Raw genomic sequence first — 144179 nt, forward strand, 5'->3', positions numbered from 1 at the left:
AGTAGGGAGTGGGGGCGGAGTCTCTGTGGTTTCGCCTCTCTTCAGTTAGCACTGGTATTAGCCGGAGGCTAGAGCGGGGATGAGGTTTAGAAATAGTCCCGCCTCCCGTTGCTTGGCAGTTGGGAGAGGGAGCTAAAAGAAATGAGAGGTTTCACAGGGAATGAAAAGATGTGGGTGGGGAGAGGATGGTGACGCATTGGGACAGATCTTTCCTACACTTTCCTCTTCTTCTTTCTCTTCTTCAGCACAAAAAACTAAATTTGGCTCTGATTTACTCTTTCTCGGTTTTAGGATATGTTTTAGATTTTTTTATTTTAAGATGGCTTATTTGCCTAAACTGGGCATCCTATCCTGCTAGTGGGATTAAGGACCTGTGCCACCATGCTGGGCTTCTGCCTTAGGGTTGCCTTCCCAAAAATTTGTTTCCTTCGATTGAATGTATGGCTAACTGGTAAAGCGCTTTGTAGAACTTCAAGTTGTCATATATGCTGTAGAGAAAAGGCAGGTAAGGATGTGCAATACTATTTCTTGAAAGAACTGAAGAGGAAAAGTAAAAGACCTATATTAACATTAGGAACAAGCTGAGGAAACACCAAGGGTTTGGATAGTCAAAGGCAGCAATATCTAACTTAATTGTGGTGTAGGAAGGAGATGGGTGTGTCCATAGTAAATATCCGTGCAGTAGTGGTGGAGTTACTTACAAATGAAACTATGAGGATTAAGGCTTCAACCCAAGACTAAGGTGTGGACCAGGCAGGACTTTGAAGACTATTTTAGGAATTTATTGCAATATTGGAGATTAAGCCTTGAGCCTCCTCCTGCCGGACAAGCACTCTACTATTTGTTTATTATTTCTTCCTCTTCCTCTTTCTCCTCCTCCTCCTCCTCCTCCTCTTCTTCCTCTTCTTCTTCCTCCTCGTCCTCCTCTTCCTCTTCCTCCACCGCTGCTGCACCTGCTGCTGCTTCTTCTTCTCCTTCTTCTTCTTCTTCCTCCTCCTCCTCCTCTTCCTCTTCTTCTTCCTGCTCCTCCTCCTCCTCCTCTTCGTGCTCCTCCTCCTCCTCTTCCTCCTCCTCTTCTTCCTCCTCCCCCTCCCCCTCCCCCTCCCCCTCCTCCTCCTCCTCCTCCTCCTCCTCCTCCTCCTCCTCCTCCTCCTCCTCCTCCTCCTCCTCCTCTTCTTCTTCTTCTTCTTCTTCTTCTTCTTCTTCTTCTTCTTCTTCTTCTTCTTCTTCTTCTTCTTCTTCTCATTATCATTATTATTTGGTTGTGCAGGTCCAGGGCTCGATCTCTGGGCCTGAGCACTGTCCCTTAGCTCTTGAACTCAAGGTGAGTGCTCTACCACTTCAACCACAGCACCATGTCCAGTTTTCTGGTGGTTTATTGGAAATGAAAGTCTCACTGACTTTCCTGCCCCGGCTGGCTTTGAACTTCAGTCCTCAGAAGTCAGCCTCCTGAGTTGCTAGGATTACAAGTGTGAGCCACTTTTACCCAGGTGTTCTTCTTTAATTTTCTTTTTGGGGGGTCCAGTTGTGGGGCCTGAACTCTGGGCCTGGGCGCTGTCCCTCAGCTCTTCAGCTCAAGGTTAGCGCTCTACCACTTGAGCCGCAGCACCACTTCTGGCTTTTTTCTTTTTGCTTATGTGGGGCTGAGGAATCGAACCCAGGGCCTCATGCATGCAAGGCAAGCGCTCTACCACTGAGCCACCTTCCCAGCCCCTACCCAGGTGTTCTTTACTTATTTAAGAGACAGGGTCTTTGCCTATCTTTCCTAGGCTACCTTGAAGCTTGTGATCATCAAAGAATTTTCATTTTACTAAATAGGGATTTTCAGTGAAGAGTGGCATGAGAATAGATGCAGAGTTGCTGAGAATACATGCAGGAAGCAGAAAGACTTATTAACAATTGGCTTCCTAATTTGTACATTTGTACAGCATAGTTGAATGAACTACCACTGAGAAGCCTGTTTGGGTAAAGGATAAGCTGCAGTAACAAAAAAAACCTCTAAATAGGCCAGGTGCCCATGTCTCATACTTGTAATCCTAGCTATTCAGGAGGCTGAGATCTGAGGATCACAGTTCAAAGCCAGCCAGGGCAGGAAAATCCATGAAACTCTTATCTACAATAAATGACCAGAAAGCCAGAAGTGGCATTGTGGCTCAAGTACTAGAGTGCTAGCCTTGAGCTGAAGAGCTCAGGGACAGTGCCCAGGCCCAGAGATCAAGCCCCATGATAGACAAAAAAAAAAAGACTCTAAGATGTAGCAGCTTAGCTGAGGCAAATTATTTTTTTTTTTTTTGTCAGTCGTGGGGCTTGAACTCTGGGCCTGGGCGCTGTCCCTCAGCTCTTCAGCTCAAAGCGAGCGCTCTACCACTTGAGCTACAGCGCCACTTCCGGTTTTCTGGTGGTTTATTGGAGATAAGAGTCTCAGGGTCTCTCCCGCCCGGGCTGGCTTTGAACCGCGATCCTCAGATCTCAGCCTCCTGAGTAGCTAGGATTACAGGCGTGAGCCACCAGCGCCCGGCTGGCAAATTATTTTTCTTTGCACAACAGGGTAACTAGTCTAGCCTAGCTCCTTGGAAGGTGTTTGTTTTTTGTTTTCTTTTGTTTTGGCCAGTCCTGGGCCTTGAACTCTGGGCCTGAGCACTGTCCCTGAGATCCATTTTGCTCAAGGCTAGTACTCTACCATTGAACTATAGCATCACTTCTGGATTTTTCTGTGATTAATTTGAGATAAGAGTTTCATAGACTTTCCTTCCCCCAGCTAGCTTCAAACTGAGAGCCTCAGATCTTGTCCTACTGAGCAGGTAGTGTTATAAACGTAAGCCACTGTCACCTATCTCGAGTACTTTTGTCATAATGAAAAAAAGCTGAGTCAAAATAGCTAGCAAGATCAGTAGAAAGCCCATGGATTGGGAGACGATCTTCACTAGCCATATGATAGACAAGGGTCTCATATCTAAATATACTTAGAACTCAAAAAATTAAATCCCCCAACAACAAATCCTCAAAGAAACAACTGCCCCATTAATAAGTGGGCTAAAGTCTTCTCTGAAGAGGAAATCAGAATGGCCAATAGACACATAAAGAAATGCTCAACTTCTCTAGCTATAAAAGAAATGCAACTCAAAATAACATTGAGATTCCACCTCACCCCAGTTAGAATGGCTAATTTGTTAGGAAATGGAAAGACTTGGAAAAAATTATATTAAGTGAAGTAAGCCAGACCCAAATATACATAGGTCCCATGGTTTCCCTTATTTGCAATAACTAGTATACATCTAGCATAATCTTACCAGACAATCAGAAAAGGTCAAAAACTATGTAGATATGATATAAGAGATAAGATATAAGATGATGTTAAGGGCTAGGAAGGTGGCTCAGTGGTAGAGTGCTTGCCTTGCATACATGAGACCCTGGGTTCAATTCCTCAGCACCACATAAACAGAAAAAGCCAGAAGTGGTGCTGTGGCTCAAGTGGTAGAGTGCTAGCCTTGAGCTGAAATGCTGAGGGACAGCGCCCAGGCCCAGAGTTCAGGCCCATGACTGACCAAAAAAAAAAAAAAAAAAGATGATGTTAAGCGAAATGAACCCCAAGATAAGACACAAGAGCTTTTATTTTGTGGTTGTTTTTGATGTCCTATGTGATTTTTTTTGTTTCTTTTGTATGTTCTTCCCCCCATGGTTTAGCCCCTGTTTTCACTGTATTTGATTCTGGTACCCTGAATCTTGTATATACATTTTTCTAATTTGAGAGAGGAAGGGAAATAACAAAATGCTGAAATAAGGATACAGGTTGACTCATTGTAACAATGAGATGTACAAGACACTATGTTGAAAACAAACATTACAACTTGGAGGGGGGCAGGGGAAAAGTTGGGGAAGTGGGGAGGGAAGGGATTATGGGTAAAACAGAGGAGGAGGTAACAATGCTCGATAGGAAATGTACTCATTACCTTGCTCATGTAACTGTAACCCTTCTGTACAATATTTTTACAATAAAATATATATTTAAAAAAGCTGAGACATGGGCTGGGAAAGTGGCTCAGTGGTAGAGCGCTTGCCTTGCATGCCTGAGGCCCTGGGTTCGATTCCTCAGCACCACATAAGCAAAAAGAAAAAAGCCAAAAGTGGCGCTGTGGCTCAAGTGGTAGAACGCTAGCCTTGAGCTGAAGAGCTGAGGGACAGCACCCAGGCCCCACACCCCCCCCAAAAAAAACGCTGAGTCACTCAGTACCCTTTGAGAATTTTAGGACCATTTTCAATTGCCTGTCCAAACACTGATCTTTTGAATCCAAAACTGGACCCAATAGATTAAATCTAAATATCCCATTAGTACCCTAAATTAAATAATCTCATCACTTTATGCCAAATGTAAATGCGTGTGGGAACAAAACTGTTTGTTATATTTGTACCTTATTTCTCCCTATAAAGGTAAGTAAAATCAGGATTTGTGGTTATAATTTACTTTGGGTGGTAAGTGGGCTTAGTTCATGTAGATGCTTCTCATCTTGAAAATAGCATTGCTCAAAATTGCATTTAAGACAGGCACCATTGGCATATTCTTATAAGCCTAGCTACTCAGTAGGCTGAGATATGAGGATCACAGTTCAAAGCCAGCTCAAGCAGGGAAGTTCATGAGATTCTTATCTCCAATTAACTGCCAAAAAGCTGGAGTGGATCTGTAGCTAAAGTAGTAGAGTGTTAGCCTTGAATAAAAAGCTCAGGGACAGTGCCCAGGTCCTGAGTTCAAGCTCCTGGACTGGTACAAAAATGCACTTAATAGCCCTAGCCTATAAAACTCATAGCTGAGCAAGAGTAGAGAGCTGGTTGCATTGTGTGGTTGACTAGAAGATGTGGGGCTTGCTAGCCTAGGAAAAGATTTGAATTTGAAATTAATAATGAAGCCCTGGGTTCAGTCTCTAACATTGCAGTATTAACTTTGATTTTTTTTTTTTTTTGCTTTTTTTCCCTGCCAGTCCTGGGGCTTGAACTCTGGGCTTGTACGCTATCCCCGAGCTCTTCAGCTTAAGGTGAGCATTCTACCACTTGAGCCACAGTGCCACTTCCGGTTTTCTGGTGGTTAATTGGAGATAAGAGTTTCATGGACTTTCCTGCTTGGGCTGGCTTTGAACAGAGATCCTCAGATCTCAACCTCCAGAGCCACTGGCCCCAGGCTATGTCCTTAAGCTTTTGTGCTCTCGACTAGCACGCTCGCTACCACTAGAGCAACAGCTCCACTTCTAGCTTTTTGTGTTTGATTGGAAATCAAAGCCTTACTGACTTTTCTGGCTAGACTGACTGGCTTAGAATTGTGATCCTCAGATCTCAGACTCGTGAGTAGCTAAGATTTCGGGTATAAGCCACTGGTATCCAGCTGCAACACCAGCTTTGAAACACAAAGTATTATTTCTACAGATTGCATGTTGCTTTTGAAGCATTGTAAAGTTGAAAAAAAGTAAGTTGAACCATTATAAGTTGGGGGCTATCTGTATAGTCCTGAGTGGAAAATTGAAAGGAGACATAAATTCATAACAATATAATGTCCTTAGATCTTTAAGGATGGATGATTGTCAGCAAATTATTCCATCAGATTGGGGACAAGGTATGTGAGTGTAGGCATTAGGACCACAAGAGGTATAGTTTTGAAAAGTGTGAAATGTAAATTATGGTGGCTTCCATAATATAGTTCAGAAGAAATGTGTTGAGTTCCTATGTATCAGGGCCTATGGATTAGGATGATCCTACATAGAATGAACAATGCAGACACAAAATATAGAAATGTGGTTAATTTGAGGACATGAGAAATGCTCAAATTAGGAGGATCTAGGAAGGACCTTGCAGCAAATGGACCCCCTAAGACCAACAATTCACCAGGTGCTGGTGGCTTACACCGGTAATTCTAGCTACTCACGAGGCTGAAACCTGAGAATTGTGTGAAACTCTTATCTCTAACAAATTACCCCAAGAGCTGGAAATGAAGCTGTTGCTAGTGGAATGCTAGCCTGGAGCAAAAGAAACTGAGGCAGTGTGCAGGCCTTGAGTTCCAGCCCCAGAACTGGTACACACACACACACACACACACACACACACACACACACACACACACACACAAAATAGAAGAGCTTTAACACACACACACAAACACACACACACACACACACACACACACAAAATAGAAGAGCTTTAACAAATGCCAGGACAGGGAAATGCATGTACAGGATGAGTTGGAATCAAGGGGGGTATATTGAGCACTCAGACAAGGAGGTTTAGTAGAAGGTTGTGATGCTTGGATTTTATGTATCAGGTTAGCCTATCTGTTGTTCTAGTTATTGAATCAAACATTTAGATGGCAGTACACATCGGTACTCTTAGCATTTGGGAGGCTGAGGAGGAAGCTCGAGAGTTCTAGCCCAGCCGAGCCTATAGAGTGATCTCCATGTGAAGTGAAACAAAACAAAGACATAGAACAGATGGAGGTGGTACTGTGGAGGTATTTTGTGATGTGGTTAGCATCTATGACGAATTGACTTTTAAAGAGATTTTCCTAGTTCATCTTGGTGAGCCAGATCCTATCCATCAAAAGGCCTTAAGGGCAGAAATGAGGTTTCCTGAGGAAACAAAATTCCACCATTGGACTCCAGCTTAATTGATGGGATTGCTGCCCTTCTTAGCCTTCCTCTCAGATTTCAGACTTGTTTAGCCAGTTCCTAGGTGGCATGAGCTATTTCCTGACAATAAATACTTTGATATACACTTTATTGGTTCTCTTTATGGTCAACCTTGATATAAAACCAGATTCTGGAAAACTTTGGATGGCAGTCTGAAGATTTGAGAGTAATATCTGGAGTCCTAATAAGGACACATCTGATTCTGACCTGAAGGGAAAAGAGAAGGGAATCACTAATGGTTTTATTCTAAAACATTCTGCCAGGTGCTGGTGGTTCATTTCTGTAATTGTAGTTACTAAGGAGGCTGAGATCTGAGGATTACGGTTCAAAGCCAGCTGGGGCAGGAAAGTCCGGGACACTCTTTTTTTTTTTTTTTTTAATTGTGAAAATACTGTACAGAGGGGTTACAATTACATGGGCAAGATAATGAGTACATTTCTTTCTTTTTTTTTTTTTTTTTTGGGTCCGGTCATGGGGCCTGAACTCTGGGCCTGGGCGCTGTCCCTCAGCTCTTCAGCTCAAGGCTAGCACTCTACCACTTGAGCCACAGCGCCACTTCCGGCTTTTTTCTTATGTGGTGCTGAGGAATCGAACCCAGGGCCTTGAGCATGCAAGGCAAGCGCTCTACCACTGAGCCACCTTCCCAGCCCTCCTGGACACTCTTATCTCCAATAAACTATTCAGAAAAAGCCAGAAGTGGCGCTGAGATTCAAGTGAGAGTGCAACCTTTAACAAAATAAGTTTAGGGACTGTGCCCAAGTCATGAGTTCAGCCCCAGGACCGGCACACATACACACACAAAAAAAGGAAAGCAGGGCTCCAGTGGCTCATACCTTTAATCCTAGCTACTCAGGAGTCTGAGATCTGAGGATTGATGTTCAAAGCCAGCCCGGGCAGGAAAGTCCATGAAACTCTTATCGCCAATAAACCACCAGAAAACTGGAAGTGGCACTGTGGCTCAAGTGGTAGAGCACTAGCCTTGAGCTGAAGAGCTGAGGGACAGTGCCCAAGCCCAGAGTTCAAGCCCACGACCGACAGAAAAAAAAAAAGGAATGAAAGAAAGAAAAATAAAAGAGAAAAAAAAGACAAAAGGGAAAAAAAAGAAGGAAAAGAAGATTCTGAGGTATACCTTGACCATGTTTCACTTTTCCAAATATTTCATTGGGAAAAGTCTCTTCTACTCACCCTATAGGATGTTTCTTCCTCACTGGTTTTGCCTTCCTCTGAGATTCCAGACATTACAGGAGAATCTAAACCCATCCTTTTATTTAATTAGCTATTTCTTCTTCAATATCTCAAGGGTAGCTAAGGACAAAATACAGTGGTCAGCATCTGGATTACAGGCATGAATAAAACTTGGCCTTTGGCAGGGTGCTGGTGGATCATACCTGTAATCCTGGCTAATCAGGAAGCTGAGATCTGAGGATCACAGTTTGAAGCCAGCCTGGGCAGAAAAGTTCATAAGCATTTTATCTACAATTACACACCAAAAACAAAACAAAACAAAACTGGAAGTAGAGCTGTAACCCAAGTGCTGGGATGTTAGCATGGAGAAAAAAAAATTCAGGGACAGTGCCCAGGCTCTGATTTTGAGCCCCAATACTGGCAAAAATTAAAAAAAAATATTTTGATTAGTGGCCTTTTCTGACCAGGCTGGCTTGAAGTATGATCTTCCTGATCTCAGCCTCCACAGCAGCTAGTATTTACAGGCATGAACCATGTATGAATTGCTATTTTCCCACTCTTTTAATTAGTTTTTAGTGGATTTCATTGTGCTATTTTTATACTTGTGGTGTCCTTGGGTCATATTTATACCCATCACTGTTTTCCCTCTCCCTCCTTTCACTGATTCCTCTTAAAATAGTCCTCCATTTAAATCAGGTTATAATTCCACATATGAGTACATATGAGTAAAAAAATTATTATTATTATTTTTTGGTCGGCTGTGGGGCTTGAACTCTGGGCCTGGGCGCTGTCCCTCAGCTCTTCAGCTCAAGGCGAGCGCTCTACCACTTGAGCTACAGCGCCACTTCCGGTTTTCTGGTGGTTTATTGGAGATCGGAGTCTCACGGTCTCTCCTGCCCGGGCTGGCTTTGAACCGCGATCCTCAGATCTCAGCCTCCCGAGTAGCTAGGATTACAGGCGTGAGCCACCAGTGCCCGGCTTATGAGTAAAAAAATTATAGTCTTACTGAGCTTGGCTTATGTCACTCAACATGATGATTTCAAGTTCTCTCCATTTTTCTGCAAAGGACATTATTTCATTTTGTTTATGTCAGTAATGGGTTTGAACTCAGGGCTCAGGGCCCCAAAGTAGCTCAGAGATAGCTCTCTACCACTTTGAGCCACAGCACCACTTCTGGTTTTCTGGTGATTAATTGAGATAAGAGTGTCATAGATTTTCCTGCCTGGTTGGCTTTGACCCACGACCCTCAGATCTCAGCCTCCTGAGTAGCAAGGATTACAGACATGAGTGTCTGGCTATTTCCTTTTTTTTTTTTTTTTTTTTTTTTTTTATTTTTTTTTTTTTCCTTTTTTTTTTTTTTTTTTAATTTTATCCAACTCATTTCAATGCCAAAATATTTAGCTGCTGGGTTTCTCCCTTTTCTAAGCACACCAGAGTGATTACAAAGGCTCAGGCTGGAGGCAAGCAATCATGCACTTCTTTAGCATGCCAGAAACCCTGGGTTCTTCCCTAGTGAAAAGGAGAGAAAGAGAAAAAAAGAATCCAAAGGCCTTGGTGAAATGAAACCTGAGCACACCTTTGAAAGCATCTTCCCTGGGGCAGCCCACAATGATTTTACTGGCTCTCAGATGGTGGACCTCCCATTATCCCCTTTGTTCCCCCCACCCCTTCAGATTTCTGTTGTGAGCCAAAAGTTAAGTCTCTCAACATAATAGGCTTAATTATCTCACTGGAACACCTTGAGGATGAGTTTACAGAATCCTACCTTTTCACCACGCCCTAAGTAAACACCCTGCAGCTACTAAGGACCACCTTTTCACTATGCCCTAAGTCCAAGCATATAAATACCCCTGCGTGAAAAATAAAATTTGGCAGCTTGATCAGAATCCTTGTCTTGCTGTCCTTCTTCGTGTCTCTTGTCCCTTCATTCCTTCTCGCTTAGGTTCACTGCCCTCGTTGAAGTCCTGCGGGTCGGGACAACTGGCGCCCAACGTGGGGCACGAGCCTCTGACTAAGGAAGGAACGCCGTCCTCCAGGAAAACTTGGCCAAGTACAGTCCGAGATCGCCTCGACAGACCCCGCCGAGAGACAGATCCAGGAGGAGAGTGGGGACAGCGCATAGTGAGTGACCCACTATGGGACAAGTAACATCGTCACATGGTATATTTCTGCCAGACCTCAAGGAGGCCTTCAAGACACGGGGAACGAGGGTTAAGAAAAAGGATTTAGAATTATTTTTCTCATTCATAGAGGACTTGTAGGAATTATAGATGCAAAAAGATGGCAAAGAGTAGGAGATTGTTTAACAGATTATTATGAAACCTTTGGTTCAGAAAAGGTTCCTGCTACAGCCTTTTCCTATTGGAATTTTGACATTTTAAAATGTTCTCTATTTGATAGTGGAATTTTAAAACTTGTAAAAACGGGAGAGGTGGTTCTCCAACATGCCTCTCGGCCCCCCCCCCCCGCCCCCACCCCGCGGCTTGCCCATCCGTTGTATTAGATATGACTGCTGGTCAATTTACTGAAAATCCCTTCCTTTTATTGCCCGGCCCTTCAAGGGCCCACTGCCCCTCCAGATCCAGATGTTTTTTTTTCTCCCCCCTTTACCTAACCTGGCCCCTTTACGCGAGGCCCTTCAACATAGGCGAGAACACCTTCAACTTTTAAAAGAACTGCGGTCCCTTGATTATGAACTCCCGCACACTGGCCTTGGCTGATATGCCAAAACCACCTAATAAAATTAAGGTTAGATCACGCCATCAATCAGTTCTCGCCTTTCCAGTAACTCGGAGCCAGACAGATAGGACCTCAGAGGGTGAGGAGGACGAATCAGAAGAGGAGGAAAAGGAAGATGAGGAACAGGATACTGGGGATGAAGAGGAACAACTGCCCAGGGAAAAGGCCAACAAGAGTATAAGAGGCTTAGCCTCTGGTTTGTTGAAAAGCTTAAAAATGCATGTGCCCAATATGGCCTGACTGCCCCTTATACGTTAGCCTTGTTAGAAAACCAAAGTGCGCGCTGGCTCACCCCTAATGATTGGAAGTTTCTGGCCCGCGCCACCCTTAGTGGGGGTGATTTTGTTTTATCGAATGCGGACTTTAAGGAACAATGTAGAGAGAACCGCGCAAAAAAATTTGGCTAAAACATCTTCAAAAACCTGGACCTATACTAAACTTTTGGGTAATGCGCCCTTTGATACCAATGTTTAAATAGGTGCGCTTTCCTACCGGACTTTTGGCACAAATTCAAATTGCTGGCCTTTATGCTTGGAAGTGTCTCCCTCAAAAGGGATCCGCTACTACTTCCCTGGCAAAAGTTAGACAGGGGCCAGATGAACCCTACAGTGACTTTGTCTTCGCGGCTTAACTTGGCTGTGGAAAGGCTTCTTGGGCCGAGTGAAAGTGAAAGTGCCTTTGTTAAACATCTTGCCTTTGAAAATGCTAACCCGGCATGTCAAGATGTCCTCCGGCCACATAAAAACCTCTCTGTGAGTTCGTCAGGCTTTGTGCTGGAGTAGGAACCGCCCACACCATGGGACTCGCCATAGGCGCTGCCTTTACCAAGGCATTTCAAGGTTCAGTCCCTGGCTCCCATACTTGTTTTAATTGTAAACAACCTGGCCATTTTGCACAGGAATGTCCTGGTACTTGTTTTAATTGTAAACAACCTGGCCATTTTGCACAGGAATGTCCAGTCCGCAAACAAAGCCAAGGGGCGATGCCCTCAAGGTACTGGTAGACCACTCCCTGCCACTCTTTGTCTTTTAGATCAAGAACAAGCAGCCCCAAAGTGGCTGCCAGAACACTTGATAAAACAGGTGAATGGCTTACCACAACTCAGGGGAAACCTTCCCCCGCCCCCCCCCCAGGATGATGCCTTTTCTCCTACAGACGCAGATGCAGCTAGAACTCCAGACGTGGGCCTTCCTGTTTGAATTTATTAAATAACAGATTAATCTCTTGGCTTCTAAGCCCATACAGGTTCATCACCATCGCCTTGATATGGCAGACCTCGGCACTGAGATCTAGGATTTACCCCAGGCTTTTAATTAGTGTTTTGCCATGAGCTTGTTCCAGTGGGAAACAGTCCCGCCTTCTTTTTTCTTATTTAGAAAACCCTTCTTATTCATAACTCCTGACCATTCAACAGGCAAGACCTATTGACATAAGGGATAGGTTCGCCCCTCCTATAGGCCCCTCCGCTTGGGGGAGGATGCACCTATGGGAGGAAGAAAAAATGCTCAAATCAAGGGTGCAGGTAAGACTGCAGGGGGATGGATCCGCGAGATCCCCAAACCCAAGACCCCTGAGTGGCAAGCTCTGGTGCATGACGGTTGGCATGCATATCCACAAGCTGTCTCCTCAAAAAACATGCCAAGGCCTGTAAAATTCCCCTCCCCGAGTGAGGAAGCTCGCTCGGGAGCGGAGAAAAACCCTGGGCCCTTAGAGGAACAGAGCCTCTGCCACCCCCTTAAAAAGAGCAGCCAACAATTGATGGTCAATTTTCTAAATAAGAAAGGGGAGATGTTGGGAGCCAAAAGTTAAGTCTCTCAACATAATAGGCTTAACTATCTCACTGGAACTCCTTGAGGATGAGTTTACAGAATCCCACCTTTTCACCACGCCCTAAGTCCAAGCATATAAATACACTTGTGTGAAAAATAAAAATTGGCAGCTTGATCAGAATCCTTGTCTTGCTGTCCTTCGTGTCTCTTGTCCCTTCATTCCTTCTTGCTTAGGTTCATTGCCCTGGTTGAAGTCCTGCGGGTCGGGACAATTTCCAATCTTCTTTTCTGTTATCCCTAACATAGGGACCTCAGAAGGGATGAATTTTAAGCACTTAAAAATCTGACTTGAGGGCTGGGAAGGTGGCTCAGTGGTAGAGCACTTGCCTTGCATGCATGAGACCTTGGGTTCGATTCCTCAGCACCACACAAAGCAAAAAGAAAAAAAAAACAGGGGTTGGGGGTTTAGCCCAGCGGAAGGGCGCCTGCCTGGCGCGTGCAAGGCCCTGGGTTCGGTTCTCAGCCCTGGGGAAAAAAAAATTTGACTTGAAGTTTAAAATTGACACTCAAAATAATTTAGCAGGTAACCTTATTTATTTATTTATTTTTATTTTGTTGTTTGAGATTATCTCACTATGTAGCCCAGGCTGGTTTCCAAATCACAATCTTCCTCCCTTAGCCTCTTTTTTTTTTTTTGGTTGGCCATGGGGCTTGAACTCTGGGCCTGGGCACTGTTCCTCAGCTCTTCAGCTCAAGGTGAGCGCTCTAACACTTGAGCTACAGCGCCACTTCCTGTTTTCTGGTGGTTTATTGGAAATAGGAGTCTCAGGGTCTCTCCTGCCCTGGCTGGCTTTGAACCGCGATCCTCAGATCTCAGCCTCTTGAGTAGCTAGGATTACAGGCGTGAGTCACCAGCGCCCGGCCCTCCCTTAGCCTCTTGAGTGCTGGGATTACAGGTATACTACCACAGTGAACAAGGTGGTGACTTCATAATGAGTTTTCAAAAGGATTTGGAAAAAGAACAGGGGGCAGGGAATGTGGCTCAGCAGTTCAGAATTTGACTAGCAAGCCCTAGCTCCATCCCTAGCACTGAAAAAGAAGCCGAGAGAGAAGACTTAGCCTATTAACAATAACCACAACACACAACTCACATATTGTGTGTGTGTGTGCCAGTCTTAGCTAGTATTTCACAAAAGGGGGTGGGGGAAGACTTTGCCTATTAACAACAACAAAAATCTACAATACATATATGTTTATGTGTGTGTGTTGGTCCTGGGACTTGAACTCAACTTAGGGCCTGGGTGGTGTCCCTGAGATTTTTGTTTGAAGCTAGCACTCTACCCTGCAAGCCATAGCTCCACTTGTGGCTTTTTGGTGGTTAGTTGGAGATAAGAGTCTCATGGGAAAAAAAAAGTCTCATGGACTTTTCCTGCCCAGGCTGGCTTTGAATCCTGATCCTCAGATTTCAGCTTCCTAAGTAGCTAGGATTACAGGCATGAGCCACTGGCTTGAAACATCTTGTGTGTGTGTGTGTGTGTGTGTGTGTGTGTGTGTGTGTGTGTGTATTGGGGTTGAACTCAGGGCCTCATGTTGTCTTTCAGCTTGCTTGCTCAAGGCTAGCCCTCTAAAATTTGAGCCATGTCTCCAATCTGGCATTTTGCCTACTGTGTTAGCCATATCTTATATCTTTTTTAACATATTGTTTTATTGTAAAGATACTGTACAGAGGGGTTACAGTTACATGAGCAAGGTAATGAGTACATTTCCTATCAAGCATTGTTACCCCCTCCTTTGTTTTTCCCCTACAGTCCCTTCCCTCTCTACCTCCCCAACTCTTCCCTCCCACATCAAGTTGTAACTTTTGTTTTTAACATAGTGTCTTATACATCTCATTGTTACAATTCTTTTATCTTAAAATGATGCTTGTTCTGAAAGATTTATTTCATATAGCGAAGTTTATTTTACCTTAGTTAGATTTGCCTAAATGAGTTTTATTCTTCAGGGGTTCTTATGAGTTCATTTTTCCTTGTGCCTGTATGTGTTCTTGTGTAAAGTTAGTGTCTCAGGGAGCTACAATCAGGATTTTTAAAAGGAGGGTTCAGCACCACTCCCCCTGCAACAGATGGCAATTAGATGAAAGCAGCAGGGCCAAAGTAGGCTTTGAGGTTTGTTCTGGTGTTGAACTTCTATAAACTGGAGAGTTCTCCCAGTTTAATTACTGACTTGGGGAATATTTGGGTGAGGCTAGAAGTGCTTATTTTCATTTTAAAATGCTTAAATGAAAGCTTGGCATGATGACACATGCTTGTAATCCTGTACCAGGGAGGCTGAGATCAGAAGATCACAAGTTTGAGGCCACAGCAAGACCCTGACATAAAAACAAAGTAAAAATGTTTCTGTGAAGGAATGCTGAGAAAAAGAGTCCCTGCAAAGCTAATAGACCCTCTAGTTTGATTCTTATTTTATTTTAATAATTGTATTCTGTGTATAGCAGGGCAAGCGAAGGGTTCTGGGGCTTCAATTCAGGACCTGGGCACTTTTTTTTTTCCTTTGTCGGTCATGGGGCTTCAACTCTGGGCCTGGGCATTATCCCTCAGCAATTCAGCTCAAAGAAAATGCTCTACCACTTGAGCCACAGCTCCACTTCTGGTTTTCTGAGTGGTTTATTGGAGATAAGAGTCTCGTGGACTATCTGGCCCAGGCTGGCTTTGAACCACGATTGTCAGATCTCAGCGTCCTGAGTAGCTAGGATTACAGGCGTCAGCCACCATCACCTGGCCTGGGCACTTTGTCTGAGCTTTTTGTCCAAGCCTAGCACTCTATAATTTGGATCAGAGGTCCACTTCTGGCTTTTTGCTGGTTAGTTAGAGATAAGAATCTCATACTTGCCTGCCATGGTTGGCTTTGAACCTTGATCTTCAGATTTCAGCCCCTGAGTAGTTAAGTTTACACGTATGTTCCACCATCACCTTGAATCGTGTGTGTGTGTGTGTGTGTGTGTGTGTGTGTGTGTGTGTGTGTGTGTGTGTGTTTTAGACTTTGCTAGAAAACCATGCAAGTACAAAGAACAAAGAAAAGGTTTATTGCCAGTAAAGGGACCGGCAAGGCCCCCTTCTCACAAGAGAGAGGAAGTGTCAGCTATTGTCTGAGGTGACCTATATGACTAGGTTATATAGGAGGTTTAGGAGGGGCTAGGATGGATTAGGAGGCAGAAACCTTGGTGAGGACTTGAGGGCCAAGGACTTCATCATGGTGGGCTAGGATTTATGGCTGCTGCCCAAGTAGTAGATAAGGGGCCTTGCAGCTGCCCAGACCTGAAGGTCACTCTAAGGGGATTTTGCTACATTATAGGTGGTAGTTGCCCCAGAGATGTGCCATCTGAAAGTAAAGGGGGGTTGGAGGCTGATTATTCACTGCCTTTACTAAATGGGCCTAGTGTTCCCTAGTAAAGGAGCTAAGCTATGGAAAGGGGAAGGACTATGCTAAGGCATGGGAAGGGAGCTTACTGGATTAACTGTGTGTGTGTGTGTGTGTGTGTGTGTGTGTGTGTGTGTGTGTGTGTGTGTGTGTGTGTGTGTGTACTAGGGTTGAACTCAGGGCCTCATGCTCTCTCAGCTTGATTGTTCATGGCTGGCACTCTACCCTTCGAACCATGGCATGAACTGGTATTTTGCCAGTTATTTTGGAGATATTTTGGAGACTTTCAGACTTTTCTGGCCTGGCTGGCTTCAAACTTCTATCCTCAGGTCCTAGTTTCCTGAGTAGCTAGGATTATAGTCATGAGCCACCAGTGTCTGGCTTGATTCATTTAATGTAGCAAGAAGTTGGTAGCCAGAGAAGGGGGTGAATATTCAAATTCTCCCAGCTAGTTCTTGGAAGAGCTGCAAGAACTAACCTGTCTCCTGGTTCTTTGTGTCAGGCTTTTGCTTGCAACTCTGTTGTTGAGCCAAGCTAGCATGAACTCAAAGTTGAAGGAAATACAACTCGAAGACTCTTGCATTTTTCAGCACAACAATCTATTTCATTTCAACTAAATTCTTTTGAGTGTTTTCAGGTCTCTGGAGGGAAGATATACTCTTATTGTGCTCCTTTAAGTAATGAAAACCAGCACTTGTCCTTGATCTATTGCTTTCCTTACCAATTTCTCTGTCCATGGTGACCAAAGTCATCTAGCAGTTTTGGGTCTATACATCACAGGAATTGGGATGCATAGGCTGAAGAAGCAGGAATTGTGTTTACTTCCAAGAAACTGCAAACAGCTTGCTCAGGCTGTAAACTTAGCCTAAAGTTTATAGGAGGTAGGGAGAGGCAGATGTGAGCCCTAGCTTACATGGGGCAAGCAGTGGGCCTGAGTGTTTAGGGTTCTAGAGAAGGCAAAATGAACAGATGTTTCCTCAATGGCTTGGCTACTCCCTACTGTCATAATCCTGTAATTGAGAGAGGGGTTTCTGACAGCCACATTACCAAGATCACACAGCACGCATATCAATGAAAAGATCTGATGCACTGCATCTTGCATTGAATATGAGTGTGATTTTGTAGGAAGCCCTTAGGACCAACACAAAGTGTTTTATTCAATTTATCGCATGGCTCCAAACCCAACCTAAGTCTATATATGATTCCAGTTTAGGTCTGAGGAGAGGGAATGAAGGAAGATGACATTGAAAAAAGAGATAGGCTAGAGGGTTATATCTCTGTAAAGCATTGAGAAACTAGAGGAATGCATGAAAGTCAGGATGTACCAAGGAGAGAGACAGAACGATGCAGAGTAGCCAATGGGAGCCAAAGCCAGGAGGTGAACCACTCCATTCCCTATCTTTCTTGCTGCCTGTGGCATGCTGCCATAGGTTGGTGAACTGCCAGGGTGGAAATGGTAGATATGAGAGCTAATCATTGAGCACAATACATAAACTCAAAGTTGCCACTGAGAAGCTGGAAAGATTTAGACTTTAGAGCCGAGCCTGATGGTACCAATCTGTGATCCCAGACCTCTGGACTCAGAAACAGGTAGATTGCTGTTCAAGGTCAGCATAAGCTACATAATGAGTTCTAGGTCTAGCTTGGGCTAGAAAGCAAGACCCTGTCTTGAAGAGAAAAGGAAAGAAAGACAAAGCATGGAAGGAAGGAAGAAAGGAAGAAGAAGAAGAGAGAGAGAGACAGAGAGAGATAGAGAGACAGACAGACAGAGACAGACAGACAGACAGCCTCAACCTTTCCCACCTATGGCCCTTATTTTACAATGAGGAAAAAAATATGGGACTTGGATGAAAAATACATCTTGTCGTATACCACAACATGGATGAATCTGGAGGGAAACATGTTAAGTGAAATGAGTCAGATCCAGAAGTACAATTACTATATGATCTCACTCATATGTAAAATATTTTATGGGATGAATAAGTGTAGAGATATAATGTAGAATACGGTGACTATAGTTAATAACAGTGTTATTAATGTTAGACATTTTTTTTTGTCAGTTGTGGAGCTTGAACTCAGGACCTGGGCGCTGTCACTGAGCTCTTTGTGTTCAAGGCGAGCACCCTACTACTTTGAGCCACAGCACCATTTCCAGTTTTCTGCTAGTTAATTGGAGATAAGAGTTTCATGGACTTGCCTGCACAGGCTGGCTTTGAACAGAGATCCTCAGATCTCAGCCTCCTGAGTATCTAAGATTACAGGTGTGAGCCACTGGTGCCCAGTGGGCCTCACATTTTCTAACACTGAATTTTGCTCAAGTACAGCTTTGGGTGGATGACAGAGGCCATGGAGTCAGCCCCTGGCAAGGATTTATCTCTGAGTGGAAGAGGTGGGGAAGGGGTGGCTAGTTGTGGCTCGGTCTGACAGGTCCCCATCTTCAGTTTCCCCTGGGGTCTAGCCACTGGCCGCCTGCCCGATGGCTTGCACCCAGCGATTTCTCAGCTCTTCCATCCCCCAGGTGTAGAGTTGTTCTGATTGTTGCAGGTGGAAGCTTCGGGAATTTCCCTGGGGCCTGGGAGTCACCAGGTAGCCCAACAGGGGGGTGGAGGCGTGAGCTCACATGTCCTGAGGGGCAGCATAGACACAGAGTACCAGGGGGTTGTCCCGGGGGAATCACACACCAGCCCTGGGGGCCGGGCTGTCCCTTGTCATCTGCAGGAAGCCACAGATCACACTCTGCTTAGGCCCTGTTGAGGCCCCTTTCTCCAGGATGCCTCGCCTCCTGTCCTTGTCCCTAGGGAGCAAGCTTCCAGTGAGGAACACATAACAGGAGAGGCTCACCAGGCTGGGCCTGTTGCCTTTGTATTTCAGCTGGGCTCTGTAGTCTGAGCATTGGGCACAGACCACATAGCCACAGGCCCGGCAGTGGTGGAGCCGGTGGGTCAGGACTTTGAAGGGCTCCTGGCAGCGCAAGTGACCATCTTGTTCTGGATCCACTGCATGGTGCACAGGCCCAGCTCTTTACTCTGCAGCTCCCTTTCCTGTGCCTCTCCTTCCAATCCCTGGGCTCCTGCTTTGAAGGTTTCATTCAACTTCTCGATCTGGTCAATGGCGGCCACTACAATTATTATTATTATTATCATTATTATTATTATTTGCCAGTGCTAGGGCTTGAACATCTGGAGGGCACTGTCCCTGAGCTTTTGCTCAAGGCTGGTGCTCTCCAACTTGAGCCACAGTGCCACTTCCAGCTTTTTCTATTTATGTGGTACTGAGGAATCGAACCCAGGGCTTCACCCATGCTGCACAAGCACTCTACCACTAAGCCACATTCCCAATTATTTTTATAATAATCTGATAGTCAGGCAAAGGGCTGCACACACACTCTTCCACTGAGCAACACCTACAGCCCACTCTCCTATGAAGCTTTTATGTTGAGGAATAACTGGAGATTCAAACCTTTTTTTTTTGCTCAGTCGTGGGGCTTGAACTCTGGGCTTGGGCACTGTCCCTCAGCTCTTCAGCTCAAGATGAGCGCTCTACCACTTGAGCCACAGAGCCACATCAAGTTTTCTGGTGGTTTGTTGGAGATAAGAGTCTCAGTCTTTCCTGCCTGGGCTGGCTTTGAACTGTGATCCTCAGATCTCAGCCTCCTGAGTAGCTAGTATTACAGGAGTGAGTCATCGGCACCCGGCTTCAAACTTTTGGTTATAGGTGCATCTAGCAAGGAGGATGAGAATAACTGAAGATTTGGAGAATGTCAGATAAACGAACTAGAATACTGGCCAAGGGCTAAGAGGAACCCTGGTTTGGCTGCCTGTTCACTGAGAGCCTGCTGGCTTCTTGGTGTTAGAAGAAAGTCAGGATGGAGTAGGGTCATGCATGTCCCTTTGGAGGGTAACTGATAGAAGATGGTTTTGCCTGAGCGATAGACATTTGGAGAAATCACACTCCCAAACTTGTACAAGCCAAGGCTCTAGTTACATACCCTTGGTGCAAGCTTAATTAGTTTCTGTGGACTGACTGTAAATGGGGCAGTTTAATTTGCACTTGTTAAGCATGTACAGTGTGGAGTCAGAATTTTTACAGCTACCTCTATAGCACCACCTCATTAATCCTCACAGCCCCAGAGGGAGGCTGAAGACTCAGTCATATTCATTTTAGAAAAGAGGCCCGAGGAGGTGAAATGACTTGTACCCCATTATATGGCAAGTCAGTGACTGGGCTCAAAATAAAACTGAGCTCTGATTCTGGAGTGAACCACATGACATAGCCCACATGGCCTTCCTGCTTTCAAAGCTTGATCATTGCAGGTGCAGATATCTCCAATCTCCACCTTGCAGGGAAGCTGGCTCTCCCTTAGAGTGCTCTTTGGTTGACTCTCAGCTTAAGTGAGACATGGCCAACCCTGAGGAGAGTCAGAAAGGGGCAAGGAGAGGGAGGCTTTGATAACTAGGCCTCATCTTTGACACCTGCCTTTTGCTACAGAAACAGACCAGTCCTGGATGGCTTACCTTTGGAAGGAATTGGAATTCCACTAGCTAGCTCATCTATAGATCCTGAGGCTATCCTCTGTTTCCATGGAAGCATGTCTTGAAGTGGAGGATGCTGAACTTGGACGCTCGGTTGATGGGTCACAGAAGGTATCTTCAACTCTCAAATATTTTTGAAAGACTTAGGTATTCTTTAAAAGGAATGCAACTTTTATACACCTCATGATGATATATTTTCTTTTCTTTTTTGTCAGACTAGGACTCAAACTTGATATCTGATGCGTGTGCTCTTAGCTGCTGAGCCACACCTTCAGCACTTCATATATTTCCTATAAAAATACTTAATATGAACTAGGCACTGGTGGGCCACCCCTGTAACCCTAGCTATTTAGGAGGCTGAGATCTGAAGATCGTGGGTTCAAAGCCAGCCTGAGCAGGAAAGTACATGAGACTCTTTTTCCTTTTTTACTTTTCTTCCTTCCTTCCTTCCTTTTTTTTTTTTTTTTTGTCTGTTGTGGTTCTTGAACTCTGGGCCTGGGCACTGTCCTCAAGGTCTTCAGCTCAAGGCTAGCATTCTACCACTTGACCCACAGAGACACTTCTGGTTTTCTGGCGATTAATTGGAGATAAGAGTCTCATGGACTATCCTGCCTGGGCTGGCTTTGAACTGCAATCCTCAGATCTCAGCCTCCTGAATAGCTAGGATTACAGGCATGAGCCATCAGAGCCAGGCCATGAGACTCTTACATCCAGTTAACCACCAGAAAACCAGAAGTGGCACTGTGGTTCAAGTGGTAGAGTGCTAGCCTTGATCTGAAGAGCTGAGGGACAGCGCCCAGGCCCAGAGTTCAGGCCCCACGACCGACAAAAGAAAAAAATACTTAATATGTCATCTGAATAATATTTTTCTCAAAAATATTTGATAAAAATTATGTGTCAGAAATATCGGCCACCCTGTATTTGTGATTTTTGTTTTTGTGACAGTACTAGGGATTGTATTCAGGGAATGAGCACTGTCCCCTTAGCTTTCTCTATCAAGGCTAGCACTCTAGCACTTGAGCCACATACCCACTTCAGGATTTTTGCTGTTAATTGGAGATAGAGTCTTATGGATTTTCCTGCTTGGGCTGGATTCAAACTGTGATCTTCAGACCTCAGACCCCTGAGTAGTTAGGATTACAGGTGTGAGCCACCGGTGCCAGACTATGACTATGACTCTTTGTGCGTACCAGTACAGTATCAAATGCCCTGGGAGACCAAGACCCCAGATTGGAAAGAACAAAGGGGTGTTACAACAGTGACAGATAAAAGGTGGCAGTGAGCCACCTAGCAACTCATGTATATTTTGATAGTGGATTTGGGAGACATAACTACCCTACCTATAAATTACCATGCATATAAACCATGTCATTCCTGGTTCTGTGAGGGGCACGTGGTACAGGGAAGACAGGTGAAGACAGGAAAGTGTGTAGGGGGAGGAAAGTTTCAAAGTATTCTGCATTTCATGCTTCATTGTTATCCAAAGACTGTCTGGACCTCCAGCAACAACTACATTTGTTGCTATTCTGACCAGTGTGGCTGCATGCACCCCTCTGATTCTAGCAGAGGTGCTGGAAAGGTGTGGTTGGGCAGAATAAGGTAGCATTTGAAAACAGGGGCTGGGTATGAAAACTGCCCTTACCAGCTGTGTGACCTGGGGGTAGTAGCTTAACTTCTCTGGGCTTCAGTGTCCTCTGAGAAATGGACTTGTTAACTCTTTCAAAGGATTATTATGTAGATTAAATGAGATCATGTATGGAAAGTATGTAAAATACTTAGGATCATGGGAAGTTGTTTCAAGTATTGAAGTGCAGGAGTATTGAAGCACAGGAATAAAAATTTTCCTACACTGAGTATTTCCTCCTTCCCCTCCTTTCTCCCCTCCACCTCCCTCATCTCCTTCTTCCCCTCTTCTTGTTGGTTTAAAGTCTTATTATGCAAGGTCTTATTATATAGCCCAGGGTGCCCTAGAATTCGAGATTTTCCTCCCTCAGCCTCCTGAGTTTTGGGATTACAGGGTGTGCTACCATGTCCAACTCTTTTTTTTTCCCCTGAGGAAAGGATTGAACCCAGGGCCTCATATATGCTAGGCAAGTACTCTACCACAGAAACCTTGTACTATCTGCTCTTCCTTGGACCCTACCTTCTTTGTTGTAGAAGGATCCCTACACAGTACAGGAATGTGTTCCTTTCAACCAAAGCTTTGCCAATAAGAATGAGGCATGAGTACGGCGAGGAAAGAGCATTCTGTATTCTTGAGTGACAGGTTTGTCATCTACAGCTGAAAATGTCAGGATCACCATGGATGCATTGATGCTGGGGCATGGATGTCACCCAGGGATTTAGTGTATGGGTCTGTGGGCACATGTTGGAGGGACTTGCTGGCAACACTGATTTGAATAAAGCACCCTGTCCTTGAGAGAAGGTGGCATTCCTTATTCCCACCTGACTGTGCCAAGCAGCAGGCCTGGGCATCGATTGGATCCAAAAGACCCAAGAGACTGTCCTGGACTTGCAAGCCCAGAACTGAACCCTCAGAGGTCACTTCCTTGCACTCCATGGAGGCTTTCCTCCTTACTCTAAACATACACTCACTCTTGCCTGCAGGCTGTGGGCTGAGGAATGGGATGCGGTCATTGCTTCTATCCTATTGGTTGCTTGGTGAAATTTGATTCCTAAGACATAAATGTATGCCTCTTTCCAGTGCTGGCAATTGATCCTCCCCTGCCCCTGTTGGCAGCAAAAATTCTGGCTGAGGCAGTTCCTTTCAATTCATTGCTGATGAAATTGCCTATTATCCCAGTGCCTTGACAACAGCTTGAAAAAAATGTGCCTGTGCCAGCCCCATGGGCACTGTGGACCCATGCCAACAGTCTGAGCCCATTTTCTGTAATTGGCTGAAGTCAGAAAGGCAGGAGTCAGGCTCTTGGGGACTTATCTGGGGTGGTTGGAAAGCATCAGCTCCAGGCTCCAGGCCTGGCCAGAGATGTTGTGAAGGTGGGAGAAATATACTGCCTCCCTCATTCCTGCCCCCTGCTGCCAACTACTGCAAAGATTAGCCCTGGGTCACAGTATAGGAGAGAAGCAGACATCTCAGGAGAGTTTTCAAAGTTTTTGGGATGTAGTTGACGAGACCCACTTTAGTTGGTGTGACACTGGAGATGGACTCAACTCCCCCTCCCCCCTTTTTTTTGCCAGTACTGGAGATTGAACTCGGGGCCTAGGCACTGTCCCTGAGCTTCTTTTGCTCAAGGCTAGCACTTTACCACGTTAGCTACAGAGCCTCTTCCAGCTTTTTCTGTTTATGTGGTACTGGGGAATTGAACAGAGGGTTTTATGCATGCTAGGCAAGCACTCTACCACTAAGCCACATTCCCAGCCCCAACTCCTCCTTTGATAAGAGAAAAGCACTTTACTCATGGTAACAGTTTGTTCAGGACAGTCTTCTCATTTAACACTTATTCATTTAACATTTATTTGAAGACCTACTATATGCCATGTACTGTTTGGGTGGATGCTCAGGATACAGATCCAAATATACATGCTTTCAGATTTTCACAGGCTACCAGTGCTGTTGGTATACATAGGCTTCCAGTGCTGTTGCTATAGGGCCACAGGGCGCTTGAGTTTTAGACTGTTCATTGGGTCACCTTGAGTGTCAGCAGGCTCCACTCTATACTGGCATTAACTTCTATAGAATACCAGGCTTGGTGTTGTGGGCAGGTCTGACCTGCAGCCCCCAGAAGAGCCCTGCCATCAGTCCCAGGCTGTCACCTGCACTTTCCTCCCATGGGAGTGCATTGAGGAACCTGCAGAGCAGCTCAGGCTGCCAGCTGCCTATGGCTCCTCCTTTCCCAGTGCTTGGCTTGCAAACCTCTTTTGCAAGGACCTTTGCAGACATAACCAAAGTCAGTCTTTGGAAGGAAGTGACTCATCAGGGCCATTATACATAATTGTGGACCCAGCCAATGGGCAAGTGGGGCTGGAATGAACTGAAATTACCAAGCCACATGCCCTCAGGGTTGTCATTATCCAGAGGGAATACTTTTTCTTTCTTTCTTTTTTCTTTTTTTTTTAATAAAAGGACGTAATATATTTTGATATTCTTTACTCTTGATCATTCTCTTTTCCTCTAACCCCTGAGAAAGGGCTTTTTCTAAGTCATCATTGAGGGAGCTCTATGGAGGGAGAAGCTTCCTCTAATTTTTTTTTTTGAAATGTGATTTTGTTGTTATTATTAAAGTGCTGTACAGAGGGATTACCATATCACAAGTTAGGTCATGAGTGCAATTTCTAATTTTGGGGGCTTGAACTCAGAACCCAGGTACTGTCCATTAGCTTTTTTTGCTCAAGGTTGGCACTGTACTACTTGAGCCATAGCTCCACTTCTGGCTTTTGGGTGGTTAATTGGAGATAAGACTTTCACATGAAGGGTAAACAAAGGAGGAGGCTGCAATGCTTGATAAGAAATGTACTCATTATCTTGCCCATGTAATTGTAACCCCTCTGTACAGTATATTCACAAAAAATAAAAGAAATAAAAAATAAAAATAAACTTACAGTCAAACAAATGAATACCAGGAAACTGGTATTTGAAAGGTAGAGTATCAAGGGTAATGAATGAAGAAAAGAAGGTTGAGAGAAAGTAGTCATAATATTCAATGAATAGCCTTCAAAATTAAGAAAATTGAGGGGAAGAGTTGGGTTGGGAAAGATAGGGGAGAATGATGAAAGGGGTGATATTTATAAAAATGTGTAGTATTCATAAGTTGTTTTGTTGATTGTTAACTCTTTTGTACAACTACTGAATCATAATAAAAATATAATTGTAAAAATAAAAAAAAGACTTTCACAGACTTTTCTGCTTATGATGGCTTTGAATATCAATCCTCAAAACTCAGCCTCCTGTGTAGCTAGAATTATCGGTGTGAGCCAATGATGGCACAGCAGCATTCTCTATTTTGTACAAAGGTAAACCACAGGCAAGTAGGAGACCTAAGACAACCAGAAGGAATGAAGAGCAGAAATAATTTTCAGCAGGACACCACTGACACGCCAGGGAGGCTATCCATGCTCAGGGTCTCAATACTTCTATCAACATCCCTCTTCCTGCCAAAAATTACCAGAGACTGATGCTAGAGATTCATTAGTTTAAACTTCAGGTGAGCAGATGTTTCATCTCCCAATCCCAATCCAAGGGCTGGCCTAAAACCTTGTTTCCTAATTTCTAACCATCTGGAGCAGTGGGCTAGGAGTATATGTGCTTTTGTCCAATTCCCATTCTTTGGCTCTGAGGTCTCAGCTATGGTGGCTTAGTGAGCCAGAGGACCCACAGTCAACAGAAAGGTAAACAATACTTCAATGTATGACAACTAGTAAGATTCTATGAGAAGTAAAGAGGATCCCCCCCCCCGCCCCGCTGCAAGCTGGTAGGGGTATGGGAAGAGCAGGGTCCTCAGTTCTCATCATCCATCAGTGCCCAGGTTCCCTGGGACAGAGGAGCAGGAAGAGTACTCAAAAAGGCTGGCACCCATTAAGAACACAATAACACTCACAAAGAGGCACCGCAAAAACTTGTTGGGATAATAACATGAATAGATTTAATCATTCTTGTTTGAAAAACAAGACATAAATTAGTGTATATATATAATTTATATATTTTATGTAGTATATATACTATGTACAGACATTAGAAAATGTTCCCTCTCCATGAGGCTGAGGGAGAGGTGAATGATGGCGCTGGAATGACACAGGCAGAGACTGAGTGGCAAAGGTTGTAGGATCAAGAAGTTGCGGGAAGAGGAAGACCACGTCAGCCCTGGGGCTGGCAGTGGCTGTAGGGGAAAGGGTTCCCCATTGGCTGCATCTCTGGCCCATTAAACAACTTGGTCCTGGGGGAGGAGAGGCAAGGAAGGGTGGGCACTGCTTCTAGAGAAGGGACACCCCTCCTCCTTGCCAGGAGACCTTGCCACTCGGGGGCAGGGGTAAGGTTATTGCAGTAGGGGCTACCAAGATTGGGCAGGGGCTCAGCACAGTGTACATCTTTATAAAACTCACATAAGAACGAGAGATTTCACATGGGCCTCTCATAGAGTGATGAAAGAGAGGCAGACAAAGGGTATGGGAGGTGGGGTGGGCCACAGGGAGATATGGAGAGGTGGACAAGAAGCAATCTATACAGAAGAAACATTGGCTTTCTTTGTTCCCTACGGTGGGACCTTGGTAGGGACTCCGTGTCTTCACTCCCAGGAGGGTGGGGGTGGGGTGGGGTGGCAGCGGTGGTGGCAGTGGCGATGGCAGCAGTGGTGGTGGTGGCAGCAGCGGCGGCAACAGATGTGTGTCAAGGAGGATGCTAAACAGTGTGAATTCCCTTCCAGATGGCTCCGGAGAGGGAGAGAGAGGTGCAGGAATGCACCGGGTAAGGCGCTCAGCTTCTTTTCTTAGAGAGACAAATCCACAGGGTCAATACACAGCCAAAAGCATATACTCAGGATTAACATATCACGCTAGCTTCCAGAAGTTTAAGATATAGTCATCAACACCCACCCCACCCCTGCCCCCCTCCCCCCACCCCCCACCCCAATCCATAGCTAAGTCAAACTCCTAAGCACAAGTCTGTCTGGTAGAGATGTTGAGAGTGGAACTGCATGCCTCTGGCCATAGCCTGCACGCAGGGCAGAGCAGAGCTGGGCCAGGCAGGCTCCAAGATCTGCTCTGGGTGTCACCAGGGCAGACATTTTCACCAGGTATCTTCCCTAACACAAGGGGGTGATCCCAGAGGCCTGCTCCCTAGTGGACTGAGCGGCCTTGCCCATCAGTAAGGGGCAGGGCACTTTGGGGATGGCTGGTGTGGAGCTACTATACCTGGGGCGGAAGGCTCCCGATGCTGCCAGCCTGTTGGGCCAGCCACAAACAGCCAGGCCTGGCTGTTCTCTGTGCACATCCTACCTGTGCATGGGCCTCTGCAGTGGCTCCTGCCAGGTGAGTGTGAGCCCAGGATGGGCAGGTGCATCTGGACGGAGCACCCTCTCTTCTTGGCTCGGCACTTGGGCCGACTGCTACTGCTGCTGCTCCCTGTAGGGGAGCAGATGCCAGGAGGAGCTCAAGACCCCAGCTCTCTGGTGCCCACTTCAGAGCAGGAAGTGAGCTTGATGTCACCTCTCAGCTCCGGAGAAGAGAAGAGAGAAAATACAGCTCTGGAATGGGCGTAGTGGCGAGGGGCCTCTGCCCTCACAGTGACACCCAGAGGCCAGGCAACAGGGGGGAGGGGATGACCCCAGGGCGGCAGAAGCTAGGCCTGCAGCCCTTAAGAGAGAGCCTCAGTCAAAGGGAGTTTTCACTCCCTGGAGACTGATGGGCTCTTGGACCCTGACTGGCCCAGCAGACACACACACACACACACACACACACACACTCACCACAAGATGCAAGGACCACAAAGCTCAAACCTGGTGCCGTGGGTGGGGAGGGGCAGGCCTAAGCCAATGCCCTACTTAATAAGGGTTTTTAAGGAGCGGGTGAATGTGCTCATAACAGTCGCCGAAGTTGGGGAGCCTGGTGGGTGCCCCGTGGCAGCCTCTGTGGCTGCTGCTGCTTGCTGCTGCTGCTGCTGCTGCTGTTGTTGTTGTTGCTGCTGCTGCTGCTGCTGGCTGAGGTTCCGGGCTGTGGACTCCTCGGCGGCACGTAGGAGGAAGGTGTAATTCCTTACTACCTCTTCTACCTTGGCCAGCAGCTCTTGGCGCTGGGCTTCAGAGCGCACGATGAACACCAGCCGCACAAAGGTCTCAATGAGGCTGCTCAGCACCTGGAAACTGCCTGTGATGGCCGCCAGCATGTGAGTAGGGCTCTTGTCCACGTTGGCCACGCGGCGACAAGAAGCTCGGAGCTCCTTGAATTTGAGAGCTAGCTCAAGCTTGTACTCAGAAATCTGGGAGACATAGGGCTTGGGGGCACGGGCCTCTGGGCTGGCCACACACTGTCGTAAGACTGTCAGCAGCTCATTGGTGTCCAGTCGGGCAGCCAGGAAGCCATCAGGGAGGCCATAGGCATGGGCTCGTAGGGCATTGATCTTGGCCAGGCTTCCTTCAAAGGTGGACACCCGAAGGTCAATCTCCTGGGTACGGGAAGCCTCGGGGCTGCTGCTGCTGCAGGTAGCAGCATCCAGCACCTGCAGGGTTCTGCTCACCACAGGTACTACCTGTTCATCCAACTTCATGCCAGGCAGAATCTTCATGGGGATGGAGTAGGAGAGCTCGTCCTTGCCATCACTGGCATCATCGGCCATGTCGCACTTGCGGTAATAGAAGCAGTAGCGTATGGAGCAGCACTTGCCACTCTCACTGTCTTCATCCAGGTCGGCAGGCTTCCGGTATACCTCCTCTGGCAGTGAGAACACAGCCATCTGTCTGGGACCTTTGGTCTCAGGGGCTACCTGGACGTAAGAGGGGTCTCCCAGGGTCGGTGATTCCACAGACTTGCTTTTGGGACCCAAGGGGAGAGGGAGGCCTGCCTCTACGTCCTTGGCTTCCCTGGGCAGCATGCCCAGGGGTGGGTGCGGGTAGACATCCGAGGTCAGTGAGGCACTCTCACCTTGGTCCAGCTCACTGACACTGTAGCGGCGCATCAGTTTCCGGTAGTTGGGAGCTCCCAGACATTCACCCCCCGAGGCACACGTGGTCAGGCACGAAACACCACTCTCAGGATCTGATCGGCACTCTCGCGATTCCAGGCTGGTGGATCGGATGCGCCGGACATTGATAGGGCTGCTGAGGCTCAAGCCTGGGCCAGCCTCTGGCTGCCTCTGGGTAGGGGGGACTCTGTCCCTCTCCCTCCCATGGATGCCAGGTACTGGTGTCTGGGCGGCCTGGGGCCGGCCTCCTCGACTGATACGCTTACAGTCACAGCTCCGCCTCTGTTCACGGGACATGCCAGGTCCTTGTTGCACGGGGCTGCTACGAAGCTGGCAGCTGCAGCGGCCAGGTGCTGGAGGCTGCAGGTACTCGGTGCTCGGCAGCTCCCCCTGGCTTGGTGGCTTTAAAAGTTCCTCGAGGAATTCCAGCTCGTACTGCTTTACCTTCTGCAGCTGGGCCTGGCGCTCATCTGTCTCCTTCTTTTGGCGTGTGGGGAAGGTAGCTGAGAATAAATTGCGAAGTCGGAAAGGACCTCGGGATGACTTGGGCTTTGTGGGACCTTCAGAGGCCGAGTAGGCTCCGTCCAGGGTGCTTTCAAGCTTTCTGGAAGGCATGGTGCTCACCTGCCGGCTGGCAGCCTGTGGCCTCAGTGGACTCTGGCCTCGAGGTTGGCAGCTGGGGCTCTGACCTCGGGATTGACTACTTGGACTGTGAGCACGGGGCTGGCAGCTTGGGCTGTGGCTTCGGGACTGGCAGCAAGGGCTCTGCAGAGCCATAGGGTAGCCAGTTCGGGGAACCAGGCTGGTCTCCTCAAGCTTATTGCTTTTGGAGGTGCTCTCCAGTTGCCCCTTCTCCCCCTGGCTGGAACTGGTGCTCTGCTTGTATAGGGGAGGCTTTGCCCCCTCTTGCCCACCCTTGCCTGCCATCTCCCCTGAAGCTTGTTTGCCCATTGATTCCCGACTTGCTCGTGATACATAGCTCTTGGGAGGGAAACTTTGAATAGAAAGTCTGTCCTCTTGTGGAAAGAGGTGGAGGTTATCAGCCCGGCTGCCCATGGGTGTTCGGGGGCTGGCAGATGAATTCCATGAGGGCTCTGGAGCACCAGGGCTCACTTTAATCTTCGGATTCTTATTGGCACTGCTGCCCACTATGTTATCTTCTGGCCTCCCCACACTGGCCTCCAGTCTTCTCTCACCCCTGCTAGGGGGATTCCCCAAAGCCCCGCTGGGTGTGCCTAGACTCTTACTGTGCACTACCTGCTGAAGGGCAGCTGAGATGATAGCTGGGGTCACACTGCCTTTTGGGTCCAGGATAAGCTTAGGGCTCAACCTGACCTCCTTAGGCAGGTTGTCCCTCAGCTCTGTGACCTGCTCTTCACCTAGGGTTGGTGTGGCTGCCCTCAATGACATCTCCATGCCTGCCCTGCTATGGCCAGGCCCTTTGTCCTCAGGAACTGGGGGCAGAAGGCTCAGATTCTTCTGCTCATTCAGCTGTGGAGACAGTGCCGGGTGCACTGCCAGGGAGTATGTTCGCTCTCCCTGTGCCTGAGCCTCGGATGGGGGCAGCTTTCTCCGAGCACCTGGAGGACCAGGACTCTGGCCTGTGACAGCTGGCTGGAGGGACGGGTTGGGATCCGGGCGCCCAAGAGAATAAGGGGCCGTGAGAACGGCCTGGGCTGCACAACTCTGGATCCGGAAGGGCAGGTCCTTGCGGGCAAGGAGGCTGTCCTTATTGAGGTGCTGAGCCAGGAAGTAGGTGGTATTCTGGTGCTGCTTCATGGCCGACATCATCTCTGACATGTCCGTGAGCTCTGAAGAGTTGGTTTCATGGCCCGAGTCCAGCGAGGATTCAGGAGTGATTGTGGCCAGCACAATCAGACCTGGAGGAACATGGATGGGACTGGTTATACTTACATCCAGCCAGATGTAGAAGTTCATGGACCCCAAGGTTAGCCAGAAGTATTTCAAGTCGGGGAAAACCATTGAAGCCTGGGAGGACTGCAGGGTCCAGGGTGGGAGGAGCGAAGGGGAAGGGGACAAAGAGGAATGAGATGTGAGAGGAGGTATGAAAGGCAGAAATCCAAAAGGATAACAAAAGAGGCAGAGAAGATTTGGGCCATTTGGTGGCAAATTGACATGCAAAGGCACATGCTAATCAACACTATTTTTAGATTTAACAGCTAGGAAATTTGTTAATTGTCTTGAAGAGGGCTGGCAAAGAGTGGTCTCTTTTTATCCTTCCTCATCTGGCCAGGCCTCCGCATAGTTCTTGCAGCTGAGGCCATTTAGCTGAGCCTGTACTCTCTCTGGCAGCCACCTGGACCTGGATCCTGGAAGCAAATAGTGTTTTGAGCTTCAAACCTTGAACAAAGAGAAATGCCAGTCCCCAGACAAACACACAGGGGCTTCCCAGTTCCAAAGGTGTCCTCACACATAGAAAAGCAGGTTCCTTTTAACTCCTTCTCTTCTGTGTTCACACCTGGCTGTTTCACATACTCTCTTCCATTCCTTATTCCTATCCTTTTTCTGTTGCTGTGATATTTGCCTCCTTTTTGAAAGTAGATGTGTATGGAGGTACACGTGTGACTATGGCTATCTGTCTGACATGTTTGTCTAGAAGATGGATGGACACAAACCTTATAGAGAATGTTAGTCATAGTGTATGGTTCTTCACTAATAATTCTTGCAGTAGCTACTTCTTGAGTCCTTCCTCTGTGTGAAGCATCGCTTACGTGTTCTGCTTCTGTGAGCTCATTTAATCCTCACAACTAATTGACACCATTAAGATGACAACAGTGAAGCTCAGACACAGTAAGTGTCTGGCCATGGGTCACATTTGCAGAATGAAGAAGCCAGAACTCCACTGCACCTGACTCAGAGCCTATGTCCTTGGGCATGATAAAGACTTCAGTCCTGAGCAGATGGCTCTTGGCTTTTCTGATGCCATCTCACTAGGCGGAGTTGCTCCTTTTTTCTTTCTTTTTTTTTTGGGGGGGGGTCCGGTCGCGGGGCCTGAACTCTGGGCCTGGGCGCTGTCCCTCAGCTCTTCAGCTCAAGGCTAGCCCTCTACCACTTGAACCACAACACCACTTCCGGCTTTTTTCTTTTTGCTTATGTGGTGCTGAGGAATCGAACCCAGGGCCTCAGGCATGAAAGGCAAGCGCTCTACCACTGAGTCAACTTCCCAGCCCCTCCTTTGGTTTTTCTTTTTTTTTTTTTTTTTTGTTGGTCGTGGGGCTTGAACTCTGGGCCTGGGCGCTGTCCCTCAGCTCTTCAGCTCAAGGCGAGCGCTCTACCACTTGAGCTACAGCGCCACTTCCGGTTTTCTGGTGGTTTATTGGAGATAGGAGTCTCACGGTCTCTCCTGCCCGGGCTGGCTTTGAACCGCGATCCTCAGATCTCAGCCTCCTGAGTAGCTAGGATTACAGGCGTGAGCCACCAGCGCCCGGCTCCTTTGGTTTTTCTAATCATCTGTATGCCGATATTTTTTGCCTGTCTTCTACAGTTGTCACAAATTTTCTCTGATCCTCCATTCTTCCCTGACTCTGGAGCTGTCATAGCTCCAATCCTTGAGATGTAGCTGCAAGATGTCTCCACAGAGATGAAATAGGGCTTTAGCTACAGTTGAACTATATCACTGCCACACACCAGGGTTTCCAGAGCTTAATCTGTACTACTTCAGGTCTATGCACTGCCCCAGACATATCATGGTCACTTTAATATCAGCTTGGGAAAAAGCAGTGTTTACCTGCTGGCCATTCCTAGGCCAGGGAAAGAAAAGGAGGCAAGAGGGAGGAGGAACGGGCTGTTACCTGCAGTCTGTGGGGGTGGTGGGTGAGGTCCATCCTCTGATGCAGCTAGGGCTTCCAGAGCCTGAAGGGTGGACACCAGTGCATCATCGAGCTCCTGGGCATGATCTCGGACAGTCCGGGTCTGCACACTGTCAATCAGGGTCACTGGTATCTCATCATACAGGAGCCCATGCAGGTGACGTCCTTGCTCTTGACTCTGGACAGCCCTGCGCTTGGGATCATCCTCATCAGAGCTGTTGTCTCGGAAACCAGGGGGTGGGGCAGCAATGGCAGGCAACAGAGAAGTTGTCTCATCTTCTTCTTCTTCTTCCTCCTCACTCCCTGGTGGTGGGAGGGACATCAAGTCTACCATATTGTCAGGAGTGGTGCCTGGCCTCCCACTTTTGCGAGGGCCCAGCTGTTCCTGGAGTTTGGCTTTGCAAGAGTCACAGTAGAAATTCAGGGCTTCAGCCCCAAGGGAATTGTCCAAGGTATATGACCGGGCCCTGCTGGCACAAGGCTCATGGTCTAGGCTGGCTGCATCAAAGTCATCAGGTATTACCTCATAACCTTGGCCAGAACTTTTGGATGTGGGGTCAGACTTGGTCCGGGGCCTGGTCTCTTCAAAGAAGATTAAGTTCTCATTGACATCTGTCCGGTTTTCCTGCTCCTTCCTTTGTTCCCGCATGTGGAGGTAGCAGAAGCTGACAAGCTCAGAGTCGGCAGGCGGGGGCGTGCAGCGGCTCGACTTCCTGGGGCTGGTGACCACGCTGCCCACATAACTACTCTCCTTTTTCCCCAGGTGGCCCCCAGTGACAGGGCGGTGGGCGCTGTGCATGTAATCTAAATGCAGAAAGAGAATCAACAAATGAGCCTGCTGTTGGAAATGGGGGCAAGCTGAGCTCACCTGGCAACTCTGGCCTATATGTATGCAGCACAGTGGGGTGGCCTAACTGTTAGAGATTACAGGGAGGGGAGTTGATAGACCATGTCTTGGCTGACCCTGAAAGTAGTATAGAATCGAATGGCCAGAGCTGTGACAGTCCTACCACCTCTGAAATGGCAGGTGATCTGGGGATGGTGTTGAACACCTTGCTGTGTGGGCATTGCTATACTCTTATTGGATATGTCTGATCTGAGAAGTCAGCTGTAAACATACTTAAGGAGACTGGGTTTGTTTTAAGTTTCTTTGAGAAAGATTCCATGCCTGTCCTCAACCCTTCTGAGGGCCAATCCAACTGCCATCTCAGTAGCTCTCCTGTTACTTGGATCTTTTCTAACTCAAGGAAATAAACCTAACAAGCTACTAGTGCTGTATGGAGAAAGTGTTAACAGTTTGCATTCCATAGAGGACCAATTTGAGAGGAACTCTAAAAGAACAGATTTCTGGGCATCTGGTCAGTAAAGTGTAAAGGAGGTATTGCAGGATATGTTGGATGGCAGGGGTTGGGATATTGTCTGTCCTTAAGATTCTTCAAAGTTGGGCTGGGAAAGTGGCTCAGTGGTAGAGTGCTTGCCTTGCATGCATGAGGCCCTGGGTTTGATTCCTCAGCACCACAAAAGCCAAAAAAAAAAAAAAAGAAAAGAAAAGAAAAGAAAAAAAGTTCTTCAAAGTTTATTACTTTCCTATACTCAAGCAGGACAGCCCCTGCCTGGTCCAAAGACATGTGACAAAATGATTGGGATCAACAGTTCTTGATGGTAGGTAGTATATCTGAGAACTACCCGGAGAAGATGTTTTATCTGTGAGTGGTTTCTCTCTCACTCTGTTTTGGGACCCCTTTCCATGTAACCTGTGACAATGCGGACCTGCTCTGTTATTAGCACACAGATGACAAGCCAGCACTAAAGTAGGCTAAATTTATTACAATTGATTCCTTTCCATCCTACGAGGAAGCTATCGTCACCACCCCCATTTTTTGCAGAGGAAGAAACTGGCTCAGATGGTTCTGAGATTTACCTAATGTCACAAGTATCATAAGTGGTGATCTGGATTTGCATACAGATAAGAGAGACTTCAAAATTCATGTTTGTGCCAGGTGCTGATAGCTTACGCCTGTAATCCTAGCTACTCAGGAGGCTGAGAGCTGAGGATTGTGGTTTAAAGCCAGCCTGGGCAGGAAAGTACATGAGACTCTTATCTCCAATTAATGACCAGAAAATCAGAAGTGGCACTGTGGCTCAAGTGGTAGAGTGCTAGCCTGGAGCTGAAGAGCTGAGGGACAGTGCCCAGCCTAGAATTCAACCCCACAACCGACCAAAAATAATTTATGTTTTTTTTTCATGCCAATTCTGGGACTTGAACTCAGAGCTTGTGTGCTATACTTGAGCCTTTTTGCTCAAGGCTAGTGTTCCACTACTTGAGGCACAGCTCCTCTTCCAGCTTCTTGGTGGTTAAATGGAGATAAGATCCTCATAGATTTTCCTGCTTGGGTTGGCTTTGACCCTTGATCCTTAGATCTCAGTGTCCCGTGTAGCTAGGATGATAGGCTTAAACCACCACTGCTCAGCAAAACTTATGTTTTAACCTTTAACCTGTAGCCCATTATAGTGATAAAAGTGTTGGAAAAGAAGACTTCAAATTGCTTTTCAAATTTCATTGACAAATGCTTGCAATCCCAGCATTTGAGAGACTGAGGCAGGATGACCTCAAGTTTAAGGTCAGTCTGAGCTACAGACTGTCTCTATCAGTATTGCCTTTCACAAAATTCAGCACTCAGAACTGGCATGTAATAACAGAGCTCATAAACACAGCAAACAAAAACAGATGGAATTGAATTGAAGGGACAAATATGCAATTCAACAGTAGTTGGAACATTTAATACTTCACTTTTATAATGCATAAAACAAGAGCAAATCAGTAAGGAAACAGAGGATCTGAACTATTACCACTAGATGTAACAGAACTCCATAAAACATCCTATGTACCTAGCAGAATATATGCTAGCAGAATATATATTCTAAGTGTACATTGCCCAGGACAGACAGGATATTTAAACATCAAATAAGTCTCAACAGATTCAAAATGAGTAAAATGACACAAAGTATATTTCCTAAGCACAGTAGAATTAAAAGACAATAATAGCTGGGAAGGTGGCTCAGTGGTAGAGTGCTTGCCTTGCATGCATGAGGCCCTGGGTTCAATTCCTCAGCACCACATAAACAGAAAAAGCTGGAAGTGGCGTTGTGGCTCAAGTGGTAGAGTGCTAACCTTGAGCTGAAGAGCTGAGGGACAGCGCCCAGGCCCAGAGTTCCAGCCCCACAACCAAAATAAATAAATAAATAAAAGAATAATAAAAGCATAGGCAGGTAGAAATTAAGGCGCGCGCGGACACACACACACACACACACACACACACACACACACACACACACACACACACGAATAATAAAAGCATAGGCAGGTAGAAATTAAGGCACACACACACACACACACACACACACATCCAGGGCTAGAGGTATAGCTCATTAGTAGAATGTATGCTTATCATACAGTGGGCCCTGGATTTAATCCCCAGCACTGAAAGAAATGGAATATTGTAGACCAATATTTGGGAAAGAAACTGACTAGCAATTTAAACCTGCCCCCCCTTTCTCGAAAACAAGCTCTTTAAAAAAAAAAAAAAGAGAAAAAGAAACGGGCCGGGCGCTGGTGGCTCACACCTGTAATCCTAGCTACTCAGGAGGCTGAGATCTGAGGATCGCGGTTCAAAGCCAGCCCGGGCAGGAGAGACCGTGAGACTCTTATCTCCAATAAACCAACAGAAAACCGGAAGTGGCGCTGTAGCTCAAGTGGTAGAGTGCTCGCCTTGAGCTGAAGAGCTGAGGGACAGCGCCCAGGCCCAGAGTTCAAGCCCCACGACCGACAAAAAAAAAAAAAAAAAAAAAGAAGCAGAAACAAAACCCACAAGAGGAAAAAATACTCTTGAGCTTATTCTATGTAGCCAGCATTAACCTTGATACCAAGCCCTGACAGAGAATATCAAAAGAAAGCTATAGAACAATATCTTGAGAGTAGAATATCTCATGAATAGAGACACAAAGTTAGTTAACAACTAGTAGCAAATGAAGATCTGCCATACATTGTAGAGCACATGGGCAGCAAAGATGGCGCTGAGAGGGAGTTGAGTGGGCAGAGCCCGATTTGCCTTAGGTTCAGTGAGTAACCAGCCCATGGAAGCTTAGGTGCATGATAGGGTATGACCTTGACAGTGATTGGCTCCTCTTCCTCCCCTGCCATGCCACCCGTTCCTTTTTTGCTTTAAAAAGGGCTGCTCTGTGTTAATAAACGAGTTTCTTCCTGCTTGACTTGACTCCCCGCTGCGTCCGATTGTCTCCCGAGCTGAGGGAGGCTGGGGAACAGGCTGCCGCACTTACATTTCCTCGGACCCCGTCTGTCTTTTCTGTCGTGGGACAGACGAAGACCCAACAATACATTAAAAGAATTACAAGCCGGGCGCTGGTGGCTCACGCCTGTAATCCTAGCTACTCAGGAGGCTGAGATCTGAGGATCTCAGTTCAAAGCCAGCCCGGGCAGGAGAGACCGTGAGACTCCTATCTCCAATAAACCACCAGAAAACCGGAAGTGGTGCTGTGGCTCAAGTGGCAGAGCGCTCGCCTTGAGCTGAAGAGCTGAGGGACAGCGCCCAGGCCCAGAGTTCAAGTCCCACAACCGACAAAAAAAAAAAAAAAAAAGAATTACATACCATCACAAAGGGAGAATTTGTTGCAGTGATGCAGTCAGTTAACATCAAAGGTAAATTAATGTAATATACCATGTTACCAAAGGATCAAAATTACATGGTTGCCAAACATGATGCATGCCAGTAACCCCAGCTACTCAAGAGGTGAAGATAGGAGGATCTCAAGTTTGAGAACAGCCAGCACAGAGTTTACCTAGACCTCATCTTAAGAAAAAAATGAAAACCAAAGAAAGAGGCTGGATACTGATGGCACATGCCTGTAATCCTAGCTACTCAAGAAACTGACTTTACGGGCTGGGAAGGTGGCTCAGTGGTAGAGCGCTTGCCTCGCATGCTCGAGGCCCTGGGTTCGATTCCTCAGCACCACATAAGCAAAAAGAAAAAAGCTGGAAGTGGCGCTGTGGCTCAAGTGGTAGAGCGCTAGCCTTGAGCTGAAGAGCTGAGGGACAGTGCCCAGGTCCAGAGTTCAGGCCCACGACCGGACCCCCCCCCCCAAAAAAAAAGAAACTGACTTTACAACTTGGGGGGGGGGAGCTTGTTTTTGAGATAGGGGAAAAACAAAGGAGGGGTAATACTACTCAATAGGAAATGTACTCATTACCTTACTCATGTAACTGTAACCCCTCTGCACAGTATCTTTACAAATATAATATATATAAAGAAACAGGGCTGGGAAGGTGGCTCAGTGGTTGAGTGCTTGCCTTGCATGCATGAGGCCCTGAGTTCGATTCTTCAGAACCACATAAGCAGAAAAAGTTGGAAGTGGTACTGTGGCTCAAGTGGTAGAGTACTAGCCTTGAGCTGAAGAGCTGAGGGACAGCGCCCAAGCCCAGAGTTCAGACCCCATGACTGACCAAAAAGAAACTGAGATCTAAGGATCATTGTGATTCAAAGTTAGCCCAGGCAGGAAAATCTGTGAGATTTTCATCTCTAATTAACCACCAAAAAGGCAAGAAGTGGAACTATGGCTCACGTGGTAGAGTGCTGACTTTGAGAGAGAGCTGGAATTCAAGCTTAGTACGTACATGTACACACACACACACACACACACACACACACATGAGTAATGAGGTACTGACATCTTACAATCTAAATGACTGTTGAAAACAGTCTAAGTAAAAAAAGCAAGCCACAAAGTAATATATACTAGATGAGTTCATCTATTTAAAGAAAACGTTCAGAATAGGCAAAGCTATGGAAACAAAAATTAGAACAATGGCTGCTAAGGGGTGAGTGGCAACTGGAAGGACATGGGAAATAATTGCTAATGCATATTGTTTTCTTTATGAATGGTGATAGATGCATACCTTGTGGATATACTAAATACATATATTAAAAACATTGAGCTGGGTGATGGTGGCTCATGCCTATAATTGTAGCTACTCAGGAGGCTGAGATCTGAAGATCATAATTCAAAGCCAACCTTGGCAGAAAAGTCCATGAGATTCTTTTCTCCAATAAACTACAAAAACAGTAGAAGTAGAGCTATGGCTCAAGGTGGTAGAGTGATAGCCTTGGGCATAAAAGTCCAGGGACAGTGCCCAGGCCCTGAGTTCAAGCCCCAGGAATGGCAATCAACAACAAAACTAACCATTGAACTATATATATATTTTAAATGAACAAATCGTATGGCTTGGAAATAATAGCCATATAAATCTATATGTTAGAAAAGCACAGTATTGGCCCTGTCATGATTTTTATGTTCTTCTGAGGAAAGAAGTTAAACATGTTTAATTTTGTTATTATTAATTGCTTTAAATAAGCAAATATTAGTGTGTAAGACTTGTACTGGTGGTATAATTTTCCAACTTATAGTGTTGCTAAAGATCACTTGCTATGAGGCAAGCAATTCTAGAATCTTTCACAAACATCTAACCACCTACATGAACATTGGTCTCCATTCAGAGATGAATCATCCTGCCTATATAGATAAGCTAGCTTCTAGAGGGTGGTTGGGATATACTCCTCTTAGGATTTCAGGGTGTCTTCCCACTGAAAATTCAATGTACTCAGTATGAACAACCTGAGATCAGATACCTATGTTTGCAGAGTGTTATTCACCCAGTAACTCCCCACCCCCCAAAAAACTCCAATGGCTAATACTGGACATATATTGTCTTTTTGACATTATCTCAGGAGTCTGTAAGAGCCTCTCCTGTCCTCTTCCCCAGTAATACCATTTAAGTGTATGTCAAACAACTACAGAAAATTAAATAAAAAGCTTGCCTAAAAAAACAAACAAACCCAACATAGCATTGGATGCATGAAAACAGATAGGTTTTACTGACTTCCAACTTTTGTCTTTGTGCTTCAGTCCCTGCTGTTCTGGGTTCATAGGCATGTACTACCACAGCCAGCTTGAGCTTTTAATCATCGTCATAATTATTACTTTTTGTCAGTTGTGGGGGTTGAACTCAGGGCCTGGACACCATCACTGATCTTTTGTTCAAGGCTAACACTTTACTACTTTGAGCCACAGTTCCACTTCTGGTTTTTGAGTGGTTAATTGGAGATAAGAATCTCATGGACTTTCCTGCCTGGACTGACTCTGAACCATGATCTTCATATCTCAGTCTCCTGAGTAGCTAGGATTATAGGCATGAGCCACCAGCACCTGACTTCAATCCTTATTTTAAAAAAGAAAAAAGTGCTTTACATCATAAAAAGAATTTAATGTGGCTTACCACACACAATCCTGTGAAATTCCTTATGAGGTAGTAGTGTTAATATTCTTTATTTTACACATATAGAGCTTGATACTCATTTTATAGAACTTGCTCCTATGAACGGAGAGTCAGAACTAGAATCCAAGCCTCTCTGCCTTCAGAACCAAGTTCATAGCAGCTTTCCACAGACCACGTTGGCCCATGTTACTCAAAGTAACTATAGTGAGTCCATATGCTTCAGGTCTTACTGGCTGTGTCTATAGAACTCTGGATCAACTAAGCAAAAGGATTCAGTGACTCAATTCAGGCCTCTAAAAGTCAGGGAAGAAGTGTTTCACGGAAGTGCTGAGTTGGGAATATGAGCTGTAATTTCCTGGTATCTCTCTACCCCCAGGCATCATCAAAAGGGTCTGGGGATTCCTCAGGAGCTATTCTCCTAAGAGACAGCTATGCAATCACAGGAACTGGTCTAGCAATGAGCTGCAATCAGAGGTCGCTCCTAAGGTAGATCTACCAAGTAGATCTGAGACAAAGGCTGGAGTCCTTAAGGTGGCTTTTCTCCTTGTAAGACAGCACTAAGACAATAAAGGTCAGGTCATGCTAGCCTGTCACTGACACAGTGACTTCCAGATCTGAGAAAAGTGTGCCTGGAGAAACCCAACTCTCCTCCAGGCAGAAAGCTAGAGATGCCAGGGAAGCCAGGTGCAGGTGGCTGATGTCTGGGACAGTGTGTCTCTCAGACTGCAAACCTGTGTAAATTGCTCATCAGATTTCCCCAAGGGGGGGCGGTGCTAGTTTACCAGTCTATACTCAGCCATTCACAAGACTGACTTCAAAACACCTGCAAAAAACAAGTCAGTGAGCCAGTTAGATTTGCCTCAAAATATATGCAGTTCATGCACACACACACACACACACACACACACGCACACACACACACACATCAGTGCAACATTATGATGTGGCCCTCCTGCACTCTATAGTTTAACATTCATTGCTTAAATGACCATATACAGCCCCCCTGTTCTTTCTGAGCCATTCAAGAAAGTGTATTGTGTTCAGCCTAACTTTGGCACTCTGAATGTTGCTGGGTTTTACCTATAGGAAAACTGGCAAGTCACAAAGAGTTAATTAGAATAGTCATTTTACCAAACCACACTGTCTCTAATCATGGTAGTTATAGAATAGCTCTCCTCCAAATAAGGCCCCAACTGAGATCCCCAAAGCCTAATTTTCCTGGACTCCCCCAGGAGATATATATATATATATATATATATATATATATATATATATATATTTAGCTGCCAGTAAATGTCTTGCTGCTTCATTATATCCTGGACCTTTAAACACACATGCTGGTAGTCTGTGGTGGCTGCTGCATTCCCTAGCATAAAGGCAGATTTTTAGTTATGGAAATGGTCCCATACATTCCCCCCTTCCCCCACTATGCTGTAAGCTGTAAGAGGGCTGGGACTGTAGACAATGCATTATTCTCAGCTGTCTTCCCCTCCCCAATGCTTCGGTAGTAGAGAAATGTCTGTTGAGTGCAGCTACTGAGAAGAGGGAATGCCTTCCCTGCCACTTCCCAGTTGGTGGTTTAACAGCATTCTTTAGGCCCAGAAGACTGTGCACTGAGTTGGGATGGTTGGATTCTAAGATCTGCTGTGGCACAAAAATATAGACCCAGACTGACCTTTTCCTTTTTGTCCCGAGAGACCAAGCTCTACATGAGCTGTAGCTGTGGCCCCTGAGGGACAAGGCCAGTGAGACTGGCAGGATGCCTATTCACTATAAGCCTTTGCTAGGCAACAGCTTCTGGCACTGATGCTTCTGTGGTGAGATGAAAGAGAAGGCTGATAGAGGAAAATGACTTCAGCTTTGGACAGTGTTCTAAAGGTCTACCAGACCAGGAGCTGACAACCACAGCACTATATCCCCAGCTGAGGCCTTCTCAGTGGAGTCTGCAAAATAGGATGCGCATAGCACTCTGGTGCTTTGTTGAGCTCAGCAACACATGCTGGAAGCTCACCTCCACACCACCAATCAAGAGCATTTTGTGGATACTGTCAACCCAGCACCTAGCACTTCAGTAGGCCAAGAAACCAAGCCCCTAATCAGTTCTCACGGAGGAGGTGATGCCAAGCTCAAGGTCATGTCTTTCTGGCCAGAAGAGAAAGGAGAAATAGAAGCTTTCTATTGCCTCTGCTTCTGAGCAAATTTTCTGTGCTAAGAAAGAAGCACTACAAACTGCAGACATACTACAGTGGTCCATTTGGCTCCTGCATGGACACAGAGATTCCAGGCTAGGGGTAGTCTGAGCCTATGGCCCTCTGCACACACATATGGGTTCTCAGGAATCAGGAAGAAGATCCTAAAACCATGATCAGCACCAAAAGAGTGCAATGAGTCAGATCTGCCTAGGGAAAAGCAACAGGGAATCAAGTCACATGGAAGGTGCTGGGTAAAGCTGCAGGGACACACTTGGAGCCCCTTTGTTAGGGTGCTGATTGTGTGACACAAACCTACTTTCTTTTTTGTGTGCCTATTCTGGGGCTTGAACTCAGGGCCTAGGTGCTGTCCTGAAGCTGTTTTGGTCAAAGCTAGCCCTCTAGCACTTGAACCACAGCTCCCCTTCTGGTTTTCTGGAAGTTAATTGGAGATGAGTCACATGGACTTTCCTGCCAGGCTGGCTTCAAACTTTAATCCTCAGATCTCAGCCTCCTGAGTAGCTAGAATTATGGGCAGACGCCACTAGAGCCGTACTTAGAGCCACCTTCTTAATGCAGATTCCTTCCTGATACAATTCCTACTGTTACATTTGGATTTGGCTCTTGGCTGGGCTTCAAGTTCTTCCTTCTGCCATCTATTTCCCTTCCTCATGTATTCTGCTCATACTGGGGTGTGATTAGACACTGGGGGAGCATAGATGCCATTGTAAGTGCTAACACTGGCTTTTCTAGCATTTGGCCATCTGTAGGTTTGCAAATCCAGCTGTCTCTTCAGAGCTCTTCATCTGGAGCTGTGCAACACCTTGCTCCCTTGTTTCTTTTTTCTTTTTTTTATTGTTATTATAAAGGTGATGTACAAAGGGGTTACAGTTACCTAAAGGTGATGTACAAAGGGGTTACAGTTACCTAAGTCAGGTAAAGAGTACATTTCTTTTTGGACAATGTCGACCTTCCTCCCCTGTTGCTTCCTGTTCCAGCTCAACCCCTTCCTATACCTTGGGGGGGGGGGGGGAGGACACATTCATTCATTCCCAAATTTGTGTTTGATGCATTGCGTTTTCATTCTCATGAAGCACATTATGAGATCCATCAAAACTTGTGTCTTTTATGATGTGTGGGATGGACTTGTTAATGGGGAAAAAAGTCATGATGATGTATATAGAAGTGACACACAGCTCTATGGGTGCTAGGTCATCTTGCCATGAGCGTGTCATCGTCTTCTTCTTCTTCTTCTCCTCCTCCTCCTCCTCCTCCTCCTCCTCCTCCTCCTCCTCCTCTTCCTCCTCCTCCTCCTCCTCCTCCTCCTCCTCCTCCTCCTCCTCCTCCTTCTATGTCGGTTGTGGGGCCTGAACTCTGGGCCTGGGCACTATCCCTCAGCTCTTCAGCTCAAGGCTAGCGCTCTACCACTTGAGCCGCAGTGCTACTTCTGGCTTTTTCTGCTTACATGTGTGCTGAGGAATTGAACCCAGGGCCTCATGCATGCAAGGCAAGCACTCTACCACTGAGCTACCTTCCCAGCCCCGAAGAGTGTGTTTTCATGCTTAAACATGGCTATTACCAATCTGAATCACATGTGATCCCTTTGAAAACTAATAAAGTGTTGATGACAGTAAGTCAGGTAGCAAGGGCGGGTGCATCAAACGGTTATCATGTGACAAAGGTGGCAACTGGGTGTTAAGTTTTGACTTCTCTCATGATGTTTGAGGTTGGGAACCCTTACTACTTGTATGTGAGTCCAGGGTTAGTATGTGGAGCACATGCTTTCCGAGTCATCTGCTTCTTCTCCAGCTTATGTTCTGGGCAACAGGCCTGGATTGGCCTGATTTTCCCAAGGCTTCTCTTGTGCCATCACCAGGACAATCTTGGCAGGTGGTCACTGGAAGTTGTCTATTACTTTCTGTTTGGGGGCTGATTTGTTATATCTCTTATTTTCAAGCTGCCTTCTAGCCCTTCCAGTCCTTCCTCTCTCCCCCATTTTTCAATGCAGTACAAAAATTTATCTTCTCTTTCTTTCCTTCTTTCTTTCTTTCTTTCCTTCCTTCCTTCCTTCCTTCCTTCCTTCCTTCCTTTCTTTCTTTCCTTCCTTTTTTCCTTTCTTCCTTCCTTCCTTCCTTCCTTCCTTCCTTCCTTCCTTCCTTCCTTCCTTCCTTCCTTCCTTCCTTTCTTTCTTTCTTCCTGCCTTCCTTCCTTTCTGCTTGTCCTGGGGCTTAAATTCAGGTCCTGGGTGCTATCACCTGAGCCTCTTTGTGCTCAAGGCTAGTGCTCTACCCCTTGAGCCACAGTGCCACTTCTGGTTTTGTTGAATAGTTTATTGGAGATAGGAGTCTCACAGGGACTTTTCTGCTAGTGCTGGCTTTGAACTGCAATCCTCAGATCCCAGCCTCCCAAGTACCTAGGATTACAGGTGTTAGCTACCAGAGCCTGGCTAAAATTCTCTTCATGGAGAACGGTCTTTTTCTGTATCAGCTGGCATTAAACTCACAATCTTCCTGCCTCAACCTTCTTTTTAATTTTTTTAAACAATCCTGGGACTTGAATTCTGGCCTGGGCACTGTCCCTAAGCTTTTATGCTTAAGGCTAGTGCTCTACCACTTGAGCCACAGCTCCACTTCTGGCTTCTTCTTTGATTAATTGGAAAGAAGAGTCTCATGGGCTTTCCTGCCTGGGCTAGCTTCCCATCATGATCTTCAGATCTCAGCCATCTCAGTAGTTGGGATTACAGGTGTGAGCCACCAGTGCCCAGCTTGTCTCAATCATCTGAGTGCTAGGATTACAGATATGTACTACTCCATCCTACCCAATGCAATTCTTCAGTTGGCTCCAGCACATGCTTGCTGAAGGTATCTTACATCCATTTACTGACTCAAGCATTCTGCATTGTTACAGGAATGCTTTGTTGAACAGGCACATTCCCAGTGGGGATGTGCCAGGAAGGGTGCTTAATATGGAGCTGTGAGCATGATTTTAGGAACTGTGGGCATGGGGTGAGTGTGAGGGCAGCAGATTTCCTCCATCTATGTCTTCAGGGTCCAAAGGGCTTCCAACACACTGAAAACCAACCGAGGCTGAGCCCTACCTGCCTTGATCATTGGAGGTGGAAGGGGCTGGCTGGAAGGCCTGGAGAAGACCATCTTTCTGGAATCCAGCAGGAGGCGGCAGTACCCTGCAATCAGGCAGGCAAAGTTGGTGGCTTCTGGCCACTCCATCAACAGCACCAGAGGCTGTGAAAGAGAGGGAAAGAAACGTAAAGACACGAGAAGGAAGACTGGCTACATTTCCAAGATAGTGAAGAAAAGTAATAAATAATAAACAGTAAAGGAAAAAAATAAAAAAATAAAGGTAATAAAGAAAAGATGCCTTGAATTGTTGAACCATACTTTTAACTGGGTACAGTAGCTCACACCGGCCATCCTAGCTACTCAGGAGGTGAAAGAAGGGAAGACTGAGGTTCAAAGTTAGACTGGGCAAAAAGTTAACAAGTCTCCATATGAATCAATAAAAAGCTGGATGTGGTGGCACATGTCTGTTATCCCAGATATAAAGGAAGCATAAATAGGAGGATCATGATTTAAGCTGGCTGGGGCATAAATGCAAGACCTTCTTTGAAAAATATCTGAAACAAAAAGGGATGAGATCTGAGCATTGAGGTTCAAAGCCAGCCTGGGCAGGAGAGACTTTTATCTCCAAATAACCAGCAGAAAACCAGAAGTGGAGCTGTGGTTCAAGTGGTAGAGCGCTAGCTTTAGGTGGAAAAGACAAGAATGAGAGGCCTTGAGTTCAAGCCCTAGGTCCAGAAAACAAAAGGATGAAAGTGTGAAATCATTGGACACCTGCTATGAAAGCTCAAGGCCCTAAATTCAAACCCCAGTACCACCATAAGCACTATATATATATATTCAGAACTAAACATTTAGGCACACTGCCTGACAACTTCTGATTTGAGATTCACTTTGTAGTAGACTCTTACTCAGGTATCACATTAAATCAGCCTTTAGTCACACATTTAATGAACCAACATTTTTTACTGAAAAAGACTAAAATTATATAACATCATGTGCCTGCTGTGTGGCTGTATTTGCATTTGTCAGAGCTCAGCAGATGTGTGGGCCAGCTGGGAGAATATGGGTAAAGCTGGAAGTCTAGGCTTCGCCTATACTAGCTCTCACTCACCACCATATGCCCTGACACTTCTAAAATAGCCGAGGCTACAGGCATGCACTACCACGCCTGGCTTAGGTATCCTCCTTATAGTAACCAATGCAGAAGGACTGATTCAGAGAGGTTTGAGTGTGGATGGTTGCTACTATCATTGCTGTGTCTAAGAAAGTGCCACCTGATGTACCTTAGGGGCATTCAAAAACATCACAGCCATCCTTACTGTGCCTGTCTTATCATCTTCCACCCAGATCCACTCTCCTCAAGGTATGTGGGAATGGCTGATGAGGGGCAGTGATCCAAGCCTCTCAGCCACTGGGTCTTCTGCTGGGTCCACAAGATGCCTTACTTGGGGATATATGGCTCATCTGTAGATATGTTTTGCCATAGAAATTGTGATGTTTTCTCATGACATGGAAGAAGCTGGGATACACTAACCTAAGGACTTCCAGTAGCCTCCTAATTGGCTTTTCTGTTTGTCTTTCTCAATTTAACCCACTTTGTCTCTGACAAGAGTCTTTATAAAGCCTATCTCTTTCCCCTGAGAACCTGTACAACTCATCACTGACAGGCTAAAATCTCCAATCACATGTCCCTTAACACTGCCTGTGTCCTCCTCCCTTTATCTCTCACCGGGGGCTTAGGCAATGCCCCATCATTTAGAGTTTGCCATGCTCTCTCATAGCACCATACCGTAGTTTGTGCTTTTCCCTTTCACAAAGTGCTCCTGCGTCCTGCCTTGTTGACATGGTCAACTGCTACAAATGGCCCGATGCCTTCTGGGAAACGTGACCAACTGAAATCTATGACCATTCATTCCAGAGCAGCCAATCTAATTCCTGATCCTGTGGAGCTTACACTCTAGTAGGAACATGACATAACAAGAATAATCACACAAACAAATGTGACTCCAAGGTGGGAGAAGTACCACAAAGGCAAATTACAGAGAGCTATCAGAATACAGAATGTCCTGGAGCGGTGGATAGGTGGGCATGAACATGTGTTAGTGTGTGATATTTGGTTTCAGAAGCTGAAAGAATCTTCCTTTGAGGAAAAGGCCTTGGCTGGCAAATAGGATGAAAAACCATTTCACTAGAGTACAGGCTGAATGGTAGTCTGATAGACACACTGATGGGCTGACTGGCTACAGGGCAGACGGACTCACTCCGGCTTAGTTGACAGGCTAGCTGCAGAGCAGGCAGAATGTCAGTTATTCTCATATTCTGCTTAGTAACCTGGCTGGTTGGTTGACTAATGGAGAGAATTACTGACTGGAAGTTGAGTGACTAATTGACTTAACTGTGTGACTTCAGTTTCTTCTTATCCCCTATATAACTTATTTGCTTTGCTTTGCTTTGCTTTGCTTTGCTTGTGTGTGTGTGTGTGTGTGTGTGTGTGTGTGTGTGTGTGTGTGTGTTTGTGGTATGGGGCTTGAACTCTGGGCCTGGGCACTGTCCCTCAGCTCTTCACCTCAAGGCTAACACTCTACCACTTGAGCCACAGTGTCACTTTGTTTTCTGAGTGGTTTATTGGAGATAAGAATCTCAAGGACTTTCCTGCCCAGGCTGGCTTTGAACCATGATCCTCAGATCTCAGCCTCCTGAGTAGCCAGGATTACAGGTGTGAGCCACTGGTGCCTGGCGAGAATAAAATCTTATGCATAGAGAGGGCCAAGCCCATTGGCAGCTGGCTTAGCTCAGTCCAGTGCAGCTCAGCCCATCAGGAGTCTCTCCTCAGCATTTGCAGATAGCCAACTGGGCCCCAGCATGGGGCAAATGCAGTCTGTAAAGGGAACACAGATGTGCTTTTTGCCAACAGGGGTAAAAATCAAATCAAAGGCAGGCAAGCAAGCAGAGGTTAGATAGGTTTTTGAAAAACCTTCAAAAAACATTTTACTTTAAATAGGATTTTAATGCTCATGATGCCTAATGTAATACTTGTCTCTACAGAAAGCACTAGACCAATACAGCTCAATCATGAGAATGGGAGACACAGGGGGGAGTGGGGCACACAAGAGATCCCTTGGGACTTTCTTTCAACCATTCCACCCCTACCGCTTCCATGTTTCTATGGTAATGGGGTATGATAATGTCCCAGTGGTGTCTCAGTCCCACACTGCTATCTCCTGGAGAAAAATATCTGAACACTACTACTTCATGCTCACTCCACTATGAGCAAGTAAGCCAAGCGAAAACAGAATATGTCCAGGCCATTTTCAAGTGGAAAATGAGATCAGTAGGATGGAGTGTGAAGCATGAGACAGCCAGGAGAAGGGACAGTGGGGATTAATTTGACATGCTCCAATCACATCTTGCCCTAGCATAGCTTCAGCTCACTCTAGCATCTCTGACAACAGGAGAAAAATGGGAATTCAGGGCCTGGAGAAGCAAGGTTACAAGATGGTGATCCTCAAGTCCAAGGCAGCCAGTACATTCCAGTTCTTGCCTCCACAGTACTGGGAAAGGTTAATTGGGCACAGCCTGCTAATTTGGGGATAAGACTGAATATGACTTAAAGGCTGTGGTTCTCAGGCTAGATGCAAGAATAAGAGTTACCTGGGAAGCCATAAAGACTTAAATGTCTCCACATGGTACCTCAGATATTTTGATGTGAGTGATCTGAGACAAAGAATTGGGACAGCCAATGGTTTTGAAATCTCCGTACATAATTCTTCCATGCACTCAAGTGAATAACCTTAGGTTTTACCAGACCCTTCCAGAATACTATCAGATCAGAGAGGCATATCTAGGAAGAAATGGGTCAAATTTGGGTTCTAACTTCTATGTTCCCCGTAAAGTAAATTGAAAAGCTGAAAGTGTCTCCTATGCAGAGGTAGGCTAAGTGTCTCACAGTCAGTTCATTCAAGTTCTAGACAAGCACTCTACCACTAAGCCACATTCCCAGCCCCTCTTTCAAGTTCTGCTCCTAGCGTTTACCTTTTTTTTTGGTGTGGCTTGAACTCTGGGCTTGGGTGCTGTCCCTCAGCTCTTCAGCTCAAGGCTAGCGCTCTACCACTTGAGCCACAGCACACTTCCGGTTTTTTTTTTCTGGTGGTTTATGAGAGATAAGAATCTTATGGACCGGACTTTTCTACCCGGGCTGGCTTTGAACTGTGATCTTCAAATCTTAGAGTCCTGAGTAGCTAAGATTACAACATGAGCCACTGGCACCTGGCTTGCATTTATCAATTTTTTTTGGGGGGGGGGGTCCAGTTATGGGGCCTGAACTCTGGGCCTGGGCGCTGTCCCTCAGCTCTTCAGCTCAAGGCTAGCACTCTACCACTGAGCCATCTTCCCAGCCCACATTTATCAATTTTTTGGGGGCGCACCTACACCTGCTTTCAAGTTTTCAGTATATGATGTCATCATTCATTCATTTATCTTGTATGCTAATTGATCTGAACAGAAGTATAAAAAGTGTTGTGTTCATTTCAGAAGGTACACATTTGTCCTCATGATGCACTGTGGATATCTCTTAGGACACATGCATCTGACTTTATGTAACAAAAGCTGGTAGTTTATCAATCAAATCATTTTTGATATAGTGTATAAGTACTTGCTACTTGGAGGAATCTCACAGTGGATTAATTTCTTGTTGCTAGTGTAACAAATAACCTCAAGCTTTGTGGTTTAAATAACACACATCTATTTTTTGCCATGCCTGGAGGGGAAAGCCTAACATAAGTCTCACTGGGCTAAAAATGAAGTGTAGGCCCATCTGTGTCCACCTAAGGAGGTTGTAGGATAGAATTTGTTTCTTTGCCTCTTTTTGTGGCTTCTGGAGGCTGCCTACACTGTTTGGCTCATTGTCCCTTCCTTTATCAAGGCCAGTAAGGCTGGGCTGAGTCTTCTCATTGAATCTGTCTGACCTTTTCAGTTTCTTCACTTATGTGGACCCAAACAATTACATTGGTCCCACCTGAATGATCCAAGCTAATTTCCCTATTTTAGGTCAGTTGATTATCAATTATGATGAAATGATAATTTCATCCACAATCTTAATTCTTCCCTACTATATAACATGTTCACCGTTCTGAGCAATTGGATTAGGACATGGACTTTTTGGGGAGCTACACTATTCTACATCTAGCCCAGATGAAATTTTATTACAAAGTAGAATAACTGTGACATAAAGTAGAAAATTAATCTGTTTTGTATTCTTTTCTCTTTTCCTTCTATCATTCTTTTATGATGCTGGGGATCCAACCTAGAGCATTGCATGTGGTGGCACACACCTGATCCTGTTGTCTCTTATGGTTTTTCTGGTGGTTTTTTTTTTTTTTTTTTTTGGGTCTGATCATGGGTCCTGAACAATGGGCCTGGGCGCTGTCCGTCAGCTCTTCAGCTCAAGGCTAGCGCTCTACCACTTGAGCCACAGCGCCACTTCCGGCTTTTTTTTCTTTTTGCTTATGTGGTGCTGAGGAATCGAACCCAGGGCTTCAGGCATGCAAGGCAAGCGCTCTACCACTGAGCCAACTTCCCAGCCCCTCTTATGGTTTTTCATATGCACTTATTCAGTCTAAAGTAGGACATACCTGACCATCTATCATTTCATAGTAGTACCTCTAAGCACTCATGTCAACTTCCTAACCATTCACTGTTTCTTGGTACCAAAATGTAACCTTCATTTACCCCCAAATATAGTCTCACCTTGACATCATGCAGTTTCATCATGCAATCTAGTGAGTGTGTAAAGCATAGTTCTTAGTGTTGTTGGGCTATGTTCTACAGGCAACAGGGTTAGTTGTAACAAGGCAGGTGCACTGTGTGTGCAAGACAAGTGTGGGGTAAGGATACACACTTGCTCTTTCTCCTCCCATCCTGCTATTAGCCTCCAGCTTGAGCTCTTCTTGGCTCTTGGTACCAAAATCCCCTCCTTACTTTCCTAGCTTCACACAAACCTTGTTTCCACGCATCTTTCATTATGGTCCAAATCAGCGTCCAATCCCTCATCTCTCTGCTCAAACACCTATAGTGGATTCTCATTATTTGAGCACATTGAATCTGAATTCTTTGGACTGGACTGAGAACTCTGTTTTTTTTTTTGTTTTGTTTTTTGTTGTTTTTTTTTTGATCCAGTCGTGGGGCCTGAACTCTGGGCCTGGGCGCTGTCCCTCAGCTCTTCAGCTCAAGGCTAGTGCTCTACCACTTGAGCCACAGCGCCACTTCCGGCTTTTTTCTTTTTGTTTATGTGGTGCTGAGGAATCGAACCCAGGGCCTCAGGCATACAAGGCTCTACCACTGAACCACCTTCCCAGCCCCTGGACTGAGAACTGTGAAGCAACTTTTTCTGCCAACTCCCTAATCTGTCTGCCCTCTTCTCTCATTTTCCTCTCCAGCTAAGAAACTATGCTTATCAACCTGCCCATGTGGTTTGTTCATTTCTGTGCTTGCTCCTTGCCTTTGAACACATCCCATTTGTCCCTATTAACTAATTCATGCCTATCACTTCAAGATCCAGCTAAAACATGCTCTTGCAGCCAGCCAGTCTTGTAAACTCTGTCCTGTTCTTTGTTCCATACCACACTATTACATTTATTTCACATTGTCTTTTTTCCTGACTGGTATTTTGCTTCTGAAAAAGTAACAGGACTTATTTGTTGGGTACCTATTATGTACCATGCAGTATATAGTTTCTCATTTAATGGATGTATAGGTGCTCCATTTTTCAGTCAATAAGATTCGGGTTCAAAAATGTTTGGATACTTTCTTGGGTCCACACAGCTAGGAAGCAATATGGCTGGGACCTGAACCTCAGTTGTCCGATTACAGAACTCTGAACATGCTTTGTGAGTGTTGTCTCTCCAGTAAGGGTATAACTTATCTGGAGCATTGAAGCATATAACTGTGACTGCTGGATCACTTCTACAAAGCACCCTATTGCTCCTAACTCAGGCAATACCCTCAGATCCCTGCGCAGCCTATTTCCTCTCAGACCTCTGGTCATACAGGTCTCAGTCATGAACTCTGAAACTAGTTGTAGCTGGGTGTGGATTCTGGCATTCTTGGAATCCAAGCATTTGGGAGACTGAAGCAAGAGAATCATGAATTCAACAAAGCCAGCCAGGACTGCATAGTAAAACCCTGTCTCAGGAAAAAAAAAAGGGGAGGGGGGCTGGGTGAAGGTGCCTCACACCAGTAATCCTAACTACTTAGGAGGATATGATCTGAGGACCACAGTTTGAAAACCACCCCAGGCACAAAAGTATGAGAGACTCCATCTTAAATTCAGCAATAAGCTAGACTAGAGGCATGGCTCAAGTGTTAAGGTGCAAACTGTGAATGTGAATAAAAAATGAGAGTGTAAGACCCTGAGTTCAAGACCTGGTACTGGTACATGCATGCATGTACACATGTGCACGTGCCCACGCACGAACCAACTAAACAACTCCCCTAATTGGTTGTACTACAGAATCACCTAGGAAACTGGAAAAAATTCAGATGCTCAGGTATTGCCTACAACCAATGAATGCATGGTTTCCAGCAGTAGAACCAGGCATCCTTAATATATAGTCAATGTGAAAATTCACAGTGACAATGTGAAAAGAACACAGGAGGCCATTCAGTTGGAAAGCTGTTTCTCCTTATAAAGCCCTTCTATTTGTCAGGAAGTCACACCTCCCCCGCATGCCTATCTCTGATCCCCCTTCCTTACTGGTTAATTTGGCTTTTTACCCAAAAACATCTGAGGAGAGCAGCAATCACAGGTTGTGGAAATGGCCACAAGCCAATTAAACAGCACCAGGCAGGTTCCCAAACCAATGGGAATCCTGTGACTTGCAGGTGGAAAATTAACATATTAAAGCTTTCTGGGTTTCCCAAATACAAAAATAAAGTAAATAATTTGTTCTTTTAGAAAGAGCAAACTCTCTACGCTTAAGCTGTTAACACCACATCCTCCAGCCAAATCCTTTAAAAAGGGAAAGCTACACCTACTCTAAGTGCCTGCTGGTTGGCAGGCAGGCAGGCCTGCCCCATCCCTGCTGGTTACTGTATTAGCAGGAGAGCTGTGGAGGAGGCAACTGACCACCACTGCCAGACTTTGCACAGCTCACAATAACTGTTTACCAGTCTGAAGGAGCTGATCTGTGAGAAAGTTTCTAAAGTTCTGCATGCTCTGGACTTGGAGGTGAAATGGGGTTGAAGCTCTATCTACTCCGCTCCTCCCCAAGCATCCACCCTGGTTCTGTCCACATGCTCAGATCTACCTCCTCCATGATTCAAAATGAGTCTTCCTCAACTGGTTCCCTCTCTGCCTTCCTTCATCCCTCCTTTTCTTCTCTTCCTTTCTTGTTTTTGCACTAATACTGGGACTTGAACTCAGGTTCTGGGTACTCTCCCTTAGTCCCTTAGCTTTTTTTTAAATCAAGTCTGGTGCTCTGCCACTAAAGCTATAGCTCTGCTTCGAGATTTCTGGTGGTTAATTGAAGATAAGAGTCTCTTGGACTTTCCAGTCTGGCTTCAAAGCAAGAACCTTAGATCTCAGTCTCCTCAGTAGCTAGGATTACAATGGTGATCCACTGGTGCCTGCTTTCTCTGGTTTTTTTCTGCACATAATTTTTTTTTATTGTCAAGGTGATGTACAGAGGGGTTATAGTTACACAAATAAGGTAATAAGTACATTTCTTCTCAATCTTGTTACCCCTTCCCTCATTTTTCTCCTACTTTCCCTCCCATCTCCCCACCTCCAAGTTGTAGAGATCATTTCCAACATACTGTCTTGTATATATGGCTGTTGCATTGGTTCCCCCCTTGTCCTTTGTCTCACCATTCTGTTGGTTTCCCTCTCTTATTTTTGATGTTAGTACTAGAGATGGAACCCAGGAGCTTGCAAATGGTAGGAAAGCACTCAAATAGTGAACTCCATTTCTAGTAATTTGCCAAATTCTTTTGTATGTTCCAGTTCTGGGGCTTGAACTCAGGACCTGGGCACTGTCCCTGAGCTTTCCTTAGGGCTAGTGCACTACTACTTGAGTCACAGCTCCATTTTTTTAGTAGTTAATTGGAGATAAGAAGCTCATGAGGGGCTGGGAAGATGGCTCAGTGGTAGAGCGCTTGCCTTGCATGCATGAGGCCCCGGGTTCAATTCTTCAGCACCATATAAGCAAAAAGAAAAAAGCCGGAAGTGGCACTGTGACTCAAGTGGTAGAGTGCTAGCCTTCAGCTGAAGAGCTGAGGGACAGTGCCCAGGCCCAGAGTTCAGGCCACATGACCGGACCTAAAAAAAAAAAAGAGGCTCATGAACCAGGCACTGGTGGTTCATGCCTGTAAATCCTAGCTGGCTAAGATCTGAGGATTGAGGTTTGAAGCCAGCCTAGGCAGGAAAGCCCGTGAGACTCTTATCTCTAATTAATCACAGAAAAAGTCAGAAATGGCGCTGTGGCTCAAGTGGTAGAGGGATAACATAGAGTAAAAGGAGTTCAGGGACAGTACCCTGAGTTCAAGCCCCAGGACTGGCAAAAAAAAACCACACCAAAACCAAAAAGAATCTTGTGTACTTCCTGCCCCTGCTGGATTCAAACTGCTTTCCTCAGTCCTCAGCCTTCTGGGTAGCTAAGATTACAGGCATGAAGCACCGCTGCCTGGCTCTTTGCTATCATTTTTTATTTTGAGACATTTTCACTCACAATGTAGTCCTAGCCTATACCTTGAATTTATGATGTCTTTGCCTTAGCCTCCATAGTGCTAGAACTACAACAGTGCTAGGATTACAGGCATGTACCACCATGCTCAGCTTTGTGAATATATTTTCCTATAATACAACATGAGAAAAATTGGGAAGTACTGGTCTAGCAGTAGTTTTCAGTTCTTCAGTTATCCTACCATGTGGAGAAATTCTGATCACAGGTTCATCTGACAATTCCTAGCAATCCCTAATACTGGCTGACCATCCATCCTACGTGGTCAATATAGTATCTGGAGGGCTGAGAAGGGAAGGAAAGAAAACTCAACAGGGTCCAGGGTCCAGAACCACAGAATCTTACTTCACAATCTCATGCTTTCTTTCTCATGTTTCATAAGCATGTTCCTGGAGAGAAACAGCCCCATCAAAGCAGAGTTTACCTTGGCATCCATGATGCTTGTCTCCACTCGGGCCACACCCTGGTTCTCCCGGAACAGCTGGATCTTACTGATCTTGCTGAACTCAGACAGCACAGTGGTGAGGTTGGTTTTGAGGTCAATAACATGGCTGATGCCGTGACGGGGTCCCACTAGGAGAGTGGTGGCTGACTGTTTCTCGTCCTGGTGTCCAAGCATGGCCGGCCGGCAGCATTCACAGAGAAGCAGGAAGACAGAAGACAGGAGGAAACAGAAAATGCACATTGCACTGGTTCTGCTGGGTAGGGAGGGGGTGGTAGAAATGCCTGGAGCACAATATCAGGGCAGAGCCACTGCAGCAAGAGGGTTAAGTGGCCAGCAGCAGGGCTAGCTCTAGCAAAGTGGTGAAGGAAGTTCTCAGGCCTTTGGAGAACCTTCCTCTACTAAGCCCCAGACTTTCTACTGCTGGCTGCAGGCGATTTGAGACCCTCACCTAACCTTCTGTCTGACTAGACAACTTTGTGCCAAGATTTTATCCTCCCTTCCCCAACAGCCAAAAGCTGAAGTGATAAATAAACTCTACGTAACATATCAAAGGTAAATTAGATGCTTAATAGACTCTTCTGCTAGGTATAGTTGTCTCAACTGTAATCCTAGCTACTCAAGAGGTCGAGATCTAAGGATCACAGTTTGAGGCCAGCCAAGAGAGAAAAATCTGAGAGACTCTTATCTCCTATTAACCACCAAAAAGCCTCAAGTGGGACTGTAGCTCAAGTGGTATAGCCTTGAGCAAAAAAAGCTCAGGGGTAGCACCCAGGACCCTGAGTTCAAGTCCCATGACAAGCACACATACACACACACACACACACACACACACACACACACACACACACACACACACACACGAGTGTTTTAATAAGCATTTCTGGGGCTTGAACTCAGGCCTGGGCTCTGTCACTGAGCTTCTCTGTGCTCAAGGCTAGCACTCTACCAGTTGAGCCACAGTGCCACTTCTGGCTTTTTCTGAGTAGTTCATTGGAGATAAGAATCTCTCAAATTTCCTGCCCAGGCTGGTTTTAAACCACAATCCTCAGATCTCAGCCTCCTAAGTAGCTAGGATTACAAGCATGAGCCACTGATGCCCAGCTTCCTGAAATTTTAACCCAAAAGAAATGTCCAATAGAAGTTTTTGCAATGATAGATGAAAGGAAAAGAGATTTGAGGGGTGTTTGTGGGTGAAAGGAGGGTACAGGGGGCTTTCAGTGATCTCAGTATTTAAATGTCTGTCTGTAGGTGTAATAGACTGGATTCCCTTACATGGTCCTGACATACTCTCTGGAGCCATCAAACCAGAGCCTTGTTCTGGCCCACCTTTCTGCCATTAGCATCACCCTTGGGAGCCCCTTTGTCTTTCTACTGGCATTTTGATAATACTGCTTTCTTTCCCCATGCAGTTTGCAGGACTGAGTGCTCGACAGAGTGTGACAAGCACCTGGCACCAATCAGCAAGATGTTTTGAAAATTTTTTCACCTGGGTCAAGGACCTTGGGGCATATTTGTAGGGGTGGGGCTATTGTGCCCTGCATGAGCATTGCTTCTGCAGTGTCAATGTTGCACCTGCAGGGGGCGTGATGGGGCAATCAGGAAACCTGGGGTAGGGGACTACCAGAGTATGCCTAAGGCCAGTGAAATAGAGCAGGGGCTGGCAAAAGGGCCTGTGGGCTAAATCCATCCTATCACCTGTTTTGTGTGGACCAGGAGCGGGGAATGGTTTTTATATTTTAGATGGCTGGAAAGAAACTCAAAGGACCATGTTTGTTTTTTTTTTTAATAAAAACAAATTTTGTGGCATGTAAAACTTATATGAAATTCAAATTTCTGTGTCCCTAAATAAGCTACTGTCACAAACAATGCTTATTTGTTAATATATTGTCTAGTGCTTTCATGCTAAGATGGCAGGGATGAGGAGCTGTCCCAGACAAACATTTGGGGGCTGGGAAGGTGGCTCAGTGGTAGAGCACTTGCCTTGCATGCATGAGGCCCTGGGTTCGATTCCTCAGCACCACATAAGCAAAAAGGAAAAAGCCAGAAGTGGCACTGTGGCTCAAGTGGTAGAGCGCTAGCCTTGAGCTGAAGAGCTGAGGGACAGCACCCAGGCCCAGAGTTCAGGTCCCACGACTGGACCAAAAAAAAAAACAAAACCAAACATTTGGCACATCCATAAGAGCCTATAATCTTTACTATCTCACCCTTTTCAGGAAAAGGTTGCCAACCCCTAAAATAGAAGAGGGACACAAAAGAATTACAAAAGGGTTCTTAAAAAATGCAGGTGGCTCCTAGTATCCATGAGAGTTTAGTTCCAGGGCTTCCCCTTGAAGGTTCTAATATCCATATATGCTCTGGTATATACATAGGTATGTATAATGTATAAAAATGCATAATTTATAATATCTAAATCGTGCATTTTTATTACCTTTAAATAGTTGGACAAAGAGTTTTCAATCCAACATATCAATTTATGTGTATAGTACATCTCAAATATATATATATATATATATATATAATTTTTATTTTAGGATTTGATTTTAGGATCTCATACTTGTTAGGTAGGCACTCTATCACTTCATCCATGTCTCTAGCCTCTTTTACTAATTTCTTCTAATAGGGTTTTATGTTTAGCAATCCTCATATTGATGATTCCCGTATAGCTGGGATGACAGGTGCATACCACTTCACCTAGCTTTCATTGGTTGATGGTAAGGGTCTTGCAAACTTTTTGTCTGGACAGGCCTTTAGCTGAAGTCCTTTGGATTTCTGCCTCCTGTGTAGCTAGGATTACAGGTGCTAGCCACCTTGCCTGGCTAGTGTGTGTGTGTGTGTGTGTGTGTGTGTGTGTGTGTGTGTGTGTGTGTGTGTGTCCATGTGGATGTATATATTTAAGATTGGGTATCACTAGGTAGACTAGGCTGATCTCAAACTCACAATCCTCCTGTCTCAACTTCTGAGTGCTGGGATCATAGGTAGATAGGTAGCAGCATGCCCAACTCTCTTACATATCTTTTCAAAACTTTTGAAGTTTTTGTTGTTATTGTTGTTGGTCATGGGGACTGAACTCTGGGTCTGGGTGCTGTCCCTCAGCTCTTTAGCTCAAAGCAAGCGCTCTACCACTTCAGCCACAGAGCTTTGGCCTTTTCTGCTTGTGTGGTGCTGAGGAATCGAACCCAGGACCTCATGCATGCAAGGCAAGCATTCTACCACTGAGCCACTTCCACAGCCCTGCAGTTTATTTTTTATTGGTACTGGGGGTAAAATTCAGGGCCGGACACTTGCTAGTCGAGTGATCTACTACTTGAGCCATGCCTCTCCAGTCTTTTTGCTTTTGGTTTGTTTTTCAGAAAATGAAAATATCTTCTGCTTTTTACTCAGGCAGTCCCTGGAGTGTGATCCTCCTATCTGTTTCACTCAAATAGCTGGGATTACAGGAGTGTAACACCATGTCTGGCCACATCTTACATATACTTGATATTATTTACAATACCTAATTAGCGTAAATGTGGTGTTAACATCTGTCATATGTTTTGCTTAGGAAATAATTAAAATAAAAAGCCTATATATATATTCAGTACTGCCACATTTTTTCTTAGAGTAATTTTTGGTTCACATTTGGGATCCATAGATGTGGAAACCTTGAATTCAAGGTCCTTCCTGTGCCACCTCTACCCAAGGTCACCAACAAAGAGCTGCCCTTCCTCCACCACACCCACCCCATCACACCCTCCCCTACCATACCCCACTGACCAGGCCCACAGTGTTGAACAAAACGCCAGTGAAGGTCGGAAGTTCATTCAGAATTCGAAGGTACTGGAGCTTTGCTTGAATTGCAGAGCCCTGTGGAAACAACCCACCCTGGAATATGAGAAGCCCCACAAGCACAGGAAAAACAAATTTATGTTAACAAAAGAGGAGTCTCAATATCAAGACAGGCACCAGTCACTAAGCTATGCTGTGGGAATGAGGAGAGGCTGGGGTGAAACTAGAGGAAGGTTCCAGATTGGACTGCTCTCACCTCTACCATTCTCCCTTTCCAAGCCTCCTGATCCTGGCTCTTAAAGCATCCAACTGACTCATTTTGAGCTTGCTTTTAATTCTAATACTTTCTTTCACCTCTGATACCCACTTCATCTATGCTTTTTTTTCTGAGATCCTTCAAATCCTTTGAGCCACTTAGGCACTGCCCATCTGAAGCTGAGGGTCTTACTCTGCTTTTTCATTGAGTAGCATGACATCTCAAGCCTGCTCTTCACCTGATCTTCTAGACCTCTGTCAGCATCTCTAAGGCTATTGAGAAATCTCTGACACTGGACTCCATCCTCTCATCTGCAATAATCACCAAATTATCTTCACTTTTCCCAACTCTCTCCAACCTCTTTATCTCTATTCTTTTGCCCTATAGCCATTTGCCTTGACATTCTCTCTTGTGGCAGAGGGAGTCAGATTACTTTTATTTACTACAGATACTCTTCCCTCAGCTGCCTCCATCCTTCCCTCAGTTGCCTCCACCCACTGTTAGCAGGAGCATCCAAAACCATAGTAACTTTTTTTTGTGGGTTGTTATAGGGCTTGAACTCAGGGCGTGGGCACTGTAGCTTTTTTTTTTTCAGTTGTGGGGACTGAACTCTTAGCTTGGGCACTGCCACTCGGGTCTTCCGCTCAAGGTTAGCACTCTACCACTTGAGCCACAGCGCCACTTCCGGCTTTTTTTCTGCTTATATGGTACTGAGGAATTGAACCCATGGCCTCATGCATGCAAGGCAAGCACTCTACCACTGAGCCACCTTCTCAGCCCCTGTCCCTAGCTCTTTTGTTTAAAGCTAGTGCTCTACCACTTTGAGCCATAGCACTGATTTTCTCATGATTAATTGGAGATAAGAGTCTCATGGACTTTCCTGCTCAAGCTGGCTTTGAACCACAATCCTCACATCTCAGATTCCTGAGTAGCTAGAACTACAGGTGTGAGCCACCAGTGCCCCATCCCATAGTAACTTTAATCACAACTGCTTCCTGCTTCAATCCTGCTTCCGTTCTCTGAGCCTACCTCCAAGCCCCAGCACAGAAGGTCTTCTGAACAGACTCCTGTTGACTTCCCTACCTCTTCTCTTGTCCCTGCTACACCCCATGCCTTCTGTGTACTTGCTAAGAGTAAGCTATCTGCTTTCCTGCCCTCATACCATAGTCTCTCCTATCTCTGGACTTCTGTACAAATGGATTTCTCTGCTTAGGAAAGTCTTCCACTACCTAACCCAACCAACTTATGTAGACAAACTCCTAGCTATCTGTCCTTTCTTCAAGACCAAGATCTAGCACCAAATGTACCAGTTCCTGGCGTGTTCTTCCTCTCCCAGCCTGTGCTTAGTGTCCCTCCTCTGTGTTTCCAGAGCTCATGGAACCTATGACATTGTGTTGGGGCTGACTATTGTGTTTCTGCATTAGACCGTGCCTGATTCTGTCATGCCTTCTTCAGCTTTGTATCTCCAGGCTCAAAAATATAAAATGCTAGTGGTGGAGATGGTGGTGAGCACTGGTGCTCTCAGCTGAGAAGAAAACAATGCTATTAAATATGTGCAGCAAGGTGGGAATGGCTTAGCTTTCTGAGAGAAATTGGCATCTTAAAATAGAAGCTAGCTGGCAATCCAAGAAATCTGGAATGGCTGAAAAATATGAGTGGGATCCATCCATGTCCTGCATCTACATCCCTGTGTAGATTCTAGCATTTCTCACCACTCAATAGCCTCTGGGGTAGGAAACAAGTACATGGAGCCTCAGAAGCCTAAGAAGGGACTACAGAGTCAGTACCAGGGGAGGCAGGAGAGAGGTCTCTCATAGGCAAAGGTGTGTGCACAGAAATTGGAGAACAGCACAGTTGTAACCTTGGCCCTCATGTTTTCCCTGTGGTCCATTCTGCACATTAGGCCTTGTCACATCCTCCACCCACACCCTGGTTGGGCTTTTATGTTCCAGAATTCCACATCCCAGGACTGATGAACTTGAGAAGTAGAGCAGTCATTTCCACAGAAAGCATGTGTCTCTCCTGGGGGTAATGCATGCCATAGGACACATGCTCAATTAGCACTAATTGGTGAAAGAATAGAAGAATAGTGTTTGGTCACTTTGCATTGAGGACCCAAAACTTGCTCAATGAATTCTACTCTGAGTTGTGACTCAGAGAATCTCTGAGTTGTGACAGACTCCTGTCTGTAACAGCCCCATACTTCATACCAACCCAGATATATACATGAGTCAAAAATTAGGGAACCCCAGAAAATGAACAGACACCTCCATCCTCCCCAAGACCTCTAGTGCCTAAACACAGTGCCTAATTGCCTTTAGTACCTTGGTGCCACTAGAAGGATGAGTTTGGTGAGCTTTCAGTTGCTGAGAGAGAGATTTTCGAAGGTTCTTCTCTTTAATGCCCTGCAGGAGGGAGGGGGGAAGAAAGGGTTCCAAACCCCACTCCTTCCTAAAAGCAAAAGAAAAGGAAGAGGTTAGTAAGAGAGACGAAGTAAGACAGAGAGAAGATGGTAAGACAAACTGACTGAAGCAGAGTGGCAGAGATGGACAAATAGAAATTGAGAGAAGGGGCTGGGGACAGAACATCATTGGTCCTCAGTGGGAACTGTAGCTGTAGGCTACAACAGTCTAGGTGTGAAGACTTTTGATTCTCACTCCTACAGCATGCATACTTTTGTGAAATGCACAGCAGAGCATCTTCTCCCTATGCAGCAATCTGTCCCCACTCCAAAGGGTTCTCCACAACTCACTCCACATTCTTGAGTGAGATCTTCTGAGTAGGCCGAGTAGCTGAGACAGTGATATAGATGTGGAGGGCAGCAAGGCCCAAAAGCATCTCTGGCTTAGGGTCCATTCCAAAGCGTTCTCGGATAACATCATTTCGACTCTGTGAGAGAGGGCAGGACAAATTAAGTTAAATGGACATTTTCTTCCCACCCCAATCTAGCCCTTTATCATGTAGAAAAGAATTAGGCATCATTTAAGGCAGGAGGGATCAAAGGGATGAGGAAGAGAAGAGACACCATTCGCTTTACTCAGCAGGTACTAGACAGCCTTCTCAGTGACAGGTGCACACAGAGGCAAGGCCCAAGTGGGAAGAAAACTAAGTTTACTGCCCAAGTGAGACATAGCACCACTTTTCTTCTTTCCTCCTGTCATAAAAGATCTTCCCATCTTTTTTTCAGGGCCCTATTCACATTCCTCCCAGTCATACAAGGCTCTTCTACTAGTTCAAATAGGAACAAAGAGAGATATTGGGAGGGGCTTTCCATGGAGCTCTGACTCAGAATCCCAATATAAGATAGACTGCAGGGATGGGACAGACATTATATTCTTTGAGGTCTTAAGGCCAAACACATTGATGAGTCACTCTCCTTCTATGCTGTCATGGGTGTGAGGTTTCCTAGAACCAATGGCCAACAGTATGATAACAAAACAAACCCACAAACAAATGACAAAAAGGGGGAAAAAACCTTACAAACAAATAACAAAAATAAAAAAACAAGACAGCTGCTGGAAGCTCATGCTTGTAATCCTAGCTACTCAGGGGGCTGAGATCTGAGGATCATGATTCAAAGCCAGCCCGGGCAGGAAAGCCCATGAGACTCTTATCACCAACCACTAGAAAACTGGAAGTGACATAGTGTCTTAAGTGGTAGAGCACTAGTCTTGAGCTGAAAGCTCAGGGACAGCGCCCAGGTCCAGATTTCAAGCCCCACAACCAACAAAAACAAACAAACAAACAAACAAACAAATAAATAATTTTTTAAAACCCTACCACCACCACCACAAACAACAACAAAAACTCTCATTTCCATTTCCTGGAATTTGTTTCAATACATAGTATTTTAAATGTCCAGAGGAGTTATGCTCTTGGGTTTTCCCCCTTAGAGTACCCCGCTTTGGTCTCACTGTGTGTGAATGCCTAGATTCCTGTATAAATTATCATGTCCCAGTGCATTTTAGTTCTACCTCCCACATATGAGAGAAAACATGCACCATTTGTGTCTTTTAGCGTGGCTTACCTCACTTAACATGATTTGTTCTAGGTCCATCCAGTTCCCTGCAAGTGACATAATATTATTCTTTCTAATGGATGAATAAAATTCCATTGTGTATACGTTCCACATTTTTTGGATCCACTCATCTATTGTAGGTCATCCACATTTGGCTATTGTGAATAGTGCAAGTGTCTTTACAGTATCCTGGCTTGTGAAGTTCTGGTAGATGCACAAGAGTGGTATGACTGGGTACTACCAATTTTTTAGTTTATATATTAATTGTACCAACAGTTTTTACCATGCTATTTTAGATGTGCCTATATTGTATTATGATCAGAATAATTCTCTCTATCGCTTCACTCCCCCCCATCCTCTCAACCCTTAGTTTTTTGTTTTTTTTGGGGGGGGGTCCAGTCGTGGAGCCTGAACTCTGGGCCTGGGTGCTGTCCCTCAGCTCTTCAGCTCAAGGCTAGCACTCTACCACTTGAACCACAGCACCACTTCCGGCTTTTTCTGCTTATGTGGTGCTGAGGAATCGAACCCAGGGCCTCAGGCATGCAAGGCAAACACTCTACCACTGAGCCACCTTCCCAGCCCCTGTAACATTTTTTGTGTGCCATTATTAGGGATTGAACTCAGGGTCTCATGTTCTCACTAAGCTTTCTCACTTAAGCTTGGCAATCTACTACTTAAGCCCACCTCCAACTTTCAGCTTTTTGGTGGCTAATTGGAGGTGAGCATACCATGCATTTTTTTGCCTGGGTTGGTGTTGAACTCCAATCCTCAGATCTCAGCCTCTTGAGCAGCTAGGATTATAGGCATGAGCCTCCAGTGCCTTGCTACAAATCCCTTATTGATCAGTAGTTTTCACTGAGATCCTTTATGGTTCTTGGCAATACATATGAAAGTAACTAAAAATAGATTATAAACTTAAATGTAAAACTTAAGCTGACAAAACTTCTAGAAAAAATATAAAGGGGGTTGGGAAGGTGGCTCAGTGGTAGAGCGCGTGCCTTGCATGCATGAGGCCCTTCGTTCGATTCCTCAACACCACATAAGCAGAAAAAAAAAAGCCGGAAGTGGCACTGTGGCTCAAGTAATAGAGTGCTAGCCTTGAGCTGAAGAGCTGAGAGACAGCACCCAGGCCCAGAGTTCAGGCCCCACGACCAGACCCCCCCCCCCCCCAAAAAAAATATATATATATAGGATCATTGTGACCTAGAGTTAAACAAATATTTTCTAGATGCAACACTGGAAACATTGTCCATAAAAGAACAAATAACAAACTGGACTTAATCAGTATTCAAACATATGCTCTGTAAAATATTGTTTAGAGATTGAAAAGGCAAGCCACAGAATAGGAGAAAATAATTGAAAATAACACATCTGACAAATGACTTGTTTCCAGAATAGATAAAGAACTCCCAAAATTTGGTAATAGGAAAACAAACAACTCCCCCCAAAAAAGCTAGAAAATGATTTGAACAGACATTTACCAAAGAAGATGCACAGAAGTTACTCAACATCATTATTCATTAGAGAAATATAAGTGGATGCCACAATAAGATCTTATATAGTACTAGAAAGATTAAAGTAACATTTTGACAAGGATGTGGAGAAACTGGAACTCTAATATATGACTGGTAAGAATGTAAGATGGTACAATCTTTGGAAAATACTGTTGCACTTTCTTTCAAAAATTAAAGAAGTAGTCAGGCACCAGTATAGAAGTAGCCAGGCACCAGTGGGTCATACCTGTAATCCTAGCTACTCAGGGGAGTGAGATATTAGGATCACAGTTCAAAGCCAGCTGGTGCAGAAATGTCTCCAGGAGATGCTTATCTCCAATTAATCACTCAATATCCAGAAGTGGAGCTTCTGGTTTAAAGTGGTAGAGCACTAGCCTTGAGCAAAAGAGTTCAGTGACAGCACAAGGTCCTAAATTCAAAATCTATGATCACCACTACCACCAACAAAACAAACAAACAACCAAAAAAAAAAACCCTAAAGAAGCAAGGCAGGTACTGGTGACTCATGCCTGTAATCTTAGCTACTCAGGAGGCTGAGATCTGAGGATCTCAGTTCAAAGTCAGCCTGGACAAGAAAGTCCATGAGACTCTTATCTCTAGTTAAGCACCACCACTAACAACAATAACTAAAAAGCCAGAGTGGAGTTGTGGCTTGAGGAAAAATCCTCAGGGACACAAGCCCTGAGTACAAGCCCCAAGACTTGCACAAAAAAATGAAACAAAATAAACCAAAACTAAAGAAAGATAGCTGAGCTTGGTGGCAAATATCTGCAATCCTTGCAGTCAGAAGGCAGAGGCAGGAGTATTACAAGTTGGAGCCCAACCTGAACTACATAGCATGCTTCAGCTTAGACCCTGTCTGAAATCTGGTCACCTAGAAAAGAATACTAAAGAAAAATAGATCTACTGTATGAGCAAATCCATTTAATTGTTATTTGCACAGGAGAAAAAAAGCATGTGCTAATACAAATATTTGAATATGAAAGCTTTATTTGTAATACCCAAATATCTATCACCAGGTACAAAAAAAATCTGGGATAGTACTTGACAATAAAAACAAAAGAAATATTGATATATGCAACCACACAGATGGATTGTGATAGAAAAATAAGCTAGACTAAAATAACAATGCATACTGTATATATAAACTTAAAAAAATAAATTTATAGTTAGGGAAAGCAGCTCAAAGGTTGCCTGGTGCTTGGGGAGAGGAATTTGCAGAGGAGCTTCAGGAAATTTCTGGGGATATTATATATGCTCAGTATGTTGATAGCAATGATGGTTTTGATGGTAATGTGTGTGTGTGTGTCACAATTTATAGTGTGTACTTTAAACAGGTATAGTTTGTTGTATGTCAATTGGACCTCAAAAATGGATATATAAAAAAGAAGAAATATACAGAGGGAAGAAATCTAGAAATTGTCTTGTCATCAAATTCCAAAATATTAGAATGAAGGTAATCCTCAAAAGTATGAATGAAGAAATTCAAGGCAAACAAAATGAGAACTGGGCTGGGAAGGTAACTCAGTGGTAGAGCGCTTGCCTTGCATGCTTGAGGCTCTGGGTTCGATTCCTCAGTACCACATAGCAGAAAAAACTGGAAGTGGAACCCTTGGCTCAAGTGGTAGAGCACTAGCTTTGAGCTGAAGAGTTGAGGGACAGCGCCCAGGCCCAGAGTTCAGGCCCCACAACCGACAAAAAAAAAATGAGAACGAAATTTCTAAAATTCATAAAGCAACCACACAACTCACTGCTCCCCTCTAGGGTTGGCAAAGGAACCTGAGAAGGAGAAATATTCATAACATTTTAGATGGTCACAAAGGGCAGAAAGGACAACCACGATGTCTTACAGCACTTTATCAGGTGTCATAATCAGAGACAAATGAAGTTCCTTCCCCTACCTTTCAAGTGCTTTGTATATCCTGTGGGCACTTTAAACTCAACATGTCTCAAAATTAACTCATCTTGTCCCCAAACCCACTCCACTGCCTCCATTCCATGACTTGAGTAATGACACCATTTCTATGAAACACTCATTAAGTCAAAGTGTATTGACTGTACCTTTTAAGTCTCCTTTGAGTTCCACCCCATCCCTCCATCACAGTCCTGATTTCTCCTTAGGATAATAGCAAAGTTCCCCAGGTAGAGTACTTCCTTATCACTGTGTAATCTTCTGAAATTGCTTATCTGACCAGGCTATTCATTCATCATTTATGTGTCCCCACTCTCCAGCAGAATTTCTTTACCTTGTCTCTACATTAGTCTCACCTGAAGAATTTTTCAAAATGCCAATATTTTGGCCCCACTACCATACTTTTTTCATCCGTTTTAGGTGGGCCAGAAGGTTTTTTTTTTTTTTTAATCAAAGGCTAGTGGCTAAGGTTAATATCCACTGTCTTGAAAGTAAAATAGGCTCTTTTGAGGGGAGAATACCCGTGGTATGGTGGAAGGCTAATGAGAGTAAATGAAGGTGAATAAGGTTGAAGTAGTTTATTTGCATGCATAAAATCTGTTGAAATTGTTTTAAGAAGGGGGGAAGAGAGGTGAGAGTGTGATGGAGATGAGTTTGATTGGGGGTACACTGTATGCATGTATAGAAATGTTATGACACCGATGTACAAGCAAGGTATGCTAATAAAGAAGAACCATTGTACTAAAAGAGGATTTGGGGTATCAGAATCTGATAGACGGTCTGTTAAAACAGATCACTGAGCTTTACCTCAAGAGTTTGTGATTCAGGAGGGCTGAGCTAAAGACCAAGAATTTGAACTCCAGTAAGTTCCCAGTTGGGGCTGATGCTGCTGGTTCAGGAATACTGTGAACATTGCTCGGTCTCTATCATAAAGCCTAACAAGCCCTTGGTCACCTGGTTCCTGTCTCTCCAACATCATTTCCAACTGCTTCTTATGTCACATCCTGCACTGCAACTATCATACATGGCTCACAGTTTTCTCATCATGCCATGCATGAAAGTAAGAGCCCCTACTTACAATATATAGTAAACATCACTATTCCTTCAAAGCCAAGAGCGTGCCTGAATCATTTTTTGGGGAGGGGGGTCTGGTCGGGGGGCCTGAACTCTGGGCCTGGGCGCTGTCCCTCAGCTCTTCAGCTCAAGGCTAGCACTCTACCACTTGAGCCACAGCGCCACTTCCGGCTTTTTTTCTGCTTATGTGGTGCTGAGGAATCAAACCCAGGGCCTCATGCATGCAAGGCAAGCACTCTACCACTGAGCCACCTTCTCAGCCCTGCCTAAATCATTTTTATGCCTGAATCGTTTCTTCTATAAAGCCTTCACTGTCTCTCTCTCAGGAATTTATTCCTGAGTGTCCTCATTGACATTGAACTCTGCCATCGTTGTATTTATTTATGCATACATGAGCTCTAGTGAGCCAGGATGGTTCTTTCTTCACCTCTGATTGCCAGTATCTAGCATTTGGCTTGGCTCAGAGTAAGTGCTCAATAAATATTTCTGGATGTAGTGAGTTGGGAACTTATTCCTTACTGGAGCTAGGTACTGCAGTTTGAGATCCCCTGAGACATAAAAGGGCTTGTTAAACTTTGGGATCTTGTGAAGGCACTAGTTACTGGGGTTGCTCATTCCTGAAAATGGATGAGCTTTGTGAGGATACTTAGGTAGGACTAAACCACGGCCAAATCAAGTCACAAGATCAATCTACTTTGCCATGGACCACAATGGTAGCAGAAAAAAAGGGCTTTCAGAGCTATGAGGAGATTGGAAAGACTTAACATACTGACTTAATTGTGATGCTAGATCAATCTGCCTTTTTGTCCACATAGCTGCCTGTGTATCCCCAAGCCAGACTCTACCTGGATGTATAGGTACTCAAAAGCAGCAGGATCCCGACGCAGTAGTTCCACGGGGTCTTTGGGAAAGAAGCTTATTCGGAAGAGGCATTTCATTCCATGATAATGGGTCCGCTGTACCACCTGAATTCAAGGATGAGAGGTGGGGACAAGATATCTAGAATGAATGGAAGTCAGTTTGGTGGCTTCTTAAAGTAGGGCTAAGGACAGAGCTAGGCTGCTGTTTTCTATCTGGTAAGATTCATGTTCAGTAGTCTTCTTTACTGAGTTTTCATGTACCCATGTCCAAAAATATCAAATGGGAAATTCCAGAAATAAATAATTCATGGGGTTTCAATGCCTTTTATTATAGTACCTTTTATAAATCTTCTATTTTATTGCTAGTTATTGTTATTAATCTGTTACTGTATCTAAATTATACATAAAATGTTGTCATAGGCATGTAAGTGTAGGGAAAAAACAGTATATATAGAGTTAGTATGCTGAGGGCTGAATTTGTAGATTTTTTCCCAAACATTTCTTCTTTTTTGTGTCTTAATTTTCCCTTCCTCCCTCTCTCCCTCCTTTCCTTCTTTCCATCCTCTTTCTTTTTTAAAATTTTATTTATTTAATTTTTTTTGGGTCCGGTTGTGTGCCTGAACTCTGGGCCTGGGAGCTGTCCCTCAGCTCTTCAGCTCAAGGTTAGCGCTCTATCACTTGAGCCACAGCGCCACTTCTGTCTTTTTTCTTTTTGTTTATGTGGTGCTGAGGAATCGAACCCAGGGCTCATGCATGCAAGGCAAGCGCTCTACCACTGAGCCACCTTCCCAGCCCCTATTTATTTTATTTTTTATCAGTCCTGGAACAGCTTTTTTTGTTCAAGGCTAGCACTCTACCACTTGAGCCACAGAACCACTTCTGTTTTTTTTTCAGTTTATATGGTTCTGAGGAATTGAACCCAGGGCTTAATGCATACTAGGCAAGCATTCTACCACTAAGACACATTGCCAGCCAATCCTCTTTCTTGCCTGAGTGCTTCACTCAGTGCTGGTTAGCCTGAAATGGCCTTTGTAGCCTAGGCTGACCTCAGCCTCTTGAGTGTGGGAATAACAAGCTTGTCTCACCACATTCAGCTTGATTTTGGCTTGTTTGGCTTGCACATAAGCTCTAAAAGGGTCTTTCTTCCCAATGCTCCCTCTCTAGTTCTTATCTGCATAAAACTACTGAATCTACCTGCTTACTTGACACTTGGGTGTTTGACCATTGGTGAAATCTCATCCTAACTAGCAATCCTGTATTTCTCCAGCCTTTTTTTATATGGCTAGGAACATCAGACAGTTCCTCCTCTATCTTGGCCCTACTGAACTCATTTCCAATTCTCAGTTTATGCCATTCCCTGACCTTTGTCTATCACTGCTTTATTCAAGTTTCCCCTTAAGAAGCAGAATGGTTTATCAGGTGCCGGAGACTTGCTACTAAAGACTACAATTAATGATCTTCACATCCTCTTTTGAAGTCACAAAGGACATGACCAAGAACCCTCTGGATATGAGTAGTAACCACCTCTGCTACTGAAATGTGGCTTCTGGAAGCTGGTTGAGCATATTGTTAAAAATTTTCTAGATAGGGAGCATCTCAGACTCTCTTCTCTAGGAAAAGCAGCACACACGTACCAAGCCAGGCTAAAGGAAATACTTACATAAGCCAGAGGCTGCTTGTCCTGGAGAAGCAGGAACTTGTGGTTCTGCTCCGGCCCAGCATACTCAAGGACCAGAGCGAAGTGCTCAATATATCTCAGTGAGAGACGGTCCTGTAAAGTCACCATCACATCCTATAGGAGAAAAAGTACTTTGAAAGCGGAAATCCATTATGGCTCTAAGCTAACTAAGTAGCAAACATATAAGGAGGATAGACAACCAAGTACAAACATCCTATGGAGAAGGTAGAGACAGCAGTCTTCATGGTGGTCCAAGTACTGGATTTCAGGATGAAAAAAGGGGCCCATGAGTGCTGCCTACAGGTCTGGACCCAGGGGAACATCACATACCCAGGACTTGGAGGTGTCTGTCTCTGAATTATCCCTGATTGGACATATGGAAAAAGAAGGTTGTGTCACTGCTTCCAGCCCTCCTTCTACTAGACAAGTAATTGAGTGCTCACTGAGTGCCAAGTACTGTGTTGGTTCTCTTCTCCCCTTCTCTCATCAATCAAAATGTCTACTCTGCCTTGCCTGTCAACTCTTAGGAATTAACAAAAGCAAAAGCTACATTTCTATGATTAAAAAGTAGACTATTTCCGGATTCATAATCTAAATCAAATGACTTGAGTTACTGGCAAAATGTTCATTTTTGGCCGTAGCTGGCTTTTATAGATGATCAATTTAGCAACTTGAAAAATGTGTCCATGCAGAGGAACAATGTCACGTGTCTGCTGTACAGTCATAAATCTGACAACTTCTGGGCTCCGTCTGCTCTGGTGCCCTACTTTTAATACTAGGGCGTCTGGAAACATTATCAGTGGGGGCTGCCCAAATGTCATTTTTGAGATTTCCTCCATCTATTTGCTATGACTTCAGCATCCATACTGGGCGCCAGTGTGTGCATTTGTGCACTCAGCATCTCCTCTCAGTCACCAAAGGCTGTAAAGAAGCAGGCTAGAAGGGTCATAGAGCTCTGTGACAGCTCAGCCGACTAAACAAGCCCCTCAGTGAACACTGCAAGACACTCAGCCATTGAAATGGTAGACTGGAAAGTGCTGGGTACTTGAGAGGATGTCTTTGTATTATCCAAGTAGTCACAGAGGTACCCGTATTGCTGAAGCTCTGGCAGGAACAAATGAGGTTTTCTTTGCAGTTCAGCTGCATTGGGATTGTGGACAGCCAAGCCGGCAATTGCCAACTGGTGTTACAAGTGTAACAGCCCATGTGCCAGGCTGTCAATTCACACAGGTACCTCTCTGGGACAAGTGGCTTGGCAGCCTGTCAAAGTTCCAATGAATAGCCATGCACCCTTCCTGAAGTCAGACTGGGATCTCAAGTGAGGGGAACACTGCTATCATGGAAGCCACTATGGTGGTAATGATGTGAGGTGGGAGAATGTGTGAAGAAGCTACCAGAGGGAAGGAGTTGGCAGCATATGCTCTCATACAAAGACAGAGCCTACACTGGGCAAAGCAACCTATGAAGAAACACTAAAGAAGATTCTGACACAGAGATACACACATCTGGATGAGGGACTTTGGAGATCTCCTGGGTGACTTTAATTCGTGTGTGTGTGTGTGTGTGTGTGTGTGTGTGTGTGTGTGTGTGTGTGTGTGTGCCTGTACTGGCCCTTGAACTCAAGGCCTAAGCCTAAGGCCTTTATTTTGTTACTCACAGATGCTACTCTGCCACTTGACCAACAGGTCCACTTCTGTTTTTTTGCTGATTAATTAGGGATAAGGGTCTCATGGATTTTTCCGTCTGGGCTGGCTTAAAACCAAAATCCTCAGTCTCAGTCTCCTGAGTAGCTAGGATTACAGGTGAAAGACACCACAATCAGCTTAATTCTGCATAATTCCTCTTAGCAAAAGTTTCCTGGTCTAGGTTCTTTTTTATTTATTATTTATTTTTTATTTTTTTGCTAATCTTGGAGCTTGAACTCAGGGCCTGGGAACTGTCCCTGAGGCTCTTGTGCTAAAGGTTAGCACTCTACCACCTGAGCCACAGAGCCACTTCCAGCCTTTTCTGTTTATGTGGTACTGAGGAATTGAACCCAAGGCTTCACCCATGCTAGGCAAGCACTCTACCACTAAGTCATATTCCCAGCCCGGTTCTTTTCTTCTCTTCTTTTTTCTTCTTTTTTTTTTTTATAGCCCCAGTGTGGGAATCATAAGACACCTGTGGACCAAGGCAGGTTTTCTGCATAGGTGTTATAGCCCTTCAGCAATAATAGGCTGCACTGGTTGCACAAAAAAACCTTCATTTTGGAATAGCAGTCTCTTTCTGGAGAGAGTCCAGAAAATCAGGAATGGACAGTTGTGTTCCAGAGCAGAGTGAACGTAGGTTAAATTGTATCATCGTCTCTGTTCTTGGAGACTAAGAGAATCACTAGGACTTTTTCATGCCTGGCTGAGCTGTTAAGAATCACAGTTCAGTAATTGCTCTTCCTGTGAAAAGCATAGCTGAAAGGGCTGTGGCTGGACTTTTCAAATCTCGGTTCCGTGCTTAAGATTTGGTTGCAAAGCATGGCTAAGTTAACCTCCCAAGAAACTGCATTTGTTTATTTCTGTGTGTAAACTTGTGTAGATATTATTGTATCAATACAAATAAGTTTTGCTTTATAAATGGCATGATAATATTAACAATCCTAGTCCTTAATAATCTTTTAGGATCCGAGGAATGTGAACATGAAACAGCTCAGAAGCAGATGTGCACTCTTGTGCACAACCACATTTTAACAATCAACACACAGTTGGGCTTGCAAAGTCCACCACTTCAATGGAGGACTGTGCATTTTTGTAGCCTTGTGTTCATGAGCATTGAGAGCAGTGAGCAGCCATGTGCAGTCTCAGAGGAACATAGGACAAACAGCTGACCGAGGAAAAAAGACTCTGTATGTACCTTGACAGTGGTCCGGCCATCAAATGTGAATGACTTGATCTGCCCATTTTCTAAGAAAACCTTCAGGACGTTGGGGATGAGGAGGAGAGCTTCCTTCTTCATCATTTTCTATGAAAAGTCAGAGAAAAGATAATGACAAGGCTCATTCAGATGAAGAATAAGGTCCAGATGTGTGTGTGGTAACAGAAAGAGAGAGATGATAGAGTCAAAGGGTATGAAAGGGCAAAGAGACAGAGGAAAAAGAAGTTCGATAATGTTACATGGTGATCAGAACCAAATTCCCCAAGAAGATGTTAGGCCATATTTAAAGGTCACATCCTTCACTGGACATGAGGTGCACTTATATTGTACTGTGGTTCAAATCTCTATTGCTGTGGCCCTGAATCACTACTACACACACACACACACACACACACACACACACACACACACACATGCACACACACGCACACGTACACGCACACACACCCTGAGGGGTTTCTGTGCCTCAGCTTATCATCCTTCCCTTCCTACCAGATCCTTCACAAGGTCTTTTCTCTGCTATTCTCGTCCCTTCATGGCATTCCAGCCCTCATTCCCTTTTCAGTGCAGGGTACAGAGCAGGACTTCACACATGCTAGGCAAGTGCACTACTAAGCTACATCTCAAGTCTCTAGGTCACAGGTTCTTTCAGATGTGGCTCTTGCTACCTCTCTGCAGTCATGTCTTACCATTCCTGGTATTCTTTTTTTTTTTTTGGTCCAGTCGTGGGGCCTGAACTCTGGGCCTGGGTGCTGTCCCTCAGCTCTTCAGCTCAAGGCTAGCGCTCTACCACTTGAGCCACTGCGCCACTTCCGGCTTTTTTCTTTTTGCTTATGTGGTGCTGAGGAATCGAACCCAGGGCCTCAGGCATGCAAGGCAAGCGCTCTACCACTGAGCCACCTTCCCAGCCCCCCATTCCTGGTATTCTTGTTCCTTTGATGCCTCCATATCACTGACAATTCTTCATCGCAGAGAGTGTAAATTTAGTGTCTCAGCTCTGACTGATACACTCAGTATTAATAGTATGAAAATCTCTGAGATGATCCCAAGTACTCTCAGACATATTTGAAAGCTCTTGGAAAATGGGAGCCACTGACCTTGATTCAGAACCATGGCCCATTTCTTAATATCTGATCACTCCTTAGCCTAAGTTTTCCTGGACCAAGAGTTTGTTTAAAGAAGACTACATACTAATTTCTGAATAAAAATTATTAAATAAACATAATCTCTTCTGCCTTCTTCTTTCCCTTTCTATTCATTCTTCAAACCAAGCTCCAATATGCATTCTGTAATGCCTTGGTACAGTAACATCAGATACTTGTACTGATCTTATCATGAGTTCCTGTTATCAATTTATACCCCTTTCTTTCTGTGCATAGGTGGTGTGTGTGTGTGTGTGTGTGTGTGTGCGCGCGCGCCCGTGCGCGTGTGTACTTTTTCAGTTTTTGAGACAGGGTCTTACTATGTAGGCATGGCTGGGCTGGAACTTGCTATGTAGGTCAAGCTGACCTCAAACTCAAAATCCTCCTGCTCCAGCCTCCCTAGTGATAGGTTCATAGATGGGTACTATCACACATGGCAATATTTTTGCATACTTGTTTTTCACAATCAAACAGTAAATTCAGAGCACAAAGACCATGTATATTCATCTTTTCAGTCCCAATACTAAAGAGCATTCCTGACATACAGCTGGTATTCAACTAATGGCTGTTAAATGAACATGCAGTAGGTGTTTTCTTTGTATGTAGGTACTGGACTTGAACTCAGGGCCTTTTTCTCTTTGTCCCAGGACTCTCTGAGGTCAGTGTTAGCTGAATATGAGTTCAGTTCTCCTAGACAAGACAACACCTTGCAACATGGGACTTGGCCTTGTGATACTCCTGCCTGGCTGACCCTGAGTGTCCCTACCTTCTACTATTCTCCATTATCTAAATGAATTAATGAATAAACAAAAAAAGTAAATAAAGTTTAAAAAGTGGGCCTTTCCAGTCCTCTCCTTGATCCTGAGATGCCTTGCTCCTGCCAACTCCAGAGGCCCCAACTCCCCAGGCTGATGACGCTCAGTGGTGGCAGGTTTTATTTAGCACACTGGGTTGGACTCAGATAATTACTTAATTGATTTTGCTTAAAAATAGAGCTGGCAAGGAACGCCCACAGGATTTATTTTTACTCTGGTTGCTTAATAAAGCCTTGGAACACAAGGGAAAGAGATATGGGACAGCCTGGAGTCATCTGGACTCCCCAAGTCCCAACAGGCTGCTATGGTCCATACTGGCAGCAGCAGTGGAAGGCTGCTGTTATGATATTCAGAGAATTTCCTAAGTACAGTAAGAGGTGGAAGATCGATGTGCCTTTGTCCCGGTAAGAGCTTTGAGAGATGCTTGGTGGCCTGTCCCAGTGAGGGAAAGAGAGAAGTCATTGGAAGGGTTCTAGCTGCTCTGGGACACTTGTTTTCCAGTAGGGCTGGAGTAGGGGTTTCAGTTTGCCTGTGGCCCAGCTCTGTGGTATGGAAGAGTTACAGTGGAGGAAGGAGAGCATGGAAAATGGAAAGGGGGTAGACAAATAAAGAAAGGGAGGAAGTGTGGGAGTTTTTCACTGGTTGTTCTGGCCATGGCTAATTTGTCTGCAATATTGAGGTAGGATAGACTGCACTGGTCCAACTTTCCAAATTGAAGTCCTATGTTTCAGGACACAAATGTCCCTTTGGTGACTTGGCACTCAGAATCTGCTTCAGTCTGATCTTCAATGGACTTCATCCTGTATCCTCTACCCTCTGATCACCCATTGTCTTTAACTTCAGCCTTTTCCAGAATGGACATAGATCCCAAGCACCAGTTATTCAGACAGCTTGCCAATGGGGTCCCACAGTCCTCTGGGCTTCCTAGCCTTTTTTATACATGTGTGCCTGAGGGCACTGGCTGGGTTTGAGGATGAGAATCAGGCAATGGAGATGTGTCTCTTGTCCTTTCTTCTGAGTGGCTTTGCCTCAGAGAACTAGAGGTGCTGGGCATCTCACTCATTTCCCTGCTAGTTCAGGGCCTGTTATCTTCTCTCAACAACTACAGCTGGGCCTCAGTGTGTGAATGCTAAGTATCCCTGACAGCACAGCTGGCCACTGCCTACAAAAGCACACAAGGCCTGTTAGCTCAATCTCTCCTACCCCCACTGGGATATCACCAATTTCCTCAGACTCCTGGGGAACTCTGGGCCAGATTCCATGATAGCTGAACACACTTATTCCTGCTTCCCACTCACCTCTTCCCATCTGCACATCTGGAGCTGACAGCTCGCCTCATGTAAATCCCACAAAACAGTGAGAAAGGCCATGGGCTGGCCAGCGTCTCCTAGATTGGCAGCTGTTTGGAATGAGCTGTCAAACATTACCTGTTTGTAGAGAAGATGCCACATAGCAGTGGATTCTCTACTGCCTTAGTCTGAACCACTCGTCCCCCCCTCCCACTGATACCCCAACACTGAGAGGTATCCAGTGACAGGAAACAGGTATTTATTTTGTGCATAATAAAAACTTGCTGAGTTTAAGCAGAGTCTGTCATTTCCCCTAGGCAACTTCACCTATCACCACAGTTTTCTCCAGTCAAGATGTGAAATTGCAGGACCACTTAAATGAGAAGAGAGTTCAATTTCATCAGCTTCTTGCTCCCTGGATCTTCAGAAAACCATTACTTCCTTCCTGTTTCTATCAAGTAGCCAAAAGATGTTTATGGAGCACTTGTTCTGAGTGTATGCTATTGTGGCAGGGATGGAAATTTCTCTACACATCAAGAGAATCTGGAGTGTACTGATACATGTTTTTTCTTCTTCCAATGTGTGGGGAGCCTCCCTGGAAGCTACACACTCTGGTCTACTCACTACCTACTCACTCACAGCATGGGATTTTCTGGTTCCAACCCCTTAGTAATGTTATCAACTGGGATGAGAGAAGAGAGAGAGGGGAAAGAGAGAGAGGAGGGAGGGAGAAGGAGAGGGAGAGGGGGAGGGAAAGGGAGAGGGAGGGAGAGAAATAGAAAGAGAGGGAGGGAAGGAGGGAGAGGAGTGAGAGAGAGAGGGAGGGAGAGGAGTGAGAGAGAGAGGGAGGGAGAGGAGAGAGAAAGAGAAAGAGAAAGAGAGAGGGAGGGAGAGGAGTGAGAGAAAGAGAGGGAGGGAGAGAAGGAGAGAGAAGAAAGGGAGGTAGAGGAGAGAGACAGAGAAAGAGATACACACACACACACACACACACACACACACACACACACACACACACACACACAGACACAGATCTCCACAGCTTAGCTAATTTTGGCCAAGCACTAAGGAGTAGAGCCAAGGCTGGACTTACTGCATCTGTTTCTCCAACAGCCACCTGCTCAGAAAATCGGACCTTCACAGGATTAGATCTCAGCTTGGCCTTCTTTGCAGCACTGATGAAAGCAGATTTGGGAGACTGAAAAAAAGAACAGAGGGCCGGTGAGTTCACTATCCTTGGCGGGAATCCTGACCTATGTCATGTCAGAGTTAAGATGTCTCAGTAGAACTGAGTGTAGTCACATAAACTTGTAATCACAGCATTCAGGAGGCTGAGGTAGGGGGACCATAAATTTAAGGCAAGCCTGGATTACTCTGTTTTGAAATTTAAAGAAAGATGTCTAAATACATGAGTACATGCACATTTTGCCTTGCTAATCAATGAATCAATAAATAAGTATTGATTGCCTATTAATTGCAAGGCAATATACTATCTCCTTATACAATTGTGTGTTGGAAAAAAGCTGGACATGAATCAAATGTAGGGAAATTGATGAATGCTATAAGCCTATGGGAGTTTCTCTAGAAATAACACACATTGGATTTTTAGATATTTGCTTTCCTTATTATGAGATATACCTAAATGTTGGATTTTATTGCATCTGAATATAAATGTTCCAAAGGATTTACAGAATTAATCTTACTCATCTCATAGATATGCCTTGCCCTTAGGAAAGAGACTCATAACAAATTATGTTTTCGATGTAGGAGAAAGAAACCATAGCCCTCCAAAATGACTCACCCACCATTTCTACACTGCTCAGGAAGAAAAATATGAGAGATTTAAGCTAGGGCTCTTGGCTCTCTACTTCTGGGTGCTTTGCTTATCTAATTCTGTTTGAAATGCCTAAAGATTCAGTTAAGCTTTCTGGTTCTTGAAAACATTTCCAAAAATTGAACAGGAAGTATGATTAGCAAACATTGGAAACTACATCCATCTATCCCTGCTCACAGGTTCTGCATCCTTGGATTCAACCATCCACAGATTAAAAATACTTTAAAAATGGTGTCTGTACTAAATATATATAGATTTTGCTTATCTTCATTCTTAAAGCAGTACAGTATATCAAGCATTTATGTAGTATTTACATTTGATTCCATATTCTAAGTAATCTACAGATGATTTTAATTATATGGGAGGATATGGTTAGTCCATATGCAAATAACTTGACATTGTACCTAGAGACTTGAGCATCTATGGATTTTGGTACCCATGGTGGGTGTCCTGGATATAGGAAAGGTTTTCTTTAAATTCCAGACCTTTGCTGAGTTCCATACCTCCCAGTAGCCAGTGAATTTAGAAATCCTGCTAAAGGGTATCCTGTTTGGGGGGAATTTATTCGTTAATTTGCCAAATTTAAGGAGGGTCTACTATGTACTAGGTAGTCTTCCAGATGATGAATGATACCATAGTGAACAAGACAGACAAAGCTCCTGGGCCTCATGGCTCATCTGTTCTATCTGGAATATAGATAGTAAACAAACAACTTTTTTGAGATAGAATCTTGATATGTAGCCTAGCCTGGCCTTGAACTTATGATTTCCCTGCCTCAGACTACCAAGTGCTGGGATTACAGGCATGTGCCACGATGGCTGGCTAATAAACAAAGATTTTTCGTAGCAGATAAGGACTACATTAGTCTTCCCTTAGCTGCAGTTTGCTCTGTATGGTTTCAGTCACATGTAGATAACTACAGCTTGAAATTTTTAAATGGAAAATTCAGAAATAATTCAAAAGCCTTTGTTTTTTTGTTTTTTGTTTTTTTTTTTTGGGTTCGGTTGTGGGGCCTGAACTCTGGGCCTGGGTGCTGTCCCTCAGCTCTTCAGCTCAAGGCTAGCGCTCTACCACTTGAGCCACAGTGACACTTCCGGCTTTTTTTTTTTTCTGATTATGTGGTGCTGAGGAATCGAACCCAGGGCCTCAGGCATGCAAGGCAAGCGCTCTACCACTGAGCCACCTTCCCAGCCCAGTTCAAAAGCCTTAAATATATTTTGTTATCAAGTATTTTACTAATTATTTTATTTTGTTATTGTTGTTAAACTCTTACTATGCTTGATTTATAAACTAAATACTATCATAGTATATATGGATAAGAAAAAATGTTTCCTATATTTAGGAACTGTTTTACAGTTCAGTATTATTAGTTGTTTAGGCATCCACTGGGGATCTTGGAAAGTATTCCCGGCAGAAAAGGGGGTTTAGTGTAGGAAGGAAAATAAAGAAGGATAAGAGACTACACAAGAGAATGATGGAGACTGGGGTTATTTTAGTAATTTTCAAACCTATAATCCACTATTCTTAACTGTAGTCACATGCTGTGCAATAGATCTTAAACATTTATTCCTCCTGTTTGACACTATATACTCTTTTTTTTGCCAATCCTGGGGCTTGAACTCAGGGCCTGGGCACTGTCCTCGAGTTTCTTTTGCTCAAGGCTAGCACTGTACCACTTGAGCCACAGCGTGGCTTCTGGCTTTTTCTGTTTATGTGGTACTGAGGGATTGAACCCAAGGTTTCATGCATGCAAGGCAAGCACTCTACCACTGAGCCACATTCCCAGCCCACTTTATACTCTTTGAATAGCATCTCCTCATTCCCTTCTCTCAGCTCCAGCTTCTGGCAACCACCACTGTATTCTGCTCCTGACAATATCTAATATGAATTATTTGTCTCTGTGTCTGGTTTATTTTACATAGCATAATGTCTTCCAAGTTCATCCCATTAGCAAATGGCAGAATTTCTTTTTTTTCTTGCAGTGATGAAGACTGAACCCAAGGCTTTGCAAGAATTTCCTTTGTAAAGTTGAATAGTATTCCATTACATATGTCCAGTCATCTGTCAATGGACAGGTTGATTCTATATTTTGGCTATGCTGAATTGTGCTACAATGAACACAGTATCTTTTCGACATAATAGCTTCAACTTCTTTAGAATATATATCTAGAAATGAGATTGGGGGTGGTATTTTAGATATGTTGTTCAGTGAAGACCTCTTTGAGGACATTTAAGCAGAGATTTGAAGGAAGTAAGAGAGGACATCCAAGAGGCTATCCAGAGAACAGGGCTTCCAGGCAGAAAGAACAGTAAAGGCCCAGAGGTATAGGATTTGGGTGGAAGAAGAACAGGAATAATCCCTCACGTAACTGTACAATGATGCAGTAGGGAATGGAAGCAATGTGCTGAGAGAAGCAGCTGAGATTGAGTTATTATGTAGGGCTTTGTAAGTCATGGTGAGAACTTTAGACTTTCCTCAGAGGGGGGTTTTGAGGAGACAGAGTCTGGAGTGCATTTAAAAAGATGCTTCTGCTGCTTTGTGGAAAATGGAGTGTAAAAGGGCAATGTCAAGAGGAGGAAGGCCAGTTACATGTCCGACTGCAATACTTATGACTGCAATAATACAGTTCAAATATGGTGACAGCACAGGCTAGGTTCACAGTAATGGAGATGATGAGAAATGAGTGACTTCTAGGTAGATTCTTAGGGCTGAGCCAAGATCCTGTGCTGATGAGTTGGATACAAGGAGTAAGAAAGAGGTGCCAGTGGCTCACACCTATAATCCTAGCTACTAAGGAGGCTGAGATCTGAGAATCATGGTTCAAAGCCAGCTTGGGCAGGAAAGTCCATGAGACTCATCTCCAATAAAACACCAGAAAACAGGAAGTGGCACTGTGGCTCAAGCGGTAGAGAGCTCACCTTGAGCTGAAGAGCTGAGGGATAGCACCCAAGCCCAGAGTTCAAACCCCATGAGCAACAAAAAAAAAAAAAAAAAAAGAGGAGAGTGAACACTAAGAGTAGGCTTGTCATTTGCCAAGAAAAGAATTAGGGGGAAATCAAGTTTGAGGCCACTTTAAATCATCTTTTCCATTGATTTTAGAGCCTGTGAGTCCTATGATTAGGAATTCCTTTGTGTTAAGACCCTTAAGGGTCCCTGTCAGCTGGAAAGGTGAGCCATTTACCCTGTGGTTGGGATTCATTTACTAAATCAGCCACAGGGGGGCAGGGCCCTAAGATATAGACACATCAGAAACAAAGGGCCTCATCATCCTCATCACGTCTTAAGCTCTGGACCCAGCTGTGTTTTCTGTCAGGGCAGCAATCTCATTTATCCAGAGGGCAGATCACCAAAAGCCACTTGTTCCACCTGAGTCCAGCAGGACTCAGGCTGCACAGCAAAAAGGCTCAAAGGGGTTTTAAAACTCCCAAGACCCAAGCCCTTTTCCAGACCAATTACATCAGAAGTCCTGGGGTTAGGGCCAGAATATTAGTATTTTTCAAAGCTTCTGATGATTTCAAAGTGTAGCCAAGATTGAGAATCACTGAGCTAAAGGAACCTTAGATTTCACATCCTGAGTCACAGGGGCAATTTGTTGGCAGCAGATGATACAGCAGAATGAAATCCAGGCTGGAGATCGTTGCAGAAAGTGATTACAGTATTGATTGTTCATGAAGTCAATACATGTCTTTGCATGTTGCACAGCTGGGTGCTCAAATCCTAGGTGGGGGCTGAAGGCTGAAGCAGGAGTAAAGGGAAGGGCAAGACAGGAAGATCCGCAGTTCTGCTCAGGCAGATCTGTTTTATTCCACAGCTACACAATTTACCACTGAGCTGTCACAAACATGAGGCAAGTGGAATCTTTGTTCTGTGTGACAGTCACTCTCTCCCTTCTTTGTTATCATATACCAGCAGATATATGCCACCATTGTGGGACAGCATCTCTAGAGATCTTAAAGGCCATGCAGTTGGTGTTTCACTGTTAAATGCAAAAAGGAGGTCCACAAAGAGGGTACAGTTTTCCCAAAATGTCAAAATAATTGAGTAGCAGAGCTGAAACCAGAATTCAGATTTCCTGAGCCTTGGATTAATGATTGTCTCCCTATAGCAGGCTGGGAGTCTACTACTGATCTTTCATCCACTGGTTTGAATTTTACCTTGGCCTATCTAATGGATTCCAACAACCAAGGAACCCCGCTGCTATCCTTTTATGTATTCACTCATAGGAGGGGGAAGCATCTTTGCTAGTCCTACCAAACATCCAAAATTAGATCCTGTCTTAAAGATTTTTGTTTGTTTGTAGCATTATAGCAAAAGATTCAGATATTTACAGGAGCAACACCAGTGAGAGTTGAATTGCCAATATTTTCAGGGGTTGTAATCACTTCTGGGTGGCGGTTTCAGAGTTATTTTCAGCTTGTTTATGCCTTATTCCTCATTGACCCTTGTCTTGTTGATCTCAGATACACCATCCTGTTCTCAGTCTTCAGCCTCAATCCCTGATGGTGACTCACTAATTGCCAGCTGCTCTCTTCTAGATGTCACATTCATGTCTAGCTTTATGTTAGATACAGGTGATGCCTGCCTTCCAGTGGGATACAAGATGGCTCTCAAAGGTCTCTATGTCCTAAGCATCTTCAAAGCTTAGCTGTGGTGCCTTAAGTTCTTTTCTTTTATTAAAAGCACACATTTTTTGTATTAACTTTTTGTTTAGAAAGAAGATTCTCAACTGATGGTTTTTTCAATTAATCACTTCCATAAAGGAGCCTGAAGTTCTGAATACTAGGGTCACTTCACATTAACATATTGACAAATGCAAATGTGGTAACAGGAAGAGGTGACAAATACTTTTAGGGCCCAGCAAGTGAAAGGCTGATGAGGGCCAAATCTTGTCTACCATCTGCTTTTGGAAATAAATCTATATTGAAATAGTCATGATTTTCATCTATGCATTGCCTACGGCTGCTTTGGGGCTTTCACATTTAATCTGCAATATTTACTATATGGGCCCTTACAGAAAGTGTGCTGACCTCTATACTAACTTATACACTACCACACCAGTTTTAAATCTACCCAGGGATAAGAATTACTAGGAAATGTTCATTAAAACATGATGTTTCGGCCCACATACCTATCAGATTTAAATTCAAAATCCTTGGGAGAGTAGGGTCCAGGAATGCAGATTGGTTAAGAAGTTCTAACCCATTAAGCATAGATTAATTGACGACCTTAAAGCTGGGACATCTGAGCTCTTCACTGACCCTATTTTTTTCTCCAAGCAGCCGTGAGTCTGATTTTGCAACAGGCACTCTGTCTGGCTAAAATGAATTTTTAGTTTGAAACACAGGACTAGAATTGCTAAGTACTTCTGGGGCCACTGCAAGCCCCTTGAAGCAAATATGAAGCCAGCAGCTAGGTGGAATAAGGAATTGAAGAGAGAGTCTGCCTTTGCCTCAGGGCTGAATTCAGCAGCTGGTGATGCTCTGACCATTTTTTAATTTGGGGGCTCTATTAGAACAGATTTCAGGGCTATGATCATTTATGTCTTGGCCAAAGTTAGGTATCTGGTCAAATACTTCACTGAAAGATAGTACCCCACATTTTAAACATTTTATTTTATTTTTACTTGACACAAAATAGGTATATATATATATATATAGATAGATAGATAGATAGATATAGATATATATATATACACATATGTACACAATAGGTGTACATATGTATGGGGTACAGTGTGATGTTTTGATACATGTATACATACATACATTCTGTAACAAACTGATCAAGCATACCTACCACCTCAAATTTTTATCATTTCATTGGGGGTGACATCAAAATCACCTCTTCCTGCTCTTTCAAACATCCATTCTTAACTATAGTCATACTATAGTGTAATTTAAAAATAAAACAGAACTTATTCATCCTATCTAACTGTGCAATCTAAAACAGTCTCATAGCACTGAAGAGTTAAAACAGTGGTTATTCAGACTGAGAAGGGTGGGGAGTGAAGACTGGGAGAGGTCAAAGTAGCGCTCTGGTTCTTGCCTGAAGCTCAGCCCATTTCCTGATTGGTCTTTCTGCAGGCTCATTGTCTTTGACACCTGAGCCTACTTACAATCAATTCCCATAGCAACCACTGTGGGCGCCTGAGATAATAGAAGGCTGCCTTGGTAGCACCAGATTTCTGATAAGGGAACCTGGAGGCCTTCCTTTCAGCAGTCAGGACTGCAGAGAAATGACCATGTCTTCTCCTAACCTCCAATGCCACTGCCAAGCCACACTGGATTCTAGCCTCATTCCTCAATTCTATCCTTTATTGCCTTCTGTTGATTGCTGGTTCCAAACACAGTACTCTTCTTAACACAGTGGGCTTATTCCTACTTCTGGACTCACTTCATGGTGACTCCTTCTCATCTCTACCTTTCATGGGCCTGGGAGTCCTTCTTAATGCTATCTTTCTTATAACTCAGTTCCAATTCAACCTTTGTTCAGAATCCTTCCCCAGCCCCTCTACTCCCTAGAATACAGTATTTCAAGTACTGCTTACCTCATAGCTCATCTCCCCTAGTGCTAAGCACGTAGTAGGCTCAGTATAAAAATTATTAGCTGATTGCCAAGATTAACAACAAATTAGTTTATAAATTCAGCAAAAAATGGTTTGAGCATGTACTACACCTCAAGAAGCTCCATGTAGCTGGATGCATGTGGCTCACACCTGTAATCTTAGCTACCCAAGAGATCTGAGAATTCAGACAGCCAAGGCAGACAAATTCAGGAGCCCTTTGTTTTCAAGTAACCAGCAAAAAGCCAGAAGTTGAGGTATGGCTCAAATAGTAGAGTACCAGCCTGGAGCAGAAAAAACCAAGCAAGAGCCAAAGCCCCATGTTTAAACCTCAGTACTGGCACATACACGAAAGAAGTTCCATGGAAAACAAGTTAGTTCTGCAGTGGTTTCATTATTTTGGCTTTTTTCCCCTGGAAAAGTGGTTCTAGGCAAAGAGCATGCAGGCTCTTTGGGTATTAGTTAAGTTTTCAGAACCAGAAAAATGGTGTATTGTTTGAAGGAATTGTCTTTGCTTGTTTTACCAAGGCTATTCTAGGTTCTAGGTCACAATCCAGTACTTTATATTGATTTAAATTATTTATTGAGTAGTAGGCATTAGACCATTATCAGCTACACAGTTTAGAGGTTGGAAGAAGCCTTAGGGACTATCTGGTTATTGTTTCCTAAATTCTACTTATCATTTGAATCATCTGTGGGTGTATATATATATATATTTTTTGCAGTACTGGAATTTTCACTCAGGGCTTTGTGCTTGCTATGCAGGCACTCTACTACTACTACTACTTGGGTTTAATAGCTGAGAGCTCCGTTTCTTTCAAATATTTGACCAATATTTATTAGTGCCCACACTGTGCCAGGTGCTATTCCAGATATTGAGGATACATTAGTGATAGAACATTGTCCATACACTTGTAGAACTAACATATTAATGGAGGAGATAGTTAAGCAACACAAATGCAACATTTCACATGAACTTAAAATGATACACACTGGGTGTCAGTGGCTCATGTCTGTAATCCTAGGTGCTCAGGCAGCATAGATCTGATGGAAGGCACACTGGGCAGGAAAGTCTATCAGAATCTTATCTCTAATTAATGACCAAAAAGCCATAAGTGAAGCTGTGGCTGACATGGTAGTATACTAGCCTTGACCAAAAAAAGCTCAGGGCCAACACCCAGATCTTGAGTACAAACTATAGGACGGACACACACACACACACACACACACACACACACACACACACACACACACACACACAGAGCTAAAACAATATGCCCACTTTGGAAAATAGTGGGCAGTTATTTAATAAACTAGGTATTCACTTATTAAATGGGCCAGCATTTATCCCAGACAAATGACAACTTAATCTAACAGAAAACCTGTACACAATGTTTATAGCAGCTTTCTCCAGAAGAGTCTCAAACTAGAAATGTTCCAGGTACCCTTTGACAGAGTGGGAATCTGTCCTGTGGAATACTACTCTTCAATAAAAGGGACAAAACACTATGAGGAACATCATGCAGCAAGCATCTCAAGGGCATTATGCTGAGTGAATAAAAACCACTTCCTCAAGGTTACATTGATATTATAGTACATTATTCCCTTTACATAGCATTGTTGAAATGAGTAATTTATAGAAATGGAGAACAGATTATTGGTTGGTAGGAATTCAGAGTGTGAGTGGGGGAAGGAGGTATGACTGTTAACAGGCAACATAAGGAATCTTTTGGGTGATAAGATTTTTTTTTAATTATCTTGATTGGGTTGGTGGATGCATAAACCTACTTATGATAAATTCACACTGAACTACATATGCATATTGGTAATTTCCTGAAAACAATTCTTTTTTTGGCAGTAGTGGGGTTTGAGCTCAGGGCCTCATGCCTCCTAGACAGGTGCTCTACCACTTGGGCTACACTCCCAAACATTTTTCATATAAGAGATACATGTTTTTTCCTGGGCAAGCCTTGGACCTCAATTCTCCTATGCACAACCTCTTGTGACTGGACTCACAGGGCATGCACCACTGTGCTTGGTTTATTGATAGAGATAGGCTCTTACTTTTTGCCTCAGTTGGCCTTGAACCAGCCACGATCTTCCCAATCTCTACCTCCCAAGTAAGTGGAATTTGTAATTTTATGAGTTTCTGGGATCAACCCCCTCTTTCTTTGTTTGTGACAAGTCTCACTATATAGCCAAGCTGGCTTGAAATCCTCCTGCATTCACCTCCTGTGTGCGGGGATTATCAGTATATGTTACCACACTTGACTCTGATTCCCTGCCCTTCTTTTCTTGCTGGTCCTGGGACTTGAATTATGGACTCGGATGCTGTCCCTGAGCTTTTGTGCTCAAGGATAGCCTTCTACCACTTCAGCCACATCTCCACTTCTGGTTTTCTGTGGTTAATTGGAGATAAGACTTTTCCTGCCCCGGTTAGCTTTGAACCAAGATCCTCAGATCTCAGCCTCCTGAGTGGCTAGAAAAAATATAGACGTGAGCTACCAGTGCCCGGCTGATTTCCTAATTTTGATGTTGCATTGTATTTATGGAAGATGTAACCACTGGGAACAACATGAAAAATGGTATGCACAATGTTTCTGTACTAGCTTCTTGCTTTCTGTGAATCTACATTTTTTTCAAAAGTTTAAAAATATAGCATATCAGCTTTGCTGAAAGCTTAAGCAGAATCAGGATATAATGACCAGTAGGTGCTATCTCAGAGAATATAGGCAAGGAAGGTGTCGGCAAAGCAATGACATTTGAGGAGACCCAATTAACAGGGTAACTCATACTGTGTCTCTGATCAGAGCAGGAAAATCTCATCATACAAACAGCATGTTTTGTAGGGAGAACTAATGGCTATTTTCAAGACAGGGGTTAGGAATGAGGATGGATGGAGCAACTGCACACATACTGTAAGATGGGGAAAGGGATCATTTACAGCTTCAATGAAGGGAAGGGCTTGTCTGTCTAGAGGCAGAGAATTGCAACTGAGCAAAGTCTGTTTGCCTGGGAGTTGGCTGTGTGTGGTGGGGGCATGTATGTGTGAGTATATGAGTACTGCACGAGTCTATGTGACACTGTACCTGTGAGTATGTGTATGTGTGCATGCAAAGTTCACATGGACATAGAAAGGAGTTGGGGACCTTGGGACAAGGAGGTTGGTGCTGGCTTAGGTTTGTATCCCATGCCTTTTTTGTAAACCCAGGCTCCCAGGCTCCATCCCTGACTTTTTTTTTTTTTTTTTTGGTTCAGTTGTGGAGCCTGAACTCTGGGCCTGGGCGCTGTCCCTCAGCTCTTCAGCTCAAAGCTAGCACTCTACCACTTGGGCCACAGCGCCACTTCTGGCTTTTTTGTTTTTGCTTATGTGGTGCTGAGGAATCGAACCCAGGGCCTCATGCATGCAAGGCAAGTGCTCTACCACTGAGCCACCTTCCCAGCCCTCATCCCTGACTTTTTTATGTAAGCATTACTTCTCCCTGAAATAGTTTCCCTTCTTGCCATGCCTGGGAAACCCTGTCCTCTCAAGGTCCAGCTCAGTTACATCCTTCTCATCATTGGTGGGATACAGAGAAGTGTTGTGGACACTAGGAAGGGAGGTGGAGAGGGGTTGTGAATTTCTGCACATGGAAGTTTTGCATCTGGATTTGTGCATTTGAGTTAAAGTGACAATGTGAGTATATGGTAGTATACTACCATATGTCTATGAGTATACTACCATATACTCATAGCTCATTGCTATAGACAGTAAGTTTCTGAATCCAAAGCTTGAGGAGAGGGGCTTGGGGATTTTACTTTTAAAAGGTAGTCCTATTAATTTTTATGGTATGATAAGAAACATTTAGAAAATGTAATATTCCACTCTAACCTCTCAATTTACAGATGAAGAAACAAATTCAGAAAAGGGAAGTTACTCACTGAAGGTCACATAGCCAGTTAGTAATTATACCAAGACAATAAAGAACCTTGGTCCATCTGTACCTACAAGAAACTTTATAGACAATTCATCACATACAGATTGTCTCCTACATTGTAGGTCACTTAGTAAATACTTACATGAATGAGTTTGAGTAGCACCCACCATCTGCCAGAACTTTATGAGAACTGGATACTGGACAGGTAAATTTCAATGGAATATAGCAAATAAAGGTGGAAGACAGGGGCTGGTAAGGTGGCTCAGTGGTAGAGTGCTTGCCTTGCATGCATGAGGCCCTAGGTTCAATTCCTCAGCACCACATAAGCAAAAAGAAAAAAGCCAGAAGTGGAGCTGTGGCTCAAGTGGTAGAGCAGTAGGCTTGAGCTGAAGAGCTGAGGGACAGCGCCCAGGCCCAGAGTTCAGGCCCCAAGACCGGACCCCCCTCCCAAAAAAAAGGTGGAAGACAGATTTGGAATTGTGGAAGTAGACAGCTTACTTGGGCAAAGCAGAGGGTACAGGACAAAGTAATGCATAGCACAGCACTATACTGTATAGTACTGCCCAGCACTGCATAACACAGCACAGTACTACCCAGCACTGCACTTCACTACACAACAAGGAACTACAAAGCACTACACTGCAGAGCACAGCACTACAAAGCACTGCACAGCATTCTACTGCATAGTACTGCACAGCACTGCACTACACAGGACTGTACTGTATCACACTATACTATACTATACTGCACCACACAGAACTACAAAGCACTACACTGTCCAGCACAGCACTGCAAAGCACTGCAGAACATTGCTCTTCAAAATCCTCAGCCTTGGTTGGCTGTTGAGTAAACAGAAGATTCCAAAGTTTCTCTAAGTTTACTCCTAAATCCTCACCTTATACTTGTTGGCCCTAGTCAGTGATCCCCCTCCTTTCCCATGCTGTGGCTTTCCAACGTGTGGTGGGGTGGGGTCATCTCTTCTCAGTCAGAAAGAAGAACAGATGGCAAAGAGGCTCACTCACCTGATGAGTGTGCAGAACTGTAAGAACGATCGATTCCTTAGCGCTCCTATAGAGAAAAGAGGGAACAGGAGAGCAGTATATCATGCACTAGGTATTCATCTAGTATAAGAAGCAACACCAGAATTTTCCCCTGGGTTGCATTCAGGTATATGGATTAGAACAGAAGGTAATCTGAGTGTTGGCATGGATGCCTGGCCTCCTTATCATTTGTAGATGTGGGCACAAGCCATTCATATTCGTTCACACAGGTATCCAGGATGGGATGACCATTACCTCTGGGGCTATCATTTTTCTGGTCTTCTTTATATATTCCTTCTCATATTCTGTCCATAGAAATCCTCAAATCATGAGAACAATTTTATTTACAGACTAGAAAATTCTCAAGAAAAAGAAAGGCTTGAATTATGGAACTCAAAAGGCATTCTGCTAGAGTTCTGGGAACCATGTATGGTGATTATTAGCAATTTGCTATTTAAGCATGAGAAGAAACTCACAGGAAAAACCCAAAGGAGGTCATTTGGTCATTGTGACTCATACACTGTAGATTTGTTTTAATTGAGGGACCAAAAAATGAGAGCCAGGGAGCAACAGATGGAAGGCAAGACTCTCCATATAGCAAATATTCCAAAGGATGAAGAATTTGAAACTCTTCTGATGAGAATTATGCCAGTGATCAAAGAGGCTGTGAGGTATGAAAATTCTCTCCCAGGAATCCATCTTTTAAAAGAACTAAAAGAAATGAAAATAGTTTGCCCTGAAGGAGCGTCCCTGTTCCAAGTTTGCCTTTTCTAAATGTTTATGGGAACAAAATCATTCAAGAAGGAGTCAAGTCAGGTGGTGAGGTCCACCTATAATCCTAGCACTTGGGAGGCTGAGCCAGGACGATCACGAGGTTGAGGCCAGCCTGGACTACACAGCAAGAGTCTGTTTCAAAGCAAGACAACAACAACAACAACAACAAAGAAGTAGAGTCAAGACTTCCTTGACTCTGGGTATTCAAGAAATGCCTACCCCCCTAATCCCTCACCCTCACTTAAGGACTTCAAAGGCAAAGTACAGACTTGAATTAACTCCAAGTTTGGGAAGTTCCCAGAAGTAGAGTGTGTTACAAGGAAATTACTAATACCTTGAACAAAAAAGGAGCATAACACAAATCATGTGACTTGTGTATTCCAGTCTTGCCATCTCTTCCCACGTCATTTAGAAGAAAGCCGCCATGCTTACAATGCCTTGTGAGGCTCTCCATCTTTCCCTTGCTTCACCTGACTCCAGACACAATGGTTCTCCCCGTCCCTCCATCAAACCAGACACACCTCTGCCTTAGGGCTTATGCAGTCACCTTCTCAGTGAGGCCAACATTGGCCACATTATTATTATTTTTTTGGGGGGGGGTCCATTCGTGAGGCCAGAACTCTGGGCCTGGGCGCTGTCCCTCAGCTCTTCAGCTCAAGGCTAGCACTCTACCACTTGAGCCACAGCTCCACTTCCGGCTTTTTTCTTTTTGCTTATGTGGTGCTGAGGAATCAAACCCAGGGCCTCAGGCATGCAAGGCAAGCGTTCTACCACTGAGCCACCTTCCTATTATTAAAGTTACATTCAGTACCTCGGTGTTCCTGGTTCTCTTTACCCCATATTGAATTTCTATTATTCAATAACATTACTTCTAATGTATTGTATAATCACTTATTTGTGGTATGGTATGTCTCTTCTTACTGGAATATAAATTTCAGTAAACCAGAGGATTTTGTCTCTAGTTCACTGCTGTATCTTTAGTGCCAAGAATAGTGCCTGGTGCATAGTAGCTATTAAACAATAATTATTCATTGATTAAGTGAGTGAATGAGTGAATAAATGAATACCTACCAGTGATCTCTGTTTTGACCCCAAGGGAGCTCTGGATTCCCTCATAAAATCATACTATTTTGTTCTAGGGTACAAAGATAGCCTTTAGAAGCAGAGCAGTGACTTCCAAATGATGAAGCTGAAAGAATTCCAACATGTCCTGGTGAGGTTTAAAGAACTCCCTCTATATTGTGCTGGTGGAAGGTGAAGGGTGAAGGGTGACGGACCAATGTTGAGCAGTAGAGGAATGCAATGAACAACTCAACTTGGAGAAAACCAAACTAAAAATGCTGTCAGGGTCCAGACCCACTTCAAGGTATTTAGCTTGAGGGGGAACAAGCCAAAGAATACCTACTCTGGATTACAGGATAGAGCATCTCACCCTGACCCCATCCCTGGAGCTGCAAGTGCTGTGTCACACATAAATTGCTAAGTCTGCCTTTGAAAACCAAGTATCAGCTCTGAGACAGGTGTGGTTTTGAGAGTCCCAGAAAGATGAGTAGAATGAAAACACTGAGCTGTATGTGAGAGATAGCAAGAGAGTGAGAGAGAGTGAGTGAGAGAGTTGAGAGAGAATAAGAGAGTGAAAGAGCAAGTGGGGGGAAAGAAAGTAAATGGTTCTATTTAGAGAGAGATAGCCAATGTCTGTAACTGAATTTAGCTGTAGAGTTTAGTCTTCCCTAGGTCCTCTTATTAAGAAAACTATGCAAGGATGTGAGCTTGCAGTGTGAGGATAGAGAAGGAGAGTCTGTATATGTGTGTGTGTGTGGGGGGGGTGATAGAAAGGCAGACAGAGACAGAGACAGACGGGGGGGGGCTGGGCATGTAGGAACAAAATTTGCTTTCACTGTGCTTATCATAGTGTGTATTTTTTTCTGGTACCAGGGCTCAGGGTCTCATTCTTGCTCTGCTTTCTTGCATTTGCTCAGCATTCTTGCTCATGGATGGTGCTCTACAACTTGGGTCATGCCTCCAGCCTAGTTTTTTGCTGGTTAATTAGAGGTAGAGTCTCATGGACTTTTATTGGCCTGGACTGGTTTTGAACCATGATCCTCTAGATATCAGCCTCCTGAGTAGCTAGGATTACAGGTATAAGCCACTGCTACCTGGCTTAGGGTTCTTTTAATAGTTTGGTTGGTTCTTATCAGTCACTTGGCTTGTCTCACTGCACAGTACCAACCAAATAAAGAAGGTCAGGTGAGGACTGGAGGTGAGACTGTGGCAAGAGGCTCTTCATGTTTGTTCACATCACTGGAAAAGGCTAAACCAGAGTGTGCGAGGCCTCTCAGACACCTGACTGGCTGACCCTGGAAATTCTAGATAGCCAGGAGCCATGGCTAGGGCTGACCTGCCTGGGAGGACTCCCCTCTTGGGGCAGGAAGGACAGTGGTAGCCCTTTGCTACTAGTGGAGCAGGAGTGAATACACTGTTAAACTCCTGCCAAGGCCCCAAAGGCCCTTGTTACCTGATAAGTTCTATGAACCTCTCCCTGGGGGCTTCACTCACGTCCTCCTCATTAATAGCCACAATCTGGTCACCAGCCAGGAGCTTGTCCTCAGAAGGGCCTCCTGCAGAGAGGAGAGGAGAGAGGAGTGAGCCAGGAAAGCATAAGTCAGGCCAGAGCCACCGTGCCTGAGGGAGCTGAGCTGAGCCAGGCCTGCAGGAGATGACACAGGCTGAGGAGGGGTATGAGGGTGCTGTTCCAGCTTTGGATGCTGTCTATGGAGGGAAGAGAAATGAAGGAAGAGAATGGAGTAAAGCTAGATTAGCTGTCCACAGAATGGTACTAAAAGGTCCCAAGCCCAGATCTTGTTCACAGATGAAGTTACAAGTGCTTGGCTGGCTTGGTTCTAAAGAGAAACAGATTTGCACTTCATAGGAAGGAGTTGCTTAGCCACGAGGAATGACTTCCACACTGCTGAAGTGGTAAAGAGATTAGAAGAGGGTGAGGAGTCTTCTTACATGAATAGTTTCATACTTACTGATCTGGAATGGTTTGAGCATTCTTTCATTTGCCTGGAGACAAGGGTATAGACTAAAAGATTCCGAGGTTTTAATTTGTTTCAACACTGAGAGATGCTGCTCTTCTACAAATGACAGGTGCAATCACAGACTCTTGGGCAGTTTTCTGTTTCCCACCTCTAGTGGTGGTGAGGATATGATCTCAGTTGACTGGACAGAAGTCTTGGTTAAAAGCGTGAGGGCAGAGGATATCTGCAGGGTGGTGGTAATAACTCTGCTGTTTAGTAAAGAACATTTCAAGAAAAAAATTCAGTGACTCAGAGAGAATGAGAAGTCAGATCCAGCATGACTTGAGACTGAAAGAAATGCTTAATGACATGTCCCATTTCTCAAAGCCTCATCTGTAAAATGGGAAAATAATAGTACCTACACACTGTAAGAGTGGTGAGAGGATAAATGAGATGATGAATGTATAATCCACAACAATTGATAGATATTGGTAAGAATTCAACAAATGGAGTTTTTATATCCTCCGTGGTACAACTTCTTCACCTCATTTCATTCCTTATATCTACTTCTATCAAAAATATCATTCTTTATATCTACTTCTTTCAAAATATCAATCTTGCTGGGCACTAGAGGCTGAGATCTGAGGATCACAGCTTGAACCCAACTGGGATAGGAAACTCTATGAAACTGTTATCTCCATTAAAATACCAAAAAAGCTGGAAGTTGAGCTGTGGCTCAAGTGGTAGAACACTAGCCTTGAGCAAAAGAAGCTCAAGACAGCACACAGACCCTGAGTTCAAGCCCCAGGAATAGCACACACAAAAACACCCAATCCTGCTGGGCATGGTGGTGTTTGCTTGTAATCCTAGCACTCAAGAGGCTGAGGCAGGAGGAGGATGAGTTCAAGGCCAGCCTGGGTTGTATAGTAAAATCCTGTTTCAAAAACAAAAAGACTGGTTTGTCCCCACAAATTTTTCGGTTAAGGCCATTCTACCATTAATTTCCTTCCTTTCCTTCCCTTCCCTTCCCTTCCCTTTCCTTCCTTCCTTCCTTCCTTCCTTCCTTCCTCCCTTCCTTCCTTCCTTCCTTCCTTCCTTCCTTCCTTCCTTCCTTCCTCCCTTCTTTTTCTCCCTCCATCCTCCCCTTCCTTTCTCCTTTCCTCCTCCTTTCCCCGCTCCCTTGCAATAAAAGAGGTCTTGAATGATGGAACTTGACATCTTTCACAGGCCTTGATATTTGAATGGTACTTGTCACATCAGTCTACTGTTGCTTCCACAGATGGTTGGCTAGCTTGGTTAACCACAATTGTCTTGTGTAGGATACTTCTTTGCTTTCTCTTATGGACTCAAATACTAAAACAAATGTCCTCTACTTCCCAGCAGGTGCCTGTGCAAAAGCAGCAATGTGGATCAGCCCTACTAAGTCTTTCATAGGCTAGGTGTCTTGGCCCCATGATTTTGTGGTACTAGCCTAGGGTTTTCCTTTTCTTCACCTCTCCAACTCCTTTCTCTTCATCTTATCCATTTTGCAGCTTATACCCTAGGGCCTTTTTCAAATCTATGATTTATACTTTCTTTGAAGTAAAAATTGGGGTTCCTGGTGGTCTACTACTAAGTTTTATCTGGTCCTTCTTTCCTGGGACAAATTTGATTCCTGATCACAGATAGAACACTTTTGCCAAAAACTGCATGACTGACTCTGGAGCCTTAGGTCAGACACAAACTTCTGTGCTGAATTTTTTTCTTATGCCCTCCAGTTGAAGAGAGCTTACAAACATCTTTTTTCTTTTCCTTTGAGGATTGAAAAATTCATCAAATTTCTGCAAGACCAGTTTGTACTCCAGCTGCTCCTCTTGACTGAGCTAGAAACTGTTGTAAACATCTCAAGCCTCAGGCCCAGCAAGGCTGGAATAAAATTCCTTTCTGTCAATGTGTAGCAGATCTGGAACAAAATAGTGTTCAGCCCTTCCCCATTTCATTCACGATGGAAGGAATTCAGTTTAGTGTGGTTTGGGCTTATTCCATTCAAGCCTCACTTCCGGCTTGTATCATCAAGCCCTGGGGCGAACCCTGGCCCTACTGGCTTCCCAGTTGAGTGACTCTGGACAGATCTTGTCTCTTAGATTCCTCATTCATCAAATGGAAATGGTACTAGTTACTTGCCTTGCAGGCTTGCCCATGACAAATAAACAAGATGATGTATTTAGTAGATGCTTAGTCAATGGTAGCTGTTGCTATTGCTACCCTGGCATTCAGAGACTGAATTCTGACCTTGCCCTCTGATCCCACCTGTGTTCTCTTGCCTATTTCTGGTCTGACCTAACTGTAGATGGGCTATCTCATGAGTGTGTACTGGTCTTTATAGCCAGTTGCTTAGATTCTCCATGACAGGAGCTGTCTTGCACTTCCCTGTAACACTGCTGGGTTTAGAGTAGGTGGTATTATAAGTACTCATTGAGTTGAATTGAATTGAATGGTACTTTCTCTTCCAAGGCATTATGACACTTCTATGCGAGTTATATGCAAAGGGAAGCTTTATTAAGGCCCCGAACCTACTAAATTATCAACTGCAACCTCTGACTGGGGCCTCACACCACCTCACTGGTTGTGTCTATCAGGGTTAAACACAGCTATTGGTGGCCAAGTTGTTACTAACACATCAAGCGTTCCCTGGCAACATGTTATGCTCAGAAGCTCTGCTCTTTCAAAAGATATGTGGGTGTTGGGCAACAGAAGCTATGGCTGGGAAGTCACTCTGAGAGACACCTACCTGGCCTCACAGAACGAACCACCACAGGCCTCTCACTGCCAGCCACGAAGCCAAAGCCACAAATAGGGTCTCGGTGAATGGTCACTTGTCGCAGTATCTCTGTTGGCAGCTGCTCACATTCCATATCATTTGCGCTCTCTTCCTGCATCACATGACTGAGGGAAGGGGGAGATGGGAGCAAAAGAAGATGCAAAGGGAACTAAGCCTCAGAATCAGCTCGGAGGGACACAGGTTAGGATTCTAGCCCTGGTACCTCAGAGATTACAGCTCAACTTCCTACTTCCTGAGACACTAAGGGAGATGATGACTGCCTTGTATTTCAGACTGCAGTAAGGTATGTAGGCAAGAGAAGCCACTTGTCTTCAGAAAAACTGGTGCCCTGGAACCTGAGATAATGAGTGAGATCCTCCCTCCATGACACCAGGACACCACAACAAGAAGCCTAAGTGTAAAGGTGTTATGCTGAAGTTAACTAGTATTTTCCATCTTCATTGGTGATTTAATCCCAAGGGATATCCAACCCTTGATGGAACAGGCCACATGTAAGTGGGAAAGGAATGGAAAGTCATTTTAGAACATAGAACATATCTCTCCATGAAAACCTTGTGCAATTTGACATTTTAATGCCTCTTAGGTGATAGGTAAACAGGAACTATTTAGATGGCATATAGAAACAAGGGTGTTTAGGGCCATTGCTTTACATGGTTGTACATAATGCCAACCTATTTCATTTAATGGGATTGTCAGAAAATGGCTCCTGTGAACAGGAAGGGGAGCTACATCTTAGGGCTGTGCACCAACTTGAAACTCAGAAGAGCTAGGAGAAGAGAAGCCCTTCAGACTTGAAGAGCTGATTACAAATTGTTCTCCTGATGCCCACAACTTAGCTTTTGAGCTAAGAGCTTTATACACTTGTACATCAAGGGCCAGAGTGAATCATACTGCAGGCAGATAAACCCACATATGGGAGTCAAAGAGCCCTGAGGGGTGAAGAGATAGGGGCAGTGGGGCCTGTGAAAGTACTGAGTCCCAGAGTCGAGGAAGAAGGTAAAAAGTGGAATGAATGGTGGCTGAGGGAAAGGGCAAAGTAGGTGGAGGTGGAAGAAAGGGCTAGAGCCAAATGACTCCAAGGTTTTAGCTCCATGATTTGGCCTATGGGATAGGCATCTCACCACCTCAATGTGTGTAGTCTGTAAAATGAGCACCAAATTCATCAGAGGTGAAACAAAACCATTTGGTTTCAAGAAGTTAGATTATTTATCAGGACACAAATCAAGTAATTAGAGCAAAGTTTAAGATGATTTGTTGGAAACAGGGAGAAGATTTAGAGTAATTGTATGAAAAAGAAATAGACAGTCTAGCTAAGAACTTTTCAGTTTTCTCTGTCATACAAGAGCTCAGAAAAACAGACAGACCCCAACTGACTTGATAGCAACCACAGCTTCTCTGGCTGCATGTAGACTAGCTCCCCTAGGGAGGTAGAGGGGATGCTACCATGTGGACCAGCTAATGGAATTCATAAGTTGGCTTCCTCCCTCTGGCCTACTAAGACAAATGGTCACTTTCTAACTGATAGCACTCAGAAGCTAGAAGCTAGCTATCCAGAGTCCTGGAAAAGTACCTTCCTGGGATAGGAGTTCTGAGGGATGTCCTTAGGCTGGGGCTTCTCTCATTTGTGCACATGGTGGCAGGCCAGAGCTCAACCTTGAAAGGAACAAGAGAACACCTGCAGCTGTGGCCTTGCTTTAGTCCTGGGGTTGCTTTCCAAATCAAACTTTTGCCTTCTGCCATCTGGCTTTATCAACAGTAAAATAGTCTCTTTTGGGATGACACTAGGTCATTGCTGATGTAGCCAGGCACTCCAGGGCAGGCTGTTGGGCTATGCAGCCCTTGGAATGGAAAGCAAGGAAGATACAGGTGGACCATGTTAAGGAAGAGCTTGGTACTGGCCCCACTCTTGCTGCAGAAACATCAGCTTTTTCCCCTTTGCTTTTCCAGAAATTGGGGACCCGTCAATATTCAGGATGAAAATGAGTATTCCTAGGGCCAGAGCAAGCAATGAACCAAAGAGTGCTGTGGGACACAAACTATTTTGCTTTATTCTTTTGACTCATGTTAGTCAATCAACAAGTATTTATTGCATGTCTATTCAGATAGTTCAGAGCCCTGGGGAGACATGAAAGAAATTACAGATCTCTTTCCACAGAAAATGGCTAGTCTACCTGAAGGAGACACAAGTGTCCAATATCTAAGAGAATGAGAGCACTGGATGATATTAGATGAACTATAGGATTCAGTGCCAACTTATGTGTTCAGAGGTGGTGTGAGAAGCTGGGGAAGGTACCATGGACGATATGGGGATGGTGCTAGCTGAACAGATGAATTGGGAAGAGAGACCAGAATCTAAGCTGTGCCCATAGGTCATGTTCTATCTTCCCAGACTGGAGCACATTTGTTCCTGCTATTTGTTATACCTAACTGAGCTGGACTTATCATCCCTAACAAGCAGTTCTTCCTTCACACTGCCTGTAACTTCCTAGACACTTTGGGTGCTTCAAGGAAGAAGCATCTCCATTAATAGACCGCGAGGTCATTTTGTAATTCAAATGAAAGTGCTTCATTTCCTTCTGGGGTTTGCATCTTTCTGTGTCTGCAGCTCAGTCCCTCTGAAATTTGCTAAGTGCCTGGAGAATCAGGAGTGACACTGAAGGCAAGCCGTGATGGATGAGAGGAGCTCAGCTGTCTATGGGTCACATGACTGCCTTCCTGGGGGAAAAAGGCAATTTGACTTTGAAAGATGTTTAGCTTCTGGTCTTTTCCAACAGGGCAACCCTGAAGAAAATTATGAAGCAGATAAAATTCACCCCCACCCAGATTTGTTTCTGGAACCTGCTATTTTTTTCTGTTTTCAGTTATCAAACTATGCAATGCCTTCATTCTGTCCTCTTCCTACTCAAGGTCTCCAAAATATCTCCTTACCCTTCACTAGGCTTGCTCTCTCTATTCAGTACCCCCACATACAGGTCTAGCCTTTATCTTATATCTAATGATATCAACACTTTAGATCCATGTGGTTATTTGCATTTTTATGTCCATTACCTCATTTGAGAAAAGGTGCTTTCACATCCATTATCTCCTCATCACTGACTCTAACTGTCCTGCCAAATAGCCAGGTGATTGCTCCTCCTCCTCCACTCAGGGTCTCTAAGATAGAACAGCAGAAATCTAAAGAGGCTGAGCAAAATTAGTCATCTGGCTAGAGCCAAATCTCATGGACATGGCCCATAATCCCAGCACCACCAGCTGCTTCCACTCAGGATCCTAGACCCTCTGGCTACCAAGAGTTTCCACCACAGGACTGCCAAAGCCTTATTGTCACCAGCATACCATGTTCTGGCCTAGCCTGGATGCTTGGTCCACATCATAATGAACCTGCCTCTGATCTTGTTCACTCTGCATTGTTGAGAGAGTGAAATGAGATCATGGCTACAGCAGCACTTAGGAAGGTTAAGCATATCATTACATGAATGTAGAGGTGGCAATATTACTGGTAGCGTTCTTCAAGGTGGCCAGAAGAAAAAAGAAAAGGAGCTAAATAGCAGTCTCACCCATTTCACACAGCCCTAGCTCTTCCTCCAACAACTCTTTGCTTTGAAGACACAGCCCCACAATGCACCATTTCCCCCATTTTCCAGGAAGCTCTTTCCTTGACTCAGCTCAGACAATCTGGCTCCATCTGGATGCCCTGACTTCTCTGTGGGCTGAACTTATTCCCTTATCACTGTCCAAAGAAAGTTGGGAGGCTGGGAGTCACATTAACAACTGTTGCTAGGCAGGATGTAGCTAAAGGACAGATGAACTGACAAGACAAAGAAATGGTTCCAAGCTGATGCTCTCCCCCTTGTGCATTTGGGCAGGAAGATAGAAACGTAACAGTTCCATTTCCAGGCATCAGCTTTTAGTTCTCCATCTCTCCTTGCCTTTGGCTCTTTTTGCTTTACATTTGGTTGGCTCCTTGGGGAGTCTTGTCACTCCCCTCGCAACTGGCAGGATTTGGAGCCATGCAGGGCCAATTAGCCCTCTGATTCCAGTAACTGGAGCCTGACTCTCCTGGAAGCTCCAGAGATCCAGCATGGCAAGCTAGCAGCTGGGTTCTCATGAGATGCCATAGTCTCCAGGTGGCCATGATAGGAGCACCATTCCTATAGCTGCACATAGCTGTTATAGGAGTGTGGACACAAGCACTACTCCCTGGAAAAGAGTCCTCACCTGTCATTTTAGCCAGCTGCTCCTTGTCATGGTAGTGCTGCTCGAACTCTCATGTGCACCTGAGTCATGGGGCTATCACCAAATGGATTCTGAGGCAATAGGTGTGGAGCAAGGTTTGAGATTCTGAACAGTTCCAGGGTGGTGTCATGCTTCTGGGCCACAAACTATGAGAAGCAAGTGCCTAGAAGGATGCTGTTCTCAGACAATGGGAGAGCCACAGTCAGGTAGGAGGACTGAGGTACTTTTTATTCTGTTGGGTTATGGTGTCAAAGGTCCCCGTTAAAACACAAATGTTATCTTTAGTGGACACATGAGTTAATGCAAACAAAAGAATAGCTAGCTGAATCAGTTTTATCCCAATAGTGAATATAGAGCTGGAAACAGATAAAGAAGATAGGCAAAGTTGTATTGGGGGAAAAGGAGAGGAAAGATCTGGAAGACAGGGCCCTATTCAGTCTCCACTGAAGAATTTTATCAGCTAAACAACAGCCAGAGGACTAAAGGAGTGAGGAAGATGCTGAGAAAGAGGACAGTGCAGAAAACAATAACCTCAGCTATCATCTATTCAGTACTTACTATGCTCTTGGTCTGTCTGTATAGTTCCTTATTTTAGCCTCATGACAACCTCCAAAAACCAGATTGTATCATGGCTACTTTACAGATAAGGAAACATATTTGAGAAGAAGTTGGGTAACCTGCTAAAGAATATGCACCTAAGCCAAAATAGCTCAGTTGGGAGAGCGTTAGACTGAAGAAGAATATGCACCTATATAAAGTGTGTGACTATAATGTGAACCCTGGCCCTGCCTAACCCATTATTCTACATGACTTTTGCTATGCACCTAGTAGGCTATGAGAAGGCAGCAAGGTTGGCTCAGTAGACACATTTAGTAGACCACTCTTCCTCAAATGAACTGAAGGCCATTTCTTAGAGAACAGACTGTCATCACCATACAGCAATCTCCACTTATGAATGAGAATACATTCTAAGGCCCCTTGGCAGATGTCTGAAATCATAGCACCAAAGTCTGTATATATACTATGGTTTCCCTGTGCATATGTGCCTATAATAAAATTTAATTTGCAATCTAGTGTACAGTGGGAACTAATGATAATAATGAACAAGAGCAACTATAACAATCTATCATAATAAAATGTATTTAAAACTTAGGAATTGTTCATTTCTGGAATTTTTTATTTAATACTTTAGGCTTATTATGGCTGACTTTAGGTAACAAAACTGTGGAGATCAAAGCCACACATAAATAGAAACTATTAGTGTTCTGTTTATACTTTAATCCTACCCTTTTCCTACATCCCAATCCTTCTACTGCACTCTTTGGAGCTCTCAATCAACAGTAAGGTGCCCTATACAGCCTTGATTTCTTCTTTGAAAATCTGTCCCCTTCTTCTCCTTTTGAGTTGAAATTGCTTACTTTTTTTTTATGTTTTTCCTGTTCAAATTGCAAGTCCTTCAAGATCTGGAGGGATAAGGGGGTGCCTTTTTGTCTTTTGTTCTGTTTTGTTTTTTTGTTTTTTGCCAATACTGTCTTTAGTGCTTTATTCCTCCTTACTGCTGCAAAATACCCACCTGCTGTCCACCTCTGCCAGCCATTCTCTCACCTCATATTTACCCACAGATTTCCTACATAGACTCCACAGTTACTGAGAACTTGGTACCTAGGCACATGTAATTTCCTACTCTTCCAGCCCCTCCCCCCCCTTTTTTTTTGCCTGTTGTGGGGCCTAAACTCTGGGCCTGGACGCTGTCCCTCAGCTCTTCAGCTCAAGGCTCTACCATTGAGACACAGCGCCACTTCTGGCTTTTTCTGAGACACAGCGCCACTTCTGGCTTTTTCTGCTAATGTGGTATTGAGGAATTGAACTTGGGCCTCATGCATGCAAGACAAGCACTCTACCACTGAGCCACCTTCCCAGACCCACCCCCTCTCTTTTGTCTTGGTAAATTATATGTAATATAAAATTTACCTGGTTTTGTGCTGTTCCTGGGGCATAAACTCGGGGCTTGGGTGCTGTCCCTGAACTTTTGTGTTCAAGGCTAGTGCTCTACCATTTTCAGCTATAGAGCCATCTCCAGCCTTTTGGTAGTTAATTGGAGATAATTATCCTTTTAAATTGTTTCTCTCAGGTATTTGTCACAACAATGAAGAGCTAACATAACCTAGAAATGGAATTGCCAGATATCTGGTAATTTGGTTTAATTTCTTGAGAAATAACCATATTGTTTTCTACAGTGACTACATCCAGTTAACCTTATTACAAGCACTTTTCCTACGCCCTAGCTAACACTTTCTATTTTGTTTCTTTTCTTAATAGTTATCCTAATGGTTGTGTCCACTGCAACTCTTGATATCACTGTTAGTGAATTCAATACCTACATGGCAATGAGGAAGCCCCTAACAATGTCTTCTTTTTACTGAACTCACTCAGTAGTCATCCATTTATATTTCAGGTCATCATCAGATACTGCACCATCTTCCAATTCTTTTTATAACAAACATTCTAGTCTTGACTACGCTGTCTATACACCCAGTTTTCCTTCACGAGGATTCTCTCTGTGTGGGCCATGTGAATGTATCATGTATGCCTCTTCACTTTCTTTGTTCTTTCCTTTACTGGAAATTTCTTCCCCATTCTTTGCTGGGTCAACTCTTCAGCTTTGGAGAGGCTTGCTCTAAAGCCTTCCCCCTAGTTATTCATTCTTTCCTTCATGCTCTTTCTTAGTTTGACTTCCTTTTGTGTCCACATTGGAGTTCCTGGTCTGCTCTTATGATCATTTGCTTGTAAACATCAATTCTCTTATTTCCTCTCCCTGTTATATTCACTTTGTAAAACCTCACTCCTCAGTGAAATCAATCAACCATATGCATTTTCTGTGTAGGCATTCGAGTAGCTGAAAGCAGCTGGAGAAAAATCACACCGGGTAGCTGGCTTTTACTTTAAATTCATTATCTCACAACTGGTGTGGACACTCCACACTGGCCCCCACTTTCTCTGAAAGGACTTTTTTCTTTTCTTATTTTTTCTTGTTGGTATCAATATTTGAGCTTGAGGCGTTGCAATTGTTAGGCAGATGCTCTACCCTTTTTACTCTGGTTATTTTTGAGATAAGGTTTCACTTTTTTTCCAAGCTAGCACTGACCACAATCCTTCCAGTTGCAGCTGCTGATGACTAGCAAGTGCAACCATGCCCAGCTTTTTCTGTTGAGATGGTGTTCTTGTGAAATTTTTACTTGCCCTGGCTGGTCTGAAGCCATGATCCTTCTAATTTCAGTCTCCCATATATCTGGTGTGACAGGCACATCCCCATGCCCAGTTTTTATATGGGGTCTTGTAAGGTTTTTTGGTCCTCACTGGCCTGGAACTGTGATTCTCCTTATCGCTGCCTCCTAAGTAGCTAGGGTTACAGTAGTGTGCTACTGGCACCCAGCTAAAGAGGACTATTTCATAGCACTCCTCTTTTCAATCCTCCTTACCTCACCATTTGAGATTCTAAGAAGTCTCTAAGAAGTCTCAGCTGATGACCTCATCCTGCATATTACTGGGAAAAAAAACCAGGTAGTCAAATGACAGCATCCTTTCCTACCATCTTTGTTTTTCCCACTGTAAGGTCTGCCTGGGCCTTGCAGGTCCTGTGTAGACACCTCCCTACCTCTTGGCTAAGTTTCTACCCATCTGTTACCTAGGTAACTGGCACACCTGGCAGCAGTCACCTCCCCCTCCTGCTAGGTTACATCCTGGGCCACCTCTGGTCACATGCCTTCCATCTGACCTTAGGAAGGTTCCAGACCCTGAAGTCAAATCTAGGTCCAGTGTGGCCACACCTCTTCCTGTCCCTGGCCTACATTAGTCCTAGTCCCAGGTGGGTCACTCTCTTTTTCAGCCATGCCTCTCCACCATGCACAGCGGGGGCAGCAGTTCGGTAAACTTGTTTCCCTGCCTGAATAGTATTTGCTATTCTCTTCATCAGTTACCTAATGAAACCTACCTATTTAATATACCTTATACCCACCTATCTCTTTGAAGAATGAAAAGTCTCTTCACTTAAGTCCTGGTGACATCTTCTCTTATCTTCTCATGTATTTTTGCTCCTTTGGACTTTCATTCTCTTCCCTAAATCATCCATTTTTCCACCTCTCCAGAATAATGATTCATGGAAAATATTCAATCTTAAAAAAACAGTCTATGCATGGTGGTACATGTGTATAGTCCTAGCTACTTAGGAAGTGGATACAGGAGTTCAAGAGTTTGAGGTCAGCCCAGGCAAGTGTAGTGGGAACTCATTTAAAAAACAATATAAACAAAAAGGGCTGGGATGTGGCTCAAGTGATAGAGTGCTTGGGTTCAATTCTCCGTACTACTAAAAGGAAGAGAAAGGGAAGGGTAAGTGGTAGGGGAAGGAAGGGGGTGGGGAGGGAGGGAAGGAAGGAAATGCCTCCTTCCATTCCACAATCTCCTTAAAGTTACTGCCTCTATTTTCCTGTTCTACTTCACAGTAACATTCCTTAAGAATTCTCATTGCATATGTGTATAAATAAATGTTTATATATGTATAATACACATGTGTATATATACATACATATGTATATATATATATATATATATATATATATATATATATATATATGCGAAGATAATGTGATGAAACCCACAAAGATTGCTTGAAAAGTAGAGAGGAAGGAGGAGAGTGAAGGGAATATTTCAGAGGGAGTGAACTTATCTGAAGAACACTGTACTCATCAATGGAATTATCACACTTAAACCTCCTTGTACTTTTAATGTATGCTAATGAAAAAAAATTCCAGACTGGATCCATGGCCTGAGTGGTAGAGTGTCTATGTAGGAAATGTAAGGCTAAATTCAAACACCAGTACTGCCCCCCCCAAAAAATAAGTTTTCCACGCATATTGTCCCTACTTCCAGTCTGCATTCTTAATTGCTGCATTAACATCTGGTTGTCACTCCAGAATAGCTTGTTAAGGTTCCCTCTGATCTCTATGGTCACCTTTCAGTCTTTTTCTTATTGTCAAGGTGGTATACAGTGGGGTTACAGTTACATCAGTAAGGTAATAAGTACATTTCTTGTCAAACTTCCCTCATTTTTCTCCTACTTTCCCAGCACTCTATCACTAAGCCACATTCCCAGCCCATACCTTTCAGTCTTCATCTTACTCAAGGTTCTCACCAGCTGCAGACACAGCTGATCACTCCCTCCTTCCTGAAAGTCTCCTCCCTTGGCTTCTGACTACCTCTTGGCTATCCTCCTACCTCTCTGGTCACCTCCCCCTTTGTTTCCTTTGTCTCTGGGCCTGGGTGCTGTCCCTCAGCTCTTCAGCTCAAGGCTAGTGCTCTACCACTTGAGCCACAGCGCCACTTCTGGCTTTTTTCTTTTTGCTTATGTGGTGCTGAGGAATGGAACCCAGGGCCTAAGACATGCAAGGCAAGCGCTCTACCACTGAACCACCTTCCCAGCCCCCTTTGCTTCCTTTGTGACCTCTCCTTTCTTACTGGAGTTCTTTGGAACTCAGGCCTGGCCATTTTATTTCTCCTCTCTTTTCAAGGTGAGTGCATCCAGTCCCCTGGCTTTAACTGTAATCTATAGGCTGAAAACTCCCAAATTTGCATTCTATCTGAATGTCTTCTGGAGCTCGCAGGCTCTTAGATTTTGACACTTTTACTTTTCTGTCTCAGAGAAATCTCAAATTTAACATGGGTGAAACTGAACTCTGGGTTTATTTCTAACTGAAACTTAAGCCTCTCTCAATGTTCCTCATTTCTGCACACACCATTAGAATCTCTTCAGTCGCTCAAGCCAGACATCTGAAAGTCCTTCTTCAAATCGACTCTCCTTGATCCTGCCCTTGCATCTAATTTCTCAGTTAAGTATTGACATCTGTCACCTCAAAAGACATTGAGTATTTGCTAGACTTCTTCAATGTCCACAGCTACTACGAGCTCAAGGCACCATCACCTCTCCTGTGGATCTAACACCCTCCTTATTGGTCATCCTACACCACTGCTACTTCCCTTTGAAATGTGTTCCCTATAGCTATTGGCAAAAGTCAAGACCAGAGCCTATCACTATTTTGACTCATGATTTCAGAGCTTTAAAGTCCTTCAGGCATTTCCCCACTGCAAGTGAATAATACATAAATTCCTTTTCTGTGGCTCACAGGGCTTATCCCCAGCCCTGTTTTTCCCCACCCCCAAACCCCAGTGCTATTCTAACTGGTCTGCTATATAATTTGGCCCCATTGGCTATCTAAGAGTTCAACATATTAAGTTCCTTGCTTCCTTGAGGTCAGTCCATTTGATACTCTCTTTGTCCCAGAACTCCCTTTTCCCTATGTTTTGCACACCTGATTTTTCATCCTTTAGGGCTCTGCTCAAATATCACCTCCTCACAAACTGTGCCCTGGTTGCTCTCCATTGTTGCAACCTAGGTTTCCATTGTGAGAGTCATCCCAATTTGTAATTACATATTTATGTGATTATTTGCCTGGAAACCTTGTTCAACAATAGACAGCCACCATCTAGTATGCAACTTGGCACATAGTAGGTGCTTAGTAAACATTTTCTAAGAGAACCAAAGTATACAGAATAGAACAATAGAGAATAGAATCATACAGAATAGAATCAATAGAAGCATACAGAATAGAATCCTCTGTGGCCATTCCATGCTAGACGCAAGCTACATGCTGTAGCTCAATCTGTGAAAGGCAGGTTTCTGGATGGGAAGTGCATTACTTAAACTTCAACACAACTTAAAAGGAGGGAAATCTATTTTGGTTCATGATTTCAGTGGTTTCAGTACATTTAAAATTGGTCCTATGGTGAGGCTGAACACAATGGTAGGGAGTCTATGGTAGAGCAAAGCAGCATAACTCATGAAGCCAGGAAGCAGAAAGAGAAAATAACGGGTCTAAAACAAGGTTTTTATTCCCAAGACACCCACTCCCCCTAAAGACCTACTTCGTCCTAGGTCTTACCTCCTACTTTTTGTCACTTCTAATAATGCTATCATATTATGAATTCACCAAAGGATCATACATTGATTTGGCCAGAGCATTCAAGTTCCAATCACCCATCCTTTGGGAAACCAAGTTTTCAACACATGAGCCTTAGAGGGGGACACTTCGTATCCAAACCATAACAAGGAGCCTAGTTTATAGGTAAAACCCTTTCACACCTTTGGCCAAAGCTCAAGTTAGGGAGAATGGAGTCAAAGGAAGGATTGAAAGCTGCAATTTAAGAAGAGGTGGAAGACAACACAATTCCAGCCTTTTAAGGATGGAAAATCCAACAGTTCTTCCCCAGTGAAGGAATTCCTTCCTCTCCTGTCCTCTCCTCTACTGTCTTCTCTTGTCCTCCTCTCCCCTCCCCTCTTCATTCTTCCTTCTTTCTTCTCCTTTCTTCCTTCTTTCCTTTCGTTTAGTTCTGTTTTCTCCCCCCCCCCTTTTTTTTTCAATAATAGGGTCTTGTACTCTGACAACTAAGACTTTCCCCACCCTGGGGGAATTTTGTAGACAGTCCTCCAGAACAGCCAAAGGCAGTGGGATGGACAAGACGACTCTGGATAATCCTTCCCACTTCTGGGAGTCTCTGGATAGATGATTCGGTACTTTCTTAGCATTGCCTTCCTCTTTTCCTTCCAAATCTTTAAGGTCTCAAAACTTCCTATTCAGCTGAGTTTGGAGAAGCATCATTTGGAAAAACCTGCTGGTGTCTGGATTATTTCTCTGACTGCCCAAACAGTAGTTTTCCCCCAGTGCACTGAAATAGAGACACCTGTCATCTGTTCTTTCAGGTCACAAGCAGGCAGGTAGTGAGACCAAACTTATCTGTCCTTTACAAATACCTGGGCCTAGAGTCACATTATCAAAGTCCAAACTCATAAAACTGAGAGGAAGCTGTGGAGGACCCTCTCTGCAGCCCCCTTCCCCTTCCCTTATCCCCTCAAGGGCTACACATTCAATAGATTCCGACATGTTGTCTAATAGGCCTAGACATATTCCTAAGCCCTCACTTCTGGGGCTGCCAGCCTGGTGACAGATGTGTGTGCTGTGCCAGATGTGAGGCTGATGCCATATGGCACCTTGGCTCTCGGGTCACAAGGTCTGAAGCAGCTGCCACTGAGCTGTGGAGGAGGTAGTGGGGAGATCCTTGCATTTTAGCCCCACTTACCTGTCACTGACTGACGCAGTGAGGGGGAACTGTAGCAATGAAATATTCATGGGATCTTGAACGAGTTGTCATGTCACTCCAAATGGGCACCCCAGCCCCCACTCTCCATGTACCACACCAAGTATTTTTGAAAGAGGCCAAGACAGAGATTGACTGAGCCAGGGGGGAGAGAGAAAAGACAAGCAAGAGGAGAAGACAGCTGAGCAAGAAAGGAGGACAGACAGAGCCAAGAGGGAGCAAGCGAGGCGAGGAGAGGCAGTGACAACAAGACAGAAGAGGCAAAATGAGACAAGAGGGCCTTGGAGACCGCGAAGGCAAAAGGACAGGCGTGGGGAAGGCAAACCCTACAGAGATGCTGTGGCTGTGCTGCCAACTCCACTTACCTTAGCTTTACGCAGGCCCTCTCCTGCTATATACTTGCTCTCTAAATAACCCTGGGCTGCTCCCCAGTGCTGCCCTTGGGGCTTCCATGGCTACTCAGAAGCCATGAGATAAATGAGAACCTTCAGGTAAAGGACTTATGGTGATGCATCTCTTATGGGAAGAGGACTGCTATTCTGACAAACTGACAGTATGATTCCCTCTACCCATTTGACAGATGGGGATGCAGTGGCAAGGGTAAAATCTGAAACAGCATGAGGAGGAGACCCAGTATGACTTACCAACTAGGGTAATTTCCCAGTCACCAGATGGTACAATTTCATTGTGAAAAAGGAAATCAAGAGGAGCCAAATCCTAATGGGAGAGAATTCCAGAAGGTGGCAAGGCACAATCATGATGGGATAAGTGGAGTTGGCAGGGAAAGGAGCAGCAGGCCTGAATTCTTCCCCTCAGTGCACACATCTCTCTGAGGTCAGGCTAGGCCACAGAGCTCTGGTAAAGAACGTTGATTCCAAAAATTACATTAAGTGAAGTAAGCCAGGCCCAAAGAAACATAGGTCCTATGGTTTCCCTTATTTGCAATAACTAGTGTAAGTCTAGGACAAGCAGAAAAGGTCAAAAGCTATGTACATATGACCATATAAGATGATGTTAAGTGAAATGAACCCCAAGATAGGGACACAAGTGTTTTTTTCTTTCTTGCTATTGTTTTTAACGTATTTATAATGTACTATGTGATTTTTTTTATTTCTTTTCTATCTTGTATATACATTTTTATAATTTGGGGAGGGGAAGGGAAATAACAAAATGCTTAAATAAGGATATAGGTTGACCCATTGTAACAATGAAATGTATAAGACACTATGTTGAAAACGAACTTTACAACTTCAAGAGGGGGGAGGGAGGAGTTGGAGAGGTGGGGAGGGAAGGGATGGTAGGGGAAACACAAAGGAGGAGGTAACAATGCTCAATAGAAAATGTACTCATTACTCATGTAACTTTAACCTCTCTGTACAGTATTTTTATGATAAAAAACATATAAAAAAATGCCGATTCCAGAGAGGGTCCCTGGCCTCCCTGTTCTCTGCTCTTGGATCTCAGCTTTATTCTGCTAAAGACTGAACTGTAAACAAAGCTTGGAGGGTGGACAGGGGGAGCAGATGTGGGCAGGAACTTTTGGGAATTTCCCAACAAGTAGCTTCCTCCAGTAGCTAAAGACCCAGGGCTCAAATAGCACCTCTGTGGGGGTTTTTTGGCAGGTGCTAGCTGCACAGGACTCTGGGCAAGGCCTCTTGAAGAAAAATGAGGGGTTATTCAGCTATCTGCATCATTTTCCCCTTTTTTTGTAAGATAGCTAGACATCTATGGCCTTAGCCATTACTCTTGGATGATACCAACTTCTGACTCTGGTCAACTTCTAAAGAATGTCAAGAATTGGTTGGAACCTTAAAAGTTATTCACTTGCCCCTCATCCACCAGCCACTTATTTCCAGAAATAGGGGACAGGAGGGCTTTCTAGATGAATAGTGCAGCTAGATACTTCAGGAAGGTCCAGACTTGGGCTGGTAGAGAGCCAGGACACTGAGAACAGACCCAGACACCAAAGGGAACAGGAAAAATATAGTAAGAGGCATAAAGACAACAGCTTAAGGAAGGTAAAGCTTAGCTGGGAAGCAAGAAGCTGTAGCTGAGCCAGGGTAGGCAGATAATAGGCCTTTCCCTCACTGTCTCTCATCTCTACCATTGCTAGGGCACAAAGCCCTCTTCCAAGTGCTTCTTGAGGAACTTTGTGAGGAAAGATGCTCACCAGTCTAATCAGAAAGGGACAGAAAAGGGCACATTTATCCTGATGCCTTGCCTAGATGCCTATGATGATGGAGGTGGCATCTGCAGCCCATGCCTTATGCCCAGCAGGTGCCAGGCTGACCTCCTGTGAGGGAGCAGCCTCAGCTCCTTCCTGTGCACAATTTCTAATCTGTCCAATCAGTACAGCCCAAGAACAAGGCAGAAATTAGGTCAAGAAGCCACTAGACAAAGGAGAGTATGTGAACAAAGATTTGGAGGAGTTCAGAGATGCCAACTGCCGGCTCAGGACAATGAGACACCTTTTATTCTGCCGAAATATATCTTCCTGCTGAGACAAAGAAAGTATAAGGTCTTTCCTAAACTGGGGTCAGTAAAGGAGTAGTGAGATTTGTGAACCCTTCACATAAGAAAAAAACGGGCTGGGAAGGTGGCTCAGTGGTAGAGCGCTTGCCTTGCATGCCTGAGGCCCTGGGTTCGATTCCTCAGCACCACATAAGCAAAAAGAAAAAAGCCAGAAGTGGCGCTGTGGCTCAAGTGGTAGAGCGCTAGCCTTGAGCTGAAGAGCTGAGGGACAGCGCCCAGGCCCAGAGTTCAGGCCCCACGACTGAACCCAAAAAAAAAAAAAAAAAGAAAAAAGGACAAAGGCAAGGACACCCACAAAATTTGAGGTAGCACAGTAACATATCATACTTTCCCGGTGTTGTTGGTTGGTAACACTCATCTGTTTCCTGGAGATGACAATGAAACGACCAGCCTCACAGGACCCATGGGTTTGCCTCTGCCTGGAGCAAGGACACATAGAGGTTGGGTATGGTAGTAGGAGATTGCATCCCATTCTATAAAAAGGTGTGGGGCAAAGAGAATCCTAAAGAATCCTGAGAACCCCCAGTCTCTCTACTCAGCCACAGACACTCAATGATGGATCCCAGACTCAACTCACTAAGGTAGAAAAGAAAACCCAGGCATTTTAGAAAAAAAAACTCAAAAGGGTAAGGAAAACATGATTTTATTTTTGAAGGCATGCTAACCCTTAATTACCCAGAAACATTCTATTAAGCAAGAAGCTCTTTGACAAGCATTTAGGTTTTGGCAATACTGTCTATTTTCTGTTATTAAAATCCACAGCAGGTCTGGGAATGTGGCTTAGTGGTAAAATGCTTGCCTAGCATGCATGAAGCCCTGGATTTGATTCTTCAGTACCACATAAACAGAAAAAGCCAGAAGTGACGCTGTGGCTCAAGTGGTAGAGTGCTAGCCTTGAGCAAAAGAAGCTCAGAGACAATGCATAGGCCTTGAGTCCAAGCCCCAGGACTGGCAAAAAGAAAAGAATAAAATCTACAGTGGAATAATGCGAACTCTCCCCCCTTTCCCCTTACAAGAAGGATGGCAGAGTCCCTTACAGTGAGTCAGGGACTCCCTCTCCTAGCTTTTAGATAGCACTCATTCATTTAACTAATATCTGTATCAAAAATCTACTCGACATCTACTATGTGCCTAGACTCTCCCTGCAGGAAAGTTGTAATCTATGGTGGGGGCAGGGGTAGGTGTGGAAACAAACACAGAGCCATGTGTCATCTCTTCTATAGGGGGTAGCAAAAGATGCTATGGAAGCACAGAGGAAGGTTTGCCTCTACCTCACTATGGCTCCCAGCAGATCCTCCCCCCGCCCAACTCCAGACAAGTAGTGAAGGTGAGAAGGACATTCCAAAAAAAGAATGTCAGATGTGGGAACAAATGAACAGGAAGACTTGGTAAAGAGGGAAACCTCTTGGTAGCCAAGTCATTGCAGTTAGAAGAAATCACAGAATAAGTTCAGGCAAGACTTTAATTTGAGCTCTATTCCCCACTGACTCCTTTTGTGTGGCCTTATGAAATGATATAGTGAACTCTGAAGAGACCATGTAGATAATGAGGGGCACAGCCCAGCACTGGGATTGATAGTCACATGTCTTATACACCACCCCAAAGCTGTACAGGGACATCCCCATCACATAAGGAGCAGGAAGGGTAGACCAGCTGATTCACTGAGATCCAGCCCATATTAATGGTGACCACATACCCTGTGATGTCCATACTGAAGAGTCTTCATGAAGCAATCTCTATGAATAGGGCAAGGGCAAGGGTAAGAAATTCAAAATAACCCAATTGCAGCACCAGGTATGTCATAGGGATCACCCTAAGGGACTTGGTCACATACAGGATTCAGTTCACAGGGACCATGCTCAGGGAGGGGCGGGGGTCACAGCAATAATATTACTCATGTATGGGCTGGTGGCTCATACCTGCAATCCTAGCTACTCAGGAGGCTGAGATCTGAAGATCACGGTTCAAAGCCAGCCCAGGCAGGAAAGTCTATGAGACACTTATATCCAATTAACCACTAGAAAACCAAAAGTGGCTCAAGTGGTAGAGTGCTAGCCTTGAGCTAAAGAGCCCAAAGTTCCAGCCCCACAACCACAAAAAAAAAAAAAAAAAACCAAACCAAAACAATCCCCTCTCCCTCACTAGGAGGTACCAGCCTTGCAAATAAGGTTCTAAAAACTTTCTAGAAAATAAATCCTAACAGAGGTACTCAGAGCCATAATATTGGATTAACAACTCAAAGCCAGCAGACCAGACACTTGTCTAATTAATAAAACTTACAAAGCAGAACAGCTCATTGATGTTGCAGGCATAGCACTTAGTACAAAAAAACCAAATCCATGAAGCCCATTCTCCATCAACTTGTACAATTCTGTTCTTGTGTGATAGGGAGCTGGGGAATGGAGGATAGTACAGAGCTCTAAGCAGTTGGGAGTTTGTTCTGAAGACAAATCTGTGCCTTGTGCACAAAGCTCCTCAAGAGTTCTTTCAAGCCAGGCTGTGGAGTTCCTGGAACTGGTCTGGAATCCCAACATTGTGGCAAGTTATTTAAGTCTTAGTTGCCTCATTTACATAACAAACTCATGATAGTTTCTACTTAAGAGTACCTACGAAGATTAAACATGAAAAATACTGGTACAAAACAAAACCTCAATCAATAACAGCTACCAGCAAGTATTATTATTGAGCACCAACTAATACGATCTGCAGGCCTGTTACGGCTCACTTGGTTTGACTTTCTCCACAGGATATAACAGGAGTTGTTTTGAAAATTGATTGAAAACTCTACAGGACTAGGCCCTGACTACAGAACAAATAAGCTTTGCCCTTTTACTACTTCATTAAGGCCAACTTCTTGTCCTATTTCCAGCAATTAACAGTGGGGGAGGGAGGCTGAAGCAATACTAGCTGAAATCCCATTAGCTGGAGGCCATGGACATGATCTCCATGATCATTGCGGATCTCAATGTCCTCATCTGCCAGATGAAAATGCTGTTAGTATCTACCTCACAGGGTTGTAAAAATTATATAAAATTATATATATATATATATATATATATATACACACACACACACACACACACACACTTAGAACATGCCTGGTACACAGAGAGCCTTCAATGAATATCAGCTATGGTTATTCTTATAAAAATAATTTGTGTGGGGAGGCGGCGAACTTGAGCTGCAAATGAATTGTTAACTACAAGATAAAGAGAGATCTTTTCCAGGTGCTGGTGGCTCATCCCTGTAATCCTAGCTACTCCGGAGGCTGAGGATTGCCATTCATAGCCAGCCTGGACAGGAAAGTCTGTGAGACTTTCATCTCTAATAAACAACTCAGAAAAAGCCAGAAGTGGATTTGTGGCTCAGGTGGTAGAGGCACTAGCCTTGAGCAAAAGAAGCTCAGGTACAGAGCCTAGGCCCTGAGTTCAAGCCCCAGAACCAGGCCAAAAACAAAAAAAACTTTAATACATCAAACACTAATGGCTAGGGGTGGTAGATCAGAAGGGAGACTTGTATGTGCTCAAAGAAAGGACTGACTTAGGATAAAGTCACCTTTGTTATCTCCTCTCTCAAGTCACCTTTGTTATCTCCTCTCTCAAAAAAAAAAGTGACAATTACACTCCTGCACATTTCAACTTCCAATCTTTCTGTAATCAATACATCTCTGATGAGGTGGGTAGTTATGCTCTAGTCCTGCAAATCTTGGAGAAGATGGGGTATCATTGCTATCCACCTGTGCAGCCAAAGACGCATAGAGGGAAAGCAGGCCAGCAAGGGTGTCTAGGAAGTGGAGGTGCAGTGGGGGAAAGTGGGAAGGCTAGGAAGCACCCCCCAAGCCCACTTCCTAAGAGTCCAGGGATTACAGCTTCCTGCAGGTGACCCAGCGCTGGAGGCTTAAGAGGGTGGCTCTTGGGGAGGATGGTTCCCAGTACCTGGCAGAGCTGCACCCCAGCTTCTTGCCTTCCTTGGTTTTTCTCAACCACTTCCCTCCCTTCCCCCACCACCAGTAGGAAAACTTCCCGCTCAGCGGCCACTTTTCCATCCGCACCTCAAATCTCAGCCTCGCCCAGCAATTTCCTCTTCTGCAGCAACAGAACCGGCCCAGGGGCTACCTGGTGACCAGAACAATCCTCCGGGTTGGGGGATGGAGAAGGATTGTCAGTACTCAAGGCACCAACAATGCTCACAGGCTGCCGGTGCCAACTGCGCACAGACCCAGGAGGAAAGAACCCCTGCCAGCGCCGTCCCCAAGTCACATCGAGGGGCTGAAAACCCTAGGACTTGCTGCCGACAACCATATAGATCCCTGATTTCTAGCTTTTTCCCAGGCAAGTCCCAAGCCTGCTGCTCAGAGCACAATACTTACTGTCCTGCCCTCTTGGGCCAGGGGCTGGATGGCTACCCGGCTCAGGAACCCTACCGCCAGCTCCCTCTTGCTGCCCCTTGCCAGTGGCCAGCGCTGATTGTAACAGCAGTCGGCAGCAGCAGAGGCAGCAGCAGCGGCAGCGTTGGTAGGAAGAGAAAGATCACGCCTGCCTTAGAAACCCAGCCCCTGCTGTGACCAGAATCTTAAAGAAGAAGGCGACTGGCTTGGGCCCCAGAACCTCCACTGAGGTTGCAAACGAGAGAGGCAGCTGGTAAACACCCTTTGCTTACCTCTCACCAGTCCGAAATCTGGCCACTTGGGCATTCGGTGGTGTCTGCTGGAATGAGCCCTCCGGCTGAGGACAGAGAAGTGCTGGTAATCCAACTGCTGCTGGCTGAGCACTTGGTAAGGACTAGACATTGTAATTTTCGTCCATTTTTCTCATTCCAGCATCTGTTCCATTGTACAGAAAACAAAACAGAGGCTCACAGAGGCAAAGGGAATAGCCCCTGATACGGGAGCTACCAAGGCAATGAAGGGTCCAAGATTTGAAATCTTTGGGATCTCAAAGTGTGGCTGCCTGCTTCAACGCCATTGTGTCAGTACAAAGTAGCATATAAAAACATTTGTCTCTAGCTTCCCCAGTCATTACTTTTCTGAATGGACTGGGAACAAGTGGGAACTCCAGATCATTTTGCCTGTGGGGAAGGGAGTGAGACCTTGGGTAGCAGAAACTTGACTGCAGTGCCTAGACCCAGAGACCAGCCACCTCTGTTTGCCATAGGCATTCATTCTTCTCACACTTATTAGACACTTATTATGTATGTCCTTATAAAAGACAGAAAAAGGAAAAGAAAGAAGTCTGGGGTCTGGATGGTCTTCCAGAACATATATTTAGAGCCTCCGAGGTCTGAATTATGCTATAAGGAGAGGGAGGTGCTAAGGCCCTAAAGCTATGGCAAGGAGTGTTCTCAGCCAGAGCTCAGGGAGCCAGTGGAGGAGTGTGGTGAAGGGGCTTGCAGAAACAACCTGGGGAAGACCTTCCCACGGATCGATTCTCACTTCTTTTTGCTACTGCACTGATGACCCACAACATCTATGCCTCTGGACAGAATGAGTGGAGGGCAGCCTTCTACTGAGATAAAGCCCCACAGCTTTCCTGTATGAGCTGCCCTAATCTTCATGCCTTTGGTGATGGCAAGTGTGAAATGGTGAAAGATCTCTTCCATCTTCCTTCCTGGTCAAAATAATGAAATAACAGCATGCCTGCCCTATTTTGATCATATATATATATATATATATATATATATATATATAGTGAAAATACCATACAGAGGGGTTACAATTACATGAATATTCTGATTGTTTTAAAAGCAACTATGAACAGAGTGTGGTAGTGTGGTTGCAGTCCCAGCTACTTAAGAGGATGAGGCCAAGTAACTGTTTAAGGCCATGATTCTGAGATCAGCCTGGGCAACATAGTAAAACAGAGCTATTTCAAAACTTGTATTCTTTCTTGCCTTGTTTGCCCCTGCTTCTCCATTTAGTCATTCATGTAGAAAATACTTATTGGAATCTACTTTGTGCCAGGCACTATGCTAGGAGCAGGGCACTTCCACAATTCTGTGGGGGAGTCCACATGGGAGGTTGAAAGATCACAAGGCCAGAAGAAACACATTTGAAGTCCTCACTCTTTGACTAAATAGCTGATGACTCTGGGTGAGTCATGTATACTTTTGGGACCCTGGTTTTGTTGGTGGCCAAACAGAGATAATAACACCCTCCCATCCTACTTTATGGGGGTGTTTGTGAAGCTGGATGGAGACTATGGAAGTGAAGGAGCCTTGAAAAATATAAAGCCACTAGACACATGCCAGGGATTAGTTTGTCTCTAAGGTAGGTGGGGGTTTCCACGAAATAAAGCTTAAAGGAAATCCTGGCTGCCTCTCCCAAATTGATTACACTAATTCCATCTTCCCTGAATCACTGAACCTGTACTCACGGCAGGAATCCCTACTCTGAAATTTTTCTCTCTTAGTGGTACCAATGACACATTTGTTAGTGATCACTTTGCCTTAAGCTGGAAGATGGCTCTTGGGGACTTGCAGGACAGCAGGACAACTCCAGGTCTCTAATTCCTGATAATAACAACCTCTTCCTCCCACCTGAGCCCATCCAACTCCAACAATTGCAAACAATTGTTTGGGTAGTCACCATACATCTCTTTCAAGAAGCGTGGGGTTCATGTTGAGCAGTAGAGGATTGTTGAAAACTGGGGAGAGGGTTCTGTGTTCTGCTCCAATAGCTTAAATCTACAATAGAAGTAGTGAAGTCTTTGGAGAGGTTTTAACTCATTCAACTCATCTTTGAGAACAGTTATCCTTTTTTTTTTTTTTTTATCGTTAATGGGGCTTGAACTCTGGGCTTGGGCACAAATCCTTCAGTGTTCATAGGACATTGGTTCCAGGACTCTCCGTGGACACCAAGGATGTTCATGTTCCTCATATAAAATAACATAGTATTTATATATAACCTACGCACATCCTCCTGTGTATTTTAAATCATCTCTAAATTACTTAAAAGTACCTAGTACAATGCAAGAGCTATGTAAATATTGGCTATATTCTACTGTTTAGGGAATAATGACAAGAAATAAAGATGGTACATATTCAGCACAAACATAATTTTCTTCATATAATTTCAATCCACCATTAGTTGAAACTGAGAATGTGAAGCCCAAGGATCCAGAGGACTGACTATATTATGCTTGTTATGCAAAGACAGCTTCAAAACAAGTTCCTGTATTTCCAGAGGCATTCCTCTCTACTTCTGCTGTCCCAAGAAAACACATACTCTAAGGAAACATGGGGTTGTGCTGGGCAAAAACAAGTCCACCGGCCTCCTTCCTTCCCCCTGCAAGAATTTCACCCCAAACACCTTTGATATAAGAATGTCAGAGCTGATGGAAGAGCCAAGAAGGCTTGGACAACCACAGCCAAACCTGGTGCTTCACTGCACAGATCTGTACTAGAACTAGAATGGAAGCCAGAGGGACCAAGAGTAAGAACCCCAGCCTTAGGCCAGGGAACCTGCAGCTAGCAGGTCATTAGAGGAGGCACAGAGCAGACACATTCCACACTCAGCCTTCCTTGGCAGCTTCAGAGCCCATCCCTCTTGTGACTGCGGCTTCTCTCAATGTCTTCATAGATTCCCTTGTCACATCCATCTCTCCCAGACTGCTCCTCTTAATAAAGTGCCCCCGTGGCCACTCCAGACAGCCTGATGTTATCCTTCACTCTCCCGCCCTTCTTTCCAGTGTGGGCCACATAGCAGTGATGCGGGCCTCCTGGGTCACAGTACAGTTTCCTGCAGGAAATGCTTCCTGAGCTCCCAAGCTCAAGCTTCGCTGAAGCTGTGGGTGTGGGTTTATCAAACATTCCTGCCTTGCCTACCAAGGAGGCCACGTCACTGGATTTAGATCCTTGCCCTGAGTTCACATCCTTCCTACCATGTATCTTCTTCCCTGGACCAGTTGCCTTTCCCCAACTGTATATCTTAGATCTAATCTGCAAATTCTTTTTCTTAGTGATTGTCAATAAATCCCCCATTTATATCCCCCCTAAAAAAATGAGCAGAAGGCATCAAAATGCAAAGGAATGAACCACTGATGGTGAAATCTCAGCCACAATGACAGGCAATTGAGGAGACACATTTGATCGCATCATGTTTACCTATGTGTAAGGCTGGCTCTGAGGATATTCTGGCATTTTTCCCTCAAATATAATGAAGACTTGGGATAATAGCAAAGAAGGAAATAGAAAATATACCAGACTGGGAGGCAGAGACAGCTTGCTGTTCATCCCAGCTCTGGCACTAACAAGAAATATTGCTCTACACTTTCTTTCTAAGCCTCAGTTTCCCCATATGCCAAAAGAGAACCCTGGGTGAATTGATTTCCAGAGTTCATTCCCCTTTTAATGAGCTCAGATTCTCAGCTCTTTGAAACAGACTGCTGTTCCTCCAAGACTGGGCCTGGATTCCAGGACACTGGGGATGGCCTTGTGTGTGCAGGGGAGTTAGACAATTGGTCGGTTCTATGAACATGGGTCTGGCACTGCTATTCAATGGTGCAGTCGGTCTGACTCACCCTTTGCTATGGGCATGAGGGGAGAACTTGTCCCACATCAGGTCTTACCACAAGGACCTATAAGGTTTCTATTGCTATCAATCTGCCTGAAAACAAACAAACAAACAAAAAAACCCCTTATGCCCTCCACGTTCCATCTGCCTCAGGATCAAAGCTGATGTTTCCCCCAGGGAACACCTGAAATACCATTTCACTTGCTCAAATCATGCATTTCAACCTTGATGATAGACAAGCAGCTACCTCTCCCATCCCTCTGGAGTGCCCTTGAATGTCCTGGTACTTCTTCATTCCCTCCAAACCAAACCAAAGGATTAAAGTCTGACCCAGCAGGGGATTCTCAACACTTCCAGTTCTAGTGGATGTCCATTGTGATTGGACAGTGCCCTTCCCATATATAGGCTTCCCCAAATTTCTAATATTGCCCTAGCCTAAGATTCCATTCTAGTTCAGCACTACTCCACTTCCCAGTGTCTTTTTCTAGGAAGACTTATCAGGGATGTCTCTCAACTGAGGGCACCAACCCCCATTAGTGGGTTCTGAGGAAGCAAAAGAAGGCAGCTAGGGTGTGGGGAGGAGACTGGCTTTGTAGTTAGTGGCAACTGCCCTGGTGATCTTCTGTGCTGTGGTGTGGATTCAGTTGCTAGAGACAAATGTGTCACGTTTAAAGGGATGTTTCTTCCGGCAATCACCCTGTCCCCTCTCTCCTATGCACACACTCATGTTGCCCCTAGAGGCTGTCAGGCGCTCCCTCTTGCTTCCCAGGTCCACCTGGCACACTTGCTGCTGCATTTTTTCCTTCCTTTATTTCCCTCCTTCATTTCCCTCCTCCATGGCTGACTTATCTCCTGCTCTTCTAGATCAAGCTTCCTTAGCATCCAACCTCCCACCTTGGACCCTCTTCTTCTCTGATACCCTATTTCCTTAGTAGGGAAAAGAAGCTCCAATGGGTGCTTTGCCTCTGTGGTGTGAATGTTCTGTTCTCACTGGGAGGAGTATTAATTTGCTCTCATTTGTGAGCTACTTTGTTAATGTTCATGGCCTTTTCTTAATGTGTAATGCTGCTTCCTGCTGCCTTTGTTGTCTCCCCACCCACACCCTGCTTAACCTTGTAATCACAGGCCCTTCCCTTGTGGAGAGGGGGGCTGGGCTTTTGCAAAGCACTTTCTTATACATGGTATAGCAGTTCATTACATTCTCACCACCACTAAGGAAACACAGTGGGTGAGATAACAATTGATTCACGTGGAGAGACTGAGGATCAGGGTAGGTAAGGTTTGTGAGCCTGATAGCTATTGTGTGATATTCAAGCAAGCCTAGTACCACAGCTTTCTGCCATAATACTCCACATGTCTATGCCACTGACCTCAGAGTCTACTACTCCTCAGAAATGTGTATGTATATATGTACATACATGTATAATTTGGCTTATAGTAGGAGTTATACAACCTCTGAGGGACAGACTTCTGCACTTTGAAAAAGCTCCCCAGAGCTAGGTGCTAGTGGCTCACAACTGTAATCCTAGCTACATAGGAGGCTAAGATCTAAGGAAGCAGGAAGCCAGCCCAGGTAGGAAAATCCAAGACTCTGACCTCCTATAAACTACAAAAAAAGGGCCAGGAGCAGAGTTGCGGCTCAATGGTGAGCACTAGTCTTGAGCAACAGCAGTTCATGGACAGTGCCCAGGCCCTGAGTTTAAGCCCCAGAACTAGCATAATTCTTTTTTTTGGGGGGGGGAGGGGTCCTGTCATGGGGCCTAAACTCTGGGCCTGGGTGCTATACCTCAGCTCTTCAGCTCAAGCCTAGCGCTCTACCACTTGAGCCACAGTGCCACTTCCAGCTTTTTTTCTTTTTGCTTATGTGGTGCTGAGGAATCGAACCCAGGGCCTCATGCATGCAAGGCAAGTGCTCTACCACTGAGCCACCTTCCCAGCCCCCATAGCACAATTCTTTTAAATAAAAAGCTTCCCAGGAAATTCCAATGTGCAGTCAGGGATGAGAACCATATCCTGAAAGAAAGAGGGAGGAGAGAAGGTGGGAGGGAGGGAAGAAGAGAGTGAAGAAGGAAGGAAGAGAGAGAAAAGGAGGAAGTGGGTCAGAGAAAGGGAAAGAGACAGACTGATTTGACTGACAGAATGACTTACTTGGCTTAGTAGTTCTCAGGAAGAATTGTGGCCTACCTTCTCTGCCTCAGTTTCCTCCATTTTGCAGGGTTCCTCGGCACCTTGGACTGGCTTTGTAAGTCAGTCCAGCACTGAGTTTGGTATGTGAATGTATACAAATAAAGAAACATACTGCTTTTCCCAAGATAACTCGTCTTGCCATGATAACTTCTCTTGGTATATCTTTAGTATCTTCTCTTTGATAGGGTGGAACTAGATTGCCTGGATTAGTCTACCTGAAGGTGAAGGATAGGGACTGTCTGGTTCCTCAAGTGGAAAGAGATGTTCCTCAGATAAGGGACTGAAACTCCTAGGGATAATAATTGTCCTAATATCTACCATGTGTTAATCACTCACTATGTGATTGGCATCCCAGTTTCATGACCTCTGTCCTCATAATTGCCTTCTGAAGTATTGCTACTCTTCCTATTTTACATATCAGTAAACTGAGGCTATCGAGGTCGTTACTTTACCCAAAAAACCACCCAGATAGGTTAAGCACGGAAAAGTGTCTTATTTTAGTTTGTTTTGGGTCCGTTTGTGGGGCCTGAACTCTGAGCTTGGGCGCTGTCCCTCAGCTCTTCAGCTCAAGGCTAGCGCTCTACCACTTGAGCCACAGGGCCACTTCTGGCTTTTTTTTTTTTTTTTTGCTTATGTGGTGCTGAGGAATCGAACCCAGGGCCTCATGCATGCAAGGCAAGCACTCTACCACTGAGCCACCTTCCCAGCCCATCTTATTTTAGTTTGTATAATGTTTTCAATAAACTTTTATTGTTAATATGCAAACATCCTCAGATTTCATATCATATCATTCTTTCATAGCAATACAAATTTCTGGCTGCTTCTTTTACAAAATCCTACCTGCCAACTCTGCGCTTTAAGGGCCCACCCAAAAGTAATCAGCTAGAGCTAAGTAACAGTGCCCCTTTTGGATATGGGATGGGCTTCCTGGGCCCACACAGTCCTGATCACTCTCTTCTGTATCCTCATTACAAAGTGAATGTCAGTTGCCTTTTAATAGTGTACTTGTACTACAGGGTTGCTGTTGTTTATTAAAAGAATAATAACGAGAAAAACAGAACATTTCTTGGGCAATACAGCTGATCTTCCTCTAATGAGTACAGTGACTCATTTGGGTCTGGTCTGTAGGCATCTGGGTTTATAATCCCTCTCTTCCCTTCCCCTCTGCCTGCTCATTAACAAGTAGAGAGGAAAAGCCAAGAACCTCTGCCTTGGCCTGTTTGAGAGAACATATTTGTAAGTGGCCAAGGGTAGAAATGGCCTCTGGCAGATAGAGGCAGGCCAGGTATTGGGAAGAAAGTTTGGGTTCCCAGAGGACCTCAGCAATAGGTATGATTATAATAATTTTACTACTGATATTAAAGTAGAACACTAACATGTCTGTTTCATGGGGTTACAAGGAGTAAAGGAGTATGTGTATACAAATATACTTAGAACAGTACCTGGGCTCAGAAAAACTCTCAACAAATGTTAGCTATTTTCATTAATTTCCATGTTAGTTTCCCTTTTGTCCTACTCTATTCCCTCCTTTTCTCCTCCCTCCCTTCCTTTCTGTCCCCTCCCCCCCCCCACTCAGCTACATATCAAGTCCCATCACCTACGCTATAGTTTTGCGTAGAAGTTTTAGGCTAATCTAGACAATAAAGTTGAACATCAAACAACCCTGTGATAAGCCAAGAGAAATATTCAGATGCTTCTTCTTGCTGAAGCAGTCTCCTTTTATGGCTAATCATAGAGGTTTTACTGATGTTATATTAAGAAAAATAGCATTTCCTACTCCAGAAAGAAAACAGTCTTGTCTTTCTCATTCATATTTTCATTTACTTGCTTTTTTTGGTGGTACTAGGGGTTGAACTCAGGGCCTCAAGCTTCCAGACACTCTACCACTTGAACTAAGCCCCCAGCCCTTTTGGCTTTAGTTATTTTGGGAATAGGGTCTTATATTTATAACGGAAATCTGGATACAATCATATTTATACTTCTTTCATAGCTAAAATGATAAGTGTGTACCACCACACCCACATTTTTATTGGTAGGAATGAGAGTCTTGTTAACTTTTTGTCTTGGCTGTCCTTGAACCACCATTACCACGAGTAGATGGGATTGTAGGTATGAACTTCACTTGCTATTTCTTTATGCACAGAATAGCCGTGTCTACCTGGTCATTTCCAATGTATCCTTCTTTCCTTTCTCTACCCTTCTGATGTGACTTTGTCTGGGAAATTCTCACTAATTCTCATCTACCCCTAGGCAGTGTTAATTTAAAAGCCTACCCTCTACTGGAAACTACAGGGCAGGATGTTTGTCTTGTTCACCAGATCTCCAGATCCCTAATAGGAGTAGGTACTGTTTAAGTGTGTTCTGAATGAACAGAAGTGTTCAAGGGATCACCCTAGCAATCCTTCCTAGGGCTCTCTAGCTCCTAGCAGCTCTATTAATCCTGTGTTCATCTGAGCCAAGTTTTCCCAACTAACATAAATTCTCTGCACAACTCCCAGGACTACTCTAACCTAAGGTTTTCCTTTGGGCCAAGGAGTATGACTGTTGGGGGAGTAATTCCCAACTTTCACCAAGCCCTTATGCCTTTGAAAAGGTGGCCACTGTGAGAGAACTGAAAATTTTTCAGGGTATCCTCAAACTGCTGAGAATTTCCTGAGGATACTTCCTGAGCACCAAAACATGGATGCTTTATGACCCATTTCCTTCAAACCCTGGTCTTTCTCCTGAGAAAACATATTTGATTGTTCCAGGTCTGCATCAGAGGAAAGTTCCAAAACTGGGATGTGAGCTGAGCAGCTATTTCTGGGTGAGTGGGGTTCCAGAGGGCCTTCAGTCACACCCCATACATCAGTACAGGACTTCCCTCAAATGGTTGCAGGTGCCAGTCTTTTGTGGTAGAACATGCTAACATGCCTAAGTAAGGTTTGTCTCACCAACCCTACCACCTTAACACTAACACAGGGGCCATGAGGGTCTGCTGAGCCCTGCTCTAATCCCTATGCAGTGTGGTCCCAGTCATCATCGCCAATCTCAAACCAACTTCCCTATGCTGTTTTCCTCTAGACATCCACATTCTTTTGCCAGGAGCAGCCTGCCTGCATGTAAAAACAACTTCAAAGTCATTAACATGAGACTATATCTTTCTGAAAAGCCTGATGATCCAGAGACATTAGCAGATACCTTTGTGCTCCTGTCTCAGGAGGAACTAGTGTCTCGTCAGCTGGTTGGCACTGGGCCAAGAAGTGCTCTGCCTAGCACTCTCCAACTTTGAGAACACATGCCCTGGGATCCATGATGTGCCAGAAGAACCAGGTGAGATAGAAGAACAGTGACAAGACTGAGAATGTAAGGTTTCAGAAGGTATCAATAGTCATTCTGTGCATGTGCATGCATGCGTGCACGCACACGCGCACGCGTGCACACACACACACACAACCAGAAACAGGCAGGGCCACACGTTGGCATGAAAATACCACCCACACTCTTGCTATAAGACTCACATGTGATTTGCCAACAAATTGCAAATTAACCTCCTAGTGAACAGATTAATGGTATTCATGGTAATTTACACTCCAAGTTTCATAGCAACAGACTTTGAGCATTCTGGTTGCATAAGAATCCAAGGATTTTAAAGTTCCTGGAGACATTGTAATAATTAACCTGATAAGCCTATGCAAATTATCCCCAATTTGACACTGTCATTTTAGAATCTAATACCCAGGGTATTGGCCCAGAAGGTGGCCTGGTCACAGCTCCAGGTCCTTGGCTTGGGGTACTGCGCAGACAGATGTCAGTCTGCATTCATCTATGCAAATGAAAGCCTCTGAGAAGAATTTGCCATCAGGCCTGATAAGGGACTGAACAATTGTAAGTGCTCCTCTGAATGGTGAGGAGAATGGATTCATGTCTTCTGGACAAATGAGGAGGGACCTAGCTCATGTGCACAAGACTGACAGGGTTGTTGGGGTCCTTGTTTTGATAACACAACTTCCTGACTTGAGAAGGAGTTTGGGCTTCCCATCTGAAGGTTAAGAAGCAGTAGCTAAGTGTCACTAAAGTTTTTTTTCTTTTTCCAGAAAGAGCAGCTTCCTAAAATAGACCTCAAAGCTGGGGTTCCCAATTTCATCTCTGGGAAGGTGAGGTTTAATTGGCTATATTGTCCATTTTTAGCAAAAAAAAATCACAGAATGTACTTAATTCCCTCATCAAATCAATCAGTCCATGAGCACAGCTTGTGCGTGCTCTCCACGGGTGGACTAGTTCCTGTCTAATAATGTTGAGCCTCAGGGGGTGGCCACTCCTCCCCCACCCCAACTCCATACTAAGCTGTATCCTTGACCTCTGTCTTGTTTGATCTCTTGAACTACCAGAGCTCAGTGAGTTCCCAGGGAAGCAGAGAAGAGTGTATCCTAGCCCACTGGCTGCCCACGGTGGTGGCCCAGCTCAGTGTTCCCCAGGGCCTCAGGTGGTGGCTCCTTGAACTACAGCCCTGCAGAACAGCTTCCTTGAGTTTTCATTGGGGGATGAGGGGAAGAAGCTGTTTAGATAACCCAGATCCAACCTTTCACTAGTAATCTTCCACCTGGAACTCATTGACTTCTTTTTGGACTATAAGGCCAGACAGGGTGATGATCAGAGAAGCCTCACCATGTTTGAAGAGCTAATACTATGAGAAGATAAAACACTCACCACTTATACCAATAGCATTCAGTAATAGCTATCTTTATGTGCCTTTGTGAGCAAGCTTTAGCTAAGTCAGGATTTTAAAGGCATGGAAGACCTTCTCTAAAGCCACTGTCTTCTCCAGATGGGTATGCCCAGCCACCATCATAACATGATGCCTATGACCCTTCTCATTAGGCCCATGCCCCTGTTCTCCAGGGCACAGCTCATCACTTAGCATCTGATGTACTGGCTCACAGAACTGTAGGTGCAGGACCCTAGGTACTATAAGAGGAAGGCAAATCCATCCACCTGAAAGCATTGCCTGGGGATTCAAATAATAACTGATGACAACGATAACAATGACAACAACAATGATAATGCTAATTTTACTGGGGAACATTTACTACATGCCAGTCACTTTACCTGAGCTTTACATGCAGTAAAGTCACAGTAACTCTGAGGTAGGAGTTAAAACAACATATTCAAGGTAATAAGAGGTATTGTATAAGTAATAAGAAGCAATGCCAGAAATCCAACCCTGAGTGACAGATGCCAGAAAGTAGGAATTTAAGCCTTTTCTTTCTCTTTCTTTCTTTCCTTCTTTCTATTTCCCGCTCTCTCCCTCTCCCCATCTGTGTGTGTGTATGTGTGTGTGTGCGTGTGTGTGTGTGTGTGTGTGTGTGTGTATGTTGCTACTGGGGCGTGAGCTCACTGTCTGGGTGCTATCCTTTAGCTTTCTCACTCAAGGCTGGTACACTTCCATTTAAGCCACACCTCCACTTCTAACTTTTTGCTGGTTTATTGAAGGTACAAATTTTACAAATGTAGGAATCACTGTTTTCCAAATGTTAGGCAGAGATAATAATTAACAAAATTCACACTCATTTAAAAATATGGTCAGGTATGGTGTTATATGCCTGGATTCCCAGCACTCAGGAAGCTGAGGCAGAAGGATTGTGAGTTTAAGGCTAGCCTGAACTACTTAGTGAGACTGTCTATAAATCAATCAACCAATTTACATTCAGGTTAATTAATTCATTGCTATTTTATGTATTTTTCCATCAATGGATACTAAGAATAAAATTGTTATCAAGAGGCATCTTATCCTTGGCTTCTGTCAGATTAGAAATAATGGGTATTTTGTGCAAAGAGTACTTCTACTAAGTGTCTTCTCATCCATGAACTTGTACATTGCACCCTCTTTCCCTCCTAAGGCCCTATATGTGTATGGCAGGGTAGGGAGCTGTATCTAAAGCTCCCTTTAGTTTCAGTCTCTCATGGCACAGTATATACTGAGATCCTCCAACATGCCAGATGAGGTTCCTAGATGCCAGGGACAATGCAGTGAATACAACAAAGAGAAATCCATGTTCCTAAGGAGCTTGCAGTCTACTGAGACAATAGAGACAACAACCAAACTAATAGGTAAATTGGGTGATAGTTTAGAAAAGAATTACTTTGGAGAAGAATAAAGCAAGAAAAAAGGAAAAGAGTTGCTTTGGGGAAAAATATAACAAGAAAAAAGGAACACAGGCTTGGGGATGAGTGGTTGCAATCTTGAATAAGGTTGTCAGGTTGTCAGGTGCTAGTGAGAAAGTGACAAGGAGCAAAGTGGTACAGGAAGGGGGCAGTTGAGCTATGGAGGAACAAGGAACAGCATGTACAAAGGACCAGGGTAGAGTGAGGGGGTAACCAGGTACTGTGAAGTAGGCTGGCATTGCTGGCAGTGTTTGTGACAACGCAGGTGAATGATTGTGTGGAGATAGATTCAAAAGCAGGCTCGATTATTAAATCTCCATATGGGCCACTTGGAGACTTGCTAGTAAGATTTGCACTAGTCTTAGGCACAACTATAAAGACAATGTACAACCCATGTGTCTGCCAATCCTAGTTCTTTCTTCTGTCTCCTCAGCTCATTTGCCTCCTCAGAATTCAGATCCTCTTCAGTATTCTCTGCACTCAAAGCCAGCCCCACATGCCCAAGGAATAAATAGTACATCCTGGACTGAGTACTGGAAAGAGTATGTTCTACATATTAGGGCCTGCCTCTACATTCTGCCTCTTTCTAGCTGTGTGACTTTGGGATTTTCTTTGTGTAAAGTCAGCTACTTCGGGCTTCAACTTCCTTAGTGGTAAATAAGCATAATAAGTCAACGTGAGTGTTAAATGAGACAGTACATATAAAATGCTAAGCATTTATAGTAAATGGCCAAGAAATGGTAGCTGCTATCATTCATTCACATCCAGGTATAAATTCAAAGAACAAACTGTACTTTGGTCTGTGGAAAGGTCTGTGGATTTGTTGCAAGGAATTTTTTTTCAGTACTGGGACTTGAACTCAGGCCCTTGTACTTGTTAGGCAAGTATCATACTACTTGGGCCACATCCTCAGACATTTTTGCTTTAGTTTATTTTGCAGGTACAGTCTTATGTCTTTGATCTATGGCTGGCCCAGGACTGCGGTTTTCCTATTTCTACCTCCTGTGTAGCTGGAATTACCACCTTTTCCAGCTTGTTTTTTGAGATAGGATCTTGCTAACATATTTGCCTGGGTTGGCCTTGAACCTTGATTCTCTCATCTCCATCTCCCACTTAACCAGGATTATAGGTATGTACCTTCATGCCCAGCAAAAAGAAAAAAGTTGTTAATATACCAACTATGCATTGCCAGTAGAAAAAGAGAAAAAAATCAAGTGGACTCACTATTGTGGGGAGTATACTAAATGTTTAACCTTACAAATAGACACTGATAGTTGATATTTACAAACCATCGCTATCAGTGGTTATCTGTTCCCATTGATTCTGCATTCAATTGAAAACTGAATTGGGGCCTTTCTAGCATCATTGAGTGGATGAGAATTTAAATAAAAACTTGGAAGTCCTGATCCAGTGTGAGGAAGTTTTTCCATGTCTCCTCTTCTTTTACTCAGTTGCTTCTGCTTTGATGGAAATGTGTGGAAGAGGTGGAAAGCACTGTTTCAAACCACAACAGGCAGCCCCTGGGGTTGGCAGGCCCTGTAGCCCTAGAGATCTAATAGTGTAGTTGGTCTTCCTTTGAGGTACTATTGTGCTTATACATCTCACCTGGCCTGTGAACAAGCAGTTCTGAGCAACCACAAGAAATAGCCACAGAGAAGGTACTTGATGACAACCTCCCCAAAACCCAGCTGAGAGCTTTGCCTGGTCTGAATCAGAGTTTCAGCATGGCAGCACCTTACTGCAAAGAATAGTTGAATCCTGGACAAGTTTCTTATAAATCTACATTTTACATACCAAAGCCTCTTTTCCCTTTAACTTTTTACATAATATTGAAGATGTGTTTCTCTGAGAGGGAAAAATAGGGCCACAAGACTTAATAAAAATCATGTTTATGAATGCAATGCAGCAATACACTTGAAAATCACAAATATGAATGGAAAAAATGAGAATTTTCTTATAAAATATTAACAATGCCCCCAAATGAGTTGCAAGACCTGAATACAAAATAGCTACAGTTATTTTGATGTTTGGCACAATAGCTTAAAGGCCTAAAAGAAAAACAATGACAGCTTAACTACATAGAACACACTGGACTAAAAAGTTGCCTGGCTTCTATAAAATTGCCTTGATAATGTTTGACAGCAGGAGATCATGGAACATTCTTTGGGTGCTGGAGTCCTGGACCTAGTACTCAGGAGGAGCTGCTGGGGTTAGTAACAAGCAGGTTGATCTGGGCCTGAGAACAGACCAAGGAGCCCAGCTGAGGCGCTGTTTAAAATGCCCCAGGAAATGAGTTAATTGGGAGCAGGGGGTATGCAGAGACTTTCTGGTGATACAGATTCAGAAGACTTGACACTGATATAGAAGGACTTTGCACTAATGTATAACCAGTCTTCCAATTTCCAAAGGATTCTCTCAAGTTTCTGAAAAATAAACATTTTTTAATGAGGGACTTTCTAGCCTTAGTATTTCTCCAAAGTATGTTCCAGAGGATGTCTATGTAGTCTCATAAAAAGGCTGCATAAGGGGGTTCCATGGATGATATAATTTGATAAATATCATTCACCTAAATCAATACTTTTCAGGATTTAATGTGCACACAAATGCACCAACCATCTTGTTACAATGCCCCTCCTGACTAGGAAAGTCTGGGGTGGAGGTTTGAGATCCTGCACGTCTAACAAGCTCCCAAGTGATGCCTATGGAGCCAATCCTCAGGTTGCACTTTGGATGGCAATGCTCTAAATGTCCTTTTGGAGATTCGTGATGCTCATTAGTATATTAAAAGCTCTGCAAAATCCTGTAGTAGAACTTAGCTTATCCAACCCAGTATTTCTCCAAGTCATTTGTACCCAAAAACCTTTTTCTCCTCATCGTACCTATTAATCCTTCCCACTAGGGATACCACAGAAGCCAATTTGGGAAATGCTAGTCAAGCTAATAATACTCCACCCAGAGTGACTTTACATCATCTGAGAAATGTACATTTTGGGTCACAGCCACAGACTGTATTCACAGCTAGTGAATAGCTCTGCAGAGACAATGGTATGTCAGAGTTGTGAATTACCTTTGCTTTTCAAAGTTAGATGACAGCAAAATATCATAAAACTCTATTTTCCATCCTGCCATGCTCACTACTTTCCAAAGTGCTTTACAACCTTAATGTGGCTTGAGCTGAAACAAAAACGGATAAAATGAAGGGGTTTGAAGCAAGGAAAGGATGATTATTTTGAAAGAGGAATGGAATGGGATGGTGCGCAAATAACACTGAACATAGACAGAAGGTAAGAGACTCAGTTTAGTTAGAGCAAGGAGAAGGAGGTGGCATTGTTAAGAGACACTAGTGGGCAGGGTGTCTTGGGGGGGGGGGTAATGAAAAGGATATATACTTGCAGAGTTCTATTCTCCTGAATGCAGAACAAGAAAACACAAGTCTTGTTTACCAGGCCTCTGCCACTGTATTTTCTCCAAGTTCTATTATACAAATTATTTGACCCAGAATCCCTCTCTGAGAAGATGTCATATGCTTACAGCACTGGTTACCAGATGGAAAGAAGGATTTATCAGGAGGCCATCTACTCATGCCCATGGTGGCCTGCCACCACAGCCTATGGTTCTGTTTTTCTCTGGTGATAGGTCTCAGTACTAGGGGCAGACAATGCTCCTAAAAGTATAAAAAGGAAGAAATGAAAATCTGTGCAGACAGAACTAATATGAAAGGTAGAGTGACACAGGATGTAAGGTTCTGGAGTCAAACAGAGATCACATCCCAGCTCTGTTATTCAATGGCTATGAGGTCACAGCGTAAATAAATTAACCTGTCTAAAAAAATTAAAAAAAAATAAATTAGCCTGTCTAAACTTCAAATGTTTTTTCTTCTCAAATTGGCTGAGTAGGGCAGAACCTGGTGGTACATGGTTGCAATTCCAGCACTTGTGAGGCTGAGTCATAAGAATCATAAGTTTGAGGCTAGACTACATAGTGAGTTCCAAGCACTGCTTTAACTAAGTAAACCAACAGAATGGAGCTAAGAAGAGTATCTTATCTCTTAGCCATATGAGAAATGATTTCTCACTGTCCTAAAAGATTTAGTACAGTATGCAACAGATAATAAGATCTAAGTAACTATGAAGCATTGTATTATTATTATTATTATTTGCTTGTTCAGTTATTTTAGTACAGTGCCTAGGGAAAAGAAAAGGTTTGACAAATGAGAGCTCACATGATGATATGAACATGACCACACTGACAGCAGTGAGGTTGTTGTTATTAATGAGGATAAAACTTGGGAGATTGGCATCAGTAAGTTGGTAGTGTGTGAGGAAGTAGTGTGCTTTGAAAGTTACTAGGCTCATATATTCCTAGGTCTGAATCCTGACCCTGGTACCTAATAATAAATAACCAGTTTTCCCAACTGTGAAATACATCCTTACTGTGGTGAGAATGAAATGGGATGATGTGTGACATAGGAAGCCCATCACCTGTCCTGCTGGAAGCACTGGCAGCTGTTAAGTAATTAGCTAGTGAGCCAGCAGAGAATTGGAGGGAGCTCTGAGGAGGGAAGCCTGGGGGTAAAGGTGCCCTCACAGGTCAAACTGTGGATTACAGACAGGCCTACGAAAGGCTTACACATAATATGTGCCTTTCCACATACAAGCATTTCACACACATGGGAAGAATAGGTTAAAGCCCATATGCAGAATGGGCTTGTCTGCTGAGGAGAATTTCTCGTGTACAGAATTTCTTGATATATGGTTTAAGGTGTTTTGCTTATCCTTATTACCTTTTAGCTTTAAAAAGGTATGTCCTAGAAAGAAATGAATAAAACGAACCGGACTGTTAGGTCCAGGCATGCAGGTTTGAGTCCTCTTCAAATCTAAAGGCTGTAGCCCAGAGACTGAAATGTGATAGCATGCAATAAATATCCACTGACTGAAAGGTCATGCTTTTATCACAGTCTTTTTTTGTGTGTGCTGGTCCTGGTGCTTGAACTTAGGGCATGGGTGCTATCTCTGAGCTTTTGTGCTCAAGGCTAGTGTTCTACCAGTTGAATCACAGCTCCACTTCTGGCTTCTTGATAGTTAATTGGAGATTAAAAAGTCTCATGTATTTTCCTGCTCAGGCAGCTTTGAACCATGATCCTCAGATCTCAGCCTTCTATGTATCTATGTATCTATGTGAGCCACAGGGGCCCAGCCACAAAGTATTTTTTGTAGAAATCGTCCCTCTGTCTGTTGTTTAGGTCATGAATCAAGGATTTTTTTTTCCGTCTGCATTTAGGAAAGTCCTTTCAGTCTGTGAATGGGCCAAATTTGAATATTAGCCATAAGGGCTAGACACCCACAAGTACACAAGAGTCCCTCCAGTGAATACACATTCAGTCACTCTCCAAATGATTTGCCAGATTTGGGCCTCCTCTGAAAGATGTGGGCCCAGCTTCTTTGGATGGAAATAGTAGAGCATGAGTCTGTGATGGTTCTCAGAGCCAATAGAGTTAGAATGATGAGGCCATTCAGGGTCCTCCTCAAAGCCTTGTGGATCTGGGGTGAAATTTCAATCATCTTACCAGCTGGCACCAGAATACTTAAGGAGGAAACTAGGCTGGCTTTAGGAGATTTTCTTAAGCTGCTTGCCTTGACTGCATGAGCAAGGCAGAAGACAAAGCAAGGGGGCAAGAGCTTAGTCCTCTGTTTAAGGCTGAATGATACATGGGAGTTGCAGAAGGAGCAGAGAAGAAAGCACAGTCAGAAGAGAAAGGGGAAGAACAGAATCAGGGACTGGAGTCTGACTAAGAAAATAACCAAGAGTTCTCTTGGATCTGGGATTTCTCACATTAATTCAGTTATTTGTGCTACTGTGAGGTGAATCCTTCTGTTTCCCCACACTAAGTCTCAGTGAAGTTCTACATTTTCATTGATATGAAAATATGTAACAAACCTATGAAACATGCAGTGAAACCTACACTTCTTAACTTTGGCTGCATCTTAAGAGTCATTTAGGGAAAACTTTTAAAACTTAGTGATGTTCCCAAGGCCTTCCCTCAGACACTGATGTAATTTGTTGGGTGGTATCTGATACCAACATGCTCTCAAAGCTTTGCAAGTGCCCATGACAGGCAGCCAAAGTGGGCAATCCATCACAAAACTCTTTCAGTTGCCTGAGGTTAGAGTTGAAGTCTTTCTGGCCATGTAGAGATCATGAGTTCTGGAGAACTGAAAGGCAGGGGAGACCCTGTGGACATAACAATAACTGATGTCATTCATCTCTGAGTTCTCTCTAGGCTGTCCAGTTTTCCCTACCTAGGGAGGGAGCTTGTGGAAAACATCTCCTTTCCCTCTTCCATTGTTGGATCCTCTTTCTTTCTTTCTGTTGGATCCTTCCTTCCTTCCTTCCTTCCTTCCTTCCTTCCTTCCTTCCTTCCTTCCTTCCTTCCTTCCTTCCTTCCTTCCTTTCTTTCTTTCTTTCTCTTGGTTGTTCAGCTTGAACTCTGGGTTTGAGCACTGTCCCTAAGGCTCTCTGTAATCAAGTCTAGTGTTCTACCACTTGAGCCACAGTGCCATTTCCTGGATCTTATTTCTTTGTGAACCTACTTTTTTTTTCTTTCCATTTTTGCTTAATTTATTTCTCTGAAGACCACCTCCTTAGAATTTCCAGAGAGAAAATACAAAAAGAGAAACAGACTTGGTTTCAAATACACAAATGGTGTGTTGGAGTTAAAGCATGGCCGACAGCATGGTGACAGAGGGATGTCAGCTCACTCCAGGGCACTTCAGTATTCCTGAGGAATAAACTCGATTCTCTTCCTCCCAAGGGGGTATTCTCGGCTCGATGTAGTCACTGCTCCTGCTCTTTTACATATTTTCCAAGGAGAAGATATGGAGACTGGAAATCATACTGACAGTTGGAGTGGCCATCCTCAGTCCCATGCCAGAACCAAAGGCTAACGGCCACGTTCTTCTTTTAAAGAAGGTAAGTGAGAAAACAACTCCTAGTCCAAAATCAGTACTTATCTTCACAACTGTATCTGCCATGCACCAGTCCCACTTCTTGCCAAGGTTGGACTCCGACCTGCAGCTCCAGCTTTTCCTTATGGTGGGCCCCCATCTGTGAACCTACTTTTGAGACTACTCTTCACAAGTAAAAGCTAGTGAACAAAACAGAAATGTACATTTTTTTTGGTCAGTTGTGGGGCTTGAGCTCTGGGCTTGGGCGCTGTCCCTCAGCTCTTCAGCTCAAGGCAAGCGCTCTACCACTTGAGCCACAGCACCACTTCTGGTTTTCTAGTGGTTTATTGGAGATAAGAGTCTCACGGACATTCCTGCCCAGGCTGGCTTTGAACCGTGATCCTCATATCTCAGCCTCTTGAGTAGCTAGGATTACAGGCATGAGCCACTGGCGCCCGGCTAAAAATGTACATTTTTAACAAAGAAAGACCTTAAGGACAATACCTTGACTCATGGCAATAATTTTCAGAGACCATGGCAAACTGTGGAGAGAATATTTTGTTGTCAGAAGGAACTTGGGAAGTCATCAAAGCATACCACATGAATAGATGCCATGTGGATAGATACCCATGAATATGATTACTGCAGATCCATGTCTGAATTATCTAGAACACTGAGGTCCATTCTATACTCACTGGCATCCAGGGAAGATCTGACCTTTTTTTTAATACAACTGTAATGCCTTCCTCTATTCTTCCAGTTTCCTCTAAGCTCTTTACTTCCAAGCTCTTTACTCCTCCAGTATTTTATGCAGCTCTGAATAAAATAAACTTCACAGGCCAAGCTACCAGTTAAAAGCTCACTCCGTCATGGCCAAGTCAGGAGTCAGCATTTTAGCAGCAGTTTTGCTGCAGCCAGAGAAGGCAAAGGCAGAGAATGGCAGGCTGCAGGTGCCAATTCCCTGGTTTTTATAGGCCCGAGCTTGAGGGATGGATCATCCTGATTCACCTCCTGAAGCTAAATGTGACAAATGAGTGCTCATCAGTGGGAAACTATTCAGCAATATAGAAGCAAGCAAGGAGGAACAGTTCTCTCTCCTCTATGTCTTTGCCAATGGTGGGGGGTGTATTGGGGGATCATGTCAGCTCTTAGTGGTTAGCACAGGCATAGAGTGGACCCAAGCCCCATTTCCCAGGATAACTTACTCACAGGCAGGAGCTTGAATTGAGTATACTAGAAGCTATATCAGAATGAAACCTGTTAATTTGATGAATCCTTTCAGAATTTTACAGAAACTTTTTTTTAACTGAACATGTAACAAAGGTGCTTTTGAAAACCTAGTAAGCCAGTTAAATTGAGGCAGAAATCTGCATATTTTCTAGCACAATACAAAAAGCTTAAATAGTCTCTGCATCTGAATATAACTAAAATGTTTGGTTTGTTCCAGGATTCTTCTCAGTAGTTCAGGCTTATTGGAAGAACTCTCTTCTGCTTCAACACCCCCCCCCCATCATCCCCAACTCCCCAAAGGAAATCTTGACTGACAACTTCCTGCATTGCCTATCTTACCCTTATCTCCCCTGCCTCCTGCCAAAGACCCACTGAGTCCTAACCCAGTTTCCTGAAGAACTGCTTCTGTGGCCCAGGAACCCAAGCTCCAGATCCAAGTGGCTCATCTCTGCACTCCAGCTCCAACTCATTCCTCCCCCCTTACCAAATTTCTTAGTTGGCTTGGCCCACCAGAGTGACTAACTTGGAACTTTCTTTTAGGGTATATGGTTCTTTTCAAGAGACTTTAAAATAATCAAGAAGCAGATATTTCTAACCAAAACCAATCAGAATCCAAGGTTTTCTCTCCTTTATAAACCTCACGTCCTAGCACAACCAGCACTTTTGCCTTCCTAATTAGCTAACTGTATCATTTAGGATACATTCACAGACCAGGAAGTTAAATATATTGCTAGAGGAAGCATTGGCAAAAACAATCACCAGGAACCCCAGCAGAGGTAGTCACTGGACTCCTCCAAAACACGAGTGCCTGTCCAGGATTCATCTGGATTTGGACCTGTTTTGAACTATATAATTATGAAAGGACCTTGGGTTCCTGGACTTCTCTTGCTGTTGTGACCACTCCAGGATAGGCACCTCAGCCTATAGCACTGGCCTGAGTCCTGGCTCTAAGACCCAGCACTTGGACTGCCTCCGTCTTTTTCCCCTGGTTCCTCCTAGCTGAAGCCCACTAGAGCTCTGGCCCTCAGTTCCCAGGGAAGCCAGCTGGAGCAGTGATGAAGCTGCCTGTCAGAGCAGGAGATTGATGGCAGGTCCTCACGTGCTTTCCCTACCCTTTCTTCCACTGTCTGACTTCTTCCAGCTGGAATCTGGGGAGGAGGTAAAAAAGGAGATGCATAGTTATTCCACTCGCATTTTTCTTTTGTTATGGTATTTTGTCAAGTCCTCACTTGAAGAAGCTCAGTTGAGTAGATGCCATCCTCCCTTTCCGAATGGGGAGGTCCAGGGAACCCATCTCCCTCATTTGGCGCCTCCCCTGGTTGGCCTAGTGCTGGTCCTGACCTGAAGCCTCTTTGCTCCTCAGCTGTACTGTTGGGCAGTTTGCTCCAGGCCTATCTAGCTACATAAGCCACTGCTCCATGGTAAAAGCCCAGTGAGCTCATTGGAAAGCTTGGGTCTATGCTGCCAAGAGTGTAGGAAACAGGGGCTCTAAGCACAGCTAGAAGGATCCACTCTAATCCCAAAGATGGATTTGTCTCTTCCTCAGCCTCATCACAAGCACATTCCTACAGCCTTGCCCCTGGCCTGCCACAGCTCCTCCCTTGCAGCCCAGAAAGGGTAAGTTAGGGACCTGGTAGGTCATAGACACAGCTCTGTATGGACATGACAAAGCTATGCTGCTGAGAGTCTCTGGCCACTATCATCCTCTCTGTGTACCAGGTGAATGTGTATTTTTTGCAGTAGAAAGTGCCAACTTCCACCTAGACAAAGGCAAGGAGCAAGAGCAAGTTGCTCATTGGTAATCCTGTCCTACACAGGACCTTCTAGCCCAGACTGAGGATGTATTCTGGCTGCCATAGCTAGTTACAGAGAGGCAACTAGGAGGACAGGTGGCAACAACAACAAAAAATGCCAAGAGGAGTAATTCAGAAAAAAACAGTTGGCATCTTTCTTATTAGGAAGGAAATTGGGCATCTACAATATAGTGGCTAAGCTAAGCAGGTGGGCAGAACACAAGGGCTGAAAGAACTTAGAAATCTGGGAATTATTATAATGGTGAATCCTAGGCCCCAAGAGATCCACATGACTCTGAGTACCCTGCCCTTGCACTCAGGTGGGTGGCTAGCAAGAATCAAATGTGCCAGTTAGAAGCCAGGAGCTACAAAGGTATGGGGTGAGTCTCAGCGAGGAACTTAGGAAACTCAGGAAGGATTCACAGGCTTTACAAAAGTTTTATGACAGAAGTTTAGAAGAAGCTATTTCTGGATCAAATGAAAGAGAAGCTGCTTCGTCAGGGGGACTTAGCCCTATACCAGGGCACATAGTTTGGGGAGCAGAGCATGGGCTGGATTTTTATTGCCATGTATCTCCTTGGCCAAGAACCTTTTGTGTGGTACACCCTGTACAACTATATGTGGTAGTCTTGTCTGCAAAAAAAATAACTCTACTTCTCCTCCATAAGTTCAGGAAGAATGAACTGCTGGAACTTTGCCTGCCTTCTGTCCTCTTTGGTTCAAAGTATGGGAAGGACTGGGTCTATGGATAGAGATAATGGGGAATCTGACTGGAGCACCAGACTAGTGAGAAGGTCCACTGTAAGGCCAAGATAAATATGCCTTTTCTTGTTACGAAGTTATTTTTCAGAGTCTTGTGCCCACCAGCAACTTTGTATCTTGTTATTTAACTGTATTCTGTGTTGAAAAGAATGCATACTTTCTGTGCCCTCCAACCTTTCCCCATGTACTGTTGTTTAACTACTGGCCCAATAGTGTTGGCACTCATTCATGCCCACTCTTTGGGAATCCTGTCCCCTCATACTCTGACCTAATATGAATATTGTTATGCTACTATATTAGTTATCTTCAGTTTTTCTATCTAAACATTGGTGACAGATTAAGGACTCTCCCTGTTTTGAAGGACTGATACTCTACAAAGTCTATTATTTTTGCCCCAAGATTTCCTCCCTGACTCCTCCTTTCCAGTAGATCAACAAAGAGCTTTGGAAGGGAATGAATAAAAATATAAACCCTTGGGCAGAATTCGATGACTGTCATTCTTTGAGTTGCACGTTAGAGGAATCAGGCCAGGTGCAACTCAGATCAAGAGCCTGGGACGAGACCAAGGAAGATAGCCAAGCATGTAGTCAGCCAGTAGCTACCTACTAACAAGCACGTCACTGACATTATCTTCATTGTAGAATGGCCTTTCCAGTAAGCCTCTGGTGACAAAGGAGCGGGAGGAGGAGTGGCTAAAGAAGAAGCAGGGACCTACTGGAGATTGGCCTGACTCCAGAACTGGGCCACCTTGCTGTGGGAAGATGGGGAGGAGGAGGGAGAGCCTCTTCCAACACTGGGTTTCAATCAGTGCCGCCTTGCAAAGGTGTTTGAGAGGAAAAAAAATCACTTGGCTCAGGGTTTTTTGTTGTCGTTGCTCATTATTTTTTTTGTTTTGCTTGTTTTTCTTTTTCCTTGACAGCAGTATAATGGATGTCAGTGTTTCTTTTTAAAGGACTGGATTAGGATTCAGGAGCTCTATTTTATCTGCATTAATTAATTGGGTGGCCTTGGGTAAGTCCCTTCCCCTCAGCTCAGGTTACTTATGTGCAAAATTACGAAGAAAGTGGAAGCAGCAAAAACTTCCCAGCTTTCTAACCTACTTATATTTATCTGTTATTAGACCTTCCATCATCCTAGGCTCTTAGCCCCATTTCCTTTTGATGCAGATTCAATTATTTTGAAACATGGCTATCAAATGTAACATGGAAGGGGATTTAGTTTCCAAGAAACTAAGGACACAGAGATTCAGGAAAAATCTCCAAGGGTTCATTCTGGCCAACTCGTCTCTAGCTCAGCATGTTCCCCTCCCATTAGGTCCCATCATGCTTGCCCCTCTTTTTCTTTTTTCTTCCTCCCTTTCTGCCCATTCGTCCCTCTCTTTTTCCCTCCCTCCTTCCCTGCTTCTCTTTCTCTCTCCCACTTCCCCCTCTTTGGCTTCCTTCATTCCCTTGGTGGCATTTATCCTTTGTGGTGATTAGTGTAGACAGTAGGCAAAAGCTGGCCAGGGGAAATGCAAATTAGGTTACAGCCCTTTTCTTCTTGCATAGGGAGGATCAAAAGCCTTTTGTTTGGTGGGGCTGAAGCTGGGCTGGTGTAGCAAAGCAGCAGTGCTCACAGAGTGGTCCCCACAAATTGCCTTTCATTGTGTCTCTGTTTGGATCTGTTTAGGGAGATCTGCCGTGATCCTTAGGTCTTGCCAGCAGTGAGATGGATGGTACTTTCCTATTCCAGGCAAGAACATCTGGAGGGCCCTGGCACTAGGCTACCCTCCCCTTTTTACCCCCATCAGCAAAGCCCCAAATGGCCAACAGATCACACAGAAGTAGGACTGGATGACTGACTCACAGGCACTTCCTACTGATGCTTCCTCTTGCTAAACCTTAGGCCATTAAAGCCATTATGGGTCACATTTTAGGGAACCCTACTCACTTCCAGCTAGAGGTCTGTGGTTTGATGAGATGTTAAAAGTGGAGCTGGATGGCAAAAAGCTAACCTAAATGAACTGATGACAGCATCTGCAACTTCTCTTTCCTGCTTCTCATTCACAGAGGACTGATAAACACCACCAGAGAGTACCTGCTTGAATAACTTCAAGACCGACCCCTAATTATAAGCTGTGTTATTTTGTAAGTGCTCTCCATGGAATATCTTGACCAATTTGTCTAACCAACTACAGTAGACAACTGGCTCAGCTTTGCCATCTTACTTGTCAATAGACTGACAATGCCTGGCTGCACAGAGATGCAGCCACTGCTTCCTCCCCATCACTGTGCTCCAATTTTCAATTCGCTCCTGGGTCTCATGACTTAGCTCTAGTACAATCTTTTTTTTCACCCACAGCTGAGGCTCTACCACTTGAGCCATGCCTCAAGTCTTTTGGTACAATCTGGAAATGCTACACAGGACTATATTTCCATTTTTCCATAAGTCTACTCTCATTAAGAGTTTCTTAGATTCATTACGTTTTTATGAATATTTTCAAATATACTGAGCAGCTAAATTTAGCATTAAGAGCAATACAATCATTATTTTTATATACACCTAGACTCAGTATTTTCCAAAATTTTGGTCAATTTTATTTTCTCTCTCTACATAACAAAATTTACTAGTCTTACCATTTTTACTGTAAAATCCCTTCACAATGTTGTGCAGCCATCATCACCATCATTTCAAATGGAAGCTGTAGTCTCATTAAGAAACAACCCCCTTCATCTCCCCAGGCCCTATTTATATCTTTTTAAATGCTATCCCATTTTTAAAGTTTAAAACATTATGATGCTTCACCCCCTAAATATTTTATAACTCATCTCCTAAAAATGGGAACATTCCTGCAGAACCACACCACCATTCTCACAACTAAGAAATTAACAGCAATCTACTCTGCAGTTGGCAGGATCTGCTTAAATAAACAAAGGGTTCTACACCTAAAATGAGAGGAATGAGTCATATCTAGTTGTTTCATAAACTATGAAGTGGTATATAAATATGAGGCATTAATAATCTTCTTAGATGAGTTTGAATGTTTGTTGCTGTTCGAAAATTCAATTAGTGTTTATGATTTTCCCAAGGGTACTGCCTCAGAGCAAGTGATGTGGCCAGAGGCTACCCGAAGGCAGGGAGACAATCCCTCTGGGTTAAGGCAGTGGCCTTAATTCCAGCCCAACCTCCTCCATCCTCACAAATGATTACCAATAAACAAATACATCAAACAAATCCATACAAGTCCCAGCACAGTGACTCCACAAAGGAACATAAAGTCCATAAAGTACATTCTCCAGAACAGAAAGAAGATATAAGCACTTGGCCACCGACCACAGCCAGAGCTATAGCTACTGGGACAGGGCTGGTGGTTGGGGTGAAGATATAGGGATGGAGGAGACTGACTTGGGGTGGAGCAGCTGGCCTGACCACTAGATTGGGAGCGGCAGAGAGTTACTGCCTAATGACTGAGTGGGGTGCCAAGAGGTTTTACTCCCAATTTTAGCACTAACCCCCACCAAAAAATCCCCAGCTCTCAGCTTTGTTAGCTCAGTACATAATACAAGCCTCTCATAGGTTTAAACTCCATCTCTACATTTGTCTCTGCCTACAGATATCCTCACACAGGCACCAGTCAGTTCAGTGTTCAGCTGCTTTTCTTCCCAGCCATCTTAACAATCAATTTCTGTATGATTGCATGGCTTGGCTTTATAGTCTAGTGAAGCTAGGCACTGAGTCAAATATTTTCTTTTTCTTTATTTATACTGTGTCTTGTTTCAGAAAGGATTTTAAACAAGGAGACAAACATTTAGTAAACACCCTGGACCAGATGCTCAAAACTGTGCTAGGTGTTGTGGAAATTCAAGGAAGAACACATGGGTTTCTCCCCCCACCTCCACCCCGCCTCAGATGAATTTACAATTCACTTGGGGAGACAATACTTTCTCTGGAGGCAGCTAAACCACAACCCACTGGTCTTGGAACTGGAAGCCTGGGCATCTGGGTCCTATTCCAAGCTCAGGCACTAACCAGTTGTGTGATCTTGGAAAAATCATGTACCTCTCTGGGCCTCAAAGACAGAGCCTGGAGCTAGTAATACTAGTCTTCTGAAGGGACAGGATGTGATGGGCTTGACAGGTGGATTATTTTATTAATTGCTCCTGTTTTTCTTTTGTTTCCTTTTTATTTCTTGAGACAGCATCTATGTAGCTCAGGCTGGCTTTGAACTTACTTTGTAGTACAGCTTGGCCTCAAATGCCAGATCCTCTTGCCTCTATCTTCCAACTCCTAGGATCACAGGCATGCTCCATCATGCTCTATTCTGAGTTAGTTATAGGCACAGCCTGTGATTATCCATGGTTAGAATGGGAAAGGAGAAAGTCTACTGAGGATCTCTAGAGTCAGGGAAGGCTTCCTGGAGGAAGAGAGTCTCTGGGCAGGCCTGGAAGGACTGGAATGCTTTGTCTTATATTGATAGAGACAAGGAGAGGGCATCTTTGGCATAAGGTAGAGATGAGTAATAAATTGGCAGCGACTACAGTCAGGGGTAGAGTGCAAAAATGAAAATAACTGTCTTAAGATGCAGATGTGTTCAGGATTAGGAGACATCTTGGGCTGGACTCAAACTTGAGAACAGGAATAGCTTAGCCTAGTTCCCCATCTCCAGGGGGCAGCCCCCAGGACCACCTGCCAATGGAGCAGCTGCAAAATATGAGCAGCAGAAAGTCTAGAGGCTCCAGCCTGGTGCTCTTGGATCACGGAGTAAGCACAGCACTTGGGTATTAGCTAATCAATCTCGTAAATTCATCTCCCTTTTACTGGGATCTGTCAGGAAGCTGATTAAATGCTGTGCGAGTGGGATTTGGCTCAGATGCTAGCCGGGAGCTTGGGGCTGAAGTTTTTC

At 44.4% G+C, this 144179-nt stretch overlaps 1 protein-coding gene across 1 annotated transcript; it reads right to left on the minus strand.

The window, feature by feature from the left end:
- Positions 1–25885: 25885 nt before the first annotated feature.
- On the minus strand, positions 25886–116146 carry Frmpd3 (FERM and PDZ domain containing 3). The gene is made up of 15 exons (XM_042690070.1): positions 116098–116146; positions 96705–96859; positions 93430–93532; positions 90123–90168; positions 77880–77984; positions 73523–73630; positions 70622–70753; positions 68947–69066; positions 62336–62472; positions 61908–62034; positions 59316–59405; positions 55542–55721; positions 45401–45545; positions 32749–33570; positions 25886–30816 (listed from the first exon to the last, which is right to left on the minus strand). The coding sequence occupies exons 2-15, from the start codon at positions 96850–96852 to the stop codon at positions 27797–27799; spliced, it is 5283 nt and encodes a 1760-aa protein (XP_042546004.1). The 5' UTR covers positions 96853–96859; positions 116098–116146; the 3' UTR covers positions 25886–27796.
- Positions 116147–144179: the final 28033 nt, after the last annotated feature.

The sequence above is a fragment of the Dipodomys spectabilis genome, unplaced genomic scaffold (assembly GCF_019054845.1).
Source record: "Dipodomys spectabilis isolate Male_0828 unplaced genomic scaffold, ASM1905484v1 ptg000132l, whole genome shotgun sequence".
In the NCBI taxonomy this organism is placed as follows: Eukaryota; Metazoa; Chordata; class Mammalia; order Rodentia; family Heteromyidae; genus Dipodomys; species Dipodomys spectabilis.

Bases quoted from the DNA above. Each gene is read 5' to 3' on its own strand.
- Frmpd3 (XM_042690070.1), bottom strand. From the start codon at position 96,852: ATGCAGGAAGAGAGCGCAAATGATATGGAATGTGAGCAGCTGCCAACA. The intron at 73,631-77,879 runs GTAAGTCCAGCC...GACTTTTCATAG, and splicing joins CTGTTGGAGAAACAGATGCA to AAAATGATGAAGAAGGAAGC. The intron at 70,754-73,522 runs GTACATACAGAG...TTTCTCCTATAG, and splicing joins ATGGCCGGACCACTGTCAAG to GATGTGATGGTGACTTTACA.